The following is a 144,179-nucleotide window of genomic DNA, read 5'->3' as shown; positions in this document are numbered from 1 at the left end:
GGGGAATCACCTGAGGTCAGGAGTTCGAGACCAGCCTGGCCAACATGGTGAAACCCTATCTCTATTAAAAATACAAAATTAGCCGTGCATGGTGGCAAGCACCTGTAATCCTAGCTACTCTGGAGGCTGAGGCAGGAGAATTGCTTGAACCTGGGAGGTGGAGGCTGCAGTGAGTTGAAATCATGCCATTCTACTCCAATCTGGGCAACAAGAGTGAAACTCCGTCTCCAAAAAAAAAAAAAAAAAGTAACATGTAATGTAACATTTCTAAATAAGCAGATCTACAGTTTCTATTATTTAGAGTTAAGTACATTGAATGGCCAAATGTTCTAAAAATTTACCAAGACAAGTCACATGTTGAAGATAATTAAGCACAAGAGAATAATGAGTAAATTAGCTGTCACGTGATAAAGAGTGTGAACTCTTCATCAGCCACATCGTGAGGCAATAATGATGACCTAATTGAATATGAGATGTTGCAAAAAAATTTAATGATTGAGTATCCTGAAATATACATTTACATTTATTATTATTATAAATGGGTTCCTTGAGATATTAGCAATAATACTTTGAAAACATCATGATTAGCATGACATTTTAACAAATACAACAGAAAGGCTGGTAAAACAGAACAAGAGCCCGGAGAAAGACCCATGTGTAGAGAGTCATTTGATTTTTGACACAGCTTACACTGCAATGTTGTTGGGATGGGAATGTCTTTTTAGTAAGTGGTGCAAGGTTAATTAGGTATCTACATAGGAAAGACCAAATCAAACCTCTGTGATACAATACACAAAAGTCGGTTCTAGCAATGTTGTAGATCTAATGTTAAAGTGAAAAATAAAGCTTTTGGAGGAAAACATAAAAGAATACCCTTAAGACCTTGGTAGAAGCAAAGATTTCTTCAAAAGGGATAAACTTAAAGAGAGTTAAGAGAGATAAAAGCCAACTACCATCTTAAAAGAAGGTATTTACTATCTATTTTTGAGAAAGGACTCATAGACAGAATATAGAAAAATCTCCTATAAATGCAAAAGATAAAGTGTCAATCCGGTAGAAAAATGGACAGAAAACTCAAACAGCATTTTACAAATTACGATATCCAAAAGCCAAAAAACATATAAAATGACGCTAAAATTTATCAGTCATAAGGGAAATGTGAATTAAAACCACATACATAACATATTGACTAAAATGAAAAAGACAGGAAACACCAAATTAGTAAGAACGAGTACTAAAAGAATGAGAACAACAACAACAAAAAAAAACAAAGAGAACTAAAAGAACGAGTACCTAAAAAAAATAGTTTCCCTGCTAGTGTGAGTATAAATTGGTATCAACATTTTGGAAGACAGATTATTATCTAATAAACCTGAAAATATACCTTCCTTATTATCTATTAATTCACTCTTTCATAATCACCTTAAAAATGTGAATATTAATATGCATCTTTAAATAGTGGGAACACACTAAAACACATATGCAAGAATGTTCATAGAAACATCTTTTAAATTAACCCAATGTGAAAAGCAACCTAGAAGTTAATTTACAGTAAAATGGACAAATTAATATTCATACAATAGAATACTATATAGCAATTGCAATTGTTGAATGAACTACAACAGAATGTCTCAGTAATTCAACTAACTCACCATAGGTTCTTAAAGAAAATTCAAAAAATCAATTAGTGAATGAATAATCCATTCATAACTCATTCATAATTACTCAAATAGAATGAGTAGTCAGAATTGTGTTTTGTGGTACTTATTTTTATAGAGTACGTATTTTTATTCTCGAACTTTGATATTAATGTGCTGCAAACAATGTTTTCTCATGCTTGCTCACTTTTCAAAAAATTACACCCTTTATAAAACATTGAATCTGTTGTGCACTTAGGTGAACCTTTAAAACACCATCTTTATTAAGAAAGTCTTCAAGCATTTTGAATGCATTCTTTTATGCAACAAGTTGATTTTTCCCTAAGCCCACATGATGTGCCATATAAGTAGCATATAAGAATAATTCTCGGCTGGGCATGGTGGCTCACGCCTATAATCCTAGCGTTTTGGAAGGCCGAGGTGAGTGGATCACTTGAGGCCAGGAGTTCAATACCAGCCTGGCCAACATGGTGAAACCCCATCTTTACTAAAAATGCAAAAATTAGCCAGGCATGGTGGTGCATGCCTGTAATCCCAGCTACTTGGGAGGCTGAGGCAGGAGAATCGCTTGAACCCAAATGACCCAGGAGGCAGAGTTTTCAGTGAGCCGTGATCGTGCCACTGCAGTCTAGCCTGAGTGAGACTCCATCTCAAAATAATAATAATAATAATTCTTAGAAACTTTTATTTTTGTGATATGCATTCAGAAAGAAAATGCAATAACCAACTAGGGCTTTAGTCAAACATTTGCTAGAATGAATATTTTTTTTTTCTTATGGCCTTAACCAAAAATTCAACTAGAATTTCTCAAAAACTTACTTATACTTGTGTATGTAGACACAATTCAAGATGGTCCTAAAATCATCTAATTAAGCACCGGCGAAGTGTATTTTCTATTAATATTTTCTGGTACTAAGGGATGATGTTGTATGACACATAAAGCCAAACGTAAATATCTGGAGTCTTACATTCACTTCAGAAACACATGTAAATATTCAGAATCTACACTGTATTCACTACCATTTGGGGGGTATAAAAAGGGGAAGGAAAGAAGGAAGAAACGGAGACACCGTAGAGCTCACAGGTTTAAGGGGTTGTTTTGAGATCCTATTTTAAAATACAGCATAAAAGGGAGATTAGATTTCAGGATAGATTCATTTCCTATTAATATGGACAGACCCACATAAAACTTCACAAATAGGTTAGAGCCTAGGAAAAAATTTATAACAAAATTTGCCTCCGCTATCTATATATGACCTTGTAAATTACTTCTCCCTTCTTCTTCCATCAGTTACCTAACATCTTCTTGCTATCTAACTCATCTATCCCATCTTCACAGAAGCCATCTAGGGGAGAGTTAAGGTCTCTCTTGCCTAAGGTCCTGAATTTCCTGCTGCTGCCTCACGTAGATTGCTGCTGTCATATCCAATCATCCTATAGCTTGCCCCAAACACCCTCCTGTGCCCCATACTATTGGTGATGGAGAATCATTTATGATGCATCTACTGTGTTTACCAATGCTCTCCAGAATGTCTTCTGGGCTCTGATTTCAGTCTGGAATCGAGCTCCATCTCTTTTCTAGTACTCAGGGTATCCTCTCAGTTTTTCATGTTTCGAATTCTTAGCTTTCTTACAATGGTCATTGATTTTTCCCCCACTTCTATTTTCACTTATTTGTATTTGGTATCAGAGGGGAGACTTCAACATTGATCAGTCTGCTATCTTGAATTGAAAGTGTTGTCTGTGCTCCTTGAAAAAGACACAACTAAAAAAAAGTGGCAAGTGTAGTGGCTGTGAAAACACCCCTCTCAGATCTGTGACTACAAGAAGCGGAATGACTGAGGCCCAAATTCTCTGTTAGTCACATTCACCTGCGTTCACGCAGCCTACAGGCTCCCAGCTAATGACAATTACACGGAGGGCTGCTGCTCTAGAAAGATGCAGGATAGCTCTGACCTGCAACTTTTGCCCGATGTTTTCCACAATGACTTTGCTGAACTTTCTTTACAACATCACTAATGTCTAAGATGCTCCCATACAGCCTTCCTTTTCTGTCTCCTTCTCTGGATCCCTCTTCCAGCCTCTTCTGGCTCCCTTCCCATTTTTTCTCACTGGCATTTTCCTACTACATTTCTTGTGTAATTTACCCTGTTTCTGTGTCTTTTTAGCAAGAACTTGGAGGAACACACAAAGACATGAATACATATACATGTGTGTTATGTATGAAAACTGAGAGGAATCTAGCATGGAAGTTTGCTGTATTTTGAGCACAGGAACAGGCTGAGGAGTTTGATAGGGAGTAGTGGGGACCAAAGGTTCACCTACGTAGTGGACAGACAAGCCAGGCTTCTCTACTGCATAAAACTGAAGGCTGAGGAAGAACTCCACTTATGTGAAATCTAAAACACATGGGAACCACTGCCCAGAGTACAGCTCCATAGAAATGCTTAGCTACAGTGGAAGGGAGAGCAATGGCAACACCTCAAACAGGAGCAAAGTCAAATCCCACCCTGGCTGGGTGGTGAATGAATCCATTGTCATTGAGATTGGGATTCTGTAACTACCAGGAGGGGATCTGAGTTTAGACTGTACTTCTTGATGGCTTGGAGGGAACCACAAGATTTCTAGACAGAAGAGATCAGTAGAAAAAGAGAGAGGACTAACATTTCGGTTAAAATATGCTCTCAAGCTAAAGTTACAAATCATATTAGGAAAACTGACAGCAAGGAAGTCACAATATCAAAAATAAGAAGGTTAATTTATTCAAAATGAACTTTTTCTGAAAGCACAATGCTAAATAACTCTAAAATAAATATGCTTTGCATTTTTAGAAAGATAAAAACATCTGTAAAAATAAAAAAGAAAATATAAAAAATTATACTAAATACCACTGTTATATATTTATTTACTCTATAATTTTTAAGGAGATAGGTAAATATAAAAAAGAAAGCATTAAGATTGTACAGAAGATAGACATAGCAGTTCCAATATACGTCTAAGAATAGTTTCAGGAATGGAGAACAGTATTTGAAGAGCTAATGTTAAAGATTTCCAGAAGGATATGAGTCTTGCAGAAACTCACTAAGGAACGAGAAGGATTAAAAAAAGTCACGCTGAGACATATCATAGTCTACGAAACACTAAGAATAAAGAGAGACTGTTAAAAGCTCTCAAGAACAAGTGAGATTACCAAAAAAACAAAAACCAAAAAACTCAATTATTAAAAGATATCTTATTCCTATGACACAATCTTCTAGAATACAATAGATTAGCTTATTCTATGAAGTAACAATATAAGTTATGTTCGAATGTTTCCATAAAAATTATCGTTCAAGAGTCATTGTGAGTAAAGCATCTATGAAAATTTAAGAAAAACTAAAATGTTTTACCAAAACACTTGGAGAATGTGCTTTCAGCAATAAGAAAAGTAAATCCGGAGGGAAGGAGTAAAATGCAAGAAGCAAGTGTGAGGGATAATACCATATGAAATATAAATCAGATGGTATAAAATATAGAGTATGTAAAATGTCATATAAACTATATTCTACTTGTTTTATTATTTATATTAAAATGACATGACTTCAAATTTTATACAAACGTTACAAGAAGGGAATGGTAAATAGATAACTAAAGAATATGTATATGTTTTCTTGTGTAACAATATGGTAGTGATACCCAAAATAGAAAATTTTCTTTAAAAATATAGTATTACGTATTACTAGTTACTGCTAGGTTAAGAAAAATGCAATATAAAACTTCCAAATCAAGAAAGTGCAAAAAGGGACAATTTAGGAAAAACTGCTGACCTTCTTTCCTTCACGATTTGTTCCTTTCCTTGAGTCAAACTCTTCAGCTCCCATTGCTTTAAGGCTCCCAGAACTGGGGGTGAGTAGAGAAGTGCTGTGGTCTCAATGTTGGCATATCCCCTCAAAATTCATATGTTAAAACCCACCCTATAATGTGGTGGTATGACGAGGTGGGGCTTTGGGAGGTGGTTAGGTGATGAGGATAGAGTCCTCATGAATGGGATTAGCACCTTTAGATCTGAAAGAGATTGTTTATCCCTTTTCCCATGTTGACACAGCTAGAAGGCTCTGTCTCTGCAGCAGAGAGCTCTCATCAAACACTGAATCTTCAGGCACCTTAATCTTCCCAGCCTCCAGACCTGTGAACAATAAATTTCCACTGTTCATAAATTACCCAATCTAAGGTATTTTGTTATAACAACCTGAATGAACTAAGACCTAAGATGGGGTGGGAGGCAGAATCCATTCATATGGTTGCAATTTTACTAATATTTGGGTTTTAAAACCAGAAATAAAAATAAAATAAATGTAAAATAGTTGATGTGAAATTCTAGAGTCCACTTTAAATGTTTACCGAGCAAGGGAATTGATTTTGTAAAGGAACAGGCACGATGTAAGAAATCCTCAGAAAGGAAGGAAAAGTCGGTAATAAACAGATATCTGAGCAGAAATTGGAGCTTGACAATTGTATGACATCAAGGTAGACTGGGGGCTATGCAACTTCAGAAGCTAGGGAATTAAAACCTGACTTTTGTCTTTTAACCTATGTACACACATCTGCAAAATGTTGAGCAAATGCTATAGTGGTACCATGGGAAACTGTCAATATTGATATAGCCTATGGATAAAGGGAACTCACAATTTAAAAACAGACTAAGCAAACCAACTTCACTATGTCAAAGTATTCCAATTACGATCATTTTTAAGAATTGCCCCATGTGAATATCTATTTGTCTTGCCTTTCACTAAGATTATCATCAAATCTACATCTTTTAATTTAATTATAATTTGTTTGATTTTTTAAAATCATGCGGTATTTTTTAGTTTCTTGATCATGCTATCTCAGATCATAACTTATAAAATTATACCATCTTGCTGGAGAGTTCAATCAATCAGAGCAATGTGTTTAAGTTTTCTTTCTATTTTTCTGTCTTGTTTTAGAAGAAAATCTATAGATATTTTTTCTTCATGTAGATTTTCATTATTATATCTTAATTACTGCTATGTTTTCAGAGTATGTACAGACTGTTACCTGGATGAAAAAGCACTTCACAGTCTTCCAGACTCACCTACTTTAAATATAGGCAGTCCTTGCTTTGCATGGTAGTATGGGACAATAAAATAATCATGGGAGTTGAACATGTGATAAGTAAACTTGGTCATTAAAAAAATAGCAATTGTCCCATTAGCTTTAAAATGTTTTGTTCAAACATTAAAAATCCTTTTACTCTCCACGATAATTGTATACAAAAATTAAAAAAAATAGTAGTTTAATACACTGTAATTTAAAACATTAGAAACTGAGGACTTAAGTGTTTTACTTGCTGTTAAAAAAAATAAGGAGTAATTTGAAAGTGTTTTCATTGCATAATATATAGTGTAGAGAAAGGCTTTTATCATGTTTTGGCAATTTGTCATACTCTTTTCTAAGTCTACTTTAAACAGTGTATGCTTTTGCCTCCAAGTTGTGAAATATCCCTCAGAGTTTCTTTAATGTGAAGTTTTTGTCAGCATCAGTTCCTCTCGAATGTCTTAATTCTTTTCATTATGTTTGACTTCACTGTGGTCCTCTAGCTGCATATCTATAGTCTCTTGAAATGTGACAGTTTTTATATTCCCATAGTAAGTTACTTCTCCTAGAACTTCATTTGCATTTTGCTTGAACTTTGCTTCTAGCATTATCACTTTTTGTTTCCTGGCTACATTTTTATCTTTCTTGGGCAGCTTTCTCTCTCGATATTCATTTTAGTAAAATGTCGTGTGGGTTTATCACTGGGCAGCAAGGAGGAAATATAACTACATGCGTTGCTGTCTGTACATGAAATTAACAACATATGTTCAGTGACCAATCAACAAAATACTTTGAAAGAAGTGAACATCTGTGATTTAATATAGTGACTGTGGACTAAAGAGTTTATATCAAAGTTATACCTTATGAAATTACTCACAGTTGAATACACCATGGTAACTGAAATTTGAACCATGCTGTTGAGGAAGTAGTATTTAACTAAACCATGGTACATGAAAGCCATTCATACGAGAATCATTCAAAGTGAAGATTACTTGTGCAAGAACCTTATTAGGTTAAAAGTTTAAGGATAGAAAACAATTTTCCATATCAGGACACACACAAATGCACACTGGCTAATATAAAAAAAAATTCACAAAATATTAACAAGAATAAGAGAGGTCTTTCACAATAATATGATAAATTCAGGACATAAAAATAATAAATATATAAAGATCTAAAAGGAGAGATACAAAGCACATGAAGGAAACCTGTTATAGCTGGAAGGAGAAATAATGAAATCCAATATTGATGGAGATTTCAATATCCCCTTTCAATGATTACAGAATGAAATAGATAGAAAATTGTTAGGAACACTCAAACTATGAAAAAGCTAGACCTAGTTGACATCTATAAAGCACTTCCACCCAATGACAGCAGAATACACGTTTTTTAAAAATTTGCACAGAACCTATATCAAACGTGGGTCCATAAAAGAATTCTCAATAACTTTACATTTGAAAGTATTGAAATCATAAAAATATGTTTTCTAATAACAATAAAATTGAATTTAAAAACAGAAATGAAAGATATCACTAAAATTCCCAAATATTTACAAATTAAACAGCATAACTTTGCATAATCCATAGGTCAAAGAGAATATTATGTCTAAAATTTGAAAATATATGGAATTTAATAAAAATAATAACACAAACATCAAAAAATTTGAAGAATGCAGCTAAATTGCCCTTAGAGATAAATGCGTAGCATTAAACATTAGAAAGGAAGAGGAAACTTATTCCAAAAAATGTAGAAAAAGTAATAATACAGATAAGACTAGAAATCAATGAAATTGGAAACAGAAAAAAAATAGAGGTGCCTTTGTTTTGTGCTGCTGTAATGGGATACCTGACACTGGGTAATTTAAATGAACAGAAATTTACTGGGTCACAGTTTTGAAGTCTAGAAAGTTCAAGATCAAGGGACCAGAAGCTGGCACAGTCTTCTTGCTGTATTATCCCATGATATCCCATCCTAGGTTTGTTTTGTGCTGCTAGAACAGAGTACCTGAGACTGGGTAATTTAGAAAGAACAGAATTTCCTTCTTACAGTTCTGGAGGCTGGGAAGTCCAAGGTCAAAAAGCCACACCTGGTGGGGGCCTTCTTGCTGTGTCATCCTATGGTGGAAAGCAAAAGGGCAAAATACCATGTGCAAGAGAGAACAAGAGAGGGCTGAACTCACTTTTATAACAAGCGCACTCTTGCAATAACAAACCCACTCCCACAGTAACAACATTAATCCACCCATGAGGGTGGAATCCTCATGACAATAACCTCTTAAAGGTCCCACCTCTCAACACGATTGCATTAAGGATTAAGTTTCCAACACAGAAACCTTCCAGAACACATTCAAACCATAGCAAGAGGAAATCAATAAAACTAAAAGCTTGTTCCAATACTCCAGCCAAACTAATGTGTACGAAAAGTGGAGACATAAAATATAAATGAGAAGACATCATTCAATATTATAAAGGCTTTAAAAAATAATTAGAGAATATCATACCAATATAGTTGAATACTTAGAAAACAATTAATAAATTTCATGAAAGACACAAACTAACAAGATTCATACCACTAAAACCATAAAACTTGAAAGGCTCTATTTCTCTCAAAAATATTTAATTTGCAGTTAAAGCTTTTCCACAAAGTAAATCCGTTACAGGTATCCACACTGTTGAATTCTACCAAACATTTAGAGAGGAAATATACCAATACAAGTCAAACTATGTCTGAAAATACAAATGGAGAAGACACTTGCCATCTCATTCTATGAAGTCAACATTATTCTGATACCAGAACCAGACAAATACATGACAAAAAAATTAAACTACAGGTTAATAGTCATCATAAAACTTATTATAAAAATTCTCAACAAAACATTAGCAGATTTAATCTAGACATAAAAATAACATCATGACTCATTGGAACTTATCTATGAGTGCATGCTTGATTTAAATTTCAAAATTAGACAATATAATTAACAAGATTAACAGATTAAAGGTGAAAAACCATATTTTCATTTCAATAAATGTGAACAAAAGCTAAACAAAGATTTGTGATAAGAATTCTAGGCAAAATTGGAATGCAAAGGAAAAATTTCCTTGTTTATAAAAGGTAATTACAAAAAAGAAAGAAGCCTATGGTGGAACACTTAATTCTTTACTCCTAAGTTTGTTAGCAAAGCTAGGTTTTTCATTCTCACAACTTCTATTAAATATCACACTATAGATCATGTGTAGTAAGTAGAAAAATAAAGTGATAAAATGGATGTTAGAAAGAAAAAGTATGATTATGTATACAATACATAATTTCTTGTAGAAAAACTTAGGAAATCTATGCAAAAATCACTAGAACTTTTATGTGATGTCAGCAAGGTTATAGCAGTCAAGGTCAATATATAAATATCAATTGTATTTCTATATACTAGCAATGAACGATGTGAAACTAATGTGAAAAAATACTTTTTGCAGTACATCAAAAACAAAAAAGGAAAATGTTAAAAAAATTAAAAAGGAAAAATTAAACAAAGGCTGTGCCAAAGCTTTCAACTGAAAACTGTAAAACATTGCTGAGAGCAACTTCAAAACACCTATATAATTTGTGAGCTATACCATGCTCATGGAGCAGAACACTTAATATTGTTAAGATGCTTTTTCTCCCAAATAAGTCTATAGATTTTACAAAATCTAAATCAAAGTTCCAGAAGCATTTTATAAAATTGGCAAGCTTATTCTAAAATGTATACGAAAAAGCAAAGTATTAATAACTAAAATATGCAACTCATGCTTAAAAACCAACAACAAATTTTGCAGAAAACATAACTGATATATAAATTTTTAAAAATGAGTGTCGTAGTCTGCTCAGGCTAACATAACAAATTACTATAGGTTCAATAGCTTACCCAAGAGAAATTTATACCTAAGGTTTTTGGAGGCTAGAAATCCAAGACCAGGGTACCAGCATGGTTACGTTCTAATGACAACTTTCTTCCTGGCTTACAGATAACTGTATTCTCGCTGTATTCTCACATGGCAGAGAGAGAGAGATGAAGAGAGATGTCTGATCTCTCTTCTTATAAGGGTATCAGTCCCAACATGAGGGCCCCATCCCCTGATCTGATCTAAACCTATTACCTCACAAAGTCTCTATCTCCAAATAGTGTCATATTGGGGATTAGAGTTAGGGCTATAACATATAAACTTTGGGGGAGACATAATTCAGGCCATACCAGTAGGCTAAAGTTACTCATAATGTGTATATTAGAAATGTGTATATTAGAAACTTCATTAGCAAAAGTAAAATGTGTCTATTGCATCATTGTTTTAAGCAATATTTTCATGATCTATGAAAAGGATATTTCACAGCCTTATTATTTTGAGAGGCATATGTCTTAATATTCATTTGTTAATTTATTTATCTATTTAAACATGTATTCAACATCACTAAGAGATGCTCTGGCGTTGATCTTAAGGACCCAGTCTCTGGAGGTGAGCACACAGGGCCTGAATCCCCTATCTGCCACCTAATAGCTGAGTGACCTTGAATAAGCTTTATTAATCTCTCTCTGCCTCACTTTACTAGTTTATACAATAAAAGTGATAATAGCACCTATCTCAAAACTGTTATGACTATTAAATCAGTTGCCACAGTGTCAGATATGTATTAGATTAAAAAAATTAATTCATATTATTAAGTAGTTATAAGCATATATTATATGCCAGTAATACTATGTGACTGCACATAAACAATAAACACAACTGGAAGCAAAATATTTGGATAACAATTCCTTATCCAAGTTTTTCTCTTTATCATTTTTTCACCACTTGAGTTGCTCATGTATATCTAGATGTTTTTAATATCTTGCGACTGTCAAATATGGACCAGGTTTTTAAAAGTTTTAAAACATGTGGCAAGATGTATTGTAAGTAGTTTCCAGAACTGGTAAGAGAAAATGAACATTTAAAAATTTCTTATTTTTTAAACATGCATTTTAAACACATGTAGCAGATATTTCCTGACTTCGTGTATTTTGGTCCTAAAATTTTTATCAGTAATGTCATTGAGTATTTTTCTTTTTCTTTTGAGGTTTCTTGATTGTATTTTTTTGTTGTTGAAAAAAAGGTGTTGTGGCTCATGCCTGTAACCCCAGCGTTTTGGGAGTCAGGGGCGGGCAGATCAACTGAGATCAGGTGTTTGAGACCAGCCTGGCCAACATGGGGAAACCCCGTCTCTACTAAAAATACAAAAATTAGCTGGGCATGGTGGCAGGCACCTGTAATCCCAGCTACTTGGGAGGCTGAGGCAGGAGAATTGCTTGAACCTGGGAGGTGGAGGTTGCAGTGAGCCAGATTATGCCACTGCACTCAAGCATGGGCGACAAGACAAAACTCCATCTCACAAAAAAAAGTATTCCTTGATGCATACATGCTGACATTTCCTTCCACTGCATTTTGTTGGCATTTTTTACTTTACATTTTTAATTCATCTAAAATTTGTTTTGATTTAAGTGGTGAGGTATGGATTTGACTTTGCTATTTTCCATATATGGATAGCTATTTGTCATCATGTTACTAAAACATCAATATTTCTTCTTTCTTTCTGAAATGGAAAGATGTTTCCAATGTTTAACTATAACAACAGGAGAAGAATGACAATATTTACTGAGATGGGAAAATGCAAAAGAATAAGAATATTTTGAAAGGAGGAGTAGAAATGATATATTTTGAAAATGTTATATTAAAGATACTATTAGTCATAAAAGTAAAGTTGTCCAGTTAAATATTCAAAGCTAACTATATGGCTTTGGTAGTCATCAGTATGTGGATGGCTTTTAAAGCCATGGGACCAAGTGATATCTCTAGGAAGTACACATAGTTAGGGAAGAAAAATGTTTAGAAAGCTTTTCCCTGGGGCTTTCAAGGATCTAAAGCTGTGTTTTTCAGTATGGTAGCCATTAGCTACATGTGGCTATTAAGAACTTGTAATTTGTTAGTCTGAATTGAGATTTGCTAAAAGTGTAAATAACAAACCACTTGATTTAAAAGAACTTAGTATAAAAAACATAGTATTAAATACATTATCTCATTAAAAACATGTATATTTACTATATGTTGAAATGGTAATATTTTGGATACACTGAATTAAATAAAATATAGCACTAAAAATAATTTCATGTTACATTTATGGTTCAAATTAAATTTCTATTGGACAGCGCTGATCTATAAACCAAAAGAAGACCTATCCAACAGAATGGGTGATATGGTTTGGCTTTGTCCCCACCCAAATCTCAACTTGAATTGTATCTCCCAGAATTCCACCGTGTTCTAGGAAGGACCCAGGGGAGGTAATTGAATAATAGGGTCTGTCTTTTCTGTGCTGTTCTTGTGATATTGAATAAGTCTCATGAGAGCTGATGGGTTTATCAGGGGTTTCCACTTTTGCTTCTTCCACATTTTTCTCTTGCCACGACCATGTAAGAAGTGCCTTTTGCCTCCCGCCATGATTCTGAGGACTTCCCAGCCATGTGGAGCTGTAAGTCCAATTAAACCTCTTTTTCTTCCCAGTCTTAGGTATGTTTTTATCAGCAGCATGAAAACAGACTAATACACTGGGCTAATGAGGAATGAAAGGGAAGCGAGCAAATCAGCAAGAAAATGTGATGTTCTGGAGATTACATTAAAATTTTAAAACTTTGTCAAAAGGGAAAAGATGAATTGGATTAAAAAGTGATTAATTAGGGCAGGCGCAGTGACTCACACCTGTAATCCCAGCACTCTGGGAGGCCGAGGCGAGTGGATCATGAGGTCAGGAGATTGAGATCATCCTAGCTAACACGATGAAACTCTGTGAAATCCTGTCTCTACTAAAAATACAAAAAAAATTAGCCAGGTGTGGTGGCGGGTACCTGTAGTCCCAGCTGCTCGGGAGGCTGAGGCAGAAGAATGGCATGAACCCGGAAGGTGGAGCTTGCAGCAAGCCAAGATCATGCCACTGCACTCCAGCCTGGGCAACAGAGTGAGACTCTGTCTCAAAAAAAAAAAGTGATTACTTAGCCATTAGACTTTGTAATAAGGGTAAGAGTAATTTCAATGCAGTTTTAAGAACAAAAGTCTGTTTAGGAAACAACCCAATGCGCATCACTGGTAAATGGATAAGCAAAATGTAGTGCATTTGATGCAGGAGAGGCAAACCCCCACATTGGCCTTAGCTTGAGAGGGTTCCTGGCTTCACCCAGGAAAGAATTAAAGGGCAGGTCAGTGCTGTTAAACAGCAACTTTTGTTGAAGCAGCAGCATACAGCATCAGCAGAGGTACTCATCCTTGCAGAGTAGGGCTGCTTCGTAGGCAATGTGCCCAGAGCAGCATCTCAGAGGCAATTCTGCAGTCATATTTATATGCACTTTTAATTATATGCAAATTAAAGGGTGGATTATGCAGAGATTTCTAGAAAAAGGATGGTAACTTCCTAGTCATTGGGTTATTGACATGGAAAGGGACAGTACCTTTCAGGTGTTGCCATGGCAATTGTAAACTGACATGACACAGTGGTAGGCATACCTTATGGAAAGCTGTTTCTTCCCTGGCCCTGTTTAAGCTAGTACTCAATCTCGTCCAGTGTCCAAGCCTCATCTCTGGAGTCAAGTCCCATCTCCTGAGTAGAGTTCTGCTTTCTACCTCATTTTCATACACTGGAACACTATATAACAATAAAAAGGAGTATATTACTGATATTTGTTTCAACATGAATAATTTCTTTTTAGTTTTGCTAAGTGAAAAAGATGAAAAATACTACATAGTTTATAATTTGTTTATATTAAATACCCAGAGAGGGACTTCCCGACTGGGGCTTCCAGCCATGCCTGTTGATGTTCTCTGGCCAATAGAGATTTTAAAACTTCCTGGGACAGAGCTTCTAGAGGGAGGAGTGGGCCACCATCTTTGCTGTTTTGGCAATTTAGCCATACCAGCTTCTTGGCTTTGGAGAGCCCAATCTGACCAAGGGCAGAGCAGTACCCAGTACAACAGAGTTGCTCTACAAAATTGTGGCTAGATTGCTTCTTTCTGCTGAACCCCTATCCCATTTCTTCTAACTGGGTGAGACCTCCCCACTGGGCTCTCCAGCCACCTCCTACAGGTGTGTTTGGGCTGGCAACAGGTCCATACCTTGCTGGGAAGGAGTTCCCAAAGAAGGAGGCAGGCTGCCATCTTTGCTGTTTCACAGGCTTCGTTGGTGATACCTCTAGGTACTGGAAAATCCAAGGCAAATAGTGTCTGGAGTGCAACACTAGCAAACCACAGTAGCCCTATGGTAAAGTTGCCTGACTGTTAAAAGAAAAAAAAAAAAATGCTGTCCAAAGGAAAGCAACCTCAAAGACTGAAGGTAGATAAGTTCACAAAGATGAGAAAGAATGAACACAAAAATGCCAAAAACTCAAAAAGGTAGAGTGCCTTCTTTCCTCCAAATGATGCGGCACCTCCCCAGCAAGGGTTTGGAACTGGACTGAGGCTAAGATGGCTGTAATGACAGAAATAGACTTCAGAATGTGGATAAAAATGAACTTTGATGAGCTAAAAGAGCACAATGATTTAAACCCAATGCAAGGAAGCTAAAAATTATGATGAAGCAATGCAGAAGCTGACAGCCAAAATACCCAATATAGAGAAGAACATAACTGACCTGATGGAGCTTAAAAACGCACTATAAGAACTTCACAATGCAATCACAAGTATCAACAGCAGAATAGACCAAGCAGAGGAAAGAATCTCAGAGCTTGAAGACTTTCTGAAATAAGACAGGCAGACAAGAATAGAGACAAGAATAGAGAAAAAAGAATGAAAGAATTGAAAGAATAGAGAAAAAAGAAATAGAAAAAAGAACGAAAAGAAATGAACAAAACCTCCAAGAAATATGAAATTATGTAAAGAGACCAACTCTACAACAGACTGGGGTACGTGAAAGAAGTGAGGAGAATGGAATCAATTTGGAAAACATATTTCAAGATATCATCAAGAACTTCCATAACCTAGCTGTACAGGTCAACATTCAAATTCAGGAAATGTGGAGAACCCCAGTAAAATACTCCATGAGAAGATCATCCTCAAGACACATAATCATCAAATTCTTCAGGATCAAAACGGAAGAAAAAATGTTAAGGGCAGCCAGAGAGAAAGCCCAGGTCACCTATGAAAGGAAGCCCATAAGAAAAGGAAAAATAAGATCTTTTTCAGACAAGCAAATGCTGAGGGAATTTGTCACCACCAGAGCTGCCTTACAAAATCGCCTGAAGGAAACACTAAATATAGAAGGGAAAAATTATTACCAACCACTACGAAAACACACTGAAGTACACAGACCAGTGATACTACAAAGAAACCACAGGTACAAGTCTTCCAAATAGCCAGCTAGCATCATGATGACAGGATCAAATCCACACATATCAATACTAACCTTAAATGTAAGTGAGCTAAAAGCCCCAATTAAAAGACAGTGTTGCAAGCTGGATAAAGAATCAAGACCCATTGGTATCCTGTCTTCAGGAGACTCATCTCACATGCAGAGATACATACAGACTCAAAATAAAGGGATGGAGGAAAATTTACCAAGCAAATGGCAAACAGAAAAAAAGGGATTGCACTCCTAGTTTCTGACAAAACAGACATTAAGCCAACAAAGATTAAGAAAGACAAAGAAGGGCATTATATAATGGTAAAGGGTTCAATTCAACAGGAAGACCTAACTATACTAAATATATATGCGCTCAACACAGGAGCACCCAGACTTATAAGGCAAATCCTTAGAGACCTTCAAAGAGACTTAGGCTGCCACATAGTAACAGTGGAAGACTTTAACATCCCACTGACAATATTAGACCGATCGTCAAGACAGAAAATTTCCAATGATATTCAGGACCTGAATTCAGCTCTCGAGCATATGGACCTAATAAGTATTTACAGAATTCTTCTCCCAAAACAACAAAATATACATTCTTCTCATTGCTACATGAACATACTCTAAAATTGATCATGTAATTGGAAGTAAAACAGTCCTAAGCAATTGCAAAAGAACTGAAATCATAACAGTCTCTGAGACCACAGCACAATCAAATTAGAACTCAAGAATAAGAAATTCACTCAAAACCATAAAACTACGTGGAAATTGAACAACCCACTCCTCAATGACTTTTGGGTAAATGATGAAATTAAGGCAGAAATCAGTAAGTTATTTGAAACTGATGAGAAGACAGAACCCTTGTTGCCTTGGATTTTTCAGTCCCTAGAAGCATCACCAGTGAAGCCTGTGAAACAGCAAACATGGCAGCCTGCCCTTTCCTCTGGGAACTCCATCTTAGCAGGGTATGGACCTGTTGCCAGCCTGAACATACCTGTAGGAGGTGGCTGGACACCCAAGTTGGGAGGTCTCACACAGTCAGGAGGAATGGGATTGGGGGCCTGCTGAAAGAAGCAATCTAGCCACAATTTCATAGAGCAGTTTTGCTGTGTTGGGTACCATTCCACTCCTGGTCAACTTGGGTTCTCTGATGCCTGGATGCTGGCATGTACCAGAATCTCTGGGACACAGCTAGGGCAGGGTTAAGAGGAAAATTTACAGTACTAAATGCCGACATCAGAAAGCTAGAAAGATGTCAAGTTAACAATCTAACCTCACAACTAAAAGAACTAGAGAACCAAGAGCAAACAAAACCCACAGCTTTCAGAAGACAACAAATAACCAAAATCAGAGCTGAATTGAAGGAGATGGAGACATGAAAAACTATTCCAAGGATCAACAAATTCAGGAGCTGATTTTTTTTAAAGAAAATGATAACAAAATACATTGCTAGCTAGCCTAATAAAAAGAGAGAAGATTCAAATAAACACAATCAGAAATGATAAAGGGGATATTACCACTTACCCCACAGAAATACAAACCGACAGTCAGAAAATACTATAAACACTTCTATGCACATAAACTAGAAAACCTAGAAGAAATGGATAAATTCCTGGATACATATACCCTCCCAAGGCAGAACCAGGAAGAAATGGAAATCCTGAACAGCCAAAAAAAGGCCCATAGCCAGATGGATTCCACGCTGAATTCTACCATAGGTACAAAGAAGAGCTGGTACCATTCCTACTGAAACTATTCCAAAAAGTTGAAAAGGAGGGATTCCTTCCTAACTCATTCTATGAGGCCAGCATCATCTTAAACAAAACCTGGTAGAGATACAACAAAAAAGACAACTTCAGAGATCCAGGAAAAACAGACAACTTCAGGCCAATATCCTTACTGAACATTAATGCAAAAATCCTCAACTAAGTACTGGCAACCCAATCCAAAAGCACACTAAAAATCTTATCCACCATGAACGAGTAGGCTTCATCCCTGGGATGCAAGTTTGGTTCAACATACAGAAATTATTAAAAGTGATCCATCACATAACAGAAGTAATGACAAAAACCACTTGATCATCTCAATGGATGCAAAAAAAGGCTTTTGATAAAATTCAACATCCCTTCATGTTAAAAACTTTCAATAAACTAGGTATCGAAGGAACATACCTCAAAATGAAAAGAGCCATATGTGAAAAACCAACAGCCAATATCATACTGAATAGGCAAAAGCTGGAAGCATTCCCCTTGAAAACAGGCATGAGACAAAGATGCCATTTCTCACCACTCCTTTCAACACAGTATCGGAAATTCTGGCCGGGGCAATCAAGCAAGAGAAAGAAATAAAGGTATTCAAACAGGAAGAGAGAGGAAGTCAAACTATCCTTGTTTGCAGATGACATAATCCTATATCTAGAAAACCCCATCAACTCAGCCCCAAAGCTTCTTAAGCTGATAAGCAACTTCAGCAAAGTCTCAGAATACAAAATCAATGTAAGAAACTCACTAGCATTCCTATTCAGCAACAACAGTCAAGCTCAGATCCAAATGATGAATTAACTCCCATTCACAATTGCCACAAAAAGAACAAAATACCTAGGAACATAGCTAAGAAGGGACATAAAGGACTTCTACAAGGAGAACTACAAACCACTGCTCAAATAAATGATAGATGACACAAACAAATAGAAAAACATTCCATGCTCATGTATAGGAAAAATCAATATTGTGAAAATGGCCATATTGCCCAAAGCAATTTATAGATTCAAGTTATTCCCTTTAAACTACCATTGACATTCTTCACAGAAGTAGAAAAAATCATTTTAAAATTTATATAGAACCAAAAAAGAGCTCAAATAGTCAAGGCAATTCTAAGCAAAAAGAACAAAGATGTAGACATCACAATACCTTACCTAAACTATTCTACAGGGCTACAGTAACTAAAACAGCATGGTACTGGTATAAGAGCAGACACATAGACCAATGGAACAGAATAAAGAACACAGAAATACGACCAGACACCTACAACTATCTGGTCTTCAAGAAACCCGGCAAAAATTAGCAATGGGGAAATAAATGGTGCTGTGATAACTGGCAAGCCATATGCAGAAAATTGAAACTGGACCCCTTTCTTACATTATGTACAAAAATTAACTCAAGATGGATTAAAGACTTAAATGTAAAACTCAAAACTATAAAAAACCTAGAAACAAACCTAGGCAATACCTTTTAGGACATAGATATGGTCAAAGATTTCATGAGGAAGATTCCAAAACCAATTGCAAAAAAAGCAAAAATTGACAAATGGGATCTAATTAAGCTAAGAAGCTTCTGCACAGCAAAATAAACTATCATCAGAGTGAACAGACAACCTACAGAATGGGAAAAAATTTGGCAAACTATGCATCTGAGAAAGGTCTAATATCCAGCATCTATGAAGAATTTAAACAGGAAAAAAAAAGGCAAGAAAAAAACAAATAACCCCATTAAGGAGTGCACAAAGGACATGAACAGACACTTCTCAAAAGAAGACATATGTGTAGCCAACGTCATACAAAAAAAAAGATCAACATCACTGATTTTTTGAAATACAAAATCAGAAACTGATCTTTGGAAATACAATATCAAAAACTGATCTTTTGAAATACAAAATCAAAAACTGATCTTTTGAAATACAAATCAAAACCATAATGAGATACCATCTAGCACCAGTCAGAATGGCTATTACTAAAAAGTAAAAAAATAACAGATGCTGGCAAGGTTTTGGAGAAAAATTAACGCTTTTACACTGTTGGTGGGAGTATAAATTAGTTAAACCATTGTAGAAGACACTGTGGCAATTCCTGAAAGACCTAAAGACAGAAATACCATTCAACCCAAAGATTCCGTTACTGAGTATATACTGAAAGGAATATAAATTGTTCAGTTATAAAGACATACAGACACGCATGTTCATTGCAACACTATTCCCAGTAGCAAAGACATGGAATCAACCTAAATGCCCATTAATGATAGACTGGATAAAGGAAATGTGTTACATATACATCATGGAATACTATGCAGCCTTAACAAAAGAACAAGATCATGTCGTTTGCAAGCACATGGATGGAGCTGGAGGACATTATCCTTAGCAAACTAATGCAGGAACAGAAAACCAAATACCGCATATTCTCACTTGTAAGTGGGAGCTAAACAATGAGAGCACATGGACACATAGAGGGAAACAACACACACTGGGGACCATTGGAGGGTGGAGGATAAGAGGAGAGAGAGGATCAGGAAAAATAACTAGGGGGTATTAGGCTTGATACATGGATGATGAAATGATCTGTACAACAGACCCCCAGGACACAAGTTTACCTGTGTAACAAACTTGCACATGTATCCCTGAACTTAAAAGTTAAAAAAAATACCCAGAAAGGACAAATTTATAGAGACAGAAAATTGATTATTGGTTGCTGGGAATGAGTAGGAATGAGAATTAACTGTAAACCAGCAGTTAGAGTTACAGAGAGGTAACAGAAATGTTCTAAAATTAGATTGTGGTGATAGTTATGCAATACAGTAAATTTATTAAAAATCAGATAAATATTTAAAACGGGAATTTTCTAGTATGTAATTTATATCTAATAAGTCTGGGTTTTTTAAAAGTATATGATAAGAGAAACTAGAGTGTGACTATAAAGACTGCTTTTAAAGAAGTATTATGGTTGTACGCCGGGCGCAGTGGCTCACGCCTGTAATCCCAGCACTTTGGGAGGCCGAGGTGGGCAGATCACGAGGTCAGGAGATCGAGACCATCCTGGCTAACACGGTGAAACCCCGTCTCTACTAAAAATACAAAAAATGAGCCGGGTGTGGTGGCGGGTGCCTGTAGTCCCAGCTAGTTGGGAGGCTGAAGCAGGAGAATGGCGTGAACCCAGGAGGCGGAGCTTGCAGCGAGCCAAGATCCCACCACTGCACTTCAGCCTGGGTGACAGAGCGAGACTCCATCTCAAAAAAAAAATTAAAAAAAAGTAAAAAGAATTATCATGGCCGTAAAGGCAAATAGAGAAATAAGTGATTTGTAGAATTTATGTTGTCAGTGATATAGTTTTTTTTATTTGTTTTATTTACTGATAAGAAATTTTACAACTTTTACCTTATGTCCCCTTCATTTAGGGCATTTTGTGGGGGCGCAGGTATTTTCTAATTATACATATATCTCAGGGTTCTTGAATTTCTGCGTTTGTGAAAATATCTATCTCCTTTACAACCAGTAACAACTGGGAAGAGTATAAAAATCTGTTTATATACTCTTTATATACTTTTAGGGTACATGCACATGTACCCTAAAACTTAAAGTATAATAATAATAAAATTAAATTTAAAAAAATCATTGAGTCACAGTAATTTCACTGAGGACTCTGAAGACATTGCTTTACTGTTATTTCAGCATTAAAGGGGAAGTGGAAAATTTGCTTTTTCCTTCTTTAATACGTGACTTGATTTTTCAACTGGGTATCCTATAGAATTGCTACTTTTATAGTTAATTACCATGACCAGTAATTAACTATATTGATCTTCATTGACATTCATTGTTTATTCAATACTTCCTCTGCAAAATGACCATTATAAATTATAGATTTCTATTTTTAGTTTCAAAAGACTGAATGTTTTGGACATTTGATTTGTTCTATTGTTTTACTTCTTAGGGATACTAATTATCTCTATGTTGTATGTAGTTTTAACTCCCTGCTCTTCACTCATTTATTTTGGCCAAATTCTTCTCCCTGTGATTAACTGTGCTATCTGTGGAATGTCTTCATATTTCTCCTCTTTTCTAGAATAGGCTTGATTTTTAAATCATTTTCTCACTGATTTATGGCAGATTACTATTTGTTGTTTAAAATAACTCTCTTCTTTGAGGTTTTGTGTCTCTTATTTGAGCTTTTGTTTCAGATAACAGGTTTTCTTTAATTTATTTGATTTGTTGGAGTAATGCTTATTCATAATATTCACCCATTTTCTCATGAATTTTTTTCATATTCATCTGCCATTTGTTTCCATGGTTCTGTCAGTGCTTTTTCTTGTAGTACTTACATGCATCCACGTTGAACCCCTTCCAGATATAACTTATCATTGAATGGGGGATTTTCTTTTTTTTTTTTTTAATTTTTTTTTTTTTAATTATACTTTAAGTTTTAGGGTACATGTGCACATTGTGCAGGTTAGTTACATATGTATACATGTGCCATGCTGGTGCGCTGCACCCACTAACTCGTCATGTAGCATTAGGTATATCTCCCAATGCTATCCCTGTTAAATATTTTTTAAAAGATGGCATTAAGAAGGGGTCAGGAGAGTGAAGTGCCCTTTATATCTCATATGCTTCATTCTGTGTTCTCTAAATTTAACAACAATCAGCCTTAGGTATCACTTTGCAATAGTCTAGTTTTTCTAAACCTCCTTGGCTTTAACTAAAGCTCTGTCTTTCCATGTGTCTTAGTGCTTTTTTTTTTTTTTTTTTTTTGGCTGTAAGAGAATATCACAAACTGGGTAATTTATAAACAATAGAAGTTTATTTGGGTCACAGTTCTGGAGCTGGGAAGTCCAAGACCATGGTGCTGACATCTGGCGAGGGTCATTCCAAAGCAGAAGTATCACATGGCAAGAGAACATGTGAGAGACAAAGAGAAAAGGGGCGCTAAACTTCCATGCTAACAGCATTAATTCATTCATGGGGATAGAGCCTTCGTGATCTAATATCACCTCTTAAAGGCTCCACCTGTTAACCATGGTGCAATGGCAATTAAACTCCAACGTGAGTTCTGGAGGAGACATTCAAATCACAGCACTATAATTATTTTTATTTTGCCGGGTCTGTCCCACAGACCCTGGCCAATGGATGAAATGAGTACTCAGACATAGGTATGCAGTGTAAGAGCTACTAGGTGACTGCCTGGCTCCAGTGACCAGAGAGCAGCAGTCCGGAGAACTTGCTTTTATTCAGTGCAGGCACAATGCTGAAAACCTGGAGCCCACACAACCTGTAGGTAATTAACATTTCTTGTTCCCCTTTCAGGGAGTCTCATGCGCACGCGGGATGTTCAAAGGTCAGTTCCTGGTCAACATAAGTAAACAAGCCTGTTTAAGATAAATCCCCCCATACTGCCTTGTTCCTAATCCTTGCCCTCTGCCTCAGGGTTATAGAACAGCCGCCTTCAGCTATTCTCCCCCAGGGCTCTGCAGAACCTTCCCACCTTTCAGCAGGTTTGCATCCTTTCCCTGTAGTTTTTCCCACCACTCTAACAGATCCCTCACATTATTTTTTATTTATTTTATTTTTTTAATTGAGAAAGTCTCTCTCTGTCACCTAGGCTGGAGTGCAGTGGCATGATCGTGACTCACTGCAGCCTTCCACTCCTGGGCTCAAGCAATCCTACTGCCTCAGGCTCCCAGGTAGGTGGAACTGTAGGTGTACATCACCACACCTGGCAATTTTTTTTATATTCAGTAGAAATCAGGACTCGCTATGTTGCTCAGATTATTGTTTATTATTTTTATTCCTTGCAAGATCGAGGAGACTGTGTTGTTCATATTGTAGTTTTGGTCCCATAGTCTCCACTATACTATTCCAGCAGCCTGCTTTACATAAAAATTATTCCTCTTTGTTTCTCTCATTTCAAGTTAGTAATACAAAATAAAGATCTAATGTGTGGCAAGCAGCACAACTACTGAGCCGGATTCTTTTTTCCAAGTGAGGGAATTCTGATGGAGCTCATGATACGATGTCTATTTTGGGGTAACTTTCTGAGTTAATATTTGTGTGTACCTTCTCTCCAAGGAAAAATTTTACTAAAATTGACAATTCTATCTTTAGAGATTGTAATTAGGAATTACAATTGCTCTCTTGTCAAAGGTGGAGTCATCTTTTTATGAAATTGTTTTCCATTGATTTTAGAAAGATTACTTTTTCCACCATTTTATATTTGAACTACTTAAACTAAATTTTGTGAATGTTAAATTTAAAATACTTTCAGGAAATTGAAAGGTGAAAATATCCAGAAAAAATGTGTATGTGAATTTCGACTTATACTGTCGAAGTAGCGTGTGGACTCTGGATCTAGAGACATGAATTGGGGCCTCTTTTATAGAAGTGCTTCTAAGAATCATGAAATCCCTGAACTTGCATGGGCAGACAGCATTTTGTGAAAAGTAAAGCAAAACATAAACCAAAAAATAGATAGTGAAATTGGCTGAGAAAGAAAGTTCAATGGTATGGGAGCAGAAACAGAAGTTAAAGGAGGAGAAATTTTTAATGAGTGATTTTAGGCTCAGTGGTGACTTTAGAACATTTTCTCTGATGATGAGGGTGAAGGCACATTGCAGTTGATTGAGAAATCATGTGGTGGCAAGAATGAAAACAAAAAAAGAGTGAAATAGAATGAGGAGAATGTCAACTAAAGAAATTTTAATTTTAAAATATTTATTTGCTTACTTTTATTAAGACGTTTTCATAAACCAAGGAGAAGGTGCTGGAAGAAGTAGAAAATTGAAAAAAAAAATCAAGAAAGAGCACAGTTGATTGGAAAGACTTACGAGGCTACAGAAAGCGGTAGAATTCAGGACAGAAGGGAATATGTTATTTATCTCTGAACAGCAGGAGTTGTAGGGATAAAGTCACCCTCTGGCATTAGTGGCAAGGCTTACGAAAGCATATCTAGGGAAGTGTGTAATCTTTGAGTCCGTATCTGGAGGAAGGTCAAGTTTCTTAATCTCATTTTTCTCAGGAAGGCATGAAATTTGATATTTTGCTAAGTGTAAAGGAAAAGTGAAGTTTGATTGGAGCTTGAAGAGATTACCAAAAAGCTTAGATTAGATACTGAAGGGATAAATAACAAGTAAAGAGATTGGCCTCTTAAGGGGCCTCAATTAAATTGGAAATAATAAATTTGTAGTGCAGACCCTGTAGCATGTCACTGTCTTTCACTGGCCCCAGCAGCCCAGGAGTAGAAACCAAAAGTTTACATCACAGGTTTGATGAAAATTGGCGATTTGAAAGACAGCCCCCGCAGAAGATAATGGAAAGTTTGGTGAACCTGTGAGTGATCATAGTAGTTCTGATTGTTAAAACTTTGTCTCCTGGATAGTCAGGAAGAATAGGAACCAAAACTTGGAGAAAATTTAAAGACCAAGTGCAGGACTGCCTACAAAGGTAAAATAATTTTTAATTGGTCTTAGGTAAACTTCTGACAAATTCTTTCATTCTCAATTCCAACTACTGACTATTAATCTATGTCCCATATTGTCTGTCAGACATTTTTAAATGAAGATATATCCTCTGAAATATTACAGGACCACGTTTTAAAACTTTATGCATTTATGTCTAGAATGTGTACACTTGAGTGGTGGTTTCTTAAAATCACAGCATGACAATTATTTATGAATAGTGTTCCTCCCAAATCAGAGGAATTCACATGCAAATATAGGTAAGTTGCCCATAGTTGTCCCAAATTTTTGAAAGGCATCAGTGAAATGTAAAAGAAGCAGCTTAGAAGTTTCCAACCCTTTAAGTCTTAAATGAGTACTTGAAATGTGATATTGAAACAAGAGGACAGCTGGATTACTTACGTTTAAGAGTAGTTGAGCCAGGTGCAGTGGCTCACACTTCTAATCCCAGCACTTTGGGAGGCCAAGGTGGGTAGATCGTTTGAGCCCAGGGATTTGAGGCCATGCTAGGAAACATACGGAGACCCTCTCTCTACAAAAAATACAAAAATTAGCTGGACTGGGTGGAACATGCCTGTGGTCCCAGCTGTTTAGAAGGCTGAGGCGGGAGAATCACTTGAGCCCTGGGGGTTGAGACTGCAGCGAGCAGAGATAGCAATACTGCGCTCTGGCCTGAAACATGGCAAGATCATGTAAAAAAAAAAAAAAAAAAAAAAAAGAAGAGTTGAGGGTAAAGATAACTAATCATGAGAAGGACCATTTATTTTATGTCGAATAATGAAAAGTTTTCACTTTTTTCATTATTCCAAATTTGAAGTTTGTATGTCTTAAACAATGCTGATAATCATGCCACTGTATTTAGAATCATTGTTAAACAGTTCTTATCCCATCTGGAAAGATTGTAAAATGTGTATGTTATAATGTCAGTATTATATATATTTTTTATTTATGGATGCTACAATTGTGTTCTTCCCCTATCTATGACTCTGCTTAGATTGGTGTGCAGGCCAAATCTGGTTACTTCTCACGCTCTGATTTAAGAAACTTTATATTTATTTCTGATAGTGATGCACACCATTATGTCAAATTTAGAATACACAGCTATTAACTTTATTGCTCCCCAGATCAAAGTCAGCAGTTTTTCAGTTTGTTGGATTTACAACCCATCCTTGTAAGACTTGACATTACTACGTTCATCAGACAACAAACAGAAGGAATCAATATTATTAAAAAATGGATGGCAGGGAAAAAATTCAACTCTAGAACAGAGGTTGGGTTAAACGTTAAAATACTTACCTTAAACATCTTATTTCTCTATTTTAAAATCTAAGAATCCAAAGTATATTCTCATACTTCCAAGCTACATTCATGTCTTTTGTTAGGAGTTAAAATTGGATACAGTTTGATTCTGTGTTCAACTCAGAAAAGTTTTCAAAAAATATGTGTCTGATAGCTCAACAGAAACATAAAATACTGAGAATATTCTATTTTAGAATAAGAGTTTACTAGCTTCAACCCTGACACAGATGTTACCTCATAATAATTATAACCATTTTTTCTTACTTTCTGATTTATTAACATGACATTTTCTAATTTGAAGACTCAGTAGTTCCAGCTGAGCTTATTCTCAGCATCTAAAATTTTAGTGTCAAAAGATTACCAAATGATTATTTAGTCAGAATCTATTTCAAAATTGTGTAATTTTAAACAAGATATCTAATTCACTTTTTTTGTTTCGAATATATTTTTTCACATGTACTATAGATCCTATGGTGACGAAATATTAAATAATTTAGTGACTTTTTTATATATCCAGAAAACATTGGCTTTTTTTTGAAGAAAAGGTTTTTAGTGAATATCAGAGACCCACATTTACCTGGCTTACTCCAGAACTACAATATGTGACTTTTTCACAGCAAACACCGCATCTCTGAAAACTTATTTTCCTCCTAATATTTTAATGATTCCTTTCCTGAATCCTCATAGTAGCCATCTCAAATTTAATTATTGCATTCTTTTCAATGTCTTATTTCTAAATCAAATGTTCTCCAACTCGCTGTCTTCATATCCTTACTTCCCTGCTTTTATTCTGTCCTTCTCAGCTATAGCAATTCTACATATGATGTAAGAGTCAATAACTAGCCATGTTTTGCTCTGACCAAATTATCAATGACCTCTTCATAGCATTTCCTGTGTCAACTAACCGGGCATTAACCATATAGGTATTAATTATGTAGAAATAGGTATAATAATAACATACATATTTGTATACTATTTTAGTTTGCTAAGAGCCTTTATATGTTTTCTAATTTGATTGTCACAAATGAATACAGTCATGACTGCATGCATGAACAAATTAATGGATGTCATTAATATGTGGAAAGCAATAAATATATGGTAATTGTTTAGAAAACTTCTTTTAACTTAAGCTCTGATAATGTTTAGTTCAACCTAATGCATTTTGAATCTATTACTGTTGAAAAGTGAAACAGTGTTAGGAAAATTACAAGGTCCAGTGTCTACCCTCAATTTCTAAATGAGAGTAAAAGTCATAGAGTTAGACTTGGATTTAAACCTACCAAGGTCACCTAGGAGCTCTCATAATTAGGGGAATGGATTGTTTTTCTTCTCTGAAATAAAATTTCCCTTCTAGCAGTAACGAACACATGGATTTTACCAAAAATTAATAAGATTGAAAAATCTATATCAAAAACAGGCTATACTATTTTTTTTTTTTTTTTTTTTAAGATGGAGTTTCACTCTTGTCGCCCAGGCTAGAGTGCAATGGCTCAATCTCAGCTCACTGCAACCTCCACGATTCTCCTGCCTCAGCCTCCCAAGTAAGTGGGATTACTAGGTAATTTTTGTATTTTAAGTAGAGATGGGGTTTCACCATGTTGGCCAGGCTGGTCTGGAACTCCTGACCTCAAGTGATCTACCCACCTTGGCCTCCCAAAGTGTGTACAATCTTTTATCTTTAATTAACATTTATAATTTAACATTTGTTAACATAATTTTTGGGCTGTTATCTAAGTTTTTAATTGTATGTGTCCTGAGTCCATTTTCCTTATCAGCACCTGAAGATGACGTTCTTTTCAGAGGTCCTGTTCAATAAAATGGAGAAAATATTTAGAAGTTTCTCTGTATATAGCTGAATAATAGAGTCTCATTGATGTTGGTGCAATGATGATGGTGTGTGATCCATTAGGTTCTCTCTAGCTAAGTAATGCTCCTGTACACCAACCTCACAGCATCTGTCGTCCAAATTTCTTTCTCAGCTAAATTGCAAATTAGTACATATTCTGAACCTTCCGGTCATTTTTTCAAGTAGTCAAGCCTCAAATACCAACAGTCTATATTACCTTTTATTGAGCTGATATGCCTTCTCATGATCTTAGGATTCTGTCACTAGAGAAGGGCTTAAAAGTAAGCTTCTTTCTCAGACATGCAAATTACAGTGCAGATGGTTAAGTGCACCTCGTTATGCTATCTTTGGAAAAGACAAGGAGAATGGTGACCCATAGAATTAATAATAGGTGAAACAAATTAAGCAATAACTTGCCAGGCCAAAAAAAACCAAAAAAACAAAAAACAAATAAAGTGAGCATCATAAGTAGAAGAAATTTTATTCCACACACAGTGAGGGTTGCACATGAATGTAGAAAAGAGAAGAGTTATAAAAAATGTAAAAATTCTCTTCTCATGTGGCTTTTCAAATCTCTAGGGAAAAAATAAACCATTTCATAAGCAATGAGGGAGAATCTGACTATCATTTGTGGAAGAAAAACTAGACCCTTCCTCTACACTAACCAAGATTAGAAAAGAAATACAAACACACTAGAATAAATGTTAATTCATCAATTTTATTACCTAATTTTGACATGTGATATCAATACAGAAAGGTAAATGAAATGATACGTACAGTTTAAGAAATTATTATAAAATAAACAACTATGGAACCACTCAGATCCAGAAATAGATCAGCGGAAATAGATGGGCTCCCAGAAGCCCATCATCTGCTCCTCCCCAATTACAACGCCATCCCTTCGCAGGAGGTAACTACTGGTACACCTTTTGTGATGAGCATGTACTTCAGTGTTTCTTTGGCTTTATCACATCTATGCATCCCTAAACAGTTCTATTTTCAACTTTATGTGTTTTGTAAGCATTGCTTCATTGTTTTCAAAATTATAGCCAGGAGATTGAGTTACACTGTTTTCTACATCTTTATTTTGCACATTTTCATTGCTGAGTAATATCCCATTAAAACAATATACTAAAACAGTAATCCTCAAAGTGTGGTCGGCTGATCTCTTGTGTTCTCAAATCTTTTTCAGGGGGTCCACAAGGTCAGAACTATTTTTATTATAATACTATAATGCTATTTGACTTTTTTTATTGTTTCATTTGCATGAATGTCGCAAAGTAACAAAGCAGGTAACACAGCTTCTGACTTAACATGAATCAATGCAGTGGCAACAAACCGTCACAGTAGCCACCATGCAATAGTTTAAACTGTGAACTAAACTCATGACTTTTTCATGAAACACTATTTTTACTAAAATCATCACTGACAGTTGCGTGTAATCCCAACACTTTGGGAGGTCAAGGCTGTTGGATCACTTAAGCCCAGGAGTTCAAGACCAGTTTAGGCAACATGGCAAAACCCTGTCTCTACAAACAAACAAAACGAAAATTACCCCGGCACGGTGGTGCATACCCATAGTTCTAGCTACTTGAGAGGCCACGGCAGAAGGATCACCTGAGTCCAGGGAGGTCGAGGCTGCAGTGAGCCATGGTCGTGCCACTGCACTCCGGTCTGGGGGATAGAGTAAGACCGCAACTCGAACAAAACAAAAACAGATAGATAGATAGATAGATAGATAGATAGATAGATAGATAGATAGATAGATACATACATACATACATACATACATACATACAAACATACATAGATAGACACACACATATTCTCAAGTCTAAACTATATATATAATGTATATAATATATGTAATTTCTAATGAGATAAATAATTATATGAATCAGTGCACTACAATATATTTTAATTTCATTCTTAAGTGGTACTTGGGTTTTTTCCAATAGGGTTGTAACGAACATTTCTTTGAAGATTATGGTACATGTTTCTTGGTACACATGTGCAAAAATTTCTCTGAGATACTTACCTAGAAGCAAAATTACTGAATTACCTTATCTCCTATTGCTAGGTAATTATTTTTAGAAATACTTTATATAGTCTGAATACTAGGCCTTTTCACATTAGGTATATTATGAGTATTTTCTCTCATTCTGTTTTTTTCTGTCAATTTTTCTTACTAAAACATTGTTTATATGATACTGAGTTAGGAAAGATCCTTTCCAAAAAAAAAATAAGGGCAGGAAATAAAACCATAGAAGATTGATAAATCTGAGTACAAGGATTTTTTAAAAAATCATATTATTAAAATACCAATATACATAGTCTTCGGAGGGTGTATGTGTCAAGGAATTTATCCATTTCCTCTAGAATTTCTAGTTTATTTGCGTAGAGGTGTTTATAGTATTCTCTGATGGTAGTTTGTATTTCTGTGGGATTGGTGGTGATATCCCTTTTATCATTTTTCATTGCATCTATTTCATTCTTCTCTTTTCTTCTTTATTAGTCTTGCTAGTGGTCTATTAATTTGTTGATCTTTTCAAAAAACCAGCTCCTGGATTCATTGATTTTTTGAAGGGTTTTTTTGTGTCTCTATGTCCTTCAGTTCTGCTCTGATTTTAGTTATTTCTTGCCTTCTGCTAGCTTTTGAATGTGTTTGCTCTTGCTTCTCTGGTTCTTTTAATTGTGATGTTAGGGTGTCCACTTTAGATCTTTCCTGCTTTCTCTTGTGGGCATTAGTGCTATAAATTTCCCTCTACACACTGCTTTAAATGTGTCCCAGAGATTCTGGTATGTTGTGTCTTTGTTCTCGTTGGTTTCAAAGATCATCTTTATTTCTGCTTTCATTTCATTATGTACCCAGTAGTCATTCAGGAGCAGGTTGTTCAGTTTCCATGTAGTTGAGTGGTTTTGAGTGAGTTTCTTAATCCTGAGTTCTAGTTTGATTGCACTGTGGTCTGAGAGACAGTGTGTTATAATTTCTGTTCTTTTACATTTGCTGAGGAGTGCTTTACTTCTAAATAAGTGGTCAATTTTGGAATAAGTGGGGTGTGGTGCTGAGAAGCATGTATATTCTGTTGATTTGGGGTGGAGAGTTCTGTAGATGTCTATTAGGTCCACTTGGTGCAGACCTGAGTTCAATTCCTGGATATCCTTGTTAATTTTCTGTCTCGTTGATGTGTCTAATGTTGACAGTGGGGTGTTAAAGTCTCCCATTATTATTGTGTGGGAGTCTAAGTCTCTTTGTAGGTCTCTAAGGAGTTGCTTTATGAATCTGGGTACTCCTGTATTGGGTGCATATATATTTAGGATAGTTAGCTCTTCTTGTTGAATTGATCCCTTTACCATTATGTAATAGCCTTCTTTGTCTGTTTTGATCTTTGTTGGTTTAAAGTCTGTTTTATCCAAGACTAGGATTGCAACCCCTGCCTTTTTTTGTTTTCCATTTGCTTGGTAGATCTTCCTCCGTCCTTTTATTTTGAGCCTATGTGTGTCTCTGCACGTGAGATGGGTTTCCTGAATACAGCACACTGATAGGTCTTGACTCTTTATCCAATTTGCCAGTCTGTGTCTTTTAATTGGAGCATTTAGCCCATTTACATTTAAGGTTAATATTGTTATGTGTGAATTTGATCCTGTCATTATGATGTTAGCTGGTTATTTTGCTCGTTAGTTGATGCAGTTTCTTCCTAGCCTCGATGGTCTTTACAGTTTGGCATGTTTTTGCAGTGGCGGGTACCAGTTTTTCCTTTCCATGTTTAGTGCTTCCTTCAGGAGCTCTTGTAGGGTAGGCCTGGTGGTGACAAAATCTCTCAACATTTGCTTGTCTGTAAAGTATTTTATTTCTCCTTCACTTATGAAGTTTAGTTTGGCTGGATATGAAATTCTGAGTTGAAAATTCTTTCCTTTAAGAATGTTGAATATTGGCCCCCACTCTCTTCTGGCTTGTAGAGTTTCTGCCGAGAGAGAGCCACTGTTAGTCTGATGGGCTTCCCTTTGTGGGTAACCCGACCTTTCTCTCTGGCTGCCCTTAACATTTTTTCCTTCGTTTGAACTTTAGTGAATCTGACAATTATGTGTCTTGGAGTTGCTCTTCTCAAGGAGTATCTTTGTGTCGTTCTCTGTATTTCCTGAATTTGAATGTTGGCCTGCCTTGCTAGGTTGGGGAAGTTCTCCTGGATAATATCATGAAGAGTGTTTTCCAAGTTGGTTGCATTCTCCCTGTCACTTTCAGGTACACCAATCAGACGTAGATTTGATCTTTTCACATTGTCCCATATTTCTTGGAGGCTTTGTTCATTTCTTTTTATTCTTTTTTCTCTAAACTTCTCTTCTCACTTCATTTCATTCATTTGATCTTCAATCACTGAAACCTTTTCTTCCAGTTGATCGAATTGGCTACTGAAGCTTGTGCATTCGTCACGTAGTTCTCGTGGTGTGGTTTTCAGCTCCATCGGGTCCTTTAAGGACTCCTCTGCATTGGTTATTCTAGTTAGCCATTCATCTGATCTTTTTTCATGGTTTTTAAGTTCTTTGCGATGGGTTCGAACTTCCTCCTTTAGCTCACAGAAGTTTGATTGTCTGAAGCCTTCTTCTCTCAACTCGTCAAAGTCATTCTCTGTCCAGCTTTGTTCCATTGCTGGTGAGGAGCTGCGTTCCTTTGGAGGAGGAGAGGTGCTCTGATTTTTAGAATTTCCAGTTTTTCTGTTCTGTTTTTTCTTCATCTTTGTGGTTTTATCTACCTTTGGTCTTTGATGATGGTGACGTACAGATGGGGTTTTGGTGTGGATGTCCTTTCTGTTTGTTAATTTTCCTTTTAACAGGCAGGACCCTCAGCTGCAGTTCTGTTGGAGTTTGCTGGAGGTCCACTCCAGTCCCTGTTTGCCTGGGTATCAGCAGCGGAGGCTGCCGAACAGCGAATATTGCTGAGCAGCAAATATTGCTGTCTGATTGTTCCTCTGGAGGTTTCGTCTCAGAGGGGTACCCAGCCATGTGAAGTGTCAGTCTGCTCCTACTGGGGGGTGCCTCCCAGATAGGCTACTCAGGGGTCAGGGACCCACTTGAGGAGGCAGTCTGTCCGTTCTCAGATCTCAAACTCCGTGCTGGGAGAACTACTGCTCTCTTCAAAACTGTCAGACAGGGACATTTAAGTCTGCAGAGGTTTCTGCTGCCTTTTGTTCAGCTATGCCCTGCCCCGAGAAGTGGAGTCTACAGAGGTAGGCAGGCCTCCTTGAGCTGCAGTTGGCTGCACACAGTTCGAGCTTCCCGGCTGCTTTGTTTACCTACTCAAGCCTCAGCAATGGCAGGCGCCCCTCCCCCAGCCTCACTGCCACCTTGCAGTTTGATCTCAGACTATTGTGCTAGCAACGAGCAAGGCTCCATGGGTGTGGGACCCTCTGAGCCAGGCGCGGGATATAATCTCCTGGTGTGCTGTTTGCTAAGACCATTGGAAAAACACAGTATTAGTGTGGGAGTGACCTGATTTTCCAGGTGCCGTCTGTCACAGCTTTGCTTGGCTAGGAAAGGGAATTCCTGACCCCTTGCGCTTCCCAGGTGAGGCGATGCCTCACCCTGATTCGGCTCACGCTGGGTGTGCTGCACCCACTGTCCTGCACCCACTGTCTGACAAGCTCCAGTGAGATGAACCCGGTACCTCAGTTAGAAATACAGAGATCTCCTGTCTTCTGTGTCGCTCATGCTGGGAGCTGTAGACTGGAGCTGTTCCTGTTTGGCCATCTTGGACTTATCACCATTTGATTCAAGTGTTTTGAGAAGCTTAAATGTATTTTTAGAAGGAAATTATTTTATTCAATCCAGTGATAGATACAACAATAACATTTCCACAATTTTGTTTTAGTAAATAACAAAAACAATGACTTGAGTGCCTGTGATTTATAACAAAAGGGTATTCTTTTTCACAGAATCTATGAATTTCATAAAGTTTATTTCATTTTAAAGATATTTCAAAACATTTCTGAGAGTTCCTTAAAACTCATTTTGTTTATTTCTTTTAATATTACTGAAGAGGAGTTAATGTTGGCTTTATAATTTCAAATTTTAATATCTTAGTTTACTGTTTACAATTTTACAATACATTTATAGATGGAATACTAAAGGGTCAGGCATGATTATATATATATTTTTAACGAACTTAATTCTGAGAGGTTCTTTTCTAATCCTGATTTTAGTTTTCAGATGTCACACAATTAGTGAATTCCAGAGGCAGGATTCTTCATTGTTATTCATAAAAAATTTTGGTATAAAAATGAATGAATTATAAAATATAAAAATGTTTGGTTCCTGGAAAACATTGAGATTCTACAATGCATTTCTTATGTAAATAACACTGTTTCTTTATTGAAATAGTTTTCTACTAGCTGATTTTAGAGGCCCTACCTTGCTGATTTTTCATGTTGTATGAATATAGCAAGGGATTTGGATGCAAGGAGTTTATTTCAAGATGTAAATATAATCATGTCAGTAACCAGTTTTCTAACAATTCTCCTTAATCTGCCTTAGCTAGTAGTTATTCTACAAATTTAAGAAATGCAGTGTTTTTGTTATAGATTTTAAAGTTAGCCTGGAACATTTGATACACTAGTCTCCACTACTGTAAAACAAAATAAAATGAACAAATAAACAAAAATCTCTTCCATATGATGTAAAAACAGCCAGAGAAGACTCTTTGGTTAAGATAGTTTCATGTGAAGTAATGTGTAAATTCGCTGTAAGCATTATGACAGACAGGAAAGAACTAATTTACATTTTGAGAAAGCTTCTGCCTTGCAAAGGAATTTTCTTAAGATAATTTGTATTCATATCTAAATAATAAAAGGCTCAAGATTAAGCACTGGAATTGCCATTTATAGTGTAAAGAAAAATGCAATCTTGAGCCATTTATGTTAGTTCCATTTTTTTTTTTTATTTTTCTGAATCATCATCTTCTTTGAACAATTATTCAAAAGATAGTGTTTTCTTTTTGTCCTTTGTGGGGTATCCTGCGCTTTGGCTGATGATTAAAAACCTGCCATTTCCTTTCATCCTCATTAGCATACTCATTGTTCTCCTTAGTTGGGTGCTTTTTGGATGCCATCCTTGTCCTGCAGAGAGCTGCAGGATTCCATCAGATCTGTTCAGGCACCTGAGCCTAATTAAGGAAGTTCTCACTTCTCTTTTTATCATAGATTTGATAAATGAGGATGTTTACAGCTAAGTGTCTTAGGATTGAGTGAATACTTTAAAATAGATCAATGCTAAAGATCATAAAGCATATCACATATCCACATTACATATCTAATAAAGAGAAATAGAACATGACACATTTTCATGTAAGAATCTGTTTATTCATAGTGCCCATGATGTGGTAGAGACTGCATGCCATTTATAGCGTTATAGTTGGAGTAGTGTAAACTGCTACATTGTGAACTATAACAACTGAACTGAAAAAGAAAAGAACAAAGACAGAAACAGTCCTGGACAATGGAAATTAAAGAAGAGTGATTTGTATTCTTTTGATCCTCCGGTTTCTCTATGTCGGCTTCTCTTTGGTTACCTCAAGTATCATTAGTATTACAGTTGTAAGAACTCTGGCTAATGTAAGCAGCAAAGAAATGTGCTGGAAGAATATCTGATCCCTTAGAAAATCATTGGGGAGGCTGAAGAGCCCAGCTAGAGAAAAGGGCATGCAGGAAGCAAAGAATGCTAAGCACACAAGCCCGGAGCCTCCTCAAGTTAAGGAGGTTGCTAATAGCACGACCAGCACAGGATGTGAGATAATCAGTCTTCCACTGGACTCTCATTCTGGACATTGCTATGAGTTCTTTATTACCTATTTTAACATCTTCGTATTATTTTTTCAAGACTCAAAATCCAGGCAGGATTAAATAGTTGGCTTGACCCAGGTCACAGCCTACACTGCAGTTATCAAGGAACAGACAGAGAGCCCTCGGTGCTGTCAGCCTTGTGATGGGGAAATGGACCCTGCTTCCCCAAAAGGCATTTGCAAGGAGGGATTTGAAACTGGAAGGATCTCAAGTGTTTAGTCGAAAGACCATGGCCCATGTCAGTCATCACTGTCATATCCACAGATAATAGAGTGTTGGAAAGAAGCTGAGAAACAACCTGGGTTCTATTCAAATTCAGTTCTTAGTGTTGTGTGACCTTCTCTAAGCCTGGGTGTCCTCAGTTTTAAACTGGGATAATATTGTTTTGCCCAAAATATCTCATTTCATTGTAAAGAGTGAAATGAGATAATTTATGCAAGGTTTCTTTCCATTTCTTTTCATTCCAAAAAATTTATAGGTAGTAATGGTCTACCTGTGTGAGCAAAATACAAAAAAAAAAGGAAGAAGTTAATAAGTTAATAATAACCATTTATTTGCTAAGAAATATATAAATGTGAGGTATGAGGTATTATCAGCAACGTTTTTATTTAAAAATATATAGAAAAGATATATATTTATTTTTCATTGTTTGAAAGTTAAGACAAATGGATGAAAAAAACAGTGCTATGATAAATATGAAACAATTAGGAGAGCAGAAAATTAATGTTGAGGTATTCCCCTGCATTGGGGATCTTTCTCCCAATCCAACTATCCATTTTTGTGTGTGAGGGAGTTGACATTCTTATAAAACCCCAACTGTAGAACGAAGTGACTGGCCTAACAATGGCTCTTTCACCGAACGTGACCCATCAGAACTAATTCCTAAAGCTTTTAAACTTAGAACCATCTGTAAAATGTGCTGCTGGTCAGAAGCAGTACTGTGTGGTATGCATCATTGTTGAAGATATATTCAGTGTGTCTGCTCATTGTGGTGCTAGGGTAATCCCTGAAGCAGGAAAGGAAAGTCCACATCTTTAGCAAGTACTTTTTCCATAGAGGATTAAACATTCCTTCCTGGAAGAGATCAGGTGTAATCACTGTGCTGCCAGATTACTGGCTGGGCCATCTCAGGAGTTTTCAGTATTTGTCTCTGCTATTTGCATATTAGAAACTCAGGAGTACCAGTATCCAGACCAGCTTGCTGAGTTTTCAGCCTCTGCTATTTGCATTTTGGAAACTCAGGAGCACCAGTATCCAGATTGTCTTGTTGAGAAAAGCCTATGTTGTTCAGCCCATGAACCACTTCAGTCTCCTCTGCATGGCCATTTCCCATATGCTATGGCTAGGGCAAAAGCTGACTGACTTTGACCAGATAGGTCATCTTGTCAGCCAGATTATCGACTCTACATAGTGGATGCTGTCTAGTGGACATTTGCACAGAAAGTGGATGTTTTCACATTGTTGCCCATTTTGAGAGTTTCAGCCACATATCATTACCCCAGAATCGCAATCTTGCAACATTAACATTTGATGGTGACCCTTATGTCACCAGTTCTCCCAGAGATGCAGTATTGTTTTCGGATTACCATCCTGGTGGGGAGGGGTCGTTTCAGTGGCTTCCATTTAGTCCTTCTACCATAAGAGTTTTCACTCCATATATCAGGAAACGAATATGGATTCTGCCAATAATTAAATATATATCTTCTTAGTTCGCATTTTGTATCTGTAGAAATAACAGCCAGTTGGGTCTACAGTTCCGTAGGATTTACTATGAGATGCAGTTGGGTCAAGACTTTCCATAGTGCTCAGGATGGTCATAGTTCTGAGCCTCAATTAATGAGCCCCAGTACATAGCTTTGTTTTCTCACTGAGATGCCCTCTAGACATGGCTTCAAGGAAGGTTTTATAATATAACCCTTGTTGTGAGCTGAAATGTGGCCCCCAAATCCTAGCCCTGAACATCTCAGGATGTGACTGACTGTATTTCGAGATGAGACCTTTATAGAGGTAATTAAGCTAAAATGAGGCCATTAGGGTGAGTCACACTCCAATCTGACTAGTGTCCTTATAAGATGAGGAAATTTGAACACATTAAAAACACACACCAGGGGCACTCATGCACGGAGTGACAACCACATGAAGAAACAGAAAGAATGCAGGAATCTGCAGGCCAAGGAGAGGGGTCTCAGGGGAAGCCAGAGCTGCTGACACCTTGCTGTCGGTCTTTGAGACTCCAGAATTGTAAGATATAAATTTCTGATTTTTAAGCCACTCAGCCTGAGGTATTTTGTTGTGGCACCCAAGCAAATTAATACAATTCTGCTGCTATAACAAAGCAGCACTAACTTAAGTGCTGCATATATATATATATATATATATATATATATATATATATGATAACACAAATGAGTTATCTTATATTTCTACAGGTTAGATGTCCAAATGTGTCACCCTGGGCTAAAATCAAGTTGTCAACGTGGCTGCATTCCTTTCTGGATACTCTAGGAGAAAATCTATTTCTCTGCCCTTTCCAGCTTCTAGAGGCCACCCACATCCTTTGTTCTGTGGTCTTCTTTCTTGCATCATCAAAGTCAGCAACCTTGCATCGTTCTGGCCATTCTTCCCCTCATTACATTATTTTCTCTGAATCTCTTCTGCCTCCCTCTGCTGCTTTTAAAGATCCTTGTGACTGAATTGGACTCACTCATATAATCCAGAGTAACTTCCCTCTTTTAATGTCATCTGAACGAGCCCATTGTAACCATAATTCCATGTGTAATCTTAGTTTTCCTTTGCCCTGTAATGTAATATTGTTCTGGGAATTCAGATGTGGACACCTTTGTGAGGAGGGCATTAGTCTGCCTACCCCAGTCCTAATAGCTAAGATGCTGGGTTGCTTCTCTAGGGGCCGATCATTGAAGAAGTAGTGGATTTTTGAACTGGTACAGTTTTTGAACTAAGATGTTATGAATCTCCACAATAATGAGAATTAGGTTTCTCCTCAGCAGACTTGAACATTTTTGGATTGTATAAGCCAAGTAGCTCATTAAGAGGCCACCCAACATTCCTAGACCATAAATATTTATTTCATTTTTAGGTAATTAATATGGAGGATTCACTCTCCTCTGTCTCACAAATCTCCTGCTAGCCTACCAGTCTGCCAAACCTAATCAGGAACCAGAGGTCAGGGGAGTCATTTGATTCTGTCCAAAAAGATCATCCTTTTGGAGAAAACAAAAGGGTGAAGAGTGGATCTGGAGTGATAAATGAGAAAAGTTCTATCCCCCAACAGAGACCAGGAGACAGAAGTCTTATCCTTCCTAATGACTACTTTTCAAAGGAATGGCTTTCAGGTCCTTGAAAAAAAATACTCCCAGGTCATTGAAGAAGACACTCCTAGGTGATAGGAAACATATATACATCTCAAAAGGATAGAGAAATAATTCAATGTTGTAAGCCCTTTTTTAGTAAATGTTCTATTAAAGGAGTCCGGGGACTTATTGTCAGGTATTGGCTAGAACAAACAGTAAATTCAATGACAGTCCTGAGCTATCCTAGGCAGGAACCCAAAAGGGGGTTGGGTGGTCTCAGAGATATGGCCTTGAGCTGCTAGAAGCCTTGTTAAGGTTTGGTGATTGCTTCTTGAAGAGTAGATAATAGAAAACAAAACGAGTTTGGTGAAGTCTCTCAGTGCAGGTGTTTAAGTGGAGTGTCCCTATCAATCATTTTTACAGTTCTCATTACCACATTAGAATTTGCCAATGAGTGGTGCTCCCAAGTGATTTGGGAAGCAAAAGAGAAAAAGACATGTATTCTCTGATAGCAGGAAGATCAAACAGCAAATGACAGGTTTGAGCTTTGGAAGTGCAAACCAAAAAGTATCTGAGACAGGTCTCAATTAATTTAGATGTTTATTTTGCCAAGGTTAAGGACATTCCTGGAAAAAATGAACACAGTCACAGAAACCATCTCTGGTCTGTGACTTTCTCCATAGATGATATTGAGGGCTTCCATATTTAAAGGGGAAAAGCTGACTGGAGGAGGGTATGGCAATGCACATCTTGCAAGAGAAATGGAGCAGGTAGAGGGATAATCAATCATATATTCCTCTCTTGCTCACTAAATCTACACTTTGCATAAGATAAAGTGAACATGAAATAGCTACCTGTGGAGATATTTAACCTTTTATCTGTAGCTATCTGCTTAGGAACAAAATGAAAGGTAATTTCAGCTTTCAACTTAAATTCTTTTTTCTTTTGGCAAAGTTAATTGGGTTCCTGAGTTCCTATTTCCCTTTCACAAAGGCCATCTTGGAGCTTTAAGCAGTAGTTTATGGAGATATTTGGAGGGGAACTGAAGATGTATAGAATAAGCAATTATGTATGTTTATGAAGGCGACGTGAGCCATGTGGCTTAGAACATCACAGAACATACATTCTAGTTCATGCTCTCTCACTAGCCAGGTGGCCCTAGATAATTTATTCAAGAGTCTTTAAGTTTTCTCATTGCAAAATAAAGAGGGTTTGCTATGAGAATAAAAGGCAATCGGGCATATGAAATTGCTATAAAGTCAATGGTATCCACCTTGCAACAATCCTTTTGGCTATAGCATAAATTCTTTTCTCTCATTTGGGCCCCTAGGCTGACATTCCATCATGATTTCACAGACTTCTGGTTAAGAATTTGCTTAATGCATTTTGCTCTGGCTTAAATTAATTGACACTTTTACAAGTTTGAAACTCATTTAAACTACATGGGTCTTTCCTACAATTCTGAAGCCATAGTTCCCTAAACACAGTGCAATGTGCATTTATGTTTTTAAAATAGCACATAAAAGTGATCTCATATTCACTTTCATTTCCTTGCATTTTTGTATCTTCTTAGTTAAGACATCATCACGAGGAAAGGGTGAATTGTCAAATGTTGCTTGCAGGAGACAGCTGATCTTGCAAGGAAATTAGTCATTCGTATTTTGGGCATATGTTATCCATTCTACTTCCCTAACTGTCTAAGGACAGTGTGACTTTTAGGGTCTTAGGTATGCTTACTTGCCTTTTAGTGTGAGGTTGTATATTAATCTAGCTAGGAGCTGGGTTACGTCTAACATTTCCTGTAGATACAGCTGTCAGAAGCTAAAATTACCTGTAGTGTCTCTTTGTTGCCTCTACTGTATTTAGGTTCCCCTACAAACTTCCCTTTCAAAAAAAACCTTGCATCTCTTTCACCTGTCATCCACTGTTATCATACGGGAGCTCTGTTGACGGAGGGGTGAGATGTGGGGGCGGGGTGAGGTGTTCTATAGTCTTCTGATTAAATCTCAGTCTTTTAGTGGGCCCTTGTCCCCGGACTGTGACCTGTGACCTTCATGAGCGTTTCTAAACTTTTTTTTTTTTTTCCTTTTTCTCTGCCAAGTTGAACTGCAGCTGGAAGACTAGAGGGAGCGAGCATTGAATAGTTACCCTTCAGCTGCCTAGCTAAGATAACGCTCTGATAAACTCTTTTCACTGGGGAGTAAGCCTTTGTTACAGGAAATGCTCTACGTATATTTTAAAATCATTAGATTTCCCTTCTCTCTGCCAGGGACATCAGGTGATATTTTTTGGTATATACTGTGAGAACCAAGTTGTATTCCTGGAAGTAAAGCCTGTAAGTGTTTAGGGGGCGCCTTGAAGACTGCAGCCCCCAGGAGGCTCCAGTGCTCACACTGGTCCATACTCAGCCTCTTGCCAAATTCCTGCTTAGGTGTTCCTGCCAGTTTGTGGTTCCACTGGCATCAGCTGCAGGTGATCTGGTGTCTGCTGTGATGCTCTGTAATCTCCTCTCTCTCCCGGTTTCAGGCTGGTAGTTTCCTTGAGACCTCAGTTCTCTGATGGGTCCAAGACGTCATTGATTTTTAGTTTCTCCAGCTTTTTTCGTGGTGTCGAGATATGAGTGATGACTTCCAAGCTCTTTAGATGTTGAAGCTGCAACTAGAAGTCTTCCATGAACTTTCTTTTAAAAATAGACAGTATGGCATAGTGCAGTGTTTCTCAAAAGAAAATAAATATATTGATCTCTATACCTTATTAAGTGTTGATATATTATTTTATTATAATTTTATGTTAAAATAGAGAAACACGAATTTAGACCTAAACACTGTAAGCCTACAGTTCTTAACCAAGTTTTTGAAATATAATGCATATGTTAATTAAATTTTAAAATCTCGCAAAAAAATTAAAATTTTAACTAACACCACCAATTTAAGATTGTGTGGGCAAGCCAAAATATTATTATAGGTTTAATAGAAGGAAGATACTATTCAATTCTGATACTGTCCTTGGTCTGTTTCTGTATTTGACTTCAATAATTCTCATATAGGAAAGTTCTGTTTAATAAGGCTATATAAAATGTTACTGGTACCTTCACAGTTTTCTGCTTATGATTATCAAAGAAAAAGCTCTGCCAATATGCAATTTTTCAATGTCAATTTTATTAAAGAATGTTTTGATAATTCTGTAAATGCTTTATAATCCCACAGCAATATGTGTCCGTTGCAGCATTATTAAAATCTGTATTTATATCACTATTTACTTATTGCTTTGAATTAAGAACATGAAAAATTTTATCTCGAAACTTTATCATATATATATCATACAATAAATAAGTCATAATGTATTAACTATATATTATGACTAACAACCTGCTGTAACTTTAGACATACAAAAATACCTCTTAATGAGTGTAAAATGTTAACTCTTCTTTTGAGTTCAGTATACCTGTACCACAGTGAGTCCTAGGACATTTGAATCAATTCTCTCAAGCCATTTGCCTATTTGATTATGAATCTCTGTTTGGTCACTGGGCATAATCTTACATGGACCTCATTCTAGACACATATATCCATAAGCAACAAAAATAAAGTAATTGGGATCCATCACAATAACTATGAACAAAGTAACTATCCACATGATCTGGAATTTGCCCATATTTGTGGCTTGTTTTCTGTATACTGTTTTTGATGGAGATATTATAGTCCCCTAATAATACATATACCTACTTCAGCTTAAGAAAAAACTATATTTTGCCAAATTTTGTAATCAGACTGGGTTTAAATACCAGCTCTGATGACTCATAACTCTGATCTCGAGAAATTTACTTACCATCTCTAAACATTAATTTCTCAATTAGGGAAGTGATATGACAAAGTTGCTGTGAAGTCAAATGAAGGAATGAATGCAAAATCCCAACCCTTTACATATTACCTCTGTTCTCAATTAATCATTGGCTTGAACTGAACATTTTTAACATGGTTCCCTGCTAAAGGTGTTTTTACATATAGTAAGACCTAATAGATAATATTATGTTACATAATCTATAATTATTATATATAAAACTATATAAAATTATATAGTACCTATTTAGACATATAAAAAGGGAAGTTTTTTAATGAAAAATTAGATTGGCTGAAGAGTGTGGAAATCATCACATAGGGAAGTGGTCAGCACTGTGGATATACACCAAACAGTATTACAGAGACATACTGAAAATAAAGCACACTGACAGAAAGAAACCTCATTAGGATAGAATTTTGGGAGATTGGTGTCTTGTTATTCCCAGAGTCTGACTTTTCTAATCACGTAGCATTGTCAGGGATATCTAAATTTTAAACTTCAGATTTTGTACAAAAAAACCTAAAAGGACTATATTTTAAAATAAGAAGCATGTACAAATAATTGTAAAGGAAAGAGTGTGAGTTTTGTAGTCTCCAGTTCTGTGTCAGTAAGAATTTGATGAGGAATAGCCAATAGCATTTATGCTGGTCCAGGCTGGATCAAATTGTGATCGTACTTCTAGTCTTCAAGCTGCCTGGTTAGAAATTATGCAGCTTACTTTGATGCCTGTCCTACTACTACTATTAGCCTTTTAGTGGTTACCTTAAGAATAACTGAATAATACTGTTACTTTGCATCTCTCAAAGACCGTGCGCTGTTCCCGCATACTTTCTTGCAGACGTATTGTCTTCTGAAGGATGGTGCCCATGGGCACAGCAATTTGGGGCATCTTTTGGTAGGAAGCATGATTTCTCCTGTTTGGGCACAAAAGAGTGACTACGGAATATAAGCTAAACACCTTCTCCCAGAAATATCAGTTGTAAAACTTAGCTCATTAATGTAATGTTGAACGTTTTCATGTGAGTCATACTTGAACTTCTTGAATGTGAGTAAATAACGGAGTTGAATTGTATAAAACCCTGATGGATGGCAGAAGGGAAAGAACATCCCTTTCATCTGATCCATGCCTGAGATTCCTTCCCTCTACTATACTACTGGAAATAAACAACTTGTCTGGTGCTCTAAAAATTAATGCTATTATCATTATAGAGAGAACAGGAGTGAGTGCTTTTAGGTTATTACTTGTTCTTACTAAGGCATCATATTCTTTCTTCACGTGTTTTGTGTTTGAGGCTAGGGATAAAGGTACAGGAAAAAGGATCTAAGAAAAAAACTCGAATCTCTAAACATGGAGTCTTTTTTTTTTTTTTTTTTTTTGAGGTGGAGTCTCACTCTGTTGCCCAGGCTGGAGTGCAGTGGTGCGATCTCTGCTCACTGCAACCTCCGCCTCCTGGGTTCAAGCAATTCTTCAGCCTCAGCCTCCCGAGTAGCTGGGATTACAGGCGCATGCCTGGCCAATTTTTGTATTTTTAGTAGAGACTAGTTTCACCATGTTGGCCAGGCTGTTCTAGAGCTCCTGACCTCAAGTGATCCAGCCACCTCGGCCACCCAAAGTGCTGGGATTACAGGCATGAGCCACCACACCTAGCCAAACATGGAGTCTTTACTCAACATTATAGTAACGTGAAAGAGGAGATCATGAGAATTAATGTATGTTTTAGAAGGCATAGATTACTTATAAAAAAGGAAAGATCAGGCTGGGCACGGTGGCTCGCGCCTGTAATCCCAGCACTTTGGGAGGCCAAGGCGAGCGGACCATGAGGTCAGGGGATCAAGACCATCCTGACCAACATGGCGAAACCCTGTCTCTACTAAAATACAAAAAATTAGCCGGGTGTGATGGCACACGCCTGTAGAACCTGGGAGGCAGAGGTTGCAGTGAGCGGAGATCACACCACTGCACTCCACCCTGGTGAGACAGCGAGACTCCATCTCCAAAAAAAAAGGAAAGCTCAATCTGCTGTAAATTATGTGCTTGTTTCAACAACCCTTGTTTCTTTTCCTTTTCACTTCTCTTTTTTTTTTAAAGCGGCCTAAATGGGGTGAAGAGTGAGTTATCTGACAAATTTAGATTTTGCAAACCTGTGCATTGATGAGAGTGCTATTGAAACACATTAAGAAAGATTTTCAACGCAGGAATGTGTCATTTCCTTTCTTCATGTACCAGATGCTGAAATACTATGAGATAAAGATTTTAGGTTTCAATTGTAAAGAGAGAGAAGTGGATAAATCAGTGCTGCTTTCTTTAGGACGAAAGGTAAAGAAAAAAAAAGGCTTATTTTAATGTTTTTTCCAGAATTGTTTCTATTGATTGTTATGTGTGTACTCTGTGTGTGTGTGTGCATGCATGTGTGTGATATATATTTGTGTGTCTGTGTGTGTATGATGAGATGAATGCTTTATTGTATCAGCAATAATTTGGTTTGGTTTTTTTCGATAATCAAAAAATAGGGATTTCTGCTAAATTTTCCATGAGTGAAAAACATATATGTTCACAAGTACATATGAAATACACTAAATGCTTTGTAGTTTGAACCAGCAATGGGGTTTTTTCATATAATTAAGCATATTTTGTTTAAAATACTGGTTTTATTCAAAGTATAATTTGACATATTTCACCTATTCTCCTTTCATAACTTTTCATGGAACATTTTTGGCTTTAATCTAATGCCTTTTATTATCTTCCCTTGATTATATAGCAAATATTGGCTGGGTATCTACTATATGCACTTCATTGAACTAGATGTGGGGAAAGGATACAAAAAATAAGATATAGTTCTTTTTGTGCTCCGGAATCTTATGATTTAAAACATATCCCCAAATAGGCATAATGTAATTTGAGCACCTTAAGTAGTATGAAAGTACTATAGATAATTACTAGCACCTTAAGTAGTATGAAAATGCTATAGATAATTACTATGAAAATATAGGCGAGGCCAAAATTACTTCTATGTGAAAAAAGTCTATCAAAAATAAATCTTCATGGAGATGCTAGAAATCTGATTAATCTTGAAGACTAAGTAAGATTCACACAGCATATAATGGGAGGTTGGCATTTGCACTGACCAGGTAAAAATACTTATAGAAAAACCATAGAACTGAGATTACAGATGTTTTATGCAGTGATTAGCCGTTTTATGCAGTGGGTAAGAGCTAATCTTCTGGGAGTAGACTGCCTGTGTTCAAATTCCAGCTCCCCTGCTCCCTAGTTGAGTAACTTGACTAGTTACTTACACATTTCAGTTCCCTAACCTGTAAAATGGAGAAAATACTACTTGTACCTCATGAAGATTCCGTGAGAACAAAATAAGAAAAGCTCATATTTAAAAAAAAAGTGATATTTTAAAATAACAGGGATTCATATATTGATGGTTTTCTGTGTACCAGGCAATTTACAAAAATTATTTTTAATTCTCGCAATAATTCTTTAAATTTATATTGTGATCATATTTTACATATCTAAAGAAAGTTCAATTCAAATAAGTTAAAATATTTGCCTAAGATCACACAGCTAAATGATGTCACAGTCAATACTCAAATCTAGATTTCAGATTCAAAAGTTGATGCTCTTTCTTCTTTGCTACCAAGGATGAATATCAGTGACATCAGGCACAATATAAATATTTCCATTTCTTACTAAAATCTGTCTTACAGACGGGTTCCTTAAGCATAAAGCTGTTAGTTTCACAAATAATCTTAATTTAATTTTCATTTTATATACACATTCAACTGCTGTTACAAAAATCAAAGTTATTATTTTATATAATAAGGAGGATCACAAGCTTATTATTTATTCCAAATGTTGAAGATAAAGTTGGCCTTAAGAATATGATGGGCCGGGCACGGTGGCTCACGCCTGTAATCCCAGCACTTTGGGAGGCCAAGGCAGGTGGATTACCTGAGGTCGGGAGTTCAAGACCAGCCTGACCAACATGGAGAAACCCTGTCTCTACTGAAAATACAAAATTAGCCGGGCGTGGTGGTGCATGCTTGTAATCCCAGTTACTCCGGAGTCTGAGGCAGGAGAATCACATGAACCCAGGAGGCGGAGGTTGTGGTGAGCCAAGATCACGCCATTGCACTCCAGCCTGGGCAACAAGAGCGAAACTCCATCTCAAAAACAAAAAGAAAGAAAGAAAAAAGAAAGAATATGATAAAAAAACTAAATAGGGAAAAATCTTAGGAAAACGAATGCATGTCAAGTATGAAAAGACAGATGGTAAATATGTATTAAACATAAAGAGCTGATTCACATGCTTAGGTAAAAGAAACCTGTGGGGATGTATAAGCAGTGAATATGAATAGATAATAACCCAAGAAGAACAATGTATGACAGACAATTACAGTGAAATCTCTCTCTTACATTAATAATAAAAAATAAAAATGAAAACCACTTTTAGGTATTATTTAACTCTTATCAAAATCTAAATGATTCTAAAATAAGCTTTATTATTCAATGGTAGTGAATTTTGCTTGAAACTGCCATATTCACATATAAGTCTGGAATATTTATAAATTTATGTTATCTTTTTAAAGATCACTAAGACAGTAGAGCCCAAGAAGTTCAAAATAGTTTTCCTTTCACTTTTTAGTTTCACATATGATGAATTATCCTAAAGAAACATTTTAAAAGAAGAAAGCTAAATTATGAAAATAATGGCCGGGGCAGTGGCTCACATCTGTAATCCCAGCACTTTGGGAGGCCAAGGAGGGTGGATCACCTGAGGTCAGGAGTTTGAGACCAGCTGGATGAACGCGGTGAAAAATACAAAAATGAGCTGGGCATGGTGGCAAACGCCTATAATCCCGCTACTCGGGAAGCTGAGGCAGGAGAATCACGTGAACCCAGGAGGCAGAGGTTTCAGTCAGCTGAGATCACACCATTACACTCCAGCCTGGGTGACAAAGCAAGACTCAATCTCAAAAAAAAAAAAAAAAAGGAAATATTTATAACATCATTATTTATATCAGTGAAGCATTGCCCCCTGGGAAAAGGAAAAAAAGTTTAAAAGAAAAAATTATATTTTAGAAAAATGGCTGTATTTTTTATTTAGAAAAATGGCTGTATAAATAAGATTTTATATATATATAAAATATATATAAAATAAGATTTTATATATATATAAAATATATATAAAATAAGATTTTATATATATATAAAATATATATAAAATAAGATTTTATATATATATAAAATATATATAAAATAAGATTTTATATATATATAAAATATATATAAAATAAGATTTTATATATATATAAAATATATATAAAATATATATAAAATAAGATTTCATATATATAAAATATATAAAATATATATAAAATATGATTTTTTATATATAAAAATATATATAAAATAAGATTTTATATATAAAATATATAAAATATATATAAAATAAGATTTTATATATATAAAATATGATTTTATATATATAAAATATATATAAAATATATATAAAATAAGATTTTATATATATAAAATATATATAAAAATATATAAAATAAGATTTTATATATATATGAAATGTAAATAAGATTTTATATATATATGAAATGTAAATAAGATTTTATATATTTGAAATATAAATAAAATAAGATTATATCTAAATATATATAAAATAAGATTTTACATATATGAAATATATATAAAATAAGGTTTTACGTATATATGAAATATATGTAAAATAAGGTTTTACGTATATATGAAATATATGTAAAATAAGGTTTTGCGTATATATGAAATATATGTAAAATAAGGTTTTGCGTATATATGAAATATATGTAAAATAAGGTTTTATATATATAAGCAAGTCTTTGCTACATAATAATTCAACACATATATATATGTTGTTTTATATATATATATATATATATATATATATATGTATGTGTGTTGAATTATTAGGTAGCAAACACTTGGAACCAACCCAAATGTCCCTCAGTGATAGACTGGGTAAAGAAAATGTGGCATATATACACCATGGACTACTATGCAGCCATAAAAAAGATGAGTTGATGTCCTTTGCAGGGACATGGATGAAGCTGGAAACCATCATTCTCAGCAAACTAACAGAGGAACAGAAAAAGAAACACTGCATGTTCTCACTCATAAGTGACAGTTGAACAGTGAGAGCACGTGGACACAGGGAGGGGAGCATCACACACCGGGGCCTGTCAGTAGGTGGGAGGCAAGGGGAGGCATAGCATTAGGACAAACTCCTAATGCATGTGGGACTTAAAACCTAGATGATGGGCTGATGGGTGCAGCAAACCACCATGGCATATGTATACCAATGTAGCAAACCTGCACGTTCTGCACGTGTATCCCAGAACCTAAAGAATAATAAAAAAAATTTCAAGTTTGAAAAATTCGTTTGAAATATTAAAATAATGAGGTGATTTTAAGGAAAACGCGTAATACCAAATGATACGTGCATGATGATATGAACTATGTTACAGGTATACATACATCCAAAGACTCGAGTTTCATTTAAAAAATTAAGGGTTTTTTTCCTTTATTAGGGTGATGAGATGACAGAAATTTCATCCTAACATATCTATAATATTATTAAAATGTTTTATAATAAAAACAAAAAAGTAAGGTATATGGTTCCCAACAAATTAACCTTGAAATTCTTTCATTATGAATTTCCTGTAAACTTTTCATCCACTTGATAAAATGCTGATATTACAGAAACGTGTTTCACTTCTCATGAGCACGTGCTTTTAATAGATTACACAAACTCCAAGGATTTTACAATCGTTTATCAGCACACTGACATTTAATAGGAAGAGTAACTTTATGTGAAGCTACTTTTTGTCCTAACTGTGGAACTGATATTAAAAGGCACACTTGAACAGTGTGAGTTGTTCACTGCCTGCTAATGAAGGCTCATGCAAGTATGTATGTTCACGTTACTAAAAAATTACAATGATTATAACCAGAGTAAGCAGCTGAAATAATCTGGTAATTTTAATAATAAATGCTTTTGAAGCAAAGTGGGTTCACTGAGGGTAATATTTTTTGTTTCAGTTTGCTAGTTACGTGCAGTGCAGAGAGAAATATTTTATTTTCCAATATGTAACAGAAGAATTTTTAAAATCCCTACTTTAGTGAACCACAAAGTTTTCTTGAGGCATAACCTAAGATATAAAATCCAGTCATCTTGAAAAATATCTTGCCTTTCATTTATTTATGTAATTTTAAATACGGCATTATGTATGTAATGAGCACCTTCAGGAACTCTCTGATCCCTGAACCAAAGAGATCAAAAGTCCACATCATGGATCTGGCTTGGATGAGAGAAGACAGATGATAGACAAGACAAATAAGGAATATATGTTTTTGGGGGAAAGAAAATGAAGCCAGGGTGGGGAAGACAAAGCCCCAAGGGGTTGTAGGTTGAAAATGGATGTTCAGGAACAGTCAGCTTGCTTGCTTGCTTGCTTTTTCTTTCTTTCCTTTTTTTTTTTTTTTTTTTTTTTTTGGAGACAGAGTTTTATTCTTGTTGCCCAGGCTAGAGTGCAGTGGCCTGATCTTGGCTCACTGCTACCTCTGTTTCCCAGGTTCAAGCAATTCTCCTGTCTCAGCCTTCTGAGTAGCTGGGATTAGAGGTACCCGCCACCACACTCAGCTAATTTTTTGTATTTTTAGTAGAGACAGGGTTTCATCATTGGGCCAGGATGGTCTCGAACTCCTGACCTCAGGTGATCCACCCGCCTCAGCCTCCCAAAGTGCAGGAATTACAGGTGGTCTGCTTTTTTGAGTCAGACTTTAATGACGGCCTGAGTGAGACGAGAAGGCATTCAGGGGCTTTGAGCATGGGAGTGACTCAATCTGCCTTACTTTTTAAGAGGATTCTTCTGGGAAGTGTGTGGAGAATTAATTCAAGAATGTAAGCGTGAAAGTCAGGGAGCTATTAAAATCAACAAGGTGAGGCCATGCTCAATAGCTCATGTGTGTAATGCCAAAAATTTGGGAGGCTGAGGTGGGTAGATTGCTTGAGGCTAAAGAGTTTGAGATCAGCCTGGGCAACATAGTAAGACTGCATCTCTAGATGGGCATGGTGGCATGCACCCGTAGACCCAGCTACTCAGGAGGCTGAGGTGGAAGAATCACTTGAACCCAGGAGGTCAAGGTTGCAGTGATGTGATCACACGGCTGCACTCCAGCCTGAGCAAGAGAGCAAGACCTTGTCTCAAAAAAAAAAAAAAGAAATGTCACGGTGAAAGGGATGATGGGGCTTGGACAGGATGCTAGCAAGGAAGTGACAAGAAGCCCTCAGTTTCTACATAGCGTTTGAAAACAAAGCAACAGGGTTGGATGAGAGATTGGATGTAGTGGATGAGAAAAGGCGAGGAAAAGAAGACCTCTAGGTTTGCACCATATTAGAATTCTAAGCAGGGGTGTTGTTAGGCAGTGCATATATGGGTTTGTAGTTGAGAGACGAGCTATGGGCAAGAGATAAAGACTTAAGAGTCATCAGCCTTCTAGATTATATTTAAAGCAATGAGGCTAGTGAGATCACCAAGGGAGTGAAAATAGGAGAGAAAACAGAACAGAAACTGGACCCTGGCTCACTCTGCTGTTGAGACGTTGGGGAGATGAGGAGGAATACCCAGAAATAAATAAAACTCCCCTGGATGTGCTATCTCAGTGCAATCATCAGTATCTCTCTTCTCAACAAAAAACCGTGAGCATGAACAACTTTCATTTATGCACTCAGGGACTTTCATTTTTATACATTTATTACTGCCAATCTTGCAAGGTTTTATTTCTGCTTCTACCACACAGGAAAAACAACTTAAATTCTATGTGGCAGGTTATGGATTTCTTGCAGGCCACGAACTTCTTTGTTCTTTTCCATGACCCTGACTGCTTCTTGTTTTTCTCTTGCAGCGTCAAAAAGTTCTTCCTTGTCTTTTGTGCTGAGTCTTCTTCCTCTACTCACCCACTGAATATCATGTTTTTCAAGTTTATGTGTGTGGTGTTTTTTTTTTTTTTTCCTGAAAAAAGGTATCTTCTACTGTTTGACTTTTTCCCTACGATTCTTTGTTAAAATGCTGTGTTTTAGATGCTATTAATTTGTCCTCTCTCTTAATGCCCTTGGATTTTCCTCTTAATTGTCTGCACCATTGCTGTTACCCAAGATGCCTGGCTGGAGTAGATAAAAATAAGCCGAAGTCCAAAAATTGGAATAGAATGGAAGGAATGGATCAAAGGAAATCAGGAGTTTTTGTGCAGTCAGATATGGGTCTTATAGATGAGAGCGGTCTAGAAAAGCAGTTCTGGGCTCAGATTGCGTGACTGTGCTTTGCCGGCATATTCCTAACTATATCACATATTCTCCACTATACAGTAAGTAGATGATAATAATAAGTGGGTATGATAATAAATAGATGATGTAAATGGATGATATAACCACAGTGAAAATCCTGGAAAAAGAAAAGTTAGGTTGCTGTAGAAAATCCACGTTTGTAGCTAGTTGTGTTATGTAAAACAAAAGCTGATGCTGAGATTGAGATCTGGTTTGGCTATATTGGCTTGATCAGGACACAGGCAGTAGTTCAAGCCATGGAAGTAGATGAGATTCTCAGAGAGACTGTGCAGACTAAGAAAAAAGAAAGTAACATCAGAAAATGCCACAAATCCTATGGCTTCATTATCTCTGATGAATGTGAGCTTTTTTTTTTTTCTGGAAAATATACATACCAACATTTCGTGCAGTTCATGATAAACCAATCCCTTTTGAACATTGCCCAGAAAGCAAACAGACTTCCCATGGTGCACAAATGTAGCCATAGGGAATATTGTTCATTCCTCATTGCACTGAGTATGCTTCAGTGTTCACCTCCCTTCTGGCCCACTACACCTGTCAGGGGTATTTTATAGACTAAATAGTGTCAGTTAGTCTAAATCACTCATAGACATGTACTAGGTGGTTTTCCTTTTTCAGAGATTAAATAAATCTTCCCAAGGTAACCACGGTTTAAAATATAGTAATCCACAAAATATTTATTATCACTTCTATATGCTAAAAAAAAATAAATCAAAGGTTAGAAACTTAAAGAAAAAACAAAATCAAGCTTCATCTCTAGTTCAAAGTGAAAGGGAGAAAAGCAAAATGTTTCATAAACAATATATATTGTCTCACTAATAATATTAATCCAGGTCACTACTGCCAAAGCAAACAATAAATTTTTACTTCATTTGTATAGATAGTAATTCAATGTTATATTTTGGGTAGGTTGTGAAAGCCAGATCAATTTATGCGATCAGAAAAATAAAGGAAGAAATTGATGAGTCGGATGCTACCGGCTACATGCCTCTCCAGCCTCTTCTTTTTGAACCTCCTTTGTACCTGTTTAGAGAAAAAGCATAAATAGTGTACTACCAACCTAACTAAGGTTATTATAGTCTGTTTGTTTAAAATACCATTTTTTTCTCCTTTTGTCTTTTTCCCACTCTCGAAGGTACTCAAGAAAATTGAACAGATGTAATAGATCAAATTAAAACATTTTATTTCCTGAAAGCCTTTTTTGCCTGTTGTAATGTGCAGGACCCCTCTCCTTTAATGGGAGAGACAGGAAGTTACCTGAATCTAGGCTGAAAAGGTTATGTGAAAAGAAAGTATAATAATAAAAGGGACACTTGGCTTTTTAAATCTTTGTTTTCTCTTAACCTAAGTAAGGCATATTAAAAATAAATGTTAAGGTGAAAAATAAATGTTGTCTTTATGAAAAATTAAAACTGCTCTCAGTTCCATATTGTTCATACCTTCATGCTTTTTAACATGATATTTTCCATCCTGGAATGACCTTACCCCAGATTCTGCTCATTTTCAAAACCCTGATTCATTGTCATCTTTTCTGTATTCCTACCTTGATTACCCACTTCCCCAAAAGAGTTAATCACTCACTTTTGTACTATGCCTGTGCCATATATATATATATAATTATATATTATATAATAATATAAATATATTTAATATTATATATTGCCAATTCTATGATATATAAAATATATAATATATAATATATTTGCCAACTAATATAATATATAATATATTAACATAATATAAATTACATATAATTATACATATATTTATATTATATATTATATAATTGCCAAATATATATGGTATTACATATAATATAATTGGGAAATATATATTTATAATATATGTTATATTAATATGATAATATATTTATTATATTATATATTATATATATTATATATTTGCCTATTATATAATATATTATGTAATATATTAACATAATATAAATTATATATTATATAATGTATATATAAATATGTATTACATGTTATAGATGTAATTATATAATGAATATTTATATCTATATAGTTATTCATCTATTCATATATGAATATTCAGCATATTCTATTTATTCAGTATATTCAATATTTATTTAATATATTCAATGTTCCAGGTTGCTTTAGGCTGTAGTGACATAATGTGGACAAAAGCAGACATGGTCCCTACTCGTTCAGAGTTCAGAGTGTAAAGATGTTTATCAGATTCAAAAGTCTTCAGCTTTTTTCACAAACGGTCTTACCTGGTAGATAGAATAATCTGAGCTGTTTATTTTGCATTTCAGTAAAAATGGAGGCAGAATATCTCAAATGTGAGGATCAAAGCCATAATCAAACATGTGGAGAAGGGGCCAGTAGGTAGCCTGAAAGGAAAGCTTTTCTGGTTATAGACATGCACTACATAATAATGTTTCAGTCAACACAGGACCATATGTATGATGGTGGTCCCATAAGATTATAATGGAGCTGAAAAATTCTATCACCTATTGACCTCATAGCTGTTCTAAGGGAATAGGAAATTGCATTACTCACATATTTGTGGTGATGCTGGTGTAAACAAGCCTACTGCTCTGCCAGTCATTTAAAAGTATAGCACATACAGTTACGTAAGTATTTAATACTTGATAATAAATGTTAATGGTTTATGTATTTACCATATTATACTTCTTAATCATTATTTTGGTGTGTACTCCTCCTATTTATAAAAAAAGATTCAACCATAAAGCAGCCTCAGGTATGTCCTTTAGGAGGTATTCTGGAAGAAGGCAATGTTATCATAGGAGATGACAGCTCCATGCCTGTTATTGTTTCTGAAGATCTTTCAGTGGGAGAAGATATGGAGGGGAAGACAGTGGCATTGATGAGCCTGACCCTGTGTAGGCCTAGGCTAATGTGTGTGTTTGTGCCTTAGTTATCAACAAAAAAGTTAAAGAAGTAGAAACATTAAAAAAAAAAAAAGTTAAAATAGCTTATAGGATAAAGCTGTTTAGAAAGAAATTATTTTTGTACAGCTACACAATTTATGGTTTAAGCCAGGTGTTATTATAAAAGAGTAAAAATGTTGTTTAAAAAGGTTTCTAAAGTATTAAAGGTACTGTAAACTAAGGCTAATTTATTATTGAACAAATAAAATTTTTTATACATTCAGTGTAGCTTAAGTGTGCAATGTTTATAAAGTCTACAGTGTTTCACATTCACTCACCGCTCACTCACTGACTCACCCAGAGCAACTTCCAGTCCTGCAAGTTTCATTTATCCAATTGCCCTGTACAGGTGCAGAACTTCGTATCTTTTATACCATATTTTTACTGCATTTCTCTATGTGTAGATATGTTAGAAACACACATACTTGCCATTGTGTTCCAACTGCCTACAGGATTCAGCACAGTATAACATGCTATATAGGTGTGAATCCTAGGAGCAATAGGCTAGACCACACAGCCTGGGGTGGGTTTGTTGCCTAGCAGCAGTAGGCTAGACCATCTAGGTTTGTGTAAATGCACTCTATGATGTTCACACAGCCATGAAATTGACTAGCAATGCATTTCTCAGAACGTATCTTTGTCCTTAATTGACACATGTCTATACATACCAGGTATACTTGAACACAATTTTTGCGAATCCATCTTTTACAAACTGAGTTCAAAGTTAAAAAGCATTAGTACATAGTTCCAATTGCCTTAAACTATAGGGTTTTCGTTTTTCTTTTTTTTTTTTAAATTATACTTTAAGTTCTGGGATACATGTGCAAAATGTGCAGGTTTGTTACATAGGTATACACATGCCATGGTGGTTTGGTGCACCCATCAACCCATCATTTACATTAGGTATTTCTCTTAATGCTATCCCTCCCCTTGCCTCCCACCCCCTGACAGGCCCTAGTGTGTGATGTTCCCCTCCCTGGGTCCATGTGTTCTCATTGTTCAGCTCCCACTTATACGTGAGATCATGTGATGTTTTGTTTTCCGTTCCTGTGTTAGTTTGCGGAGAATTATGGTTTCCAGCTTCATCCATGTCCCTGCAAAGGACATGAACTCACTCTTTTTTATGGCTGCATAGTATTCCATGGTGTATATGTGCCACATTTTCTTTATCCAATCTATCATTGATGGGCATTTGGATTGGTTCCAAGAATGGCGATCATTAAAATTCAAGAAACAACAGATGCTGGAGAGGATATGGAGAAATAGGAATGCTTTTACACTGTTGGTGGGGTGTAAATTAGTTCAACCATTGTGGAAGACAGTGTGGCAGTTCCTCAAGGATTTAGAACCAGAAATGCCATTTGACCCAGCAATCACATTACTGCGTATATTCCCAAAGGATTATGAATTATTCAACTATATTTTAAAGTGAATTTTGCTAAGTTTTATTGTCATGTCAGTTTTTTTTAATTATTTGGTTTTTTTGTTCATTTGTTTTGCTTGGTGAGTAAAACTGCTCTTTAAATCTAATAAAGGGAGGAAATAGAGAAGAGTGTGGATCTAAATAATCCAGTTTGGCTTCTTACAATAGTTCATTTTCCCAGATAATTGTTTATTTATTTTGCTTTGCCTCTACCTGAGAAAGGAGAAGATTTGGGTTCTATGCCTACCTCCCTTCATTCCCTTTCTCCACAGTGGTCAGATCCATTAAAGAACAGAGTCCTTGGTCAGATCAACATAGCATTCATGAAAACCAACTCTCAGAAAGGAGGAATATGCAACGACTGTCACTGCAAACTTCCAAATAAAGAATCTTCTTAGTGATATTTTCAAAATATATTGACAGGAGTTGAGTCATATCCTTGCATGTCACTGCCTCTCCCCACAGTGGGATGAACATTTGCATCTGAATGATCGCCCTTCATTTCCTGAGCTGGATTTGACTTTGCTGTCCTAAAGATGCCAGTGCACTCAGTTAGAACTGTGCTGTGCTAAGTCCATTACACAGCATTCAAGAAAATAAGAAATGATCAGAAGATGTTGGCTTTATGCTAAATTTGTCAATCACATGAACGGAACTGTGTCCAACAAAAGAAGTCATAATCACCTTTTATGGAAAAGGTTCTTAAAATGTGGTCCTCAGACCAATTGCATCACCTCTTGAGAATTTGTTGGAATTGCAAATTCTTGAGCCCCCACCCCAAATATCAGAAACTCTGGTGGTGAGGCCCATCAGTTTCTTTTTATCAAACCTTTCCAATGTTTCTGATACATGTTAAAGAGACACAGGAACATTTTTAAAAGCTGCTTAGTATGCACATAAAATAGAGATTATGCTGGAAAAGGTACAAGGACATATTTATATGGCTGCCAATGTAAAATGAGAAAAGCTCTGGAAAGTGAAAGAGTGAATGAGAGAAGAGAGAAGGGAGAGAGAGAGAAAGAAGGGAGAGAGAGGAGAGAGGGAGAAGGGGAGAGAGAGAGAGACAGACAGAGAGAAAGAGAGAGACCGGGTACAATGGCTCACACCTGCAATCACAGCACTTTGGGAGGCAGACTTGAGGTCAGGAGTTCAAGATCAGCCTGGACAACATGGTAGCAGTGAGCTGAGATTGCACCACTGCACTCCAGCCTGGGAAACAGAGTCAGTGAGACTCCGTCTCAAAATAAGTAAATAAATAAATAAATACTTTTTTTTTTTTTTTTTTTTTTTTGAGACACAGGGTTTCACTCTTCTTGCCCGGGCTAGAGTTCAGCGGTGCAATGTCGGCTCACTGCAAGTTCTGTCTTCCGGGTACAAGCGATTTTACTGCCTCAGCCTCCCGAATAGCTGGGATTACAGGTGCCACCATACCTGGCTAATTGTTTTGTATTTTTAGTAGAGCTGTGTTTCACCATGTTGGCCAGGCTGGTCTCGAAATCCTGACCTCAGGTGATTCACCCATCTCAGCCTCCCAAAGTGCTGGGATTACAGGCGTGAGCCACTGTGCCCGGCCAATAAATAATTTTCTTAAAAGATCCAGGAAATATTTATTTAGTCCAAATATGCAAAACTATTTGTCCTAAGGGAAATTATTGTTTTTTCAGCAAATAGAGTAATTAAAATAATACTAAGGAAATTCCTTATTTGGCAGTTCGCAATGACAATTTGTATGTGCATCATTTCTGAGAACTGTTTTTTCTGAATCCTATGTTGATATGGACAAGGACTATGTTCTCTAATGGATTTAAACATTGTGGAGGAAGAGGATGGAGGAAGGCAGGCATAGTTCCCAAATCCTCTCTTTTGTCAGATAGAGGCAAATTAAAACAATTATCTGGGAAAATTGACTTTTGTAAGAAGTCAAATCAGATCATTCAGATCCAGACATTTCTTTATTTCCTTCCTTTTACTCTATTAAATTACTGATTAAATCATTTTACAAGTTATTTTCTGTCACCTGTAAAAAACTTTTCAGCTAAGAAAGAAGAGATACCTCTTTTTCCACACTCAAAAAACACACCTCTAAAAATAGACATACATGTTTGTAAATAGAAAGATACATGAGAGGGTTCCACATACATCTGTCTTTTTACGTGAAAGTTAAAACTTATGGGTAAGTTTAATACATTGCTGTATATGAGAGATATACAAATTTAACTAATTATGGTTTTTTTGCTAAAATTAAATGTTATTTATTACAGATTGTGTCATAGAATATAGATTCCGTTTCATTTTTTTTTAAATGCTCATCATCACTGGCCATCAGAGAAATGCTAATCCAAACCACAATGAGATACCATCTCACACCAGTTAGAATGGTGATCATTAAAAAGTCAGGAAACAACAGCTGCTGGAGAGGATGTGGAGAAATAGGAACACTTTTACACTGTTGGTGGGACTGTAAACTAGTTCAACCCTTGTGGAAGTCAGTGTGGCAATTCCTCAGGGATTTAGAACTAGAAATACCGTTTGACCCAGCCATCCCATTACTGGGTATATACCCAAAGGATTATAAATCATGCTGGTATAAAGACACATGCACACATATGTTTATTGCGGCGGCACTATTCACAATAGCAAAGACTTGGAACCAACCCAAATGTCCAACGATAGCCTGGATTAAGAAAATGTGGCACATGTACACCGTGGAGTACTATGCAGCCACAAAAAAGGATGAGTTTATGTCCTTTGTAGGGACATGGATGAAGCTGGAAACCATCATTCTCAGCAAACTATCGCAAGGACAAAAACCCAAACACCGCATGTTCTCACTCATAGGTGGAAATTGAACAATGAGAACACATGGTCACAGGAAGGGGAACGTCACACACTGGGGCCTGTTGTGGGGTAGGGGGAGGGGGGAGGGATAGCTATTAGGAGATATACCTAGTGTTAGATGACGAGTTTGTGGGTGCAGCACACCAACATGGTACATGTATAATATATGACAGACCTGCACGTTGTGCACATGTACCCTAGAGCTTAAAGTATAATTAAAAAAAAAAAAGAAAAACTGAATAGATTCCATTTCAAACTGAAATTTCAGTTTAAAACATTATGCAAAAGAGCCCTAGCCATTTCATGTGGAATTAATATATTTTTCCATTTTGTTTCATAGAAGTATGGAGCAGTGGGATCACTTTCACAATCAACAGGAGGACACTGATAGCTGCTCCGAATCTGTGAAATTTGATGCTCGCTCAATGACAGCTTTGCTTCCTCCGAGTAAGTAGAGGGGGATGGGCTGCCCATGGAGGTTGTTCTTAGAGTTATTGACAAAATATAAAATTATAGTCTTGAGACTTACCTTAAATGTAAGTGGATGTTAAAATAATACTTATTTGACCAACAGGGGTATTCTTGAGACAGAATAAAAATAAGCTTAAATAAAAGTAAGGCAGTATTATATGAAATTAAATTAATCTACAACATTGATTGAGCCTTCTGGCTTCCCAGCTACAATATTAGGTTCTGGAGATAAATATGATCCTAGCACCGTGAGCTAATATTCGAAAATCATGGGTGGTAGGTGCCTGTATTAGTTTTCTAGAGTTGTTGTAACAAATGGGAGGCTTAAAACAGAAATGTATTCGCTCACAGTTCTGAGATGCAGAAGTCTAAAATGCAGGTGTCAGAAAGACCATGTGCCCTTTCGAAGGCTCTAGAGAAGAATCTTCCTGTGCCTCCTCCCAGCTTCTACGGGCTACTGGCAGTCCTTAGTGTTCCTTGCCTCTGTAGCTGCACCACTCATCTTTCCCGCCTTCTTCGTATGGTCTTCTCTCTGTAGCTATTTGTTCTTTTCTTACAAAGACATCAGTCATTAGATTAGGGTTCACCCTAATCCAATATCACTTCATTTTAACTTGATTACATCTCCAAAGACCCTATTTCCAAATAAACTTACTTTCACTGGTACCTATGGTTAAAACTTTAACATATCTGTTGGTGGCACAGAATTCAACCCATATAGCAGTGGTGAAACATGTTTGCACAGGTTACGACAACAGCTAAAAAGTAGCAATACTCAGCTGTATCTCAACAGGATCATTTAAGATGTCAGGAGAAAGTTACTTATAATTCTGCTAAACCTCAAAATATAAATACATATCGCTAAGGGGATGGGTGGAGGCAGAAAAGAAAGAGAAGATATTTCAGTGTGAAGAAGCAGCATATACAAAGTTAAAGCCTCATATATGAGTTCTTACATAGCAAACCTGAAATACAGACCTCAACTCCAGGGCACAGTGGATCTTGTGCTCTGTGTAAAGGATGGATGGGAGGATATGGCACAAGTGAGACACATGTAAGAAAAGATAACAGTGAGGGCTGTTACAGACAGAAATGATGAGAGTTTGAAGAAGGAGGAGAGAGACATCGGGAGCAGAGAAAAAGCAATCAAAATGTTTGAGAGCTATTTAAAAGGTAGAATTTACATTTGTGATGATAAATTAGAGATGAGAAGATGACTCCTACTTTTCAGGCTTAATCAACCTGGCAGGTGGACTATATCTCCACTTGCTTCTATTATGGGTTCTTTTTCTTTTTTCCTTCCATCTTTTCTTTCCTTTCCTTTTCTCTCTTTTCCTTTTTTTTTTTTTCTTTTTGAGACAGGGTCTCACTTTTTCACCTAGGCTGGAGTGCAGTGGTGCGATCATAGCCCATTGCAGCCTCAACCTCTTGGGCTCAAGCAATTCTCCTACCTCAGCCTCGTAAGTATCTTGGGTTACAGGGACATGCTACCATGACTGGCTAATTTTTGTAGTTTTTGTAGAGCCAGGGTTTCTCCATGTTGCCCAGGCTGGTCTCAAACTCCTAGGCTCAAGCCATCCTCCCGCCTTGGCCTCCCAAAGTGCTGGGATTACAGGCGTGAGCCACTGCATCCAGCTCTTCTCTTTTCTTTACTTTTTAAAAACTGTCTCTTATTTTCTTTTCAATACCTTAAAATAAAAAAGTTTGTTTTTAATTTAACAATTTGCAACCTGAAAGCAACATTTACTTTTTTTAATTGATCAATGAAAGCAATGACCATAGAAAATAAATTTTTAATGACCATTGTATTCAACTAATCAGAGAAATGACTTCCTCATCTACTGTTTCCCCTTTATATTGATTTGTCTCTACTACAATTAATATCCCATTATATAAATCACAGTGCCATATAAATGCATATGAATAAAAGGTTACTGTTATTAATATGTTCTGAAATATAGAGAGAGTGGGCTTCATTGATCCATTCTAAAGATTAGTAAAAATGTGAATCACTTTATTTCATTTTTCTTAAATATTGTTTACACTGTATTCAAATCATAAGAGGTATGCAGATACAAAACTATTGAGAAGGAATTGAACAAGAAAATTATTTTAACATCATAGTCATTGAAAATAAGTATTTGCCCTATCTGATTTTAAAATATTAAAAAATTGCATAGTTACTTTAGAAAATTTTATTGTCACCCAGAATATTTTCCCATATGAACATTGAATAAAATTTATGTTTGTATATGTAAGTGTCGATATTAAAATTTACCAGCTGATTCCAAAAGATCAAACAAGCACAACTTGTAGAGCACAGTAACTTTCTTGTAGATGTTTAGTGAGTGGATAAGTCAGTCAAGTGCCTATAATGATACCTGGATTGGCTTTTCCTGTGACTGTCCTTTTGCTTTCTACTGCAAAGATGTGGAACATTTTTTCTTCTTTTTTATTCCAATAGGCTTGGTAGTAAGAATATAATTGGAGATTAAAACAATTTTAATTATGGAAGAAGACAACACTTTCTAACAGTAGGCTGGGCTTTTTTGTTTTATTAGATCCTAAAAACAGCCCTTCCCTTCAAGAGAAACTGAAGTCCTTCAAAGCTGCACTGATTGCCCTTTACCTCCTCGTGTTTGCAGTTCTCATCCCTCTCATTGGAATAGTGGCAGGTAACGTAACCCAGAGTTTTGAAATTTAGTAACTCGTCCCGTGAATTATTCATTGCCAAAGCAAAAAAGAAGCATTCAGTCTTTTGTATATGGTACATTCATAAAGAAAATACTGCATTACAAAGTGTCCTTCAAATTTGTTAAGTTAAAAAACAGATTCCGCAAAGTTAAGTAGAAAAAAATAGTTTTTAAATTAGAAAAAACAAAATAGAATGGAAAAAAAGAAGTGCAAGATAAAAATACAGATTTGTAATAGTAAAATGAAAAGGACGCTCTTTCAAAAATATATTATCCTCTAGAGTCCTCTCCTTCTAATGTGGGTGACAAATTTTAAAAGTATTCATTTTGCCAATGTGAAGAAGTAAGATGATCATTTACATTAACAATAGCTATAATATAAAAAAAAAGCCTGTTGTCCAGGAGAAGCTCTTCTATTCTTAGTACTGAGAGCAGAAAAAATATTTCTGTCAGTTTTTAAAGAGAGGAGACTTTGTAGAATAATGGCCTACAACTTAGTAAAATCCAGCTTATATGACCACATTTTTCATAGGGATATTATTTAAAATATCTCTAAAAATAACCTGATAGTATCTTCTCAAAGAAAAAATATACAACGTGATACTTGGGCTCAAAATGATGTTCCTGAGGTATATATTTCTTTGGAGGGTCTGACTTGAACCGGAGATAGATTTGACTGTTTCTACAAGGGTAGATAGCTTGTATACACCGTAAGCACTTATGTAAATATTATTCCCCGCGTAGCATTTTGGATGGATTTGATGTATTTCGATTGGCATTTGAATTTATATGCCTTATAGCTCTCCTCTTCTCTATATGACTGATAAAATGTCTGCCCATGTGCTCTAATAAGAGATAGGCTGGGAATAAGATACATTTTTATGTGCATACTAAGCAGTTTAACAACAACAACAAAAAAGTTCCTAAAGACCAGGCCAAAGTTCCTCTGCTACAGGGCAGTCTAAGGAAGTATTCCAAGACAGAGCAAAAATTCCACTAAGAAAGAAATAATGAAAACAATAATACACCCTTACAATTAACCTCTCTACAGAGACTGTAATTATTCTCATTATCCACATAAGAAAATTCAGACAGCTCAGTATTGGAGCTGGAGTTCCCATCCAAGACTTCCGAACCCGAGTTACTCTGGTCTCTTGTCTCCCAGTTTAATCAAGTCTTTATAAAACAACATGGTTGGCCAATAAAAAAACAAAAAAGTCAGCTGGGCACGGTGGCTCATGCCTGTAATCCCAGCACTTTGGGAGGCCGAGGCGGGCAGATCACGAGGTCAGGAGATCGAGACCATCCTGGCTAACATGGTGAAAACCCGTCTCTACTAAAAATACAAAAAAATTAGCCAGGAGTGGTGGCGGGTGCCTGTAGTCCCAGCTACTCGGGAGGCTGAGCCAGGAGAATGGCGTGAACCCAGGAGGTGGAACTTGCAGTGAGCCGAGATCGCGCCACTGTGCTCCAGCCTGAGGGGACAGAGCGAGACTCCGTCTCAAAAAAAAAAGAAAAAACAAAAAAGTCACCACAGGAAAATATTTTCTAGAGGTAACAATTAACTTCTTTTTGGCCATTAAAAATACACTAAAACAAAAATCCAACCATAACAACCAACCAACCAAACTATTGTTGTCTGAGTAAAAGGACCTGACACGTTTGGCATTAAACAATTTCCTGGTAAATCAAGGTTATCTGTATGTTTGTTTATGTCTATGCTTATCTGTAATTTGAAATGTATAACTAAATGATGCTTCATTGTTGGGATTATTACATATAAACCAATTAGAATTTGAGTAGATTTCATCACCTTTATGCAAATCACTGCCTGCAGTACCAGCACCAGGGACCGCAGCTTCTGATAGGCTCGTGCAGAGTGCAGACAGGAGTCGGAAAATAATTCAAGGTTCTAACCAAGTTCAAAGTCCCCGAGCTATTAGAAAATACTACCAAGTCAACACATTTATTCTGGAGTTTACAATGATTGATTTGAAGTAGTTTGTTTACTGAAACTACAGTAGGTACCGACTAAAATTGACTAGACACTAAGAATGTTCAAATTTTATAAGTACACATCAGTATCAGATTCACCAGAATTTGGAAAAGGCCTCACTATGTTTATTATGTATTAACAATAAACAATTCACAATCCACTTACAACTTTAATTAAGTTGTAGATCAGTATATTTTTCAAAAAGAAACTAAAAAGCAATATATATCTCTACTTGGCATAAAAAATTACAAATGTAGACAGAATATATCCCTAAAATGGTAGAAGTTTGGCAAATATGAATTCATGGGTGAAATAGAATATTATATATAAAACTCTGTGAAGTGAATTATATATTGAGGGGTATTTTCTTAATTATAAGGTTTATTCCATTTACAATCTTTTCTTAAAGAAGCTGCTGAAATACTGTCAGAGTGTAACAACATAATACTGTGTCAGAACAATAAGATAAAAATCAAGAATTTATGTATATATATATAAATTGTTACTGAAATACTAAAAATTCTTTAGCTGAAAACAATATCCATTTGGGGTATGAAAAGATAATTCCAATATGAAAGAGTAGATATGATCTGTAGAATCAAATATAACCCTGTCCGTAGGTTGTTGCACAGACCATAAAATTCTGTCTCCTTTCATATGTGAAACAGAAAAGTCACAAAATGCCATCTCTCCAATAAAAATAAGTGAACTTTTGAAAATATAAATCCTGGCATTCTTTACCTAGATATATGATAAAAAGTTAACATTTTATAGAAAAATTAGTTTTCACTCAGGGTTCGATGAAACAGGCAATTTGTGTTTTTAGATCTATTAACAAAATGTAGCATTTACTGTCACCTCATGTTTAACTTGTTGTCAAATTAAAAATAGTTGGTCATATGACCTTAGTCACATTGGGGCTTCTCTTTCCATATTGTGAAAAATATTAGCTTTACTGATACAAAATAAATCTTATTTCCAGTGAAAGTAAAAGTATATGGTTGAGCAATCAGAGCAATGTGCATAGTAAAATAAAGCAGAGAGATGACTGTGTTCATATGAACATCCAACTCCAGAAAAAGATTTTTATCACACAATGCTACTTCCCCATAGTTAATCAATATTGGGCATATAGGTACCTGAATCACACATCTTGAATCCAAATATTAATCATAGCAAAAACCTGAAACTTTTCAAGTGCTTATTACATGCCAGGAAGTGGTCTAAGTATTTTACATATAGTTCATTTAATTATTTGGACACTGACTATTAGTACCCCATTTATACAGGTGGTGAAATAGAGGCAATAACAGATTAAGTAACTTGTCCAACGCCATAGTTTATAAAGGGCAGAGCCAGAATTGCTAACCCAGGCAGTTCTATTCTAGAATCTAAATTCTTAACTGCTACTTCAAAAGAAATAATAATCAAAAAAGGACAACGTTAGAGGAAAATTTTGAAGTAATTTTGATAAAATTGTTTATTTGGGCTCCTCATTGTTACAGTCAAATTCCATTCCCAATTGTTCTTTTATTCCCAGAGTAACTCAAGCAATACTTTCCACATAGTATATAAGAATTAAATCATAGAATTAATGAATGCATGGATGAGGCTGTCAACCCAAAACTTGGTCCCCACAATGAATTTAATAAATGTGATGAGATACAGTTAAGAAATATACTTTTATTTCCAAGGTATTGATACGTTAAGACATGTAGAGTAACATACTCAATACAAACTCTATTGTAGATCACATCAAAATATTGTCATATTTTGTTATTTCACATAAGCTAATATTAAATTAATAAAACAAGGAAAAATATGGTATCATGTATTTTTTGAAATTAGAATTTAACTGCATATTTAGGATGACACTCTTAATGTAATAATAGCTACAGTAGTAATGCTTATCAAACAGCTTCTTTTTTTTTTTTTTTTTTTTTTGAGACTGAGTCTTGCTCTGTCAGCCAGGCTGGAGTGCAGTGCAGTGGCACAATCTCGGCACACTGCAACCTCCGCCTCCCGGGCTCAAGCAATTCTCCTGCCTCAGCCTCCCGAGCAGCTGGGACTGCAGGCACCCACCACCACGCCTGGCTAATTTTTGTATTCTTAGTAGAGACGGGGTTTCACCATGTTTGCCAGGCTGGTCTCGAACTCCTGACCTCAGGTGATCCACACACAGCCTCTTTAAGTAAAGGTAGTAAATACGGTGGACTCTGTAACTGAGATAATGTCTCTCATGTACAAGGCACTTTAGAGGAATAGATATGCCTATTTAATTAGTGTTCAGCACCACTGTTGAGGTAATTGTTACTTTTACAAATTGAGAAAACCAAAGCAAGGAGAGCGATAAGTAACTTGTTCAGAGTAGCCTAGTTGGTAATGGAGGAGTGTAGGAAGATTCTAGAATCAGGGAACTAGATCCTATGTAAACACCAAGCTGTTAGTTATTGAACAAAATCCTTGAGTTAGGGGTAGAACTAAATGTTTTTCATGTGTTGTTTAATTCTCAAAAATCTATAAAAATGGTACTATCACCATATCACTTTTATTAGAAAATTGATAGACTCAGGTGGAGCTGCATATATTTTTGAGCAATATGAAATTATTCTTTTTATTGTTCCATAATTGTCAAATGCGGAAAATCTTATACAACCAATCTAATATGAATATGACTAACATACATGTAGATAAAAGGTATAAATAGATACATATAGAGAGATATAGGAAAACAGAAAACCTCAGCCATGACTGAATAGTGATAAGATTGTGTTTAACATTTTCCTCATTCTCTATAATTATTCATGTTTTGTTTTTTTTTTTTTGAGATGGAATCTCACTCTGTTGCCCAGGCTGGAGTGCAGTGGCGTGATCTCGGCTCACTGCAACCTCTGCCTCCCAGGTTCAAGTGATTCTCCTGCCTCAGCCTCCTGAGTAGATGGGCCTGCAGGCGCCCGCCACCACGCCTGGCTAATTTTTGTATTTTTAGCAGAGACGGGGTTTCATCATGTTGGCCAGGATGGTCTTGATCTCCTGACCTGGGGATCCACCTCCCTGCGCCTCCCAAAGTGCTGGGATTACAGGCATGAGCCAACGCACCCGGCCTATTTTTGCATAAAAAGTTAATGTTTAAGCCTTTTATTTTTTTGAAACTAGAAAACATATTGCTTTAGATTATTTCAGAATGATAATTAGATTGTTTAGAGAACATATGCCCATTTGGGGATATCTATCAGCAGCTCAGTATGTTCCTAAAATACTATTTTAGAATATAATTTTTTTTTAATTTGGGAAATAATTAATCACAAGATTGTTCATCAAAACATTGGCTATATTACTGAAAACAGAGGCAAACTAAATGCAGCTATTTTTTAAATAAATCTGGCAGATCCATACATATACTACAATGGAGTTTTTAAAATTATTTTTGTAGAATAATATTAAATAATATAAAAAAGTACTTATGATAGAGCATTACATTAAAAAGTTGTTTCCAGATTGTTTAAAAATGTCATATTTTAAGATAATAATATGATAAGGGTTGAGACACGTACACCAAAATCCTAGAGTTTAAGCTAGGATGGTGAGATTCATGGTAAATTGTTTTTCCATATTATGTATATTTTCTAAATTTTCTGCTGTGAATATATATTTTATAATAGTTAAAAAGGAGTCTTATGAGAATCGTACCTTTATAAAGTGAAAAAATGTATTTGCCCAATTTCCTGCTCCACCAACTGTGAATTAGGTCTGTATTAACTGAAAATGACGCTTTTCTGGCAGCTCAAGTGAAAGAATGAAGAAGATAAACCAACAATTTATCCATATTATGCATGACACCACTATTTCACCACTTATTGCTTTTGTCATCATCATGATTATCACTGCCATTGTTAACATATTCAACATGCTTACTTCAGAAACTGTATTAAGCATTAGTCCACTTTATTCTAACAGCAGTTCTGTAGACACATAGCCTTTCATAATCTATAGAATTTTTTTTTAATTGGCAAGGCCAAAATCAATGGCCAAGAAGATTCATATAAGCAGCAATTCAGAAAGCATGATATAATCCTGGAATCATCTTAACGTAAAATAGGAAAGGGAGAATGTATGCTTCTCAGCAATATACGTAGCGTAGTTCACACGTTGTAGATTAAAAAAAAATACTCGATTTAGCCTAGCATTCAAAATGTTGGAATGGAATGGAATAAAATGAACGGAATGGAATGATATGGGATGGGATCCTGTATGCATTCAAGGATCAGGCCATGACTGGTTTATTTTTACTTAAATATACAGCTCAACTCCTGAAGTGGGAAACGAAGAATTGCTCAGTTAGTTCAACTAATGCAAATGATATAACTCAAAGTCTCACGGGAAAAGGAAATGACAGCGAAGAGGAAATGAGATTTCAAGAAGTCTTTATGGAACACATGAGCAACATGGAGAAGAGAATCCAGCATATTTTAGACATGGAAGCCAACCTCATGGACACAGAGCATTTCCAAAATTTCAGCATGACAACTGATCAAAGATTTAATGACATTCTTCTGCAGCTAAGTACCTTGTTTTCCTCAGTCCAGGGACATGGGAATGCAATAGATGAAATCTCCAAGTCCTTAATAAGTTTGAATACCACATTGCTTGATTTGCAGCTCAACATAGAAAATCTGAATGGCAAAATCCAAGAGAATACCTTCAAACAACAAGAGGTAAGAGTTTGTGGACTGCAAGGTCACTTGCTGGAACTGAATCCATCCAAGTCTCGTCTCCTTAGGCAGTACAGGAAAGCAAAAGTTGCAAACCCTGTTTCATCATCCTGTTTACCCTGATTTCTATGGCTAACTTATCCAGATTTTAAACGAATGTTAAGGGATTTAAAATGGATTCGCCTTCTCTAAACTCTTAGAAAAAGGGGAAATTTTTCCCATTGAATATAGACTCCCTTTACATATTTTATAAATACTGTTAAAATGTCTTTTTAGACTGCCTAAACCAATCATAATTTTTAGGTTATCTTAGCAGATCTTGAGAAGTGAACACTCTGTATGTGTGAATTTTGCAACAGACATATTTGATATGCTTAGATTTTTTTTTTTATTTGTAAGTTTCACTCAGAACTTTTGAACTTATACATGGTCCTCACCTTAAGGTGTCAGAAGACAATGGTATTACAGTTTTTGTATGGGGAGTCTGTTGGTGAACCTCATCCCAACATGTTGATATTCCGTTTCTATTCCATGTCACGTCTAAAATCTATCAGTGTTTCCTACATTGTTAATAAGTAAGCATATCAAAGGGTATTGGGATATCAAAGCCTTGGGCTATAGAAAGATTAGAGAAAGTGTACAAAGAAGAAACTGTCCATAGTTTTGAATAATATAAGAAAGACAGAAAGCGAAAATGTTAGTTATCAGGATAGACATTGATTAAGTTGAGGGGAAAGAAGAATGGAGAAGAAATACTATTTATGTAGAAATAGGGTCAGAAGAGCACTGAGATGAGGTAAGGACAGAGGGAAGGTGGATGAGATGGAAGAAGAAGGATACATTTGATTCTGGCAGTGCATTAAATCCTGCAGAGACCATGGAATGTTTTTGTTTGTTTGTTTGTTTGTTTGTTTTTGAGATGGAGTCTCACTCTGTTGCCCAGGCTGGAGTGCAATGGTGAGATCATGGCTCACTGCAACCTCTGCCTCCCAGGTTCAAGTGATTCTCGTGCCTTAGCCTCCCATGTAGCTGGGATCAAAGGTACGTGCTACCTCACCCGGCTAATTTCTGTATTTTTAGTGGAGACAGAGTTTGCACCATGTTGGCCAGGCTGATCTCGAACTCCTGGCCTCAGGTGATCTGCCCGTCTTGGCCTCCCAAGGTGCTGGGATTACAGGCATGAACCACTGCGCCTGGCTGACCATCGAATGCTTTTGAACCCAAACATGAGGAATTGAAAGCAAATTGGAAACTATCTGGAAGGTGGTAGAAATTTTGAACCTGTTTGAAGTGATAATTAATGGAAACGATCAAAATCTGGTGATCAGTGAGCTGTTTGAGTTTCGATAGATTACACTTAAATTTTGGAGGGAATTCCAGCATTAGAAAAGGAAATGCAAGGGAATGGTGAAAGTTTGAAAGCTATATACATCTTTAAAAACAGTAGTCACTCACAGAGACTTAGAAACTAGGTCAGTGCCAGTGCGTGCATGTGTGTGTGTGTGTGTGTGTGTGTGTGTGTGTACTCCTGTGTACACTGAAAAACAACATTGGGACGCTCATCCCCATTGCTTGAATAATTTTATTGACCTTTGAATCTTTAGCTCAATGTAGGAATAAATAAATTAAATGAATGCCTGAATTTGTAAATGGCGTTTGAGGAAATAGGTTATAAGTGACACCAGCATAACACTTATCAAGGACACACCAAAAATTAATTTGAAAGAAAGAGGAAGAACATTGGCACCAAATGAAAGACAGGGGTGGCATTTATCATCATCCATAGAGGTGAAAAGGACTGTACGACTACAAAATTAAATGCCTGTTTCTAGGAGGGTCACTGGTGGTAGCATGTGGAGGGAGTGTGTGGATGCTATATAGGATTTTTTGAAATTAAATACACTTTTCCTCCTCCCAGTGAAAATAATTTCCACTGAAATTTGACAAATGTAAACACCATGTGCAGTTTTCAAAGAAGGGAATAATAAGGCAGCCTCAGCTGCCAGGCGCAGTGCCTCACACCTGTAATCCCAGCACTTTGGGAGGCCGAGGTGGGTGGACCACGAGGTCAGGAGTTCGAGACCAGTCTGGCCAACATAGTGAAACCCCATCTCTACAAAATTAAAAAAAAAAAAATTAGTCAGGTGTGGTAGTGTGCACCTGTAATCCCAGCTACTCGGGAGAACCACTTGAACCCAGGAGGTGGAGGTTGCAGGGAGCCGAGATCATGCCATTGCACTCCAGCCTGGGTGACAGTGCGAGACTCCGTCTCAAAAAAAAAAAAAAAAAAAAAAAAGAAAGAAAAAGTAGCCTCAGCTTTTAGGTATGATGAAAAACCTGGATGATTCCTCGTTTCTAGGAAGCAAAATCACTGTCTAGTCACTTAACACTTTATGCTGAATGTCTGGAACTACCCGACATACTTGCAGCAATTTTTAGCCCCCTAAATTAAGTCAAGTGTATTTATCATGGCGGTGTGCCCTACAAACATCCATGCTCACTATTTCACCTTTATTGTAATGATGGTATTGTACAGAAAATATTAAATGGTCAGGGGAGGAGGAGGTGCAAGATAGAGAAATTCTAATCTAGAATAAGGTTTTGTTTGGGAGAAGGCACAGTTAGAGCAATAAAAGCTGGTAAGTCTCTCTGCTTCAGTATAGTGTCATTGAAGAGGCAAATCTAGACGCACATTCATTTATTTTCGAAGGTCCTACACTCTGACCATCTTGATCCTCTCACCTAAGCTTGTCTAGTCTAGTCCAGCTCAAGAGAGTGTAATATTCTTTTTACTTCTGGATTAAAGAAAAACATACCACTGGCTTATTTCCCCATGTGCAAATCGGAAATGAGTATCTATCAACTTTAGAACATAGGAGTACTTAATACAATAATAAAGCATACAATGAAGACAGAAAATGGGATAAAAGTAGAACAGAGAGACAAAAATTATTACCAGAATAGATGAGAACATTTGGTTCATCAAAAATAAAAAGCCCAATGCTGAAAGAGAAAACCAAGCAAATGATCTAAAAGAAAAATTAATAAACATTAATCGTCAGAAATTTAATGACTGGATACTTTAACCTCACTATAATTTGAAAAACAAGTTAAGTAATAATGATTTGCTATGTACCTACTCTTACTATGCAAACTTAAATATATTAATGGTACCCAGTATTCAGCTGCAAAAAGTGGACGCTGATACGCAGTAAGAGGAAGAAAAATGGTAGCATATATTTGGAGAGTAGTACGGCAATGGTTGAACAAAAATGCTGTTTAATGTTTAGTCCCTTTGGTCAAATCCACTTCAGGAAGATGTTCTATAGAAGTACTTATATCAATATACAAATATATTTAAAATGATGTTCATGGCAGCATTGTTTAGTTGTAGAAAAGTGCACAGCTCAAAACACTATGAATAGGAATCCTAAATAAATTTTGAGAAATAGATTCAATTCCACTAAATTACTGAAAATATCAGTCTCTAAAGTATTTTAATAGATAAATATCCTTAATATATTATTGAGTAAAATATAAAAGCATATTCCAGGATATAGGTAGATCCTCTGTCTTTTTCACACTCTTAAGTATATGAATGTGTATGTATAAATATACACAAAATATACGTGTATTTGAAAACACAAAATACTAATGCCTCAAATACAGAGGCAATGCAAACTGAAAGTAAAGCACTGTTAATATGCGAGTTCGAGGTTTTATTGAGTATGAAAATCTATTGTCAATGATCATCACCACTGAGGATTATGACATTAAACTTCACTTATTACTATAAAACAATTTCCAATATAAATCTATCAAATTCACGAAATTTGACTATGTTGCCACTGTAAGTACAGTACGAAGACATTTTACTTCAGATAAATTAAGACCTTATGGTGTTTATTTAATTTTATTGTTAGAATTTTGACATCTATATATATAGGAATAGAAACATATCATAGATACATTAAATTGATTTTTGAAGGGGGTTGTGATTGTAAACATTCAGCCATTCAGTCAAAAGAGGAAATGTTTCACAATTAAAGAATTACTACTTTCAAAACAGTTTTCTAATTTCTATATTCTTATTCCATAAAACTCCCATAATATGTTTTTAAAAACCTGAACTCCGAGGGTTTCTTGAACTTTCATATTTGATAATTATGTATGTAACAAAGGCTGTGAATGCTCACTTATGTTTTACAGGAAATCAGTAAATTAGAGGAGCGTGTTTACAATGTATCAGCAGAAATTATGGCTATGAAAGAAGAACAAGTGCATTTGGAACAGGAAATAAAAGGAGAAGTGAAAGTACTGAATAACATCACTAATGATCTCAGACTGAAAGATTGGGAACATTCTCAGACCTTGAGAAATATCACTTTAATTCAAGGTAAAATGTCTTGTCATTTCTCCAGAAAATGATATATATATTAAAATATACTGATACATGCAGAGATTTGATATTTGAAATCCTATGGTTTGAAATAAATAGTTTCTGAGCTTACATTTACTGCAAATACCCAAAGGAAAGAATATGAAAATCAGATAAAGACAGGGTACGATAACCAGTAGCCTGGTATCACTTAAATAGAAAGGGAAAAGCAAAATATATCTTAAGGTCTAATGATTTTCTCATTGTTAAAAACTACCTCATAAGTACTGAATACAAGTTTTTTGTAATTACAAGTTTCTTCACATGTTCACAAACCAAGCTTGTTAATATTGCTTTTCCAAAACTTCCAGTCTTTTTTATTTCTTACTTGACTGTATTATTAATTAAAAGGATCTTTTGAACTCTCCAAAATAATGATGGATTTGTCCATTTCTTCTGCAGTGCCTGTTAGTGAAATAAGGTGAATTGGATCTTACTTATATATATAAATAAAATATATGTATATATGCTTTCTTTATATATATAGGCTTTCAGTTTTAGCTTTACATTTTAGATATTTTAGTTTTAGCTTTACATTATAGATTTTTTCTATATTTTGATTTTTTGATTTCTATATTTTGATTTTGATTTTCTATATTTTGATTTCAACCATTTGCATGTATTTTTCTATATTTTGATTGCAACCTTTTGCCTGTTGGTATTCTTTGTTTTAGGTTAGTCTCTTGTAATGAATACTTACCTTTTCTTTTAAAAAAATATACAATCTGACCATCTCTTTGCACTGTATTTATTTCCACTATCTTATCATGTGCTCTGGTTTTTTCCAGTTTATTTTATGTTTCTTTTGCTTTGCTGTATTGCCACTTTTGGATTGATTAAGATTTTTCTCTTGCTGAATTTTTCTCTCTACCAAAATTACCAAACAGGTTTCAGAAACTTTGTAGTATATTTCTATTTCTTATTGATTGTTGACCTTAACATTTATCTTGAAGTCTAAAGTTGATCAGTATCTTAACATTCATCCTAAAATACACAAGGAACTGAAAGTGCTTTGATGATCCTCTTCCCTAGTTTCCTGCTAATATTTTAGTACAGTTTATTCTACTTTATTTTTTTTTAATCGAGAACTTAGTCAATATTATTTTTCTTTTTTTATACAGACAATCTTGTGGAGCCTTAATTAGGGAAAAGTAGTCAGGCTGGTAGGACCAGGGAAAGCAAAGAGAAAGAAGATAAGCTATAAATCTGCCTTTCTTCTTGGTCCAGAACATGTAGGTCCCTCCTGCAAGAAACTTGTCACCAGATACCTGCAAGTTAACCCACTCTAACCTTGGTTTATCAGTACTGCACAAGCTCTCTTCAGCATACGTTATAAACACTATTCTATAAAATCTTCAGCAAACCTTTGTTTCCTGGCAATCAGTTTCTCTTCTGCTGGCCTGCTCATTGCCTCCTTGCAACGTATTTTCCTGCTTTTGTTAATAAATCTGCCTTTCTTTATCTACAACCATCTTGGTAAATTATTTAACCCTGCACCACTGGCTCAGATAGTCATCGCTCACCCACAACAAATATTTATTTAAATTTGCGCATGAATTTACCAATTGTTCTCCGTTCTAAAAGCACCTCGGGCATTTCTTCTGGGATTATTTTCCTTCTGCCTGAAGTATATCTTTTGGAAGTTCATTTAGTGAAAGTAAATTGATCAAGAAACCTTCTGATTTCATTTTCTCTATTTTGACTTGATCTTTGAAATTGTTTTACTATATACACACTTATTAGGTTGACAGTTATTTTGATTCCTTCTATCAGTGTGCTGAAAAAATTGGTCCCCTGGCTTCAAGCTTTTCTTGTGGCTCTTAAAATGACTGCCACCAATCTGTTTGTCATTCTCTTTGTCTTTCATATCTGCAGTTTTACTTATCTGTGGTTTTGTATTGATAATTTATCCATCTAACATTTGCTGTACTTCTTATATTAGTGGATTTATGTCTATCAGTTTGGGAATATAACCAGCTTCATTCACTTTGACTATTGCTTCTTCACGATTCTTTCTCTCCTTTCCTCTGTAACTTACATGAAATTCATATTGGATGTTCTCATTCCAGCTTCCATGTCTGTTAAGCTCTATTTCATGATTTTAATATTTTGTCTCATTTTATATCATTAGCAACTAGAAAAATAGAACTAAGAACTTCATGTGACTTCATTTCAAATACACTAGTTTGAGAAAATTAAGAAGCCTAATAATCAAGTGATGACAATGAAAAAAAGAATAAAAACAAGTCCCAGAAAACTATATATAGACAATTTTTACTTCTAATGCTCATAGTTAGTAAAATTATGTAAATTTACAGACACATAAATATGTAATATAATCATTGTTTTAAAATTTAAGAAAATGATAAACACAAAATTCAGGGTAATATTTATCTATGAAAAGGAAATAGATGAATGAGATAGGGGAACATCTAGGTAGATACCGATTTCTTGGATTGTGATGTTGCAAGGGTATTCTCATTATTGTTGTACTTTATAGCTTGCTTATACAGAACACATATCATATATAGTATTTATCACAATAAAACAGATGATAAAGAAAAATTTGAATTAATCAGATTTTTCTCTAACAGTTAGATACCTCCACTTTGGATTTCAAATAAATGTCCGAAGCTTTACAAATTCAAAACCAAATCCTTGCTTCTTAACTAGCCACCCGCATCTGCCTCCCCAAATCTGTTGCGTTTTCAGTCTTTTTGTTGGTTTTGTCATTTTCCAACTACCTGCTCACTGCCTGATCTTGGAAGCTGTCTTTGACTTCCTTGCTCTCATTCTCTATGTAATCCATTTGTAAGTCCTACTAATTCTTATTTCATACAATATCTCAAACCAAACTTCTTCTTACTCTCTACTACTACTCTAATTCAAGCAACCATATCCCAGTCTGGTGTATTACATCCGCTTCTCAGTTGGTGTCCCTGGCTCTGCTCTTAGTCCATTCTAAATAGCAAAAAAAAAAAAAAAAAAATGCTATTTAAGAAAACCCACACAAATTACTGGATGTGTGTGGTTTCTCTCTTTACACTAGATGTGTCTTTTCTCTCTCTTGCTTAAATCCTCCAATGTCTTCTCATTAGTCTTGGGATAAAATCTAAACTTCTACTTGGTCTGTCACCTGTCTACTTCTCTGCCCTAATTTTCTCAATCTTCCCTCTGTCATCCTTCTGCCTAGCTTGGAAATGTGGAAGAATGAAGTGCCACGAACAAGTAAAAGTTAATATAGAAAAAGTGCTTGTTTCATTTCATGCTGTCCATAATGAACACTAGACATTTTCTCTTTCTCTTGAAAGGTTCTTCTCTACGTCTCTACTCCTTCTTGGCTCCACTTGAAGTTACCTCCTCCACTTTCCACCATTCTTATTCTAAACTCCCCCATCTCTCTCTACCATGATTTGCTTTAATTTCCTCATAGTTTTTACCACTATATGAAATCATGTCATCTCTACATTTGCTTACTTGTTTAGCTTGTATCTTCTCCAGCAGAATGTGAGCTCTGTGAGGTTAAGTCTTCTCCTCCTTGTCTACCTCTGCAATCCCAATGCCTGTTAGAGTGCCTGGAAAATAGTGGGTGAGCAATTACATATGTGTTGAGTGAATAAGTGAAACTAAGACTTTTGTCTTAGCAAGTTACACTCTATAATAGCAGTGTCATTCTTCCTGGTTTCCAAGCTATCAATTTTAATTATTTTATATCTCCCAAGACCACCATTAGTTCTCAACATTCTGTATTCTCTGTTCCTTTGTCATTTCTTTATATCCTCGTATAAATTATTCTTATGACTCTTTGCCAGAGTTGCAATTGTTTCCTGCCCAGACTGTAATCCTTTTTGCACCCTTGTAGAATACAGCCTTCCTAAAGGAAGTCTTAGATTGCATAAAGACTCTCTGTTGCCCCGTCATTAGACATACAGTTTTGCCTGTAGCACTCAAGGTCTTTTTCAGTGTGTCTCTTAACTAGTCTTGAATGCTTCATTCCCTCGCTTGTCTTTTTTGTATATCAAATATTTCAACTAATTTGACTGTGATTCTAATGTACCCAGTACTTTGTGCATCCTGCCTCATGTCTTTTCCTTTATTTGAAATATTTTCTCTTTGATTTGTATTCGAAGATATCTTGTTTATCATTCAAAGTCCATCTAAGATGCCACCTCTTGCATGAAGCCTTTGCTGGTTCTACCAATAGTAAGGCCCAGCTGATACTTATTTCTGTCTTAATATGGAACATTAAGTATTCTCTCACAAGAGAATACTTAATGTGATAGTTATGTATAAAAGTATCTCATATTCTCTTCGAGAACAGTGTTCACTCTTCCTGGACACAAGCTACTTCCATTAGAAACTGTTCTTTATATCTCTTATAGCACCTAGCCATAAAATATCTATTAATTAAATTATAACTTAAGAACCATATTTTAGAAATTAATGAGTGCTTTATCCTTTATCATGTGTTGATTGCAGAGTTAGTGTAATTACTTTGTGTTCTCTTTTCCCTTATATTAATAATCACTAAATAATTATACAGTTAAAAGAGACAAAGATTTTTTAATACATTTCTCAAATAGTTATAATAATTAGAGCCTTAAAGAACTACATAAAATTTCATTGTGGAAATGGTGAAGTAGAGTTTGGTGGAGAGTTGGGGATAACGTGATTTAAAGAAGCAAAGATGAACTCTAGAGAAAGGTATTTAAGAGAAATAAAATATAATATGACTCTGTGGTGAGAATAGCTAACATTTTGTTTATTTGGAAACATTTTAGATATATTGGCTTCCTAGGATATGAAAGCACCAAAAAAGAAATATTGATTTTTATAGTAGAGAAAATGAAAAAGCAACTGAGGGCATTTGAATTTGGAGTTTTGTATAATTAATTACTGAGATTGTAACAGCTGGACTGTAGGCTAGAAGTGGTGGCTCATGCCTGTAATCCCAGCGCTTTGGGAGGCTGAGACAATATAATTCCAGCACTTCAGGAGAGTGAGACATGAGGGCCTTTTGAGCCCAGAAGTTCAAGACCAGCCTAGGCAAAGTAGCAAGACCCTATCTCTGAAAAAAAAAAAAAAAAAAAAATTAACCAAAGGAAAAAAACTGAATTGTGAGTTTGTCTAACCACTATGTAAAGGAAAAATTCAGCTGAGGAATAATGGAAGAACAGATGTGGAAAATGAAGTCAATTAAATTTAGAACATGGTAGCATAGGATCAGGAAAGAAATGAAATTCTTCTAGTTCTGATTTAACCCAACTAGCTTTAAGACCTTGAGCAACTCACTCTCTGACCCTCTATAAATATGTTTAGTTAAACAATGTTTAAAGTGTCTTCCAGATTAAACATATCTAAATCAATGAGCATGAAAACTAGAGAAAAAAAAAAGAAGCAGGTTTAGGCAGCAATAGACTAGAAGATGTGGCAGATTTTTATGATGATCTGAATATGAGACAAGATTGAAAACGGAGTAGAAGATTAATGCTCATAATGAATAAAAACTAGAGAAGCATCGCTCTGGAAACTTAGTCAGATATTATTAGTGCTATGTTATCGTCTGAGGATTTTAAATGATATGATACACCTGGGTTTGTTTTTCTAGTAAATTGTGTAATTTTGTTCTATGATATTGATGATTATCAAATATTATATATCAGTACTTTTTTGTGGTTATATAGAAATATTACTTTTCCTTTTTAAGAAGTAATCATGGAGGAAGCTACATAGTAGATTTTGTGCATGTGTTGTATAAAGGTAATTCTTCATGGCAGATTATTGTGATAGTATTTATGAATTATTCCTGTAACTGTAATTGGAAATATTAAAGATGAAAAATAATGTAAATTCTATGGCTTCTTGAACTAGAATAAATCATATATTTTGGCCAATATTAACCCATTTTTTTTGACATGTATCAGCAAGGGAGCTGACAGGTAGCATTTTGTCCATTTATTGATGCAACGAGGCAGTTATTATGTCAGTATGGAACAAAATTTTGAAAAGACTAAATGGAAACTACGAACAAAAGGTGACTACAAGAGACTCTAAGTCTTTATTCTTTTTTCCATAATATGACAGAATAGGTTACTGCATTTCCTTAATTTGATAGAGACATTGCAAAACGGATTCTTATCAAAAAGAAGAAGAAAGCCAACACTGAGGGAACTAGGAGGTGAAACAGATAAAACACATTCAGACTAGATTAAAAATCTCTAGCAATAGTCCAGCTGTGTGATGGTGAAGACGTGAGCTACAATGGGAATGGAGAGGAGGCTAGTTTTGGAAGGTGGCAAGGTAGTGGATAGTGTTCTTAAAAGTTCTGCATCAGAAACTAAGAGTAAAGTGGTATATAATTTGTTATTTTATTCCCCCAATGAATCTAAAAGACACTTAAAACATTTATTGAGATCCTTCCAACATTTTGTTAGAAACAGTAAAAGATCTATAACAATGTACAAAAATGAAACATAATGTGAGATTAATGTTACATGAAGAATAGAATGACAATAAAAAGGTACATTCAACATGCCTAGTTAGAACTCTAACAAAAATCTTTACCTGTTTTTCTTATTGTAGGATTCGAATACCAGGTATCAGTATTTTTATATAAAAATACAGAGAGGGATCTTTAACTCCAAATTTTGTAAAATAATACTGATCTATTCGCTGTGATTGAACTAATACTCCAAAATTAAGTATACAGTTCCCATAATTACATGTAATATAATTGAAAGGATAGTTAGTAATTAGGAGAGTTCCTTCCATCTCTTACTTACCAAAGAAATGGTGAGAAGTCCATCTCAGAGGCTAAGAGTCTAGATCTATTCTCTGTGTCCCTTGTTTCTTCTTGTTTCATGTTCTAGTTTTTCCTGGAATGTCTGCGTCTTGCTTTGGATCCTGAGTTACTAAACTGAAATCTTTGCTTGCGCACTTTTTTCAAAATACCATCCTTGATTACTATCCCTGTGCTTCCCTTCAATTAGCTCAACAAAATTCAGGCATAAATTGAGTGTCTGTCCTGCTTGCCCCCCTCCCCTGGGATTCATTGCTATGTAGTGTTGAATGGATGCAGCTGCGTTCATGGTTATGGAAGTTACCATAACTCCATTTTCTTGGGAAGTACTACATTCTTCTGCAGGGAATAGGGGGCACATAGAGATTCCCTTTGATACAGAAATCTTACATTTCTTGTGCAGCATTTAAATATATGTCTCGCAGCAATTAAGCTATACCTTAGAATATAATACACCAGTTAATTTCTAAAAGCCCTGTAACATGTTGTTTGCATGACGATTATGTGGAAAAAAAAAATACACGTACACACTTAGGAAAGAAATGGTAAAGATCTTTAGTTAAAATAACACAACTACGAATTATATTCTTCCTCACGCTTTTTCTAGGCTTTTATGTTTCCTATAAGTAGAGTTGCTTTTATAATAAAAATACAATTAAATGTGTGTCCAATGTTGCATATGAGGAGAAAGGGACATTCTATTGAGAAGAGTAATAATGATATCTTGGGCCTCTAAAACCCAAATTGTACCTTGAAAATGGGACATACCAGAGGAATAGACAGAAGTAGAGTCAAGGATGTCAAAATAAGCAACAACAAAATGTACAAAATATACTTATTCATGAGATAATCTTTATTTATTTATGTGGTTCCCCCTCTTAGATTTCTTCGGGTATTATGTCTCCCACCTGATTAAAATTTGTAAACAAGTGCATTCTAACCAGGGATGCTGTATATATTTGTTTTCCTTGGACTATGTATGTGTCCAAACTAGCAATTGAAAATGCTTCCTTTAAAATATCACTATTTCCTTATTCTGTGGTGAATCTATGGAATAATGTTTCTTTCTGTTTCTTTCTTCTGGTGTTGAAAAGGAAACTAAGTGCTCTTCTTTAGATAAAGAAGAGATTATTTGTCCTCTGTACTCCATATGGAACATGGTGTTTAGGTAGGATTACCTTTGAGTTCTAAAGACATGCTAGGTATAATCATTTTAAAGGCATGATGAGCAGGTATCTGTTTTGCTGGACACAGAAAATACAAATGGCTAAATCAGGGTTGTTTAGTTACAGCTCTCAGGAGAGCCACCTGAAAAAAAATGATGAGACCAAAGTTTTCCTTGCAATGTCTCCATTTTGTTTACAGTATTTATAGCAACCTAGAAATTCTACTTAATATTTTACTTGAAAAAAGAATTCCTCTACTCATTTTCACCTTCCTGCCTTTCCTCATGCCTTTCTCAATCCCTAGGAATTGTCTTCCTTCCCCTTCCCTTCATTCTTGAAAGTACCCCTCATATCCTACTTTCTCAATGAAGACTTCAACCATCACCATTCACGCCGATCTACAGTTCACTGACAAATATCTGAGTTTATGGTCAGTTCCAACAAAGTGCTTTCTGGTTGTCTACCATGTGTGAATTTTCCTTTCCCTTGAGGGTATCACAAATGTCTTTTAAGTTCTTACTTATAGATTTTCCGTATAGTAGCTAATTCTGTATTATATCTAACTCTATGTCTAACTGCCTAGGATGCGTACAACACTAATGTGACTTTGTGCCAGCCTGCTGTCTTTTCTCTGCCCCCAGGTTCTCAGAACATAGAAAAGTGTTAGGCACACTCACATTTAATATACTGTTAGGTTGTTTACTTTGAGGCAATGTCATCCTCATTAGTATAGGGCATTATATTCCTGAATAGCAGAATACTCCTCCATTCATGAAGTTCAGTATTATACATTCTATATTATTGCACAACAAATAGAAGACTTTGGATTTCCTTATATAAGTACCTTGACAGATGACTAACCCATTTTTCCTATGCTTTACAACTATGATCAGTAACTGTAATTTTTTTAAAGGTCCTCCTGGACCCCCGGGTGAAAAAGGAGATCGAGGTCCCACTGGAGAAAGTGGTCCACGAGGATTTCCAGGTCCAATAGGTATGGTAATTTTAGCTATTTAATCATATACTGTGAAGATAGATGATATACATCCAGGTACATGTGTAGGGGAGGATTGCTATTTTATTTATATCCTGCAGAGGATGTGTATGTGTGTGTGTGTGTGTATGCACGCACATGTGTGTATATGTGTGTGTGTTTTGGGGGATTAGTAAATGTTCTAGTAGCCTAATCACATAATACACTGAATGATAAGCATTACTCATGACTGTTGAAGAAAATAAATGCTTTAACCAGAGTAACCAAATGGAATTGTTTGTAAGTCTAGATAGTGACATGTATATAATAGACAGCAAACAGTATAAGGCAGACCTAACCGTAGATCATATGTGAAGGGGAGTACAACAATTATCTTTGCGTTGAATAAATCATCTTCACATTTGCAAGCTATCTCATTTTTAAGACATAAAAACTCACACTAGTAGTGAGTTATGAATCACAAGCAAATTGGACTATATTTCTTATATAGTATTTGGAATATATCTGTTTAAACTAATGAAATCTGAATGTAAATATTGGCTAAAATATGGATGACACTTACCTTGCTGACAGTCACTCTCTGTGCTTTACTAAGAGCAAAACTGTTTCAAATTATTTTCCTCTAAGTTGTAATCTTGAAAGAAATATTTTGAAAGAAGACACAGAAGAGAGAACATGAACTTTCTTTGCTTGAAAAAATAAAAAAGATAATAACATGATTGTCATGTTAGCCTTGGCTTGAAATCAAATATCCTGCATGCCGTTTGATGGTAGGAAGTATACTGCAAGGTCTAATTATAAGTAGAATGGTTTGTGTTACCAAAACATGTCTAAATACCATGTACTTCATCTTATTTTTCTGTCTTTTGATTATATAAAAGGTTCTTCTTTCTGATCAGTGTATTGACTAGCCCTGGTCACATCAGAAAAATTTTTGAAAATGAGAAGCATGAACTTGATACCTGCCTAAGCACATATATGTATATATATGTATATAAATATATATGGCATATTATATGTGAAGATAGATGATATACATCCAGGTACACATGTTTTATATATATAAAATAGCAATCCTACCCATATATATAATATGCCAAGTCAGGTGGTATTAGTATTGATGTGCTTTTGAATGCCTTGCCAGGAAAGAATTTTTATTCAGGAAAGTCTTTCTACTTGACTAATGCTAATCAGATATTAACAATGCTGCATTAATGTCATAAGCAGAGGAAATAACCAGTATTAAATCTGCTGCCAGAACTACCATTGTCAAGGGTCTATCACCCCCTCCATACAGGCTGCAATTGTCAGAGCTTTATAACTCAACCATAAAAATTCAGTCTGGGCTACATCTTGCCATACAGTGCTTCATCTTGGGAGAATCTTCTGCAGCTGTTTCTGAACTGTGAATGTATGAAATAGAAGGATTTATAAATTTCAGCTTGTGTTAATGTTATAAATAGACACCATTGCAAAGAATCTTTGATTTTGTTTTTTTTTTATTGTAAATTAACGATTTGTCATGGTTTAAATTTACAGGGTAAAAAGTGATGTCATAATTTGTTGCTTTTGGTACTGCTCATTTACACAAATAGGCATTACCCAGTTCCTCATAAAAGACAGGTCGAGTTCCTGGGGTAATCAATGACTCTTCTAGGTTATCAGGTTACCATTTTGTTTGGTGCACTACAAGAAAAGTATTCAAAATACCAGGCATCTTTCCTAATGAATTATTTCTGGATGTCTTGCTGCATTCTGTTCGTTTCTCCACCAGATTGTCTAATTGCCTTATATTTGATGCCGAAATCAGGAAGCAAAGAGTATATGATGGACAATCATACTAATTCTGCTTTCTAATCTGAGCAGGTTTATTGCTTCCCCATCTCTACATCCATTTGAGCCTACTAAACTCAGCTTGACCAAGTCAAACTCACCTAGACTCACAATCATGATGCGAATATCTGCAAAACCTAAGTGGTTGTCCTAGTAGCCTCAAATAACTAATACATTAAATATAGTAGAATTATTATTCATATACTAGGGTGGATATTATGTTTAAATATGCTTTATTCCCCAAATAATAACAAATTTATTTTAGAGGGCTATTTCCTTGAAAGCATGCTAGGGAGAATGACCTATCACTTTTCACTCAAAAACTATGTGCTGAGCACTTTCTCCAGGCCTGGTGTTCTACAATACCCTATAGAGTATGTGTAAACAGATACAGAATCTCTGAATTCACAGCGCTTCCAGGATGATAAGTAGTAATATAAGGGAGGCAAATGTCATGATCAAGGATTTTTTATCTCATGTGAGTTTCTTTTAAGGGGCTGATTTTACCCATGACAACAATGTTTTGAAGGAGAAGCAACTTTCTTTTCTAAAGGAAACTTTGTGTGGGCCATCTAAGAAGCTGTTTATGCCCAATGTGATCAATAACAAGGTAGTTTGACCTGTAGGCATGGGTGGGGCTACCTACATGAGATGCCCTCGAGAGAACTGAAGGCTTCTCTGGCTGCAAACTTTTCATCATCAACCAGTACTATTTACTTCCTTACGTAGTCTGAATTTTCCACCATAGGAATCGTGCTTCCAGAAGAGAAAATAAAGCTCATCTTACCCATAGATATTGGAAGAGAGGAACCATATTTTATTAATGTTTATATCCACGTATATCTTTACCCTGGCCCGCCCCTTCCCATAGGCTATGGCCCCAAGAAGGCCCCTCCCTAAAGCTTCAGCAAGGACAGGATCCTTAAATATACACCTGAGTAAGGAATGTTGCCTGGCTGCAGGCTGTCGCTCTACACCTGAGTATTGAAAGTGGGTTTTTTCTGGAAGTAACAAATTGTGCCAGTGAATCAAAAAATGTCACTGCTAACTGTGTACGTATCATTTAATAAAACTAAATTTAGAAGCCTTTACAACAGGCTGGTAAAAATAATGATTGTATTACTGAGGAGGAGGATGAGGAAGAGGGGGAGGAGAACAAGAAAAGCTAACATTTACAAAGTAGTCATTACATGCCAGGCACTTTTCTAAGTGTTTTACGTGTATGAGCTCTTTTAACTATCACATCAGCCTGATGATGCAGAAACAAATAATACACCCATTTTACAGGTGCAATGCACAGTAAAGTTAAATGACTTGCTTGAGGTCAATCAGCAACTGGTAAGTGGCAAAGCTGGTATTTGAACCCCAATGGGCATGAGTGCAGAGTCCATGCCCTTAACCAGTCTGCTACTTTGCAGGAAGGAGCCTGAATGGAGCAGGACACCTAGGACATGTGAATAATTATCAGACCAGCTTTATGTAAGTGATTTGATCACTCTGGTCTCATGGAACTGTCTCTAAAATGATGGATTCTGACTTGATGATGTCTAACGTCTCTTTGAACATCCCATGGCTGAGATTCCATGTAACTGTACTTATATTGTCCATGAGTTAGAAGCAGGTGCCAGACCCTTTCCCATTGCCACAGATTATTGTAGAAAATTAGTTAATTGCCTCCTGAAAGCCTCAGGGTATCTGATCTTATGGAATAAAGTTCAACAGCTGTGCTTACATTTTGGGGACTACATTTTGAACCATCATTAAACAAACAAGTCACATAACTCCATAGGCCATATAGAGTCTGCTTAACCATCTCCAAGAACAGAGGTCTATGACTGCCTGATTTCTATGAAAGTATCTCATATGCTTCATTTACAGAGTTATTTGTTCATTCATTGAAAATGTACTTGATTTGTAGTTGAACATCCTTGATTTTTAGTTGAACAGCTGTGTTCTGAGCATCACTGTGAGGTACTTGAGAAGTCAGCATTGGAGGGGCTTCTCTGATGCTCTTATGGCCCCAAGATGCTCCTGTCTAAAGCAGGCAACATGGCATTCTCTGCCATGGGATCAAGTGAGACTGGGTGAACGAGTTCTCTCTGAATTGATAATGACAAAATAAGATGCCTAAACTGTTACAATAGTTTATCAAGAACTACTGAACTCTAGGATAAAATATTTTATTTCACTGGAATATAACATTTTCTTTTATATACAGTTGTTATGATCACCATAGTAATATTGGGTAAAAAAAATAGCCATTTTCAGTTTTCATTTAAGCATATGAAACCCTGGATTTGTGTAAGTATATAGTACATACTCATAAGTAAATCTGTGTATCGCATGTGTGTGTGTGTGTGTGTGTGTGTGTGTGTGTGTTTATGTTTATGTTTATTTACCCTGGGATTACAATGAAATATGTAAGAACAGGTCCATGATAGATAAAGTAATATATTTCAGAGCCAAGACACCAATTTATTTTATAAAACACTCGTTGATACTTTACATTGCTTGAGTTGCATTTTTTTCTAAGGCAAATCTTAAGAATTCAATTTTCAGCTTATGCATTTTAAAGTTATTATTTCAGCTACAGCAAGATCCTGCCATTTGATGATTACTGGTTGACTACATAAGTCTTTTGGTTAAAACTCCAAGATCTATTTTTCCTAATGTGCTTTTATTTCTACCAACAATATGTTATTTATTGAATAGCTACAATGTGCTGAATGTACTAAGGTTTATATTTATCGCTTCTATTGTTTTTCAATGTCAAACATTAAATTTTAGGAAAGATATTATTCCTTCATTTGAAGATTCTCTAATTTCATATTCACTTATAAAACTAGATGTTTTCATTATACTCTCAAGTCTGTATGAAAATGAATTATTACCTTCTTTTTTTCTTCGTTAATAATGTAGGTCCTCCGGGTCTTAAAGGTGATCGGGGAGCAATTGGCTTTCCTGGAAGTCGAGGACTCCCAGGATATGCCGGAAGGCCAGGTATTACAATAATGTGTATTTTCTTTATAGAATATGTAGAAGAAACACCAGATAATTTTATATATATATATATATATATATATATATATACACACACACACATACACACACACATAATGTTATATATGTAGTATACATATTTTTAAATTCTTGGATGATAAAAAGTGGTCATTGTGTGAATACTAGTATTCACATGCAGTTATTTTGTGGTCTAGAAATGATTTCTGAAATCAGATTTTTGAAACTGACTTCTGTTCACCCGAGGAAAGTCTCTATATCCCAAAGGAAAATCGTTTAAAAAAACACACAGGAGTTATAAACTCCTCACAATCATAAATCATCACTAACAATGATATCCGTCTTTGAACAAAGAGAGTTGAAAGACTGGCAAAGAAAAAAAAAGAAGCAAAGTGTAAATACCCGTTTAACCACAACTGGCCAGACTTTGTGAAGTTACTGTTAGCAAAATACAGAGAAGTCTGAAATCCTATCCTCTGCAAAATAAATTGTCTGCCATTATCTACTAGTGCTTAAGAATCAAGGTTGCTCAGCATTTTGAAATGTACACACATGATGATATTATTTCCATCAGCTCTGCCAGTAGCCTAAGCTTAAATTGCAAACTTTGAACAGCAATCTTAGAAAGAGCTAGGCTTACTGTCTCCTCATTTCAAAGTGAATTATCATCAAGAGAATAGAGTCGGGCCAAGTGCAGAGGTGAGTACCTGTAGTCCCAGCTATTTGAGACGCTGAGGTGGGAGGATTGCTTAGCTCAGGAGTTTGAGACGAGCCTGAGCAACATAGTGAGGCCCTGTCTCTAAAAAAATAAGAAAAAGAAAAAAAAGGAATAGGGTCCCTATCATTGAGGTATTTTTAAACTACATTTTATTTTTAGAACAGTTTTACATTTATAGAAAAACTGCACAGAAAGCATAGAGAGTTCCCATAAACCACCCATGCACACATGGTCTCCTCTACTATTAACATCTTGCATTAGTGTGGTATATATGTAACCATTAATAAACCAACACTGACATATTATTACCCAAAATCTATAATGTACATTAGTGGCCACTCTTTCTGTTGTACATTTTATGTGTTTCAGCAGATGTATAATGTCATGTATCCATCATTACAGTATTAGACAGAATAGTTTCACTGCCCTAAAGGTCCCCTGTGCTCCACCAACTCTATTCCTCCCCACCACAATCTCTTGGCAGCTGCTGATCTTTTTACTGACTCCATAGTTTTGCCTTTTCCAGAATGTCATATAGTTGGAGTCAGACAGTATGTGGCCTTGTCAGACTGGCTTCTTTCACTTAGCAATATGAATGTAAGGTTTCTCTATATCTTTCCATGGTCTGATTGCTCATTTCTTTTTATTACTCAATAGTATTCCATTTTATGGATTTACCACAATTTGTTTATCCATTCAACTACTGAAGGACGCTTTGGTTGCTTCAAAGTTTTAGGCTGGGCGTGGTGGCTCACACCTGTAATCGTAGCACTTTTGGAGGCCAAGGCAGGCAGATCACTGAGGTGGGCGGATCACTTGAGGTCATCAGTTCAAGACCAGCCTGGCCAACCTGGTGAAACCGTGTCTCTACCAAAAGATACAAAAATTAGCCAGGCATGGTGGCATCCTATTCAGGAGGCTGAGGTGGGAGGATCACTTGAACCCAGGAGGCAGAGGTTGCAATGAACCAAGATCATGCCACTGCACTCCAGCCTGGGTAACAGTGAGACCCTGACTCAAAAAAAAAAGTTTTAGAAATTCTACGTAAAGCAGCTATAAACATTAATGTGCTGGCTTTTCTGTGGACAGGAGTTTACCTAAGAGTGTGATTGTTGGATCAAATGGTAAACCTATGTTTAGCTTTGGAGAGTATTATTTCATTCATTCACCCAGTTCACACAACTTGATGAGGGGTCACTGTGTGCTGGAGATAAATACAGCACAGCTGCTTTTCTTAAGGAGCTGGATACAGAAAAAAAATGCATAAGCAATTAGCTATAATGCCATGTGGTAAGTAAACAACCTTGGTGAGGTTGGACAAATTGCTGTATGGAAGTAGAGAGTAAGGAGTGATTAATTCCATACTGTAAGAAAATGTGTTAGATAGAAAGTAGTGTTTGTTAGCGCTGGACTAAAAGAGGCCTAGAATTTCTTTAGGTTTGTATTTCTAAAACTATTGTAGGTGTTGGAATCACCAGGAGGATGTGTTAAAACAGCTTACAGGACTCCACCCCAGAGTTTCTGATGCAGTAGGTCTGGGATTGGGCTTGCATCCTCACCAATGTCCAGGTGACGGTGATGCTATTGGTCCAGGGACCACATTTTGAAAACCATTATGTTTAGGTGGAAAAAAACAGTGCAGAAAGAGTAATCACGCACAAAGAAAAACAACGGCAGAGGTAATAAGTCCCTTGACAAAACATATCCTTAGGACATCACTTCTTATTAAAAGACACCAATCTGGTAGAGATGTCAGCAGCAGTGCCAGGTGCTGTTCTAGTTGTACTGCAGACTAAAAGAAGGAACAGTACAGTCTCTCCTCTACAAGAGTCTGAAGAAGGTGCTAAAATTAGAAATAAGTCCGATAATTGTCAAATATGAAATAAGTAAAAACAGGTCCGTGATAGATAAAGTAATATATTTCAGAGCTAAGACCCCAATTTGTGATATAAACACTCTTTGATACTTTACATTGCTTGAGTTGTAATTTTTTCACAGCCTGGACTATGTGAATGATATCAAAAACATTATCAGATTCTGAAGCAAAAAGTTCAAAAAGAACATCCTCCATCTATTTTCTTCTATTCTCCCTCCCACACTCCTTTTCTTCTCACCTTGCCCTTTCCTTCTACATGGATTAAGTACACACTGCTCGTAAGGGTACAGTGCTAGAAACAGGGAAATGAAGGGTGAATAAGACAGTCTACAACTGAAAAGATACACAAACATGAGAAGAGAAAGAGAAGACTTCACACTTTCTCCATGCATAGCAGATCTATAGAGTAGTCCATTTATAAGACCTGATATATTTACTTCAGAAAGTTTGGAGGATTTAATTGATGTGAAACCTTGCCCGTCTTCAAAATCCGTAGAAGGTTCTGTTCTACCTTGTTCAACATAGTAGAACTTTCAGCATGCAAATAACGTACTTCTGTCTGTTTTGCCTCTTGAAGTCCATTCAAAGACTTATTGTTTCCCTCAGGGTAAGTTATGGTCATTTTCAGGATTATCTAAAATATTACACCATATGTAGTTCATTTATTAATTCAACACGTTTACTGAACATTTTCTCTCTGTGATTCATGGAGCTATCTACAGACGGTTGAACACATGAGTCTGAAGTTTCGAGTAGAGGCCAGAGATTAAAAGACAAAGTTTATCTATGATTATATAAATATTATTCAGAACCACTGATTTTAATAATATTTTATGGGTAGAGAGTGGAAAGGTACAAAGAGAAGGGGCATAGCATAAAGCTTTAAGTAGTTCCAGAAGTACAGGCTGAGATGAACAAAGTAGCAAATGGAAGAGAAGTAGCCCAACTGAAGAAGAAAACCCAGAGAACAGAGCATGAAAAAAGGCAAACACAGAGTTTCAAAGGTGGTCAAGTAAGGTGAAGTCTACAAAAAGCCCTTTGCACCTGCTGCTGTGGGGATGTTGCCATTGTTCAGAGCAGATTCTGTGGGGTGGGGTGATAACCAGATTAGGGTATGCGGAGAAGGGAATGGTTGATAAGGGTTGGAGATGTGGTAGACTCAACTCTCAAGCTGCCTCACTATGCAGAGGAGGAGGAAGAGATGCATTTTTTGTTAGTTTTGTTTGTTTCATATGGTTTTTTTTTTCTTTGAAGGAAGGATCTGAGTACCACTTAAATGCTTATGGAAAGATAAAATAGAGGAGGAGTGGCTGAAGACAGAGGAAAGCAAAGCAAAAAAGATAGTGTAAGGTTAATGAGTGGTTATAAGGTGAGGAATTCAGGGACCAGGAAGAAGCACAAGGCTTAGGAGAGAGGATGATCACATTTGAAAGTAGCTTGAAAGAAACGGGGGATGGAAAGGCGGCCTACAGCTGCAGAAATTTGGTTAGTGTAATTAAGGCATGTAAGCAGAAATGTCTAACCTAGTATCCGGCTCATATAAGAGGCTCACAAAAAATGCTTGAAATCATGATGATGTTATTGAAGACACCCCCTCTTACATCCTTTCAAGTTAGAATATCCTCCTACATATGACCTGGTTCTTACTTTTGAATGGCTTTTAGAAATATAAGTTACTTTTTATTAAAGAGTAATACATAGGATAGGAGATAGTTAACTCTAGGTTTGGACCAAGCCCTTGCATTCATTTTTAACCAAAGGTATCATTCTGAAGGACCACTACATTCCTCTCCATTAGAAAGGATATTTTTGCTGTTTTCAAGTGTGAGAAAAGATTTTCAAGTATCATCGGTAAGCAAATCTCTGAATCATGTTAAAATGATACAAAACATTTGTTTGTTTTTTTATAAGGAGATAAGGCATTTTATTTTACCATCTTTAAAAGGAAAAGTCACAGTGGTATAAGAACAAAGGCAAAATAAAAACATGAAACTAATTTTTTATTTATCATAGAATCTGAGAGCTACAAGGACCTTTCGTGGGTCAAGCATGTCTCTGGCTTAAGCATGTCTATTCTGAAATATCTAAGACAAGTTGCTGTGTGAAAAGACTTCTAAGAACAATGCATAGTTTCTTTCTCTTTTCTCATTGTGAAGTTAATGTTGAAATAATGAAATTAAGCTTGCTTATTATGTTCTCTTTTATGAAAAGAGTTAGAACTTTGTTTTAACTCCTCCCTTCCCTAATTTTTAACAATTTCTTAGAGCTTTTTCCTCTTGGACAATCTGAAAATTTGGCACTATATTTTATTAAAGCATGCTCTCAAAATATAGGAAAGGTTTTGGGTGCTTTGTGGTAGCAACAATTTTTGCCAATTTAGCAGTACCTGAAACAACTCAATTACAATTAAGAAATGAATTTAATGATATAAAGTATAATCACATTATGCAAAGCAATTAGAGAATTAGAAATTTGATATTATGACCTGATATAAAATGGTTGGCATTTCATTAAATCTTCAAAATACAATTTCAATTGGGAATAATGTTTACTCTTTAAGTGCCTCAAGTCTCATGCTACTGATTGTATATGTTACATTATATATATGTATTTTTTTAGCTGGTAAATTAGGATCCAAAATCTTCTCTAAGAAATACATAATGACACATGTTCAAAATAAAGCACAGATGAAGACAATGTAAACTAGAGAAATCAAAAATAAATATAAACACTAAAATTATATATAATTGTACCATATAAAATGAACTGCGATGAAAAAGTTTTTCTCTCATTCTCTGAGAATAAAATCACAAAGAGAAGATTCCAGCTAAGCTTTAGGAGGTGAAGAATAGGAATAAGAAGAACTAGATCTTTTATGTGTATCTTTTATGGGCAAAGTGCTTAATGAACAGGCAACTCTACAATGAAAAGCGTTATTTTTTTATTTTATAGAAGAATAAACTTTAGCTCAGAAAGATTTAAAGACTTGTCCCAAGTCACATACCCAGTAAGTAGCAGAGCAAAATAACTCAACACAGGGGTTTCTAAATTATTACTATTATTATTTTGAAGTCTATGGTTGTTAAACTACATCCTCTGAGCTCTAGGATGAAAAGGTTGAAGGTTCTCAGTTTTGCTGGAGGGAATCAAAAACATTAACAAAGGTTTTGACTTTGAGACAGAGAGCACTAGGATCAGTTCTAGATTTATGTCAAGGTAGTAATTACTTGAAGATCTGATTGTATCTCATGGCTGTTGGAAAAAAAACTCAATAAGCAGGAACAGCACCAATCTTAAGAGATTTCTTGGTACTAAAGAAAGATCTCCTGCACACCCCTTTAAAAATGGGACAGTGGGTGAAGTAGCAATCCGTTGGCAAAAAAAAAGATCTAGCAATGTTTCTGCATCCATTTGAAGCCCTGACCCTCATATGAAATATTTGTACCACACCCCTGTATAAATGGGTGAGGTTTCTCAAAACCAAAGGTGATCATCCTGGAGATGTGAACGCTCCAAGGATCTTCCTACCTTCCCCATGAGTAAGAATCTCAACACTCCCAGAAAGTCATTGGCAGCCCAGTTTTTGGGGATGGTACACTCTAAAGAAATGAAAACCATAAATGTAATGTGAATATAAGAACGGGATGTGGGAGCTCATGGAAGGCACTGGACTTCCTGGGGGTGTGAGTAAGACCCAGTCAAAGGAAGAGGAGAAAAGGAGGATAAATAAGTACAAAACAAACTCCTTATTCTTCAGCTTTGCTTGATTTAGGAAAATGGGGCATTTAGGGCCTTGTAAATAATTTGAAATATCACAATATTGAGTTCAGAATGGAGCTTCCTAAGTAATAACTATTATTATTGTTAACATTATACAATGTTATTATACATTTCAATATCTGTCCATTCTATTATATTTTAATTACCTTGTGATGATCTGTCTCCAGTTAAAGCAAACATTGTGAATTGCCCTGATTAAAAACAAATATTTTTCTTCTTTTCTCAAGGAAATTCTGGACCAAAAGGCCAGAAAGGGGAAAAGGGGAGTGGAAACACATTAAGTAAGTATATAGTATTTTGTTTTCTGTGTGAATTCTTGTAATAAGTAAGTCTGTGATACTAGAGATCTGGGCTTGAGGCAAATGTTCGCAACTTCAGCACAGATCCATACAGACTCTATGGAAGCCAAACATAATTTTCTACAAATAAGCATGCTAATTGGGGTAAAACAAATAGATTATATTATACAACTCTTTCAATCTCATTATCCATTTGTCTTTTGTTTTTGTGATGAATACTATTTTCTAAAAATTCCACAAAGAAAATTGTTCAATTTTCAAGTCAATTTCTATCCACTAAGGGAAAATCAAGCTTATGCATAGAAACAATTACAACCTCCTTCCTTACTAAATGAAACCTTAAATATAAGAATTTGGACAGTTTAAGAACCCTGAAAAATTAACTATCTGATGTCTGGGGCTCTTCGTTTATTTTTCTAAAAACTTGAAATGTGGTATTCCATGTTCTAAACCTTTAAACCTACAACAGAATAGATTTCACAACAAGAATATTTGTCAATCTACTGCCGACCTCATGTTGCAATATACACAACCTGTTAATTGGACCTTAAATACTAAATATTAGATGAGATGTCTTCTATTTGCCATGCTGTAAGTCAATTGTTGTGTCTAGGCTGAATGTATACTGATATAATGAAAGGATTATGAAGAGGAGTGTGGAATCCCCACTTAACTTCTCAGAATCAGAAGGCTCCTCCCTCCCTCTGTATTCCCAGTAGAAACTACATGTGATGTGTGTGTGTGTCTGTGTGTCCATGGGATAGGTAACACAAACAGGGTGATCATATTTAATCATCAGGGGTCTGTTTTAGGCAGATAATGGCAAATCCTTTTATGTACCAAAATCTGGCAGTTTTTATTTGTAATCATTATCTAGAAATATACAGTAGCAATTTATCTGCCCTACAAAACCTAATTATTTTAACCTAATATTGTGTAGGTATGACATATTTAGACAAAGTAGGGCATGGTTGTGAATACCAGCCATTAGAGTAGTCATTAGTGTAATCATGATGCTTTCAAAGTACAACAGAGTATTGTGTGTCTTCGGAGTACTTTAGTGTTACTTAATGAGTATTACTGTTATATTAAAACAATAGAAACATTAATCTGTCTGTCTTTTCTCCATTCTATCCATTCGTTCTTTAATGTGGTCACTTTTGAATGCTGTATACTTTTTTGTTTTTTTGTTTGTTTGTTTGTTTGTTTTGAGATGGAGTCTCGCTCTGTCGCCAGGATGGAGTGCAGTGGCACCATCTCGGCTCACTGCAACCTCCACCTCCCGGGTTGAAATGATTCTTCTCCCACCTCAGCCTCCTGAGTAGCTGGGATTACAGGCACATGCCACCACACCCAGCTAATTTTTGTTATTTAGTAGATACGGGGTTTCACCATTTTGACCAGGCTGGTCTCGATCCCCTGACCTCATGATCTGCCCACCTCAGCCTCCCAAAGTGCTGGGATTACAGGCATGAGCCACCAAGCCTGGCCCACCTGCTGTGTACTTTTTACTCGACTTACTTCTTTCTTTCTCCTTTTCACTCCATTTACTTTCAGCTGAGTTCCTCTTAAAAAGTTCTCCTTCTTATCCTTATGTTATCTTTATCTCTGCCTTTATTTTATCTTTTGTTTTTATCTCCTTTTCCTGAGGCTTTCTCTGAGCTTCTTAACATTGACTTTAGTCAAGTTTTGCAAATAAGAAACTATTTTTTTTTTATTTTTACACTGCAAACAGCACCCCACTGTCTTCCATTACCTAAGGTTATCAAATGCTTTGAACATTTTCTTCAGATATGTTCAGAAATGTTTTCAGTTACAGTATTTTCATGGCTATTTTGGAGTTTATGCACATGCTTTCTTTGAGGAAGGAGTAAGAGAGATGTTTGTATACAGCCTCTGCATTCTCCACCATGCCCTCCCTCCTCATGCAGAGTATATAACAACTGCATAATGCTTTAAAAACAAAGAATGATATACATAAACATCTAATGTGGTATATTCTGCTTTTCGCTTATGTTAATATGTCAGTCATCTGTCCATATCATTATATATGTCACTACCTCTTTTCTCTCAATGGCTACACATTATTCTATTATTCAGCTACACCATAATCACCATAATATAGCCATTCACTCCTCTAGTCCTGAACACTAAATGATTTTTGTTTGCTTTGGTCAGACTTTAATAAACAATGCTACATTCAACACTCTCACATGTAATCTTGTGGGAATACTTTTTAATAGGGAATTTGCTAGAAGTAGAATCAATGGTTCAAAGGTTACATACATTTTACCATTTGATGAATTATTGTAAATGGCTGCTAAAAGCTTGTACCAATTTATTCTGTATGAAAGTGCCTGATTCCCCACATCTGTAGTTAATGGTGGTATGTGAAAATTTATATTGAATGTTTTCATATGCATCTTTAAAATTTTGTAAGGCTTTCTGAAAATATGTTAAAAATAATTAATTTCCTCCTTTATATATGTGTCAGGACCAGTACAACTCACTGATCATATTAGGGCAGGGCCCTCTTAAGATCAGGTGGGTTGGGCGGGACATCCTCTGCTACCATCTCATTAAAAGGCCCTTCACCTCTGGACAAGTCATCTGCACAACTGACTTCCAAGATCCTTTTGTGACTCCTCCAAATGACTTTGGTTCCCGTGTTGTACCTGACTTCCACATGGCCTTCTCTCCTGGTCCCTGGTGCTGTTTGGGCCTCTGCTCCCATGCTCATACCTCTTCTTACTCCAATTACTCCACCATCACCTCTCTCCCCTATCACCCCCAGCCTGGACACCTCTCATGCACGGACTGGAGGGCTGCTCCAACCAGTCCTCAGTTCTCTGCCACCCATTGACCTAGAGTCTTGAACCCAATTTAATTTATTGGGTTCTAGGAGAACTGCTGTGTTCTCACCCTAACTTGGAAGAGTGATGTTTCAGTCAAGCAAAGCGATTCCTACCATACAATATAACACTTGTGTGAGGCTCTGTCCTAAATATCTCAATTACCAATATGTGGTTTGGTAGTATTTCTCGCCATGCTTTGCTCATGCGCAATGAGACTACAACTAGGGTGTAAATTTTAAGTATCCCATCTAAAACTCATACAATGATAGGAAAAATCCATTTGTTTTTCATTTGATTTTTACTGAGGAATCAGCTCAATCTTCAATGAATACTGGTCTCTTTCCAAAGCATTTTTGATCAAAGTAAAGACTGAGTCAAGGGCTTTTTTTTTTTCTTTTTCTTGTTTTAAGAGACAGAGCCTTGTTCTATTGCACAGGCTGGACTACACGCATTCACCTAGAGTCTAGAACACAATTTAATTTATTGGGTTCTAGGAGAACTGTCATGAGTATTGATAATATGAGAGTTCTTTATATTCAAACATTATTCTCAACCAGAGATAGGGATGTCATAGAAGAAAATCCATTCATTCAATCATTAATTCACATGTCCATTATGTACCTCCATGAGCTGGACATAACAGCTAATAAGAGATAATTGTCTCTGGTTTTACAGAGCTAATTGTCCCTAAGAGATGTAGACAAATGAACAAGCAATTACAATACATCTAAGCTATACTGGGGGAGGAACAGGGCTGGATAGGTATGCAGAGGAGATAAAAAAATTTTAATTCCTTAGAATATTTTTTAAAAATTGATTCTTATTTTACCTTCTCATCTTCTTATTTTCCAAATTACAGCATATATATATATATATATATATATATATATATATATATATATATATATATTTTTTTTTTTTTTTTTTTTTTTTTTTTAAGTTTTGAAGTGTAGTCGAGCTTGGGCAATTTATCCAACCCATTTAAACCAAAAATAAAACTTTTCATGTATTACCTGGTCATTTCAAACAAAAATATTTTGATCATGAAAAAGAATACCAATATTCTTTTGTTCTAAAAATCTCTTATGGGATTACATGTTATATTTTTGGTTTCTCTCTACTGATCAACAGACTACATTTTCACAACTCTTCTTTCCTTTACGTTTTAACACACAGACCCAAGATTCATACTATTAAGATTCTAGTAGAACTCTAGATGGTATGCCTCTGTGTATCTCAGCATTTTTATTCCCACTCTTGTATAATGAACATGTTAACACCTACCTCACAGGGTTGTTGTGAGGATCAAGTAAGATATTGTGTGTGTGAAGATGCTCTGTGAAATCATAAAGTCCTTTAAAGATGTAAGGTATGCTTCGCAGTGATCTCTCTGAACTGGAATAGCTTTTCCCCGCTGGTATAATGCAGACATTTTTAATCTGTAATCAGAATAGGAGTGAAAGCAAAATGAAAATGCAAGAAGCTGAATAAATGTCATGGCAAAAAGAGAGATGCTCGAGAAAAAGAAAAGATTTTATATTAGATAGAGCAATGCAAGTGTGACCAGATTGCAAATCAATGAGTTTGTCTGAGTCGAGCAGAAGAGCATTAGTTATAAATAAAAGAAGCTACTAAACAGAGTGCACGCCGGAGGGCAGAAGGTGTCAACAGAGGTCAAAACAAAATGTCAGGCTAATAAAACAAGAGTCCAGTCTCTGAAGAACAAAGCATGGGCCCAAGACAATGCTGATGAGAAAATTCCAAGAAAGGTTGAAACAAGTTAGAGTTGTCAATGGTACTCTGGTTTTATGCCTACATGACATTAAAATCTCCAGAAATAAAAGGGAGAGAAGAATTAGCCACTTGTTCAGATACTCCTGACTATTAGCAGGCTAGCAACATTGAATAGCCAGTTTACACAAACATCTAGAGATAAGTTGTAACTCCTTTTCCTTGGTTTAATTTTGTGAGACCTCCTGTCCCATTCTGCACTGCAAGTCAGGTAGAGTATGAGCAGCTTTCTTCAGCAGACCTTGGTCTACATCAGCCACACGATGGCCTCGGTCCCAGAGATGCTGGGAGACAATTCCAGGGATTCAGTTAAAAAGTCATCTGACATCCTAGACTAAATATAGATTTTTCAGTGTGAAAAACTAATCCAAACTTTTCAAATTAGGGAAGAAAGTCTTCTCTCTTTAGACAAAAAATGGATGCTGAATGCCCTGTTCAAATTATTGGCACAAATGGCACAAATTTTATCAACTTTAAAAATGCATAATGAAGAGAAAAGAAGCCTTCACTAAGCTCTAACGCTAGTCATAGTGAATCGTCTGTTGTGTTCTCACCTTAACGCGGAAGAGTGATGTTTCAGTCACACGAAATGATTCCTACCATACAATACAACACTTGTGTGAGGCTCTGTCCTAAATATCTCAATTACCAATATGTGGTTTGGTAGTATTTCTCATCATTCTTTGCTCAAGTGCAATGAGACTACAACTAGGATGTGAATTTTGAGTATCCTATCTAAAACTCAAACAACGATAGGAAAAATCCATTTGTTTTTTCATTTGATTTTTACTAAGGACTCAGCTCAATCTTAAATGAATACTAGTCTTTTTCCAAAGCATTGTTGATCAAAGTAAAGCCTGTGAGGCAAGGGCTTTTTTTTTTTTTCCTTTATCTTTTTTTAAGAGACAGAGTCTTGCTCTGTTGCACAGGTTGGACTACAGTGGCACGACCATAGCTCCCTGCAGCTTTAAGCTCCTGGGCTTAAATGATCCTCCCACCTCAGCCTCCTGAGTAGCTAGGACTTTAGGCACACACCACCATGCTTGGCTATTTAAAAAAATAAAAATAAAAATGGGATCTCACTATATTGCCAAGGCTGGTGCAAACTCTTGGCCTCAAGCGATCCTCCTGCCTCAACCTCCCAAAATCTTGGGATTACAGGTGTGAGCCACTACACCCAACCCAACAGGGTTTTTGGTGCATTATACATTAATCCTCAGAAGAGCATTTGGGTGAAGGACTATTATCCCAATTTCTAGAATTATAAACTGTGGCTTACTGCTAATAAGTGGAAGAACAGAAACTCAAAGCCAGGTCTTTAAATCTCCAAAGTCCTTATGACTCCATTCAATATTCCCACACTAGTATTATGTATTTTTATATATATCACAGATATGTCATGTGGAGGGTATGCAAAGAGAAAGAGAGGGAAAGAGAGAAAGAGATAGATAGAGAGAGAGAAAGGCAGAAAAGGAAGAAATTTGTAATGAGCAGTTTGGTTTTCTAGAATGGGCCTAGTAATTTGAAGAGCTAAAGAGATAAAAATTCTTACGGCAGATCAAATTCCAAATAAGCATTCTCAGTTATTCTTTATTTGTTTGTGTTTCCACCTTCATAACTACTCCAGCTATTGCCTCTAGTCTCCCTCCTAAGGATATTACTCAGAAACATAGTCTTCCTAGAATGCTCACAAAGCTTCCATTATCACTAATGAGAGCTACTTATGTGCACCTGGGGAAGAGCTACCTGTTAATATTCTATCTTTATTTTGCTAACGGGCTCAGCCTTAACATTTTTCACTATTATTTGGCTGCTCCAATGTCTCTCTTTTTTTATTGTGTCTTTTTTTTTAACTCCATAATGTACTTTCTTAGTAGCACTAGTTATGAGTTAGCAGAACTGAGTGTACCTGAGTAGGGATGGTTCCAGGTAACTTAGGTAAATGCTGCTCATCCTTGACAGTTACATGGTGTTTAGAGCTTTCTGTGGGTTCACAAATTAGCGGTGGCTCACACGTGTAATCCCAGCGCTTTGGGAGGCCAAGGTGGGTGGATCACAAGGTCAAGAGATTGAGACCATCCTGGCCAACATGGTGAAACCCTGTCTCTACCGAAAATACAAAATTTAGCTGGGTGTGGTTGTGCATGCCTGTAGTCCCAAATACTTGAGAGGCTGAGGCAGGAGAATCGCTTGAACCCAGGAGGCAGAGGTTGCAGTGAGCTGAGATCATGCCACTGCACTCCCGCCTGGAGACAGAGCAATACTCCTTCTCAAAAAAAATGCAGCATTCCATTAACACAATAGATGTGTTCCTTAATAGAGTGTATAGCTAATACAGGCATACTGTGGACATATTGTGGTTTCAGTTCCAGACCAAGGCAAAAAAAAAGCAATTATCACAATGAAACATGCCAGACAAATTTTTTGGTTTCCCAGTGCATATAATAGTTATATTTACACTACACTGGAGTCTATTAAGTGTTCTTTAATTTTTAAAATACTTTATTGCTAAAAAATGCTAACAATCATTTGAACCTTCCGGAAGTTGTTATCTTTTTCTGGTGGAGGGTCTTGCCTCCGTGTTGATGGCTGCTTACTAATCAGCGTGATGGTTGCTGAAGATTGAGGTGGCTGTGGCAATTTCTTAAGACAACAATGAAATATGCCACGTTGATGGAGTCTTCTCCTCATGAGAGATTTCTCTGCTGCATGCAATGGATGCTATTTGATAGCATTGACCCACTTTAGAACTTCTTTCAAAATTAAAATCAGTCTTCTCATACTCTGCTGCTGCTTTGTCAACTAAATCTATATGATACTCTAAATCCTTTGTTGTCGTCTCAACAATGTTCACAGCATCTTCCCTTCAGGAGTAGGTTGTATCTCAAAAAAACCCTTTCTTTGCTCATCCATAAGAAGCAACCCCTAATCCATTCAAGTTTTATCGATTGCAGCAATTCAGCCACATCCTCAGGCTCCACTTCTAATTCTAGTTCTCCACTTCTCTTATTATTTATACCACATCTGTAGTGACTTTCTCCATTAAAGTCTTGAACCCCTCACAGTCATTCATGAGGGTTGGAATCAACTTCTTCCAAATTTCAGTTAACCTCAATACTTTGACCTTCTCCCATGAATTATAAATTATTTTAATGCCATATAGGATTGTGAAACCTTTCCAAAAAGTTTTCAATTTACTTTGCTCAGACACATCAGAGGAATCACTCTCTGTGTCAGTTACAGCCTTACAAGATGTATTTCTTAAGTAATAAGACTTGAAAGTAAAAATTAATCCTGGATCCATGGGCTACACAATGGATATTGTGTTAGCAGGCATGAAAACAACACCAGTCTTTCTGTCCATCTCCATCAGAGCTCTTGGGTGACCAGGTGCACTCTCAATGAGCAGTAATATTTTAAAAGGATTTTTTTTCTCAGCAATAAGTCTCAACAGTAAGATTAAAATATTCAGTAAACCATGCTGTCAACAGACGTGCTGTCACCCAGGCCTCATTGTCCTATTTCTAGAGCACAGGGAGAGGACATTTAGCATAACTCATAAGGGCCCTAGAATTTTCAGAATAGCAAATGAGCATTTCCTTCAACTTAAAGTCACTGGCTGCATTAGCCCCTAACAAGGGAATTAGCCTATACTTCAAAGCTTTGAAGTCAAGCATGAACTCCTCTCTAAGTATGAAAGTTATAGATGGCATCTTTTTCAACAGAAGCTGTTTCATCTACATTGAAAATCTGTTGTGTAGTGTAGTAACCTTCATCAATTATCCTAACTAGATCTTCTGGACAATTTTCTGAAGCTTCTATATCCACACTTGCTAAATCATCTTGTACTTTTATGTTATGGAGATGGCTTCTTTCCTTAAACCTTATGAACCAACCTCTGCTAGCTTCCAACTTTTCTCCTGCAGTTTCCTCACCTTTCTCAGCCTCCATAGAATTGAAGAGAGGTAGAGCCTTGCTCTGGACTTGGATTTGTCTTAAGTGAGTGTCATGGTTATTTTGATCATATATGAAGGCCACTAACTAAAACTTTATATCGGCAATAAGGTGGTTTGTTTTCTTATTATTTTTGTGTTCACTGGAGTGGCACTTTTAATTGCTTTCAAGAACTTTTTCTCACATTTACAACTTAGGTAAATTTCATACTTTCAGCCTGTCTTGACTTTCAACCCGCCTTTCTCACTAAGGTTTATCATGTGTAGCTTTTGATTTAAATGAGAGATGTGCCACTCTTCCTTTCAATGGAACACTTAGAGGCCGTTGTTAAGGTTACTAATTTGTTTAATTTCAATATTGCTGTGTCTCAGGGAATAGGGATGCCTGAGGAGAGGAAGAGAGACAGAAGGGGGAACAGCCAGTTGGTGGAGCAGTCAGAATACACACAACATATATCAACTAAGTTTGCCATCTTTTACGGGCATGGTTTGTGGTTCCCCAAACTAATCACAGTAGTAATCTCAAAGGTCACTGATTGCCATAACAAATGCAAGGGGTCTTCAAAAAATCATGGAAAATATGTATTAGGAAAACACTATACATGGATTTCAAAAATTCTGCACTAAAACAAGCTAGCTTATTATAACATGTCTGAATAGAATCTAATTTGATGCACTAAGAACAATAAGGTATCTATTTAAAAAGAGCCCCTATCAGAGCCACATAAATATTGCTAAAATGGAACCAAGAACACACATGAAATTTATGATGAAACTTGTTTGGAAGAATGGTGAAATCACCGATACTTTATGAAAAGTTTATAGGCACAATGTCCCAAAGGAATCAGCAGTTGACAAAAAGAGAACTCAGTTTTACAAAGGGATAAGAAAATATTGAAGATGAACCCTGCAGCAGCTGACTATCCACGTCAATTTGTGAGGAAAAAAATACATCTTGTTTGTGCCTTAATTGAAAAGAACTGAGACAGCAGAACAACAGCCAACACCACAGACATCTCAACTGGTTTGGCTTGCACAACTGTGACTTAGAAATTAAGGTTGAGTAAAGTTTTTTCTAGATGGGTGCCAAAACTATTGTGTCCAGATCAGCTGCAGACAACAGCAGAGCTTTCAGTGGAAATCTTAAATAAGTGGGGTCAATATCCTGAGGCATTTATTTGAAGAATTATAGGAGAAGATAAAACATGGATTTCCCAGTATAATCCTGAAGACAATGCATAATCAAAGCAATGGCTACCAAGAGGTAGAAGTGTTACAGTCAAAGCAAAAGCAGACCAGTCAAGAACAAAGGTTCTCACAACAGTTTTTGAGGATGCTCAAGTGATTTTTCTTGTTGACTTCCTGGAGGGCCAAAGAATGGTAACCTAGGCTTACTATGAGAGTATTTTGAGAAAGTTATCCAAAGTTTTAACAGTAAACTCCCAGGAAAGCTTCTCCAGGGAGTCTCCATCATGACAATGCTCTTGCTCATTTCTCTCATCAAACTAGGACAATTTTTGGGAGAGTTTCAATGGGAAATCATTGGGCATCTACCTTACAATCTTCATTTGGCTCCTTCTGACTTCTTTTAGCTTCCCACTCTCAAAATATTTTTAAAGGACACCAATTTTTCTTCTTTCAATAATGAGAAGATTACAACATTGATATAGTTAAATTCTTAAGATCCTCAGGTCTTTAGGAATGGACTAAATGGCTAGTATCATCACCTATAAAAGTGTCTTGAACTTGATGGAGCTTATGTTGAGAAGTAAAATTTATATTTTGTGATTTTTACCTTTTAATTGCTTTTTTCCACAAACTGTTTTAATCTCCCCATATTTTACTAATAATGGAAAAGTTTGCAAATCAATAAATGTGATTCACCTCATAAAACTAACAACAAAAACTACATGATGATCTCAATAGATACAGCAAACGCTTCTGATAAAATTCAACACCTCTTCATGTTAAAAACTCTCAATGCAGTAGGTGTTGAAGGAACATATCTCAAAATAATAAGAGCCATCTTTGAAAAACCCACAGCGACATCATATTAAATGGGCAAAACCTGGAAACATTCTGCTTGAAAACCAGCACAAGATAATGATGCCCTCTCCACTACTCCTGTTCAGCATGGTATTGGAAGTCCTGGCCAGAGCAATCAGGCAAGATAAGGAAATATAGGGCATCTACTTTGGGAGGCTGCAGTGGGAAGATCACCTGAGGTAAGGAGTTCCAGACCAGCCTGGCCAAATGGCAAAACCCGTCTGTACTAAAAATACAAAAATCAGCCAGTGTGGTGGTGGGTGCCTGTAGTCCCAGCTACTTGGGGGGCTGAGGCAGGAGAATCACTTGAACCTGGGAGGCAGGGGTTGCAGTGAGCCAAGATCATGCCACTGCACTCCAGCCTGGGTGACAGGGTGAGACTCTGTCTCAAAAAAACAAAACAAAACAAAAAAAGAAATACACAGTATCAAAATAGAAAGAGAAAAAGTCAAACTATCTGTTTGCAGACAACATGATTCTATATCTAGAAAACCCCATAGTCTTGACCCAAAAGCTCTTTCAGCTGATAAACAACTTCAACAAAGTTTCAGGATACAAAATCAGTGTACAAAAATCACTAGCATTTCTGTACACCAATAACAGTCAAGCTGAGAGCCAAATCAGGAATGCAACCCCATTCACAATTGCCACAAAAAGAATAAAATTCCTAGGAATACAGCTAAAAAGGGGAGTGAAGGACTTCTACAAGGAGAACTACAAACCACTGCTCAAAGAAATCCTAGATGACACAAAAAAATAGAAAAACATTCCAAGCTCATGGATAGGAAGAATCGGTATCATTAAAATGGCCACACCACCCAAAGCAATTTATACATTCAATGCTATTCCTCTCAAACTACCAATGACATTCTTCACGTAATTAGAAAAAAAAAAAACCCTATTGTAAAGTGTATATGGAACCAAAGAAGAGCCCAAAGAGCCAAGCCAATTTTAAGAAAAAGAACAAAGCTGGAGATATCATGGTACCTGACTTCAAACTATACTACAGGGGTACAGAACAAAAACAGCATGGTACTAGTACAAAAACAGACACATACACCAATGGAACAGAATAGAGAACCCAGAAACATTGCCAACCATCTACAACTATTTGATCTTTGACAAAGCCGATAAAAACAAGCAATAGGAAAAGGACTCCCTTTTCAATAAATGGTGCTGGGATAACTGATTAGCCATATGCAGAAGACTGAAACTGAACTCTTTCCTTACACCATATACAAAAATCAACTCAAGATGGATTAAAGACTTAAAAGTAAAGCCTAAAACTATAAAAACTCTGAAAGATAACCTATGAAATACCATTCTGAACATAGGACCTGGTAAAGATTTCACGATGAAGATGCCAAAAGCAATTGCATCAAAAATAAAAATTGACAAATGGGTCCTAATTAGAGAGCTGCTGCACCACAAAAAAAAAAAAAAAAAAAAAAAACTATCAACAGAGTAAACAGATACATAGAATGGGAGAAAATATTTGCAAACTATGTATCAAAAAATGTCTAATATCCAGAATCTGTAAGGAACTTAACAAGCAAAAAATAAACCTGACAAAAAATAGGCAAAGGACATGAACAGACAATTTTCAAAGGAAGACGTACACGTGGCCAACAAGCATATGCAAAAATGTTCAACATCACTAATCATTAGAGAAATGCAAACCAAAAGCACAATGAGATACCACCTCACACCTGTCAGAATGGCTGTTTATTAAAAAGTCAAAAAATTACAGATGCTGTGGTGACGAGTTCGTGGAGAAAAGAGAATGCTTATCGTCTGCTCATGGAAATGTAAATTAGTTCAGTTATTGTGGAAAGCACTTTGGTGGTTTATCAAAGAACTTAAAACAGAATTACCATTTGACCCAGCAATCCCATTACTGAGTATATACCCGAAGAATACAAATCGTTCTACCATAAAAACACATACTCTCATATGTTCATCACAGCACTATTCACAATAGCAAAGACATGGAATCAACCTAAATGCCCATCATTGGTAGACTGGATAAAGAAAATGTGGTACATATACACCGTGGAATACCATGCAGCCATACAAAAGAATGAGTCACGTTCTTTGAAGGAATATGGTTGGAACTGGAGGCCATTATCCTTACAAACACACACACAAGCAGAAAACCAAACACTTCATGTTCTCACCTATAAGTGGGGACTGAACTTTGAGTAGATACGGACACAAAGAAGGGAACAACAGACAGTGGGGTCTACTTGAGGGTGGAAGGTGGGAGGAGGGTGAGGATCGAAAAGCTCTCAGCTGCTATGCTTATTACCTCGAAGACAAAATAATCTGTGTCCACCAAATTGCCACGACACGCAATTTACCTATATAACCAACCTTCACAGGTACGCCTGAACCTAATATAAAAGTTTTAAAAAATGAAATAAATCAATTTGTCACCATGTTAATATACTTAAAGATAAAATACAGTGCTCATCTAAGTGGGGGCAGAAGAAAGCATTTGAAACAAAGGAAAAGTTTGAAATGCTGTGAGAATTTGCAAAATGTGACACAAAGACACAAAGCGAGCACATGCTATTGGAAAAATGACACTGACAGACTTGCAGGACACAGAATTACCACAAATTTTCAATCTGTAAAACATGCAGGATCTGTGAAGTGCAATAAAGTGAAGACCAATAAAACAGGATATACCTGTATGTTGTGTCGTTTGAAATAGAGATTTAAATCAATTATGGATCCAGCAGTTAGCACTTGTCCTGCTTAGTCCCTATCCCAGCTGACTCTCACAGCCTCACTCTCACCAGAACCAATTAGAAGGAAAAACATCAGCCCCATTTTTCACAGCAGCAAAAGTGGAAATTCATGCAATTATGTGCAGGAATGCAGATGAAGCAGAGGCCCAACACTCCACTTCCCTTTCCTCCATAGCCTGAGTACCAAGTACCTTTCCTGCCCTTTGAAGAAACAACTCCAGGCTTCCTATTCTGCAGTAAGAAATTTAGCCTGATACTCACACAAGATTATTTATTTTGCTCAAATTCAAGCACTGGACTTGTATGGGCTCACAGCCTATTATTTGCCCCCTTCAGCCGATCGTCTCTGGAAATGTCCTGCCCTTAAGATGTAAATCTTTTTTAGGGCGTGTTGAGGGGATAGTCTCTTTCTGTGACCCAGGCTGGAGTGCAGTGGCATGATCTTGGGTCACTGTAATCTCTGCCTCCTGTCCTCAAGTGATCTTCCCACCTCAGCCTCCCAGGTAGCTGGAACTACAGGCACAGGTCACCACACTCAGCTGTTTTTTAAAATTTTTTGTAGGGAACGGGGTTTTGCTGTCTTGCCCAGGCTGGTCTCTAACTGCTAAACTCAAATGATCTGCCTGCCTTGACCTCCCAAAGTGCTGGGGTTACAGACATAAGCCACGGCACCCAACCTGAGGTGAATCTTAAGACGAGATTTCCTAGAACGACACAGTTGGCTTGTTTCACATGGAGTCTCCAAGAAATTCCCCCATTATGGCTTAGCCTACAGACTCTTAATCCTTTCCCGGATGCTGTAGTTATTTTCATTTTCTACTTCTTACTCATATCCTGCTTAATCCATGCCAAAGTAAAACATTGGACCCTCAGGTATTTTAGGGACCTATATAAAGGAATTCTAATGTGAATTATTTAGCAAAATGACCCATTTCCTAATGACGTTTTATATAATTCTGCATTTTTATTTCCTAGAAAGTTCAAAGAACAAGTAAACCTCTTTAACTGCATACAAATATTCAGTTTCTGTGTACAGTATTTTCACTAAAACTTCATATGATTTACAGCAAAACTTATTTCCCCTATAAAATGATTATGTTTTATTATAAAACATCTTCCACCTCGAACTCTTCCCTGTTGCATTCTCACTTAATCCTGTTACCCAGTACATTACCTGCACCTAGAAATACTATTTCTGCACCAAAAGGACATGTGCTTTATCAATCACAGAGTGTAAGCTAACAAACATATTATTATTATTAACGTATTAAAACATCTAATAGGTCCTTCGTAAGTACTTATGTCATTTTTGAATAAAAATCAGCTTTTAAAGTAGGTGTTTTAGGGACAAAGTGATTATTTTCGGAAAAGAGATTTTCAGTGTGTTCAAATCACAACATAGCAAGTATGGTAGCTTAACTCCACCTATAAATTAAAGAAGCAGCTTGTATTTTTAAGTTTATATGCACTGAAGTATGCTATTTCTCGTTTGCAAGTAAAAACATAACATAAGTGAAAAAAGAAAACGTATTAGTCTGCTTGGGCTGTCAGAACAGAATACCACAGATAAAGTAGCTTAAATTATAGACATTTATTTCCTCAGAGTTCTTGACATTAAAAGCCCATGATCAAGCTGGGGGCAGGATTGGCTTCTCCTGAGGCTTCTCTTTGGCTTGCAGACGGCCCCCTTCTCATTGTGACTTCATGAGGCAGTTTCTGTGTGAGCACTGAGCTCCTGGTGTCTTTATCTCTTCCGATAGGGCACCTGTCCTATCAAGTTAGGATTCTGCCCTTATGACCTAATTGAACCTGAATTACCTCCATATGGCCTCTATCTTTAAATATAGTCACATTGGGGACTTCAGCATACGAATATTGGAGCGACACAATTCAGTACATAATAGGAAGGTATCAAGAATTGATCCTCTGTCTGTGGGCAGGATCTCTGCAGCACACGGCTGGAACTGTTTCAGGATGAATTCAGTTTTCTTTGTCTATGTTTCTGTAACTTTGTTCTTAAAGAGGGCCTAAATTGCACCATAAGTAAATTTGATGCATTCTGGTGTTTTTATAGTTATGAGAACAATTTCACTTTTGTTTACTGCCAATATTGTGTATTTACATTTCAGTGATGTTCTTTTACATTGTCTCATGAGATAATAAAAATTACCAGAATAATGCTGTTTAAACAGACAATAACCAATGGTGATGGGATTAATGACAAACAGGATGACCTGGGCAATCACTTCTAATATTCTTTGACAAATAATCACCATGGAGATATTTGTAAGAACTGTTAAGTGGAAAGTAACAGAAACATCTTTAATCACAAAATAGAGTCTATTGGTTTACATAATTAAGAATTACAATTCCCACAGATGGCTTCAGGCATAGCAGGATCCAGGTGTTCAAAGTAAATCATTTGGACTCAGTCTCGCTCTCTCTTTCTCTTTAGATATGTTATATTCATTGTGAAGTCAGCTCTTGTGTGGCATTATCTTAACATCTAGCCATGGCTAAGAAAGAATGCCGCATTTTTTCCTTCAAAATAACTCTGTCTCTACTTTTGATCCTGAGCTTTCCCCTTGACAAGCTATTGTGTGTAGAGATAAGATATACTCATTGCCTAACCCGAAAAGATAATTACCAAATGGTGGATAAGACAAGATTTGCTTTAAAAATCTCAGAATGCAGGGTCCAGGGCACTAAAAAGTGGATCAAACTCACTATCTTGTTCAATCATGTTTAGAAATAGTCTTGCTGATTGCTTATTGGGCGGCGATGTATTAGTTTAATTCTTCCATAATGCGAATGATTTGTAACTCTCTAAGTGGTCATATGTATTCTAGTATTGTTCTAGAAGTTGGGCTCAGGATATGGTGAACATCAGAATGACTCGTGAGGCTTTTATCATATAAAGATGCCTGGACATGACACACAGATATTCTGATTTCAGGGAGTTTGTGCTGTGGCCTTGATACATGTGATTTCCAAAAGTTCTCCTTGGGATTCTGAAGCACAAAGTAGTTGAGAAACTGCTATTTAATATATGATACTTTTTTTCTCCCATCACCTATTCCCCATCATTAGGCCAGAAATTTGAATTTTTAAGAAATAATAGTATCAATAATACCTATAATGTGTAGAATGAACCCTCTGTACCAGACACTCTGAAAAGCACTTTATATACCTCCTTTACTTAATCCCCACAAGGAATCTATCACTCTGGTGTTCTCCCCATGAGGATTTAGAACCATTAAGTAAACTGTGCAAAATTATACCTATGGCCGGGTGCAGTGGCTCATGTCTGTAATCCCAGTACTTTGGGAGGCCAAAGCAAGCAAATCGCTTGAGCTCAGGAGTTGGAGACCAGCCTAGGCTACGTGGTGAAATCCCGTCTCTTCAAAAAATACAAAAATATCTCCTCTTGACTCTGTCCCAAATACTTGTCTCCCTGGCTTTAGGAGTAACACAATATGTTATGTTATTTTTCTAGAGAAATTTTCTAGAGAAATTTAACTCAGTTTCTTCAGGTATCTGATATTTGGGTTGCACATTTCATTGCTAAGTATCTCATTAAGGTAATTATCTTAAATAAAGAATCAGTTATCTTCTTAAAGGAATTTTGCCATGTTGTGAGAACTTTCAGGTCAAACTGCAACCAGATTTTTTTTTAATTTCTGTATTATGTTTGCATCTCAAATATCATAACTACCATTGTAATAAATTTAACCCTAAATCCTAATTCCAATAAATGATACAAAAAGGAAATCATGACTATGAGTAAACAATAGGATAATAACTGTTATGCTCCTCAAAAGTCATTTCTATGTTCGATTATTTCTTTCCACTGAGTAGTGGTAATTGACACATGCAAAGAAGACCTTACATGTTCCCTGACTTTTCAAGTTTGAATGTTGTCTTTCTAACAGCGATGAATAGATTCGTAGTATCTTTTCTCTAACTTTTAAGGGTAGACTCATATATGGAACACTTTAAATAATTTGTGCAGGGTTCAGGTATGGCTCTGTGAACATTGCAGTGAATGTGTTGTTTCCTTCTTTAAATAAAATATATTTCAAAAATAAAGAAAAGAAATAATATTTATAATAAATAGCTAATACACAGTCATGTGTACCACTTGGACCTTTGAAATGTTCACATTTACCATCTTGATTACAAGTATTTGTTTTTTAAGAGATATAATTTTGGCTGGGTGCAGTGGCTCATACCTGTAATCACATCACCTTGGGAGGCCAAGGCAGGAGGATCACTTGAGCCCAGGAGTTTGAGGCTGCAGTGAGCTATGACTGCACCACAGCACTTCAATCTGGGAGACACAGGGACACCTTATCTCTAAAGAAAAACTTTTAAAAATTTTTAAAAGAAATACAATGTTATGAGCAGAGTTGAAGTACCAGTATGTCTACCTGTCTTCCTTTCCAGGGTAAACCTTTATCCTGGAGTTTGTTTCCTTCCGTTCATGTTTTTGTGCATTTACTACATATGTATGTACTATTCTTATGTCCCAGTTCTTTCCTAAAGAAAGGATTGAAACTTCTCTGAAACTAGCTAACTCATTGTCATAGAGATGTAAAGAAATGGGACATAAGAATAGTGAGATTGCCTTTAAAAAGTTAAACTATAGAATGAACATTCAATGAATCAGCAGAGATATGTCAAATCATTTTACCTGACTGAATGTATTAACATATATAAAGAAAAATGTGTTAACGAAAGATCATTGGCCATCCCAGAAGCAAAATCTCACTGCTAAGTCTCTTTGTAAATTAATAAATTAATTAAACTAAGAGTTCACTCACTGTGATTTGCCTTCCCATGCAGATTTCCCAAGGGGAGAAAGTGGCCTTGTCAAGCAGATTCAAATATTCCAGTTTTTAAGGCAATTACATTTCTCATTGTAAATTGAATTGACATTTAGTCCCAAGATTCTGTTTAACATTAGTCTGCCTCTAAGAGATAGATCTGCTCACTGAGCTGACAAGATCAGATTTTCTAATGTCTCAGGCTTCTCTGATCAGAGCCTCCCACCAAAAGCTCGTATTTGGAGAGGCTCTCAGTAGCCAGCCATATGGGTTTTTTTCCATAAAAACACTTATGTTTATGCCAGTTAAATCAATCTTTCCTTCATGATTTTTCTGTTTCTACTCATAGAAACTATATTCTATTCCCTCTGAAGACTTATGAAATATTAAATTCAGTTTCTTCTATGATTTGATATTTTAAGCATTTGCCAATTTAATCTCACTGGGTAATGCAGTTCATGTATCAAGAGAAGCTTACCATTCATTTATTTACTCATTCATGCCATAACTCTTCCTCAAGTGACTACTGAGTGACAACTTGCATCTTGTCAGATGCTGAAAAGATGACTATAACGGGTTTCTTTCAGTCTACTGGGGAAAACAAACAAGTTTACTGCAGTTTGGTATAGCATCTGTAATAGTGCTATTGAGTAACCAATCGAAATTTGGAGATTGAGAGTGTAGAAATGAGAGGGGAAGTGGGAAGGGAAGAAGGAACATTCCAGACAGGAACCAAAGCCCCAGAAATAAAGGAGAATGAGACTTATTTGGAAAATGTGAGTAGTTATATATAAAGTAAAAAGACAAAGCAGTGCAGGTGGGGAGAATTTCTCAAGGGTTAGGTTGGAAAGGTGAGCAGAGATTAAGCATGACCTTATTTATTCCACAAGTCACTTGACAAGAGTATTCCCAGGAAATCCTCTATCATTCTCGTCTACTATGTTTGTAATTCTACCAGGGATTCCCAAACTTTTTCTGTAAAGAAACAGCAAATATTTGCATAAATGCACCAAGATTATTAAAATATCTTTTATGGAATGGACTTAAGATTTTTTGTCTGCTCAAAACTCTTTCAACAAGGAAATGCCTCCCCATTCTCACTGTGGGAATGCCATGTTCATGCAAGTGACTCGGCCTGTTTGTCCAGTCCACAGGTGGGCATTTGGCCCAAACTAGGCCATAGAAGAACTTCCCTGGATATTTTAGAAACTATCACTAAGAAATAGGCTGTAAAATATCAAGTTAGGTGAGTGTCAGAACTGTCAGTCTGTCACTGAGAAAGAGACAGTAACTGTCATCAAGAAAGAAACTGTAAAATATAAACTTAGGAGCTGTTAACAGACATGTTCTATCAAGTGAACAGGAGAGCAAAGATATCTAGCTTGCAACAAAAAAAGAATAATAAAGCAACCTACAGAAAGAAGCTTGAGTACAAGTTGGAGACTCCTAAGCAGATTCGGGTCTTGGGTCAGCTATTGCAGATACCTAACTATAATCTTATCCTTGGGTTCTATGAAACATCCAGTGTCCTTAAAATACATTATTATTTTGGTTTTGGTTTAAATTACTTTAGTTTCTGTTTCTGTTTTTTCACCAATTAAAAAATAATAATACACGAAATCGTTTAGGCACATAGTCTATGCTTATCTGTGTTTATTTGATTTGAATGTAGAAAATGTCTACACAAATAAAGAGGAAACAGCTATCCAGACACACACACACACACACACATATACATGTCTTCTGAAATCTTTATATACAAGATAAAAATACCCAAATGGAAAAAAAAAAAGCCCTATCTGACTAAATATATTAGCTTGTTGCCAAAGAAACGACAGACATTCTTTACATCTTTGTGACAGTGAATTAGCTACTTTCAGAGAAGTTTTGATCCTTCAGTCTTACAGAGAAAATCCTATGATCAAGGTTGATGACAAAATGAACTTTTCTACATCACCAAAACAGAGCAGTTGAATAGTAGGTGAAGCCAACTCTCAAATGAGTCTACTGACCTATTGAGACGCCTTTCCTCTATATTACTTCAGAGATGGTCAAGGATCAGCAATGTGTGGTCACCTGTCAATAGTTTATTTATAACTGAAAAATATTTCAGGTGACAGATATGGATCAGCATACCCAAGCATATTTGGCCCTAAAGAATTTGAATAGAGGGCCGGGTGCCGTGGCTTATGCCTGTAATCCCAGCACTTTGGCAGGCCGAGTCGGGCGGATCACGAGGTCAGGAAATCCAGACCATCCTGGCTAACACGGTGAAACCCCGTCTGTACTAAAAAATACAAAAAATTAGCTGGGCGTGGTGGCAGGCACCTGTAGTCGTAGCTACTCCGGAGGCTGAGGCAGGAGGATGGCTTGAACCCGGGAGGTGGAGCTTGCAGTGAGCCGAGATCGCGCCACTACACTCCAGCCTGGGAGACAGCAAGACTCCGTCTCAAAAAAAAAAAAAAAAAAAAAGAATTTGAATAGAGGTACCTACTCCCCCTCAGGATCCCTTGAGCATACGGAATTTGGCAGAAATTTACAGTCAGCCATTCCCTTTGCAATAAATGAGATGAAAGGATTGTATCAGCAGCACTATCTGTTTCTGATATAATATGTCTCCTCTTCTAAATATATACTGCAATCATCTAGGTTAGTGGTTCTCAAAGTGTGGTCCCTGGACCAACAGAATTAGCTGTTGGGAGCTTGTTCTGCTGCATATTATTCTTTGAGAACCACTGCTCCAGGACAAGCAAGGCTCATTTATGACATTTTGGAAGGAGTAAGAGGTAAACAATGGGCAGTGAGAATGCTTACATTCACTTGTTTGGACAACAGGACAACGATGCTCATATAATCAAATGTTTGAGTATGCCTGATTTTTCATAGCATGCATGCATGATAAATATATTATGTTTGGATATATTTGACTTGTATAAAAATAAACATTTGGATATCACACTAGTTAATAAAACATGTCTCTAATATGTAAAGGCTTCTCACAATCCATTCTTGGATTTTTCTTTCTCGTTTTCTTTAGGCAATTACAGGAAATGATTGGGCCACTCAGGAATTTTACTAGTAAATGAAAGTTGAAATACTATAATAACAAATTATTTTCATGTTTTAAAGTGTTTTTAACTTATGCTTATTAAGTGAAGAAGGACTTATCCACTCAGGCATGCTTACACTAAATCAGTATTTAGCACTGAATTATATTTTGGAAGAATCAAGAGAATAATTATAATTATATATATAGTAACATGCCACCTTTTATGTTTCTGCATAGCTCAGGTCACTCAATTTCATTACAGGAAATTGTCAGTAATCTAATAACTTTAAATGTTATTAAATTACTGTTAAAACAGTAATAAGCATAAGTTAAAAACATTTGTTGAAACAGTAATCTAGTAACTTTAAATGTTATTAGATTACCGTTCTAACAAAATGAATTCAAACTGGAGAAAAAGAAGTTACTGAATATTTCTTCAATTAATTGAGCTCCAAAAACCCATTCCTTAAAACTCCATTTTCACATTAGAGAGATATTTTTGTTATGAAAATTACATCTTTTTTATAATATAACATTCCTCAAACTTATATTTGAAAAGCTATCTTTTGTTTACGTAGAATTACATTTATTAGTTTTTATGATTATTAGAAAATATTATTTTTATTTAATATTAACTAAATTTTTAAAAATAATTTTTCATCTCTGCCTTTCATTCTGTTCTTTAGCCAAATAATTTTCTAAACAAATACTTAGCAGAATAATACAGGCTGTTGAGAGATTTTTCATACGCCAAGTGAATTGCTCTTATAATATTTGTTGCACTATTTTATTTAATCTGTCACTAGGTCAAAGTGCATATATATTGGTTTTTAAAAATAGAAAAGAGCCATTTCATATTTATGTAAATCTTTCTGTAGCATGATCAAGATTTTACAAAAGTTTATTGTACATATGGTCATTTTGATTAGACATTACAGAACAAAATTACTTTTATAATTATAAACAAAGTTTATTTCTTTGTAGTTTACTATTTGAATCACTTCTAAAAATAAACAAAATTGTCTGATTTTTTATCTCGTTAATATTTTTTTCTAAAGAGGAAAAACACAAAAATCTTTGTTACAGAATCCAGGAACCTCACAACAAGGAAAGTCTTTGCTATTTCTAAATGAAGGTTGTCACTATAGTTCCCTTGTTTCCCTTGGGAAAAGATATGAAGTTTGATCACCTATTTTTGTGTTTATGATATTCTAAAATATCTGCTCCTCGCCCTCCTATAGTATTGAAAATCTCTGCATTGTATGTTGATAAGTTTGTATGTTTGTATGTCAAGAAAATAATGAACCATTTAGTTATAATTTTTCAATGGTATGAAAAAATCTAAGTGACAATAAACTTGTATCTGTCAAAATTCAAACTCGTTGGAATATAATCTGTGACGTGTCCTCGTATATATAACTTACATGTAAGACAGATTGGATTTTGCTCTTAACAGCTGTTAAAGCTGCAATATTTGCAGTTAAACTCTTTACCAATAGGTGGTGCTAGAAAGTTTAATATTTATTCCAATAGTTGAAGTTATTTGGAAAATGTGCTAAACATTTTTTTGTGTTTAAAAAAAAAGTGCTGTAAAGCAGTATGTACATAATTAGTCCTTGCTTGCCTTTTTTTTTTTTTTTTTTTTTTTTTAACTTTACAGCTCCATTTACGAAAGTTCGACTGGTCGGTGGGAGCGGCCCTCACGAGGGGAGGGTGGAGATACTCCACAGCGGCCAGTGGGGTACAATTTGTGACGATCGCTGGGAAGTGCGCGTTGGACAGGTCGTCTGTAGGAGCTTGGGATACCCAGGTGTTCAAGCCGTGCACAAGGCAGCTCACTTTGGACAAGGTAATTTAAAGAAAATCTTGTGAGGTTTGTTGTTGTTGTTTCAGACAGAGTCTCATTCTGTCGCCCAGACTGGAGTGCAGTGGCGCGATCTCGGCTCACTGCAACCTCTGCCTCCCGGATTCAAGCGATTCTCCTCCCTTAGCCTGCCTAGTAGCTGGGACTACAGCCGCGCGCCACCACACCCGGCTCATTTTTTGTATTTTTAGTAGAGATGGGGTTTCACCGTGTTAGCCAGGATGGTCTCGATCTCCTGACCTCGTGATCTGCCCGCCTCGCCAACCTAAAGTGCTGGGATTACAGGCGAGAGCCACCGCGCTTGGCCAGAAAATTTTGTTTTTAAAAAAATGAAATGTAGGCATTCTCTAAAGACAGAGAATAAAGTAGTGACAGGAACATAGTCTAGGCTTGGTACAGTGGCTCACGCTTGTAGTCCCAGCACTTTGGGAGGCTGAAGTGGGAAGATCACTGGAATAAATGAGTTCAAGACCAGCGTGGACAACATAGTAAGATCCTATCTCTACCAATTAAAAAAAAAAAAAAAAAAAAAGCCAGGCGTGATAGCATGCACCTGCAGTCCTAGCTACTACAGAGGCTGAGGTGGGAGGGTCGCTTGGGCTCAGGAGTTCCAGGTTACATGAGCTATGGTCACGCTGCTGCACTCCAGCCTGGGTGACAGAGCAAGACCTGTCTCTGAAAAACAAATTTTTACAGAAAAGTAGAAAAAGGTAAGATGAACTTCTCAAATGCCTAGAAGATATTACCAAGTGCTAATATGCTATGATTTATTGAGTAATGACTATATGCCACGCATTGTGTTAAATACCTGCATAGCGTTAATAATAGGTCACAATCACATCCTTTACTATTTTACCTAAAATAATTTTCATATTAGGCTGGGCATGGTGGCTCACACCTGTAATCCCAGCACTTTGGGATGCTGAAGGTGGGTGGATCACTTGAGGTCAGGAGTTCGAGATCAGCCTGGCCAACATGGTGAAACCCCATCTCTACTAAAAATACAAAAATTAGCCAGGCATGGTGGTGCACGCCGGTAATCCCAGCTACTTTGGAGGCTGAGGCAGGACAATTACTTGGACCCAGGAGGTGGAGGTTGCAGTGAGCCGAGCTGCACTCCACCCTGGGTGACAGAGTGAGATTCCGTCTAAAAAAATAATGATAATAATTATCATATTAGGTTTAAGAGATGGATTTAAGCAGAAGTCTCAGGTTCTAGAGTCTTTAGGTCCCAGAAGGATAATTTAATTTCATGAAGAGAGGAGATGTCAGAAAATAGACTGGTAATGTGCAGAACTTCTGTAGCCAGTTTCAGCCCCTGGCCGTAGTTTTTAACTTGCACCCTAAAGGTTTACATAGAAGAAACAAAGGAAATAAACAGCTTCAGAGAGATCTGTGGAGTTTCCAAATTTTCCATCCCTGTCCCATATTTAGAACATTTTTCCCAGGTTGAAAAGTGTGGGTTTGAAATCATTCTTGCACCTATAAAATTTATCTCCAAAAGTAAAATAGTAAGATATTCTCAAGGTCAACAGCTAGATTTTTGCTTTTGTTTTCTTTGTTTTTCTTTTTTGTTTTTCTGGAGAAGAGGAAAAAGAAAAAATCCTCAACTCTTCATCCCTAGAGAATTGAATGATGCCATCAGTTATTTAACAAGACTGAGCTCCCAATCTGAGTTTCCACATTGGTTTTCTGTTTTGTTTTTGTTTTTGTTTTTTTGGTTTTGGAGACAGATCTCCCTCTGTCACCCAGGCTGGAGTGCGGGGTGTAATCTCGGCTTACTGCAACCTCTGCCTCCTGGGTTCAAGTGATTCTCCCTCCTCAGCCTCCTGAGAAGCTGCGACTACCAGCATGCACCATCACACCTGGCTAGTTTTTGTATATTTGGTAGTTATTTTTGGCTTCCCAAAGTGCTGGGATTACAGGTGTGAGCCACGCCACCCAGCCCACGTTTCCAAATTGTTTTGTGGGAACAGAATCCATTTCTATGATAACTAACATCCACAGAATGAAAGACCATTTATTTAAAATACATAATTGTATAAAACATTTCAAGTGACTGTTACCATCTATGAAGGGGACACCCACAGTTCTAATAGAGGACATAACGAGTCTTATCCATGCTCTTAGTCACCTGGTAAATGACTGATGATTCTTCAGCTTTAGAAATAAAAGATGTTTTGGATTCTCAAGATGTGCTTTTGTTGACAAAATGAAGTATAAAATTTGCCAGTTATTTAGATAATATAATCAATGCAGACAAGCTCAGTATAAAAAAAAGAAAAGTATCCTAAAATACCACTAGTCTGGATGAATTATTTTGATGCTTATATTATGCAGAGATCTGACAAGTCTGTATTTAGCATTGTTTCTTTAAGACAGTGGTTCCCAACCTTTTTGGCACCAGGGACCAGTTTTGTGGAAGACAATTTTTCCACAGACCAGGGATGGGAGAAGGTTTGGGGATGGTTCAAGCACATGACATTTATTGTGCACATTATTTCTATTATTATTATACTGTAATATATAATGAAATGATTATACAACTTATTATGATGTAGATTATTCCACTCACTATGTGGAATCAGTGGGAGCTCTCAGCTTGGTTTCCTGCAACTAGACGGTCCCATCTGGGGCTGATGGGAGACAGTGACACCTGAAGTGTGTTGCTTATGTACAGTCTACTCCATAATCTCACTTTGGTTGCTATCACTGTAGAAAACCCTGCTTCACTAAGATAGCATGTTGGAAATGGAAGCAGGCTTTTCAGTGCTTTTGTGGCAATTTCAGGATATTCTGCTTCGAAAGTTTAATCCAGAATGTATGGAAATTTGAAGTTGTCTCAAACATACCTTTAAAGGCACCAAAAGCAGCTGTACAACTGAAGTACATCAACTCACTTTCGACTCTAAAGCCTGCCATCAGATGCAGCTTGTCACTTTCCACTCACTGACAGGGTTTTTGATATGAGTCTACAAGCAATTGATTTACTATTGTCTCTGTGCCGTCACACCTCTCTGCTAATGTTAATCTTTATTTGCAGCCGCTCCCCAGCTCTAGCATCACGGCTGCAGCCCCACCTCAGATCATCAGACATTAGATTCTCATAAGAAGCGTGCAACCTAGATCCCTCACATGTGTAATTCACAATACGGTTTGTGTTCCTATGAGTATCTAATGCTGCCACTGATCTGACAGGAGGTGGCACTCAGGCGGTAATGTGAGTGATAGGGAGCGGCAGTAAATACAGATGAAGCTTTGCTCACTCACCTGCTGCTCACCTCCTGCTGTGCAGCTTTGTTTCTAACAGGCCATGGACACTATTGGTCCATGGTCTGTGGGCTGGGGACCCCTGCTTTAAGAAACTAGCCCAGTAGTACAGTGGCTGAGGTGAGGCTTTTTCATCTATTACAAAGAGAAAATCAAATGGAGAGCAACAGTAGTAGTATATGTACTTTAATTCAAGGAAAGCTAGTAAGTGCTGGCAACATACAGCCTGTAGTATGAAAGTGAACAAGACGTCATCTCTAGCTTTATTTCTTCTCTGAGCATGAAGCTTTGCCATGGACTTCAAAGATATTTTTCCACTGGAGTTACAAACATAGGTGAGAAAAACATAGCTGAAGACTATTGTCCTAAAATTGTATTAACTTTAAGGCTTAGTCTCATGAGTAAAATAGTATTTTCCTCAAAACTTTTATTCATTCCTGCTTATATCTCTATAAAGTAGGGATTTCTGGTCTAAAGAACTGGTAAGAAAGGAAGATAATAAGTATACTGAGATACTAAGAAGAAAATGGTTTTTTTTAAACTTAAATAAGGAATAGAATGACAGAGTTTAGTCTCATGTGAAGTTACTTACTTGGCTATGTGGAGATAAGTCTCTCAAGTTTTCTTGACATAATTTGTCTAAATTTTCAGGAGGCTGTTTGTTTATGGTAGTTGGTGATTCTATACATTGTCCCAGAGTTTTATTATCATCAAACAATAAAGTGGGTCAGGATTTTGGTTTCCTTTTACATTTTTTCAGCATCTAGTGAAGCAAACTGGAAAGATTAGGAGTTTTCTAACTTAAAAAATTGCAAGTTTAAATTTTAGCTGTGGTTATTGTGTTTCAGAATTTCAATTTCCTTTCCAATAAAATGAGAATAATACTGACCTGGCAGATTTGTTTTGAAGCTTGAGTTAACTAGCATATGGAAAGCACCCAGTACAAAATCTGACTCACAATGTTGTATTGCTCACTACTGAAGGAGATCACTGCTAGCAGCAACACAAACTGTGTTATCACACATTTATTTGCTATTCTCTTTGAAAGAGTGAGATCGCTATTACATTGTATATTGACATCAGTGATATTCCAAGGCTAATTCAAAGTAGATATCCCACTAATATGACTTAGATTTTTTATTTTATAGACAGGGTCTTACTCTGTCACCTAGGCTGGAATACAATGGTACAATCACAGGTTAATGCAGCCTCAAACTCCTGCTCTCAAGCGATCCTCCCACCTTAGCCTGCAGAGTTTCTCGGGACCACAGGCCTGCACCACATACCTGGCTAATTTTTTTTTAAATCTTAATTTCTTATAGAGACAGGTTCTTGCTAAGTTGCTCAGGCTCATCTAAAACTCCTAGCCTCAAGCAATCCTCCTGCCTCAGCCTCCCAAAGTACTGGAATGACAAGTGTGAACCACTGCACCTGGTTTGACTTAGCTGTTGTTTCCACTCCCTGCGTAGAGTTCAGTACCAAACAACTAAAGAATAATTATGAGAATTTTAAAATAATAAAGCAAAATGAGCTGAGAGAAAAAAATAGAACCAACATTATTTGTTCTGAAGAAAATGATTTGAAAAGTAAGTTTTATGATCTACTTCACTGGATATTGTATTTTAAGAGACAGGCTTACATTATTCACTGATTGGGGATTAGACATGGCAAACGAGGTTTTTATGGAAAGCTATTTAAAACATTCCTGATTTTTTCACTCCTCCACCTTAAATTCACAGTTTCACTCAAGAGGAAAAGAAAAAGCAATTTTAAATACAGAGTAGAGACAAGAAAAGAAACTTAGAAAAATGAGTGGATGAGTAAAGAACTAAAAGAGAAACATGCATTGTTTTAATTATTTATCCTTCTCTTAGGAAAGTGAGAAGAATCAGGTTCATATCATATTGTACATCATTACCAAAATTGAAACAAAAAGAAAACAATTTTTTTTTCGAGATGGAGTTTCGCTCTTGTTGCCCAGGCTGGAGTGCAGTGGCACAATCTCGGCTCACCGCAACCTCTGCCTCCCAGGTTCAAGCGATTCTCCTACCTCAGCCTCCCAAGTAGCTGGGATTACAGGCATGCACCACCACACCCAACTAATTTTTTGTATATTTAGTAGAGACGGGGTTTCTCCATGGTGGTCAGGCTGGTCTCGAACTCCTGACCGCACGAGATCCACCCACCTCAGCCTCCCAAAGTGCTGGGATTACAGGCATGAGCCACTGTGCCCAGCCAGAAAACAATTTAAATGAACCCTCTTTTTATAATGCACCATTATAGAAAGAATATAATTTTTGGACAGTCTCCACATATTTTTTTCTGGTTTTAAATAGCAAACCTGGCTTAGCAGATAGAATCCTTAGTTTTAAGAACAATTAGTTTTGCAGCTGCAGGTAAAATGACTTATAGGAATAAAGTTTCAAGCATGCTCCTTTAAATAGGTTCTCTCATTTGGATGCACCTTTTTTTCTGACTAGACAAAACAAGTTTAATTAAGGAAGCACTGAGGGGCATCTACTGTTTATCAATGCACAGGGCAGGGAAAGGAGAGTGAGTCACTTTTTGCCCCGTATCCAGGCTTTCCCAGCTATTGTGCCTGTGGTCTCCCTGCAGCAAACTTGGATGAGTTTTATCATACAACAGTGGTACCTCCAAGAATTTGTTCCAGGTATATCTGAGCCTGTATGGATGCTGATGAGGGAAGTAAGATCTGGAGTAACTATTGCTTCTTCTCCTGAGTTTATAGTGCTGAAACTCCAAACCTGAAAAGAGAAACAAAAGTAATATATAAACATAAATGCCATTTAAAAGTTATTCTTAGCTGTCTTTTCTTTGCTTTTTTATTACCACTTTTACATACCATAATCAATTTTCTATGTGAAATTTTCAAAAAAAAAATGTAAGGGTAAACAGAAGGCAATCAAAAAATGCACCTCTATACCTCTGAACTATCCCTTAATGAATGGGAGTAAATATAATCTCAAAGATAAATAAATATATCAAAGGGTCACAAGTCAAATTTTTACATACTGCTCCTTGCATGTTGAATGTTTTAAAATGTAAACATTTGAATGTTAAATATTATGGAAAGTAGTATAGGGCTGGTCCATACAGCTGGGTAATCACAGAAAAATAGCATATTTTTTTCATAGAGAAAATAAGTAGGGCTAGCAGAGGTCATCAAAGTTGTACAAATTTACGTAGTCATTATGGTGGTTGGGGGTGGTTGGGGGTGGGTGGGAGTGGGAAGAAGGGTCAAGATTCATGCCTTAACCTTTCTCTCATACCATGCTTTCTCCACCAGATGGAACATCCTTCCAAGTCCTTTATACTTAAGATCTTCATTTCTAAAGAGCTTGCTTCTTCAGAATCTTAGTATCATGAAATATTAAAGGTAGACAAAGTCTTAAAGCTATGTTAGCCTTACTCCTTTATTCTGCATATCATAAAATTGAGGAAAAATGAGTGGTTTCTCTATAAGCACAAAACTACAATCCAAACTATAGGCTATATTGACCCATTCTTCTCTACTTTGATTCCCAAGGTGTTTTCAACTTTAATTTACATTGTTTTTCTCAATGGAGACACTGTTCACAAAACACTTCCCAACTAGGCTTAAAAGTCATACAAATTTATGTCACTCAGTCATGACTAGAAATAATGAAAATACACATTCAGGCACTTTTAACTATTAATGATATTTGCTCTCCCATTTATCTATTCAGCAGCTGATCTCAAATCTCATCATTTTATAATATATCTGGATGATGTATGAAACTGATTACCTTTTATTTTTCATGGAAATGCTGGTAAGATTAAAGATACCCAAATCCCCCAAAGAAATATCAGTATCTTTCATTTTTTAAAAAGAGGTGAAGAGGAGGTCAGGCACAGTGGCTCACCCCTGTAATCGCAGCACTTTGGGAGGCTGAGGTGGGTGGATCACAAGGTGAAGAGATCGAGACCATTCTGGCCAACATGGTGAAACCCCGTCTCTACTAAAAATACAAAAATTAACTGGGCGTGGTGGTGCACACCTGTAATCCCACCTACTCAGGAGGCTGAGGCAGGAGAATCATTTGAACCCAGGAAGCGGAAGTGCAGTGAGCCGAGATCACGCCATTGCACTCCAGCCTGGGCGATAGAGGGAGTGAGTCTCTGTCTCAAAAAAAAAAAAAAAAAAAAACTTAAAAAAAATATATAATCAATATCAATCCCTACAACCCTCAAATTATAAAGGAAATCATAGATATATATATGGCTAGGTATATAGGTGGAAAGATGAGAGAGAGAGAAAGAGAGGAAGAGGATTAGAGATTAAAAACATATCTAAGAAACACACGTAATTTTTGTATAGCTTTCCACCGAATAGAAAGAATAGTTCAGAGGCACAAAAAAAATAATAACAGTGACAGCCCCAACAACGAAGATCCTTGAATAACAGTTATTATCTAAAGAAATAAAAACAAATTTGTTTTTTATCTCATTGGTTTACACAAGGATAAAATTTTATGAATTTTATACTATCTGCATTAACTTTTTAATGCAGAAAACAATTTGGAATGAGACGGAAAATGTGTATTAAATAAATTTTTCCCCTGGGCTCAATAGTCTTGAATATATTAATATAAAAATAAAACAACAAATCTTTGGAAATTACTTCTATAATTCTATCTAGACATCTATGTAACCCATGAATATCACTAAGCTTTAAGTGTCATCATGTTCTGTTGCCTGGATCTATTCTTTGTAAATTTGAGAAAGTCATACACCCTTTCTCAGTCTCAGTTTATGTATCTATGAAATGGAGATAATTATCATTATTTAACAAGGTTATTATAAAAAGTAAATTTAGAAATGTATGTGAAAAGACCTAGCATATTACCTTATACACAAGCACTTAAAAAATTTTCACTGTGTCTGAAACTGTTCCACATAGCAAAAGACAGAGATACCAAATTCCACAATACATTTGTCACATCCATGTGTCCTCAGAGGAAAAATAACCAGAATAAGAATCAGAGGCTCTAGATGCCAGTATTTGCTCTGGCATGATTGTATATGTGATCTCAGTTGCTTCATCTACCTAGAACATAAGCCCTCCCAGGAAGTCAGTCCACAAGAGTATGGAGTTTGGTCTTGTTCACTCGTGTAGGCACCAAAGGAGATTTGCTAAATAAGTAAGTCTAATAATGAAGGAGGTTGCAGTAAGTCATTGATTTAAGGCAGTGGCTCAGGGTGGATACAGGGTGAGAATCCTGTGCGACTTTGAGCACGTACAGTTCCTTATCCTTGCTGATTTTCAGTTTCCTCAACAGTAAAATGACACAATAATGGCATTCAGTTTTTGAAAGTTATTTGAGGATTGCATGGAATAATACATCACATGTATAAGTGTTTCCTGCCACATAAGAAATTCTTAAAAGACTGGACTTAAATTTTCATTATCAGGACCACAACCTTGGTATTCTAACATTCGTGAATTCCCTTACTGCAATTTCTAAAAACATGTGCTTACATGTCAGCACATTAGTCAACTAAATAATTTCTTTCCTTTGCTATTCATGTTGGGATGGCCTTGCTGGTGCTGTAGACATTGGGAGAATTCCCACTCTCAGTTTCCTTTTCCTGGATTGTACAAATTCTGCACTGCTGAAATCTAAATTCACTGAGTAGACCTACAAAATACAATTCGAAAGCATCACAGTAGCCCGGGTTCACAATTCATGGAGCCATTCTCGCACTCTCCAAATTATGACAGAGCCATGGCTTTCACCAAAAGTTTAATTTCTGTTTGTTTATACAATTTATAAATGACAATAAATATAATAGATATAATTTATAAATGTCTCGTACTTCGGCTTCCTCCTGTATTAACATGGGAATAGTCTTACTATTTGTGCAATTGTTTTTATTTGCCTGTATTTTTAAGTAGCCCTTTGAGGCTTTCAAAAAGTTTTTATAGACTTTATATACTTATAAGGAAACACAGATATACAAATACGTATACACATACAAACATGCTCACACATACAATCACAAACACAATAGGAAACATGCCATGCCTAGTAAGATAATTTGGGAACTAAAAAGTGTCCCTGGCAAGGTTTCTGATTTTGAGATCATATTCCTTTTTTCTTTTCCTTCTTCTGCCTTAAAATTTCAAGTAAAAAAGCCTCAATACTGTTATAAACACCTCAAAAAATACTTGGGCTCTCCAACTTACTGTTAACACTCTTACAATTGATCAGCTCAGGAAAACCTTTGCTTTGTCATTTTCTTGCTGTTTGTTTGTGTTTGCAATCAGTAGCATTCTTAATCCATGATTTCCTTACAGGATGGTGTGTAGGCCCTTTGCTGATTAGATTAGTTCTACTTTAATTAAAAACAGATAATGTATTTGATAAACCAGGCACACATAAATTGAAATACACGGGAAGATAACAAAAGGAGGAAGATGCTGATATTAAGTTTTCCTTTTTCCGGTTTATTTTATGTGCAAATATACCCCAAGACCCTTTGACATACAGATACGCTTGGATCATCAGGTTATTACATGTACCCATGATTATTAAGGCTCAAACTTTCTTCTTTATTTTTAGATTAATAATAAAACTAATTTGTCAAATCCTTAAAAAAACATTCTTAATCTCTACTTTTATAGAACTGTGTAGGTAACTTTGTTAGAGCTCTTCTTACTTTGCATTTTAGTAGTTTACATGTTAACAGAGTATAAAGTGTTCTGAAGCAGGAGATTAATTTTTGATTCCTACTAGAGAGCACAGAACTTGCATACAGAAAATAATCAACACTTTTTTGTTTAATTAGTGAAGGAATTAATGGCTTTGCCCCACTCAAAGAGAAACACTAAACTCTAAACTTACTAATGCAGTTATACCTCATTATTGCAGGTACTGGTCCAATATGGCTGAATGAAGTGTTTTGTTTTGGGAGAGAATCATCTATTGAAGAATGTAAAATTCGGCAATGGGGGACAAGAGCCTGTTCACATTCTGAAGATGCTGGAGTCACTTGCACTTTATAATGCATCATATTTTCATTCACAACTATGAAATCGCTGCTCAAAAATGATTTTATTACCTTGTTCCTGTAAAATCCATTTAATCAATATTTAAGAGATTAAGAATATTGCCCAAATAATATTTTAGATTACAGGATTAATATATTGAACACCTTCATGCTTACTATTTTATGTCTATATTTAAATCATTTTAACTTCTATAGGTTTTTAAATGGAATTTTCTAATATAATGACTTATATGCTGAATTGAACATTTTGAAGTTTATAGCTTCCAGATTACAAAGGCCAAGGGTAATAGAAATGCATACCAGTAATTGGCTCCAATTCATAATATGTTCACCAGGAGATTACAATTTTTTGCTCTTCTTGTCTTTGTAATCTATTTAGTTGATTTTAATTACTTTCTGAATAACGGAAGGGATCAGAAGATATCTTTTGTGCCTAGATTGCAAAATCTCCAATCCACACATATTGTTTTAAAATAAGAATGTTATCCAACTATTAAGATATCTCAATGTGCAATAACTTGTGTATTAGATATCAATGTTAATGATATGTCTTGGCCACTATGGACCAGGGAGCTTATTTTTCTTGTCATGTACTGACAACTGTTTAATTGAATCATGAAGTAAATTGAAAGCAGGACATATGAGAAAACTGACCATCAGTATATTTGTCCAGATAATTGGTGGATCAAAAATGCCACTTAACAGGAAGTTTAGTTTGTTATGCACTTTAAATGGAATAATTAGCTTGTTACAATTCTAGGACATGGTGTTTAAAATTTAAATCTGATTAATCCATTTTAACAAACAATGCAAACATCTTCAGTGCAGAAGGAAGAGTGGTTTCAACTGTTTGGAGTCTTTTATGAAGTCAGTCAACATTTACAACCAAAGGGCGGGGGGGGGGGTGGGGGGTGCGTCTTTAGTCCTAAAGGGACAATAACTCTGAGCATGCCCCAAAAAAGTAGTTTAGCAACCTTTTGTTGGTAGTCAACCCATCCCCAGGGCCATAGTGTAGAGTGTGAAAAGCTACCCTGAAACCCAGTAATTCTACCCTGAAAGTGACTGCCTGCAGAAAGACCAGCAGTTGATATTAAAGCGCAAATGAATTCAACCTCAGCCCTGAAAATAACAGAATTCTGAAGTTTCCTATGACTAATTCACAAAAAAAGTAATTGTAAACTAGTACTATTATGGAATTACTCTACTGTTCTTTCTTTAATAGTGGCAAATGAAAGCATAAGCTTAAGCATTTTTTCATATTCTGAAGTCTCACCACACATAATAACCAAGTGGTAGACTCACAGCCGTCCAACTTAAAAAGGCAAAACCTTACCTTGGAATTGGAATTACTGTAAACAGCCTACTGAAAATGCATTTTTATCATGTAACATTCTTCTACTTGTTTAACATTGCTGATTTTCTCTGGCAGCATAATTTTGTGGTTAAGAGAATGAATTCTGAATGTACACTTTCTGTCTCAAACCCTGGCTGTAATTTCAGCTAGTTAATAATTCTTTGTGTTCAGTTCCACTATCTAGGTATTTTCTTCAAAAGGTAAATACAATGGTTTCTGAAAGAATCATTTGCATTATCAGCCTGTTTGGGATGTCTGAGATCAGTGCCTCTGGGTTGTTAATACTGTATTGCTGTATGGTATATGTATGCTGATTTACTACTTATGCGTAAGTGGTATGCATGGGATGTCTGAAATCAGTGCCTATGGGTTGTCAATAGTATTAACTATTAGTGTTAACTGTTAGTATTAACTATTAGTATTATTAACACTAATAATAGTACTATTACTATTACTATTTTTATTTTAAAATAAAATTTACCTTTAAAATAATAATAGTACTATTGCTAGTACTAGTACTATTGCTATTACTAGTACTATTACTAGTACTAGTACTATGACACTGTTAATAGTACTATTAACAACCCATAGGCACTTGGGATGTCTGAGATCAGTGCCTATGGGTTGTTAATACTATATTGCTGTATGGTATATGCATGCTGATTTACCACTTATGCATAGATATATCTTTAATAAGTAATCTAAAAATCCTTTTTGTATTTGAGAGAATCTACTAAGTTCAGTCCAGTCAAGAAAAGAACCTAATAGCACCAATACAAATTGAGGACTTAATTTACTTTGGAATGTTGAATTGCATTTGTTCCATTAAAAAAAACAGAAATTTGCGATTTGGTTTTTTTGAAAAAATAGCTCAGCTGACCAGAATGAATGTATTCTACTTGTTGAGCCATCCAGCATCACGTTAAATGCAAAATGTATATATAAATAAAAGAAGAAGAAAAAAGAAAGACCAAAGGGATGTAGAAAATGAAGAATAACCATTAATATCTAAGGGCCAAACACATTCCACCTAAATTATCTAAATAGTTTCAAATCAAAACTTTCCATTTTTTCAAAACGTATAGACCATAGTAGTTTGTACTTAAGTAAAGCATTACATTAATTTGTAATGTGCCTATTACAAATAATATACAGTTGACCCTTGAACAATGCAGAGGTTGGGAGCACTGATCCCTTCACAGTGAAAAATCCACATATAACTTTTGACTCCCCCAAAACTTAGCCACTGAGAGCCTACTGGTGACCAGAATCCTTACCAATAACATAAATAGTCAATTAACCATTTTTGTATTACTAATAATGTCAACTAACACATTTTATATGCATGATGTACTGTATTCTTACAAAAAAATAAACTAGAGGAAAGAAAACTTTAATTAAATCATAAGGAAGAGAAATATATTTACTATTAATCAAGTGGAAGTGAACCATCATAAATGTCTTCATCCTTCATTGTTGTTTTCATATTGAGTAGTCTGAGAAGGAGAAAGAGGGGGAGTTGGATTTGCTGTCTCAGGAATCGTAGAGGTGGAAGATCCATGTATAAGTGGAACAGTGCACAGTTCAAACACATATTGTTTAAGGGTTGACTGTAATAATATTTGCTATGAAGGGTAAAATGAAATATTTCTACCCTCAGTCATTTGTTTGATCAGTATGGCAGTGATATGTATGTCCAAAGCAATCACACTCAAGAGATACAAATTTACCATCACTGGGTTACAATGGTAAGCATTATTTACTCTCCGGAGTTGGAGAAGCTCAAGGCTGGTGAAGCTCAAGATCTCATGTTAACTAAATAAAATCAAGATTATGGCAGAGAGGAGGAAAAAGTCAATGTTTGTCAGGTAGACAATTAACAATGTTCCCTCAGAAAAGCACAATTAGGAGATGATTACGTTGAGATTTTTTTAATTCATTGAGACAGTATATAGGAATTTTAGGAACATGTGTTTGGCACTAGATGTGGTTTTGGCTTTTAATCACACATAAAACCATAATATAGCCTGATTTTTTTCAACTATGCATTTTCTTTGCACTTTTTCTTTATTGAATGGTAGGTAATACATTTTAAAATGTTTTTCTTTAACCACACCAATCTTCTGGTTACATAACATACTGAAATATGTATTCCTTTCTGTTATTTATCAGCTATTTTCCTTTGCAGAGTAATTTATATTTAAAACTCTTAGAATTTATGTTTTTAAAATGTTAATATCTTAACAAGAACTTATGTATATGTTATTATTGAGTACATTTACTTAAACAAACAAACAAAAACAAAGAGCAATATTAACAAAATGGTGGAGTAGGCAGCTTCATGAATTCATTCTTTTAGAGAAATATCAAAAAATAAATAGAAACTGTCAGAATCAACTTTTTCAGGACTCTGAAAAAATTCAGAATTTTACAGCAACTAAGCAAATGTTGAGTCAAGAAAAAGGCAACTTTGAAACAACAGTAAAGTTTGTGATATTTTTACCTGCCTTCCCCCTACCTCCTCCTGGATGCAGCAATGTTTTTTTTTTTTTTTTTTTTTTGTCTTGAGGTAGTGGTAGGCAGTCTACATTCGTAGCTTGGGCCCTTGGGCCCTGGTTCCATGGGAAGCAGAGATGACCTTCCTCACAAACAGTTGTGTTTGTCTGTTTTAATCTGTCTAAGAAATTCCCTGAAGGACTGATGCAAAGCATTCAACTCTGTTTCACTTAATTTTGAATTCAGGTTGGTAAAGCAGTGGCCGTTGTTCAAAAACACTGTTAGCTGAAATAACAACCCTCAAATGCATGGGTCACAACATTATAGTTGAAACATGAAGTAGAGAGCATAAGGCCTGGTAGCAAAAACTGAAGACAGTTTCTTTGGGAAATTAGGGTGTTTAAAAAAATGAATGCAGGGAAGTTTAGAAAGCCGCATGCATGCTCAGGGCGAAACACATGCCTTGAAAAGAACCTAAACTTTCACCTTGGGCTGATCTCTAGGATTAGTGCAAATCTGGCTAAGTGTTAACGGCGTGCCCAGGCTCAGAAACAATCTGCAAATACTGAGGGAGATGGATTGTTGTTGGTTGTGTTGGTTGCTGCAGATTTTGTGTTTTGTCTTTTATTTCTGTTTTTAGTGCTTGGCATTCAAAAACACTAGCTTAACACAAAGTAAGGAAAAGAGACTCCAGTGATCATCAACAATAAGGAACACAGTCTTGGTAAAAATCATTCAGGATAGTCACAAAACAAAAATAAGCAAAAGAAATTAAAAGAATGGTCACTGAGGAAGTACAGATGTTGTACCTACTTGACAAAGACATTAAAACAACTGTCTTAAATATGCTTTAAAAAGTAATGGACAAAGAATGAAAGGAAATATGAAAAATAATGTGTTAGCCATATTAGAATATCAATAAAGATACAAAAATTACAAAAAATAGAGCCAAACAGAAACTGCATCTGAAAATACAATTACTAAAATGAAAACGTTATTAGAGGGCTTTAACAGCAGATTTCAACAAGCAAGAGAATTAGTTCATCTGAAAATAGGACAATTTAAATTGAGTCTGAGAAGCAGATAGAAAAAAATAATGAAGAAAAGTAAAAAGAGCTTAAGGGACATGTGGGACACCATCAAGTGGGCCAAAATATGCATTTTGAGAGTCCCAGAGACAGAGAGGAAGTAGAAGAAAGAATAGGTAAATAAATACTAAACAAAACTTCCCAAATTTGATGGTAGGCATGAATCTAAAAGTCCAAGAATCTCAAAAAACTCTCACACCAAGACAAACTGGTCAAACTGCCGAAAGAAAAAGACAAAGAGAGTCTTGAAAGTAGCAAGGGAGAAGCAACTTGTCATATACAATGGACCTTCAAAAAGATTAATAGCTGATTTCTCATCAACAGAAACCATAAGGCCAGAAGACATTTGGATGACATATTTAAAGTACTGAAAGAAAAAGAAGAAGAAACAAAACCCCCAAATCTGTCAGCCAAGAATATCATGTCTGGTAAAACTGTCCTTCAAAAATGAGAGAGAAATTAAGACTTTCCCAGATAGGCTGGGTGCGGTGGCTCACGCCTGTAATCCCAGCACTTTGGGAGGCCGAGGTGGGTGGATCATGAGGTTAGGAGATCAAGACCATCCTGGCTAACTTGGTGAAACCCTGTCTCTACTAAAAAATAGACAAAATTAGCTAGGTATGGTGGTGGGCGCCGGTATTCCCAGCTACTTGGGAGGCTGTGGCAGAAGAATGGCGTGAACCTGGGAGGTGGAGCTTGCAGTGAGCTGAGATCGCACCACTGCACTCCAGCCTGGATGACAGAGCAAGACTCCATCTCAAAAAAAAAAAAAAAAAAAAAAGACTTTCCCAGATAAACAAAAGCTGAGGAAGTTTATTGCCAGTATGTCCTGCCCTCGCCCTCTGAGATATGTTAAAGGGACTCCTTCAGGTTGAAATGAAAAAACACTAGACATTAAACTAATGTCATATGAAGAAATAAAGATCTTCAGTAATGGTAAGTACATGAGAAAATATAAGAGCTAGTATTGTTGTATTTTGTGTTTATAATTTCATTTTTTAATTTCCTGCATGATTTAAAAGATCTAAGTGTTAAAAATAACTATATGTTTATTGTATTATACACATATAAACATGTAATATGGGCCAACAACAAAGTGTGAGAAATATGGAGTACTTAGAAGCAGAGGTTTTAAATGTTATTGAAGTCAAGTTGGCATCAATTTAAGACAGATGTTATAAATTTAGGATGTTAATCACCATGGTAGTCACTAACAAAATATCTAAAAATATATTCACAAAAGGGAATAAGAAGAAAACAAAATGGTTCACTACAAAAAAAAGTCAACTAAATACAAAAGAAGGCAGTAATGGAAGAAATGAGAACCATAAAGGTATGATGCATATAGAAAAATGTTGGAATGTCAAAAGTTAGTTCCTGTCAGAATTACATTAAATTCAAATGGATTAGGTTCTCTAAGGCAGCAATTGGCAGAATGAAATTTTTTTAAATGATAACTGTATGTTGTCTGCATGAGACTCACTTTAGATTCAAAGACACAAACACATTCAAAGTGAAGTGATGAAAAAGGTATTTCATGCCAATAGTAACCAGAAGAGAAATGAAGTTGTTATTTTAATATCAGACAAAATATAATTTAAGTCAAAAACTTAAAAAATGAAAAGACCATTATATATCAATTAAAGGACATTATATATTGATAAAAGAGAGAAGACACAAATTCATCAAAAAGATATAACAATTATAAACATATATGCACCAAAACCCTGAGCCCCAAAATATATGAAGCAAACATTGACAGAATAAAGTGAGAAATAAACAGTTCTACAATAGTAGTTGAAAACTTCAATACAATACGTTCAATGATGCTTAACACTTCTAGAAAGAAGATCAATAAGGAGATAGAGGAATTGAACCACCCTATACAACGACTAGACCTAACAAGCATATATGTATGTGTGTGTATATATATACACACACATATATACATATATATACACATATACATATATACACACATATACATATATGTATACATATATACACATATACATATATGTATACATATATACACACATATACATATATGTATACATATATACACATACACATATGTATACATGTATACATATATACACATACACATATGTATACATGTATACATATATACACATACACATATGTATACATGTATATATACACATACACATATGTATACATGTATACATACACATACACATATGTATACATGTATACATATATACACATACACATATGTATACATATATACACATACATATATGTATACATATATACACACATACATATATGTATACATATATACACACATACATATATGTATACATATATACACACATACATATATGTATACATATATACACACATACATATATGTATACATATATACATATACACACATACATATATACATATATACATATACATATACATATATACATATACATATACACACATACATATATACATACATGTACATATATACATACACATATGTACATATATACATATATACATATGTACATATATACATATATACATATACATATGTACATATATACATACATGCACATATATACGTATACATATGCACATATATACATATATGTACGTATGTATATACATGTATGTACATGTGTATATGCATGTATGTATGCATATGTATACATATGCATATGCACGTATGTATACATGTGCATATGCACGTATGTATACATGTGCATATACATATGTATATATGTACATATATGCATATACATACATATAGACATATATACATACATATATACATATATACACATATACATATGTACACATATATATACATATATACATATATATACATATATATATAAACATTTCACCCAGCAGCAGTAAAATGCACATTCTTCTCAAGTGCACATGAAATGTCATCCAGCATGCAACCTATTTGTGATTGAATGGCCACCATAAAATCTCAATAAATCTTGAAAGACTGAAATTGTACAAGTATCTTTTCTAGCTACAGTATAGCAAGAAATTGTCATAATTATTCCATTATTATACAAGGAAAACTGGAAAATGTATAAATTTGTGGAAATTAACACACTCTTAACCAATGGGTCAAAGATAACTCACATGGGAAATTAGAACTACTTGGAGGAGATGAATGAAAATTAAAACATAATACACCAACACTTAGGGAATGCAGTATAAGCTGTACTCAAAGGAAAATTTATAGCTGTAAATACATACATTAAAAAGAATGATCTTTTGGTGTTATGATATGTATGTTAATTTTCACCCAAGGCTCCTGGCTTATAACTTCCATAGGCCTTGTTACAGTCTTTTGTTATAATGTTGGGTGTGTTAGGCCACAGGGGGAGGCTGCTGACCTTTTCTTACCTTCTTTTCACCTGCCCCCAGGCAGGACTGTAGCCTTTCCTCAGCTTTCTTATTGTGGGTCTTAAGGCCTTCCAACAGAAAGAGTCATGACCTATACTTTGGGGGAAGGAATGCTGACATCATGAAGCTTTAATAAAAACCAAAAAGGAGTGAGTTTGAAGGGATTCCAAATAACTGAACATGTGGAGGTTCCTGGAGGGTGGCATGCCCAGGGAGAGCGTGGACGCTCTGCACCCCTTCCCCCATACTAAATTGTATGCATCTTTTTATCTGTATCCTTTGCAATATTCTTTATACTAAACTCGTAAATGCAAGTGTTTCCCTGAGTTCTGTGAGCTACTCCAGAAAATTAAATGAACCCAATTATAAGAAGGAGATGTGGGAACCCCAACTTGAAGCCATTTGTTCAGAAACTTGCAACTAGTGTTTGAGGGTATGGGGGACAATCTTAGTGACTGAGCCTCCAACCTGGTACTGTCAGAACTGAAGTAGAAGGCACTCAGCTGGTGTCTGCTGGTTAATGCATGAGGAAAAACTCCCCACATATTTGGTCACATAATTCTTCTTCTGTGTCAATGATCATTGTTTTGGTGTGACAGTAGAGGAAAAATGCAGTTAAAGAGAGGCTTCCCTACATAGATCTCAAATCAAAAACCTAACTTTACACATGAGGAGTAAAAGAAGAGCAAGGTAAACCTAAAGCTAGCGGAAGGAAAGAAATAATAGCAATTAGAGCAGATATGATAAAATATGATAAAATAGAGAATAAAAATACAATAAAGAGAATTGGCCAGGTGCGGTGGCTCATGCCTGTAATCCCAGCACTTTGGGAGGCTTAGGAGGACGGATCACGAGGTCAGGAGATCGAGACCATCCTGGCTAACATGGTGAAACCCCGTCTCTACTAAAAATACAAAAAATTAGCTGCGTGTGGTGGCGGACGCCTGTAGTCCCAGCTACTCGAGAATCTGAGACGGGAGAATGGCGTGAATCCGGGAGGCAGAGGTTGCAGTGAGCTGAGATCGTGCCACTGCACTCCACTCCAGCCTGGGCGACAGAGGGAGACTCCATCTCAAAAAAAAAAAAAAAGAAAGAAGGGTGGGCCTCATGGAGGGAGCAATGGCGAGAGTGCACAGAACAAAGAAGGGAAGGATTTGTGTCTCTAACATAGTCAGTCCCTGCTACTGTGTCCAGTCTCCATAGGTTGGGGTCCGACGACACAATCTAAGCTGATCCTCATTGACTACTTCAAATGGAGCAGGGGTGGGGGCTACAGAGCAACTTCGGAACTAAGGGTACCAAATCAGGAACAGATGTGAGTTGTTACAGATTGGGAATGGATGTGGGTTACAGATTGGGAACAGATGTGGGTTAATGGATGTGGGTTACAGATTGGAAATGGCTGGAAGGTTGTTTATCCTAACTAGGGGCAAGGAGGCAAGGAAGTTAGGCTTTGAAAACAGAGGACAAGTGTAACCTCAGAAGAGGAACTCGCTGTTTCCAACAACTTCTCCCTCTTGATTTTCATAATTTTTCCTCTTCAAACTTTTTAGAGTCTACCTACAGGAATAAGTACATCTATAAGAACAGTAAGAGGTAAGGCGTTGTAAATACTTTTGTAATTGTTCCATCGGGGGCTGTGTTATTGGGACGGAATAAGGACAGACTGGTTGCTAAGCTCTTGGAAGGGCTTAAGCTCACGGCATCCCATTCGGTCTCCAAGGAATGCTAAATTTTCCCCCTGTTGTGAGAGTCACAAGGTAAAATTGGCATCGGGCGACGGAGGCTGGATGGCCCTAGGGGGCTGACCCGCAGGGTTGTCAGGCTTCAGGGAATAGCAGAGAGAGAAAGAGGGAGAGCTTGGCAGAATTTATTACCCCAGGCTGCGGGGTCTTGGAAGAGAGCTACCATACGGCTCATGTCCTGTCAGCTGGAAGGAATAAAGGAGGTATCTTAGTTTTAGTTTGGTAGGACTCTCCCCCAGAACAATGGCCCATGACTCTGGATGTGGCGATGCCTTCTTGACTTGGGTATGATGAGTCCATCCGCTTTCTGCTGTTTGGACTGCGGTCTCGGTGGTTAGAAACAGTAGGTATGGTTGTTCCCAAGCCGGTTCAAGTTTTCTTTCCTTCCGACTTTTGATGAGGATGTAATCCCCAGGCTGATGCTGGTGTGCTAGGAACTCTAGGGGTGGCACCTGTGCTAAAAGACCTTTAGTTCTGAGGGAAGAGCAAGTGGAAGATCTGATCTTTTGTTTCAAACATAGGAATGTCAGCAGTGGAGTGTCAAAAGGGCAACCCAAATAGCATCTCACAAGGAGATAAACCAGCATCTTTCTGAGAGGCAGTTTGAATTCTTAATAAGGCAATGTGAAGGCATTTAGTCCATGGCAGCCGAGTCTTTAAGACTAATTTGGTTAAGTGACTCTTCAAAGTTTGGTTCATTTTCTCCAGTCTTCCTGATGAAGGTGGGTGCCAGGGAGTATGGTATTCCCATGTTATGTCTAGTGCTTGAGTTAATTTCTCAATGACTTGTGCAGTGAAATGAGTCCCATTATCTGCCAAACCTGGGTATAATATTTTCCATCAATGCTTTACCTACATTATTCGTAGTTGCGCTTGAAAAGGGAATAGCTTCCACCCAGTGAGTAAGACGATCTACTATCACTAATAAGTAATCAGTATAAATAATCCCTTCCTTTTTTTGCAAGTGATTTGAAGCCTGATTTAATGCAAACAATTCACAAGTTTGGGCGGACCAATTATTAGGCAATCTTCCTGACTCTATGCCTGCGAGAGCTTCCCCATCAACTACTGAATACCCATTGTCTTTTTCCTTCATTTACCCGGGAAGAGCCATCTATCAATAAGTGCTGCCCTATTTTGAAAGGAATCTCTCTTAAATCAGGCCTGACTTTTGTGTGATAATCAATTAGATATAAACACTGATGCTTAGGGCCTTTTAGATTTGGATTCCCTGTTAGAAAACCTACTGGGTTAAGTGAATTATCAGTGATTAGTGTTAAATCATCTCTTCCTAGTAGGATAGCTTTATACTTTTAAAATCCTTGAGTCAGTGAGCCATCTTCCTGCTTTCTGGTTTAAAATAGTTCTAACTTGATGGAGTGTGCCGCCTTACATATTTTAAGTTTGGGCTAGAGGTTTCTCCATACATAGTGAACTGTAACTTAATCAGATGTGTAAACAGACTGTAACTTACTCTTGTACCAATCATGAGTTGTGGCCAGCTGTTGAAACTGTGCTCCAATCAGGCAAACACTGTAACCAATTAGGCTGTTTCAGTACCTCAAGTCCATTTTCTGTGTATCACTTTCCTTTTTCTGTCCATAAATCCTCTGCAGCCATGAGGTAGCCTAGAATCTCTCTGAACCTATTCCATTTCATTGGGCTGCCTATTAGTGAGTTATTCTTTGCTCAGTTAAACTCTGCTAAATCTAATTGTTTTAAAGTTTTTCTTTTAACAAGATGTACAGGAAGTTTTAACTGTATTTATAATGTTTTAATTCTCAAGATAGATGGTGGCCACATAGGTGTTCATTCTATTATTTTTCAAACTTTTTTGTAATTGCAATTATTTCATTACAGTGATTAAAGGAAAAGGTATTATAGTGCTGTTACTGGAAAGGGGTCCCGATCCAGGCTCCAAGAGAGGGTTCTTGGATCTCGTGCAAGAAAGAATTTGGGGCAAGTCCATAGGGTAAAGTGAAAGCAAGTTTATTAAGAAAGTAAAGAAATAAAAGAAAGACTACTCAATAGATGGAGCAGCAGCATGGGCTACTCAGCTGCTTATACTTTTTGTTACTTTTTAATTATATGTTAAATAAGGGGTGGATTATACATGAGTTTTCCGCAATGGTGGACCATTCCCAGAACTAAGAGTTCCTCGCCTTTTAGATCATATAGGGTAACTTCCTGACATTGGCATGGAATTTGTAAACTGTCATGGCACTGGTGGGAGTTTCTTCTGGCATGCTAATGTATTATAATTAGCATATAATGAGCAGTGAGGATGGTCAGAGGTCACTCTTTTCACCATCTTGGTTGTCATAGGATTTTGTCCGGCTTCTTTACTGCAACCTGTTTTATCAGCAGGGTCTTTGTGACCTGTATCTTGTGCCAACCTCCTATCTCATCCTGTGACTAAGAATGCCTTAAGCTACTGGGAATGCAGCCTAGTAGGTCTCAGCCTTATTTTGCCCAGCCCCTATTCAAGATAGAGCCACGCTGGTTTAAACGCCTCTGACAGGGGTATATTTGAAGGTGATTGTTTGCAGAGAGAGGGAATGGTGGCAGTATCAAATGCTGCAGAGAGTTCAAATGCGAGAAGTAACAAGTGTCCTTTGGATTGAAGGACCTAGTATATTCTTGTTGACTTGGCAGTTGTTTGAGTGGTGTAGTAGGAATGGAGGTTGAGAAGAGATAGGAAATTGTGAGGTAAAGACAAGGAATAGCAACAACATATATGAAAGATATGTTTATTCTAACAGAATTCTGTTGTAAGATGGCCTGGACACAGTTCAAAAATAGACCTAGCTTGAAGAGGTTTATCACATGTGTTTTTCTCTGTGTGTATTCCCATTGCACTTTAAACCAACACACATTGTAAGCAGTTTCTCTGCTGAGAAGCAGTAAAGATGCAGCAAGTGCTTATAGTCATGCAATATGCATTTTTAGAGACCTTGATTGCTTTGAATTTAGGCCACTATATATAAATGACAAGCATGTAATAAAAGTTCAACAGGATGGGTACATTTGGGGCAGATTTACCTTAAGTAGGAGTGAACTAGAGGTGGAAGGGAAGTTTCCAATTGTTGACTCAGTTTAAGGAGTTAGGAGGAAAATGAAAGATGGAGAGGAATAGATCCAAGAATCAGGAAGAGACAAATGAGACTAGGAGAAATAAAATAGTATGAGAAATGAGGATTAGGAAAAACCTTCCTCAATTTGCAATTCTTGACCCATGAGAGTATATTTAATACTTCCTTTGCCTTCAATAAATTAATTCACAGTTAAGAATGAATTATCTGTGTATAACACATTGTAAAACTATGTGCTCTCTTCTTGAAGCAGCCAAGCTGAGGTATTTAACTAAGTGCTTACAAAAATGTTAATCCTGTGGCAACAACTACCAGAAGATTTAGTATACCAAGTAAAATCAGAAAGAAATGATCACAAATGAAGGTTAAGTCAGACCACCATTCTAAAATGTGAAAGTGGAAGATAAGAATTTAATAGTAGTAATCAAAATAAAAGATAGTCAATGATCTGTTCTTCATAGGGTTGCCAGATTTAGCAGCAATGACGGGATGACCAGTTACATTTGATTTTAAAATAAAAGACAAATAATTTTTACAGTATAATTATGTTCCATGCAATATGTAGAACAGACTTACATTGAAAACCTTAATTTGCTGTTTATATGAACTTGAGTTTTAACTGAGTGCTCTATATTTTAAACCTGATAGTTCCATTTCGCAGGTGCTCTCACTGATCTTCAGAGTTAAACAGTTGCCTTTTTCTGTTTCTTACTCAATTTCATTTTCAATTTTTCTGTCATATTCCCTTTTTTAATATTATATATCTTTCAGAGTAGTAACAAATAGAATGAAGTTTCAGTTCTCTGAGATCTTATGTTTTGGACTAATTGCTTTACTTAGAACCTTTTCTCAATTATCCAGGCACACTTTGACATATTTCTGGTAATAGAGTTCATTAGTATTCTACTTCCCCTTAAAATTAATTTTGTTCAGAAGACCTAGTTCTAAATTTTATGTCTCTGAATTTTGGCTTTTCAGTAAACTCAGTTGAAAAACGCTTTGGTTATACTACCATGCATTTTGTTACAGATGCAAGAAATGTTAGCATCATGTTGACAAATGACAAAGATTCTCTCCTTGACTGAACTCTAGTCAGGCTCCTCCTAAATCTCCTCTCAATTAGACCCTGACATTTGAACTTTCGTATTTATCTGTACATTGTCCAATTTTAGCAAGAAATCTAAGTCAGTTTAGCAATAATCCCCCATCCGCAATATCTGGTCACCGTTGATATCTAATGAGGTTTCTCCTCCTCCACCATCCCAGAGGTGAGGTCTAATCATCCTGGCTGGCCTTCAGCAAGAATCATGGTAGGTCAGCTTAGCCAGAATCCACCCAAACTCCTGCATTTTCCCCCACTGGCTCCCCACCTTTACCCTGATCCAGCTACTTGGCTACAGATTTTCACATTTCCTTGTTATATTCAGAATTGAGCCCCATCTCTCTCCTCTATTACAAAACCTTATTATGGTAGCCTCTCTCAAATGAAGTCTTCCTTACTGTTTTTAATGAGTGTCATGAATAGTTTTCCGTCCAACACAGAAACAAGTAATTTTTAAAAAACTGAAAAAAGAATTCTGAAATCTACTCTGGGAAATAGACATGGCTGACTATGTTATTAAGGATTACTTTTGCAAATGTGGCTCATGTGGAACTCTATACCAATTTCCATCATCCCCCTTCTTTGTGCAGTAAAAGAGAGTCAAGATATTCATTTAGGGAAATCAATCCTCCAAACCTAAGGTAGATTTCATTGCTTAATACTCTCTCCAAATACAAATATAAAAATGGATTAAAATGATTTATTCCAAGAGCAATGCATTTCTCTTAGTAAATTTTAAATGCATTAAGTTTTACTTTGTTACATGAAAAAGATGTTAAAATACATTGGATTTTACAAAAACTTTCCATGCTTTGCAGTTGTATTCAAATCTGTATCTTCATTTCCCTTGAAATTATCGATGTGAAATAAACATTTGTAATTTGATTCTCACTAAATGTAACCTATTAACATTTTAAAGTGTTCTTCTTAAGGTAAATAGCTTTCTAAAGATCGATAACATTTGATTCTTTTCCAAATAAAGTATACATCCATATTATTGATTATATTGATGTATATTCCCAATATCACCAAAGAAGAAGTACAAGGCTTTGTAGTAAAACTAACGTGGGACTTAGCCCTAGCTCCACTCAATTCTGCTTTGTGATATTGTATGAGCCACTTAAACTCTGTATCTCAATTTTTATTTGTGTAAAACTGATCTAATTAGAACTGCTTTATAAGGCTACTGTGAAAGTTAAAAATACTAACGAAGCAAAACACTTTTAATGCCAGGATGACTCTGAGTGTTCATAGTACCACTTATCAGTGCGGAATCTTATATCTGACTCTTTTTTCCATTTAGGAGGCATTAACGTTTATTATATGGACATCCACTATCATTTAGGATTCCTTACACCTTCCCTACAGAAAGGTGAATACATAGCAAAGTAGAAAGAATGTTATCAGGAAACCTTCCGATGCCTTTTTCCAGTCATGTTTTTCATCTTGCCATCCTCTTCCCCTGTCCCAGCTACTTGACGTCTTTATGTTGGCTCTCATAAGATGTACGAGAGGAGGATGGAGAAAGAAATTTTCTTAGTGGCATGTCACCTCCCTGGATCTATAAAACTTAGATCTTCAGAACTACTCTCTTGCAAACTCCT

The 144,179-nt window shown here is 36.1% G+C and overlaps 1 protein-coding gene across 5 annotated transcripts, besides 1 other annotated feature; it reads left to right on the top strand.

Annotated features, from left to right (window-relative positions):
- Nucleotides 35,325-35,829: an enhancer, noted in NCBI's record as "OCT4-NANOG hESC enhancer chr8:16060074-16060578 (GRCh37/hg19 assembly coordinates)". NCBI's record gives its function as "activates a minimal SCP1, AML or CMV promoter by ChIP-STARR-seq in naive H9 embryonic stem cells {active_cell/tissue: H9 hESC(naive)}" and the evidence as "EXISTENCE:reporter gene assay evidence [ECO:0000049][PMID:30033119]".
- Nucleotides 45,743-130,513, top strand: MSR1 (macrophage scavenger receptor 1). 5 transcript variants are annotated; one of them, NM_138715.3, is made up of 10 exons: nt 45,743-45,796; nt 60,402-60,508; nt 63,094-63,207; nt 69,524-69,936; nt 74,143-74,329; nt 83,250-83,330; nt 88,083-88,163; nt 94,783-94,836; nt 117,788-117,976; nt 128,176-130,513. In NM_138715.3, the coding sequence occupies exons 2-10, from the start codon at nt 60,406-60,408 to the stop codon at nt 128,307-128,309; spliced, it is 1,356 nt and encodes a 451-aa protein (NP_619729.1). In that variant the 5' UTR covers nt 45,743-45,796; nt 60,402-60,405; the 3' UTR covers nt 128,310-130,513. The 5 variants fall into 5 exon arrangements, with proteins under 5 accessions (NP_619729.1, NP_619730.1, NP_002436.1 ...); NM_001363744.1 differs by lacking the exon at nt 45,743-45,796 and adding an exon at nt 52,122-52,235; NM_138716.3 differs by lacking the exon at nt 117,788-117,976.

The sequence above is a fragment of the Homo sapiens genome, chromosome 8 (assembly GCF_000001405.40).
Source record: "Homo sapiens chromosome 8, GRCh38.p14 Primary Assembly".
Lineage (NCBI taxonomy): Eukaryota > Metazoa > Chordata > Mammalia > Primates > Hominidae > Homo > Homo sapiens.
The sequence above is the reverse complement of the archived record's forward strand: the minus strand, read 5'-3'. Positions and strand labels throughout refer to the sequence as shown.

Bases quoted from the DNA above. Each gene is read 5' to 3' on its own strand.
- MSR1 (NM_001363744.1), top strand. From the start codon at position 52,186: ATGTGCTATCTCAGTGCAATCATCAGTATCTCTCTTCTCAACAAAAAA. The intron at 63,208-69,523 runs GTAACGTAACCC...TTAAATATACAG, and splicing joins TCTCATTGGAATAGTGGCAG to CTCAACTCCTGAAGTGGGAA. The intron at 83,331-88,082 runs GTATGGTAATTT...TTAATAATGTAG, and splicing joins AGGATTTCCAGGTCCAATAG to GTCCTCCGGGTCTTAAAGGT.